The 117164-nt window shown below is 32.7% G+C and overlaps 1 protein-coding gene and 1 long non-coding RNA gene across 2 annotated transcripts; both read left to right on the forward strand.

Moving 5' to 3' along the window:
* Window positions 1-11378: 11378 nt before the first annotated feature.
* On the forward strand, window positions 11379-88267 carry LOC139503015 (uncharacterized). The gene is made up of 26 exons (XM_071292682.1): window positions 11379-11698; window positions 19513-19559; window positions 22819-22905; window positions 24815-24913; window positions 25668-25766; window positions 27234-27332; window positions 27599-27700; window positions 27905-28006; window positions 31580-31678; window positions 32859-32960; window positions 34697-34795; window positions 36480-36578; window positions 43039-43137; window positions 44751-44849; window positions 47372-47470; window positions 58953-59054; window positions 61916-61969; window positions 62197-62221; window positions 65513-65773; window positions 66874-67476; window positions 67879-67985; window positions 78419-79666; window positions 80627-80663; window positions 82887-83155; window positions 83876-83903; window positions 87919-88267. Exons 2-26 carry the CDS (start codon window positions 19524-19526, stop codon window positions 88227-88229), a joined length of 4365 nt encoding a protein of 1454 aa, XP_071148783.1. The 5' UTR covers window positions 11379-11698; window positions 19513-19523; the 3' UTR covers window positions 88230-88267.
* LOC139504454 (uncharacterized) lies at window positions 48315-54658 on the forward strand. Its single transcript, XR_011659233.1, has 2 exons — window positions 48315-49474; window positions 54403-54658. It is a non-coding gene; the product is annotated as an uncharacterized lncRNA (long non-coding RNA).
* Window positions 88268-117164: the final 28897 nt, after the last annotated feature.

Here is a 117164-nt window from a genome sequence, read left to right on the forward strand (position 1 = left end):
TGCCTGTTCCAAGTCAGGAACATGTAATTCAGGGATTTTCTTTTGTTGATGTGTTACATAAATTATTTGCTTTTCTTTCATGTTTTGTACATAAATTAGGCCGTTAGTACTAGGGGGGGGGGCATTATTATTTGAATTGTTTTACATTTGTTATTTCGGGAGTCAGGATGGTTCGTTATCATATTACAAAATTATCGGACCTCATTTACCAATATAATATCAGTTTACGAGTAGTTTTCATACCTCGGACGACCTGTTTAACAAAAATCTTTTGACCGCATCAATCTAAACTGCCATTATTTGCTTTTTCTTTCTGCAAATCCTAATAGCTGAACAGTACTTTAGTTTTAATTTTAGGTCTAGAGGGACTGTAATATACAAGTTACAGCTATATGCGCCCATTCAAATGCATTGATGTTAAAAAAGATGGGGTGCCAACCCCTGGATCCACTCCCCTTGATCCTCCATTGAGTATGTCCTCGTTTTATTCAAAATATTGAATCATAAACAAATATAAGTAGTTTTTATACTTCAGACTGAGTCGTGTAATAAAATCTTTTGACTGCATCAACCAAAACTTACCGTATTTACTTTTATTATGTAAATCTATATAGCTGCACAGCAATTCAGTAGTAATTTTAGGTCGAGAGGGGGGCTGTAGTATATAAATAACTGCGATATTGGAAATCAATGACCACAATTTTTTTTCGCATCAATTGAGGGTGCCAGCATTTCCTATTTTTATTCAAAGTATCCCATCAGAAACAAATATCAGTAGTTTTCATACCTCAGACTGACTCATGTAACAACATTATTTGTCTGCATCAATCAAAACTGACCATATTTGACAGCATAAACCAAAACTAACCATATTTGCTCTTTGTTTATGTAACTCTTATAGTCGCATACATGTATTAAATCTGACTTGGAACAAAACGTTTTTTTCAAAATAGCCAGTAGCAATTTGTATTTCAATGATTTGATTACGATACAATGAAATCTTACCCTTGTGGTCATTCATGCGTAGTTACTTAGTACACGGAAAAAGTATGTACTATGAAAGTTAGAAGACAAATTCAAGCAATTTGATTGGACGAAAAGTTGTAATACACGAATTTCTTTTTAGTAAAACATTGATAACAATCGAGACAGATGAAGCTATTTGTTCAATTAACTGTCATTACATAAACGGTACCAATTTTAGTGCACCTCAAGCGCATTTAAACAATATACGTCTCTTTTGTGATAATCGAGGTCAAAATATTTATATAACCAAAATCTAGTACAAATGTTGAAGAAGTTTAACATGTGTAATATATACTGAAATAAATGACTTCCTGAATCACATTGAAATAACATTAATGGAACTATGGTTTGTGCATGTATTCATGCAGTCATAATAACGCTTATTTTTTTTGCTTTAGAAATGATAAAAACCGAGGCGCATCAATACATGTATTATTTTCATAATTAAAATGACTGTGTTACCATCGCAAATGTTATGCGGGTATTTGCACAAATACTTTTAATTATATGGCACATGCTTATGTCTAGTATTTGGATGCAGATCTCATATTTTCAATCTAATAGGTTATATTATTAACACGGTGAGATAATGGACAATATAGTTTACAGGACGACTCACAAAGCTAAAATGGGCAGGACACATTGCGCAAAATCATATTCTACATTTGAAAAATGCATATATATCTATGAACGTTGTATGCAAGCGATGATTGGATTTTTCATGTATGTTAAAAAATGGTAAAATTGTAGGTGTTATATGAGCATGTAACGTTTTCTGTTAGACATTTTTTTTGTATGTACATAAAGCATTCCAAGCACGTTAACATAACAAAAAGGTGTGGTATGACTACCATTGAGGATACTATGCAGATAATTTTCTAAGTACAATTATATATACTAATGAAATCTCACAAAACATTTGTAACAAAATCTGCCTCGTTTTAGTGCCTCTGGATTTTACTAGTCTTGTGTGTTTTTTTTTTTTAATCTGGTCATTTATCTATTTCAGAGTTTAATGTGGCGTCCATTTTTGCTGAACTAGTATTCATTATTGTGTAAGGGCCAGCTGAAGCCCGCCTCCGTATGCGGGCTTTTGTCAACGATTTATCGACTAGTAAAACATCGACGTAGTTAGCGGTCTGCTCTGCTGATTAACCTGACCAATTCAACAGCCGTTGTGAAGACAGTATACTTTAAGCAAAACCATTAAAGTCAACATACCAGATCAATCCATATAAAACCAAAATGACTGCCTTTTACCTACTTGACAACGACAACAACAACACTTTTAATGATCACCAAACGCCTTATGGCACCGATCCGACCGTGCGAAGTCTTAACAGCCAGTCAAGTCTGTTTAAAAACCACCCAGTAGTAGTATTTTAGTCGTTCAAGGGCGGTTCAGATCACACTGACTGTTTCAGATCAAAATGTATTTGCAAGCGTAAGTTCTTTTGCGTAAGAACATATTAAATTTTACGTTTCAAACGAAACTTACGTACGTAAACGCAAGCGACTCAGGCTTACAATTATACGGACTTATAAGACATACATTAAATTGTGGTTGTCTCCCTTCGCTTGTTAGAGCATGTCAAATTTCAGTCGGATAATATTGATTTAATTCTAAAATAGCATTCATGTACGAGGCAAGGACCGTTCGATATTGGGGGGGTAAGGGGTCGTGCTGTTAATTTAAAAAGACGATATTTCTGCCAATTAGATAATTTTCAAAACTAAATTTCCAACTCAAAATCTCTCCCTCTCCCCCGAAAAATTAAATGATCGATTTATAAAATCAAAAGACATGGTTGCAAAACATGTTGTTTGGAATATAGAAAAAAATCATGCAGACAAGCAATGACAAAATAGGCTCAATCGAAATTTCTCCCAAAAAATAGAAATAAGACAAATTTATCCATGTTTCCCCTCCCCTAAAAACAAATGGGTTGCTCCCTTATCAAAAACATGGACATATATTTAGCAGAACGAAAGTAAAATCTGTACAAAAGTAAGAAAATAACACATTTACAGAAAAAAGATTTACCACAAACGTTTTTTTGTATGCATGGTTTTTGAAAGTCAATATTTTTCATTCTTTTTAATCCGTCTTCTCGACACTGACGGAATTATCGACCTCACTAATATATATATATACATGTATATATATATATAGGATTAAACGCCTTTTTAAAGGAATGTATTGGTGTATAAACTCGACCAAGTCACTCACAAACAAATAGAGGTCCGAAATATCCTTATAATTCTTTAAAATTTGAGATAGGGAATATATTGTTTCACACTCGTTACCTCTATCAAACATAAATTGAGTAGGCCTGACGTTTGAATAGATTTGTTGGGTAACGCAAAAATTTGTACTCAATGAATTTGCTATCTGATAAAAAGTACATTGTATACCGCAAAACATTTTATCATTTAAACGAATGTTTCTGTGTATCATTCTATTAAACGATTAACATACAGTGGAAATAAATTTGGTAACGTCGGTGTTATTATCGCCGTCATATTGTTTACATTGGTTACGAAAAGAAGTTCGGTCAACGTCGTCTATCGATGAATAACCAACGTCTCGCACAACTACGTTAAGTTCTCTCGACCAATCATATCAACGTATTTCCTAATATGCAAATCATATAAGAATTATACCAGGATACAACATGTAAAGGTCTGCATCGATTTGTGCAGAAAGCATTTCAACTTTCTGACTATACCTCATAAGGTCGGGTCCAAAAAGATAAATTATACTGTAGTTCCATCGGGAAAACGGAGGAATAAATCGGTTTAACTTAAGAAGTAAATCGAAATATAATTATGTTACAGTAACTGTTCATAATTTGACAGAGTAGCAGGCCGATAGGTTGACACTAGAAAGGTTGACAGATTAACACAAGAAAGGTTGACAGATTGACATAATGACTTTAGAAAGGTCTACAAGGTTGACGAGTGTTAAGGTCGACAGGTTGACAGGTCGACATGGTTAAAATTCGATAAATGCATAGGTCGACAGGTTGACAAGTGTTAAGGTTAAACGTCGTTTGAAGTTGAGTTATGTGTTTGACTTGCAAAGAGAAGGGCTGGATTTATAGATGATCCTGATGAAGAACAAGATGTTCATACGGTTGCAAAATAAAGTCATGCAATATTTGTTTAAATTTTGTTCTTAAAAGATAAAAGTGCCAAAAACCCTTTTTGTCCATTTTTCAAATTATAGTATTTGTGGATAATTAAGTAAGGACAGGTCCTTTTAATTTTTTTTTATACCAAGTCGTGAAGGTAAGTGAGACATACTCAACTGATATACATTACAGCAAGGACTGTTCTATTAAAATTGGACTGTATAAACTGAAAAATTAAATAAACCGAGAAAAGATATATATTGAACAATAATGAAATGTATTATCTGCAAAAAAAGTTATGACTCAGAAAAGAAAATGAACTTAAAGACTAAAAAGGTCAAAGGTCAGGGTCATAGAATTCTGCGCATCAATTTAAGTTGAACAGAAGAATGTCAAATATCGTTGGTCATACTCGGTAGTTTGCCTGCAGAACATAAAAGCTTACCATGTACTACAGATAAAAAGTTACAAAAGGTTTACTCAGTGGCTGTTTCTGGGGTGCGGGTCTGTGATTGGATATTTTTTTTCTTCGGAAAATTTGAAAGATTACATGAATATTACAGAAAAGGAGACAACAACTGTTTTTTCTTTTTATTCTGGAACCCCTCTTTTTGAAATTTCTGGATCCCCCCTGTTACTTATCTACCGCAATAGAACCACGATTTTCCTATATATCTAAGTTGCTTGTAGTCTAGATGATCATAATGCAGATTAATGAAAAAAGAAGATGTGGTATGATTACGAGACAACTATCCACAAAAGACCCAAATGACACAGAAATTAACAAATATACATGTAGGTAACTGTAAAGCCTTCATAAATGAACAAATCCCATACCGCATAGTCAACTATAGAAGGCCCCGAAATGACAATGTAAAACAATCCAAACGCGAACACTTACGGCCTTATTTATAAAAAAAAAAGAACGGAAAACAAATATGAAACACATAAACAAACGACAACCACTGAATTACAGGCTTATGGTTAAGGACCTGCACCGTTCATACATACATAATGTGGCGGAGTTAAACAAGTCTGCGAGGTATAACAGTACAACATAAGAACGAACTATGAAAAATCACTTGAAAAAGTCTACACTCATCAGATGGACCAAAATACAAGTGGACGCGGCCGGGTACTTGTACATCCCAACAACAAAAAGACACTAGGAACAGATCTGAGAGTACTAACGGCTACAGATGTAGTTCAAGGCCATTAACAACTAATAAAATAACAATGCATATACGACTAGTCTGATAGCTTCCCGAATTAAAACAACAGAAAATTTAAACAAATCAAATATGCTGCTTCATGTAGCTTGATTGTTACTTATGCATAATTTGGTTCCAATATTGAAGGCAATGCAACGGGGAAAATAATATAAAGATTACTGTTTCCAAAAACCTTACTCGGCATGGTTCACCTGTCATGGTATTGTATTGATTTGATTGACAGCTTAGCTTGTACAACAATGCCATGTGACAGTCAATTTCTAAAGTTTATGCGCTGATCGTGGTAAAAGGGTCCAATAATCTTGAAATCAAGTCATGCGTCGATGACATAAATGTTTGAGATATCATTACCCATTCTGCGTCATTTGATACCGTATCTTATCTTTGATAACGTGTCGGCTTGGAATTTTTTGTCGAAACACCGAACTTTTCTCTTCAAGAGACAGCATTTTTTTCAGCGTTATTACCTGTCCCCAGTGATGCTTCGAGGGGTAATAGTAACACAGTGCTACCTTCAATCCCTCTGTCTGTTTGTCGGTCAGTCCGTTCATAACACTCCTGTTGACACTCTTGAATGTTCATCCTTCAAAGAATTCTAAACATGAAACATGACAAATGATAATGTATAACACAGCGATATGTTTTGTTTCTTTTTCGCTTTCCATAATGAACTTTCCAATGAAAATAAAATTGAGGAATCCAATGGAAATGAAAAAATGTGTAAAAGAGAAAACAACCCCACCATAGAGCAGATAACAGCCGAATGCCACCAATCGGTCTTCAATGCAGCGAGAAACTCCCCCTCCTCCTTTAGCTTGCCAAATTTTCAAACTGCTTTTCTTGATAGGTTATGGCACACACGACACTGATCATTCATTTAAAAAAAAAGCTGAGTATCAATTAGACAAAATAAAAAAGTAAAGCCCTTACTCATGTTAAAGGCAATCAAATAAAATAACTTCCAGAACGATTTGATAATCATATAATCCGGGTATTTCAATATGCCCAAATAGTAGAAAAACATTACAACCTTCATGTATATATATTCACCGAATTTAATGAACTTGAACAAGGTCCTTCATCTTTGATAAATTTTATCCGTTTTTGAATAAATATTTAAAAAAAAATCATTTTCCCGTATACTATTTGAACGCCATGTTAACAAATTAGTTGACAACAGAAACTCGTTTTGTACGAAAACATGATAGCAACAGTGACCCCCTTCACCCCCGGACTTTTTTTTCAATTTTCCCAAAAGAAATGCATTTAAAATAATTATTTGACGTCCTTTAAATTCTCGCCCACAAATTATCATTTTTCCAGCCAGAAAATTTCAAATAATATACCCGTGTCCCATGCGAACAACATTTTGCTATTTCGTAGAAGACAAGTGTATACTCTCGCTCGTGGAATACGCAATATTAAATAAATTTGAACTAATCGGAGAAAGGAAGACAAACACATTTTTACAACGACCAAGTTAAGGTGTAGTACGTACGTTAAATTATACGATTTTTGTTTAATTCAGAATTTAAATGGTCAACGGGAGATAACAATAAACATATTTTTGAAATGTTAAGGTTTGTTATTTTAAGTACGTGAACAAATTAAAATTCTCTATTGAGTGGACATGGCCGTTGAAAAGTGACTTTATTATAAGCTGAAACCCTATTCACAATTACAAAAGAAATGTATTCCAATGGAAAATGAAAAGACATAATTATAAACCAATTGCCAGAGAACAATAGAAGGTCTTTCCAAATTAAATTCCTAGATAATTGAAAAGAAACTACTTCCGGTCTACTCAAAGTTACTATGGTGTCTCATACTGATTCAAACAAAATATTGTTTTTATATGTTTCTATCTGAAATTAGGAAGATAACTTCATCGTTCGGTCTTGTATGATATCTTAATGCATGCTGATTCCAAAAATATATGCTTTCTATATTATTTTGCCTAAAAGTAAAGAATAATTTGCTTCTTCTGGTTCAGTAAATATCACCTCCGGCTTTATAAGATAGCTTTATTTACACTGATTCCAAAAATATATGGTTTTTATATACCTTTGCCTGAAATTAGTGATATAATTTCCAACTTTCGGCATATCAAATATCACTTCCAGGCTCGTTGGATTCCCAAAAAACTTGTTTTTTCTATATACTTTTTCCTATCCTTACGTCCTGTTTTTTGAAGATAACTTCCATTCGAAAATGATAGGATTATGAATGCCTATTGGAAAACAAATATGGTTTTTGGTTCCTTTTCTTTAAAAGAAGTGCAAAAATGTCTACTTCCGGTTTATTCAAGGTCACTGTCGGTTGACCGTATTCAAGGTCATATTCTAACCTTCATTTCGCAAAATACCCTATGGATTTATCATGTAACATAAATTATTAACATCAATTAAAACATTTCAGTGGCAATCATTCCTATAAGATGTCAATGTATTGTTTGTACCAAATGTATCATATCTTCATCACTATAAAAAAAAAGATATTTTGCACTAGATATTTTATATCCATCTTTAAAAGAATCAGAGGAGATGCAAAAGTTTTAATTTGAATGATCCTTTGATATCTTTCGATTATATTTTGATAGGAAAGTTTATTCTTTTTATATCTTTGTTTCCCAAAAACAATATCAATCTTTTCGAATATTGCTTGATGGCATGTACTAATATTATACAGAATAAAAAATGCATGTTAAAAATCAAACCGAACAACCACGCGATGCTGATACTTATATATATTTTTTAGGTATTTTATCTTTATAATTGAGACATACCTTATGGACAGTATGTCAACGGTATCAAACACTGATCAGTATTAGTTCCACCATAATTACAATGGTGTCTGTATACATTATCTGTCCTAAATATGTGTTAGTAGGTTATCCATTTAAATGCCCATCCAACATATAGTGATTGTATGGATAGATTAACAATAAGAATGTTTGTACAAGGCCAACTTAAATTATTTGGCAGATTGTCATCCAGCTGCTTAAAAAAATGCGGCGGGTAGGATGATTTATATTTTTATTTTTCATTTTCTATTAAACCCTTTCGTAATAATATGTTCTTGATATGCATGGGTTATTTCGAGTATATTTCATCTACTAGTATATACATATATGAACAATTTTACAAACGCTTCAAATTCTCAAATACATACTTCTTGGTGTAACTGCTTTACAAACCTATTTTAGTATTTGCATAAATGTTGGTCAATGCTCTAATTTATACTACATATTTCAAATTAATTTTGCTATCTATGCTATGGTTATAGTGCCCATAAATGAAGCATATACATTGGTTTGAAACACACGTATTATGAAAACAGATTAAAAACATATATTTTTTGTATATAGATTATACTATTAGTTTTCCCGTTTGAACGTATTACACTATTAATTTTGGGGCCTTTTATAGCTTGTTGTATGGTGCGGGCCACGGCTCCGTGTTGAAGGCCGTACATTGACCTATAATGGTTTACTTTTTTAATTAAGATGAAAAGTTGTCTCATTGGCACTCACACCACATCTTCTTATATCTATGAAATAAAAACTCAAACAGTATTGAACAAACTAGGGTAACGGAATTGAACAAAATCCGTAAACCGGGGCGTGACGATTTCAGAGGGGTGGGCGGAGGTGAACATTTATCTCTTTAGTTTAATTGGCCTTAATATATTTATATATATATTTCATATCTGAAACTAACTGTTGATGCTTCACAATGTTTATCAATCAATATGTTCAACACTGTTTATTATTTTTTTAGTTACAATAAAGGCGACAGTAGTATACCGATGCTCAATATCATAAATCGATTGAATAAAATCCTTAAATGTAACACACACACACAAACGAACTAGGGAGTAGACAAAATCCGATGAAAATAACAAATAAAACGTCAAAACTAAATATATGAATTTGGGATAGAAAAGTACCGTGACACGTCTTATAGTAATGTGAATTCACATTACGTATAATTCAATATAAGTGGAAACAAACGACACAAAGACAAATTTCACTCAATTGAATTTCACGTGCAATCCACATGCCTCTCTTCTCATACGAGCTTACAAGTGAAACTCAAGTGAAAATCACATGTTTTTTTCCACGTGAAGTTCCCCTAAATGTTCAAACAAAACATTATTTACTTAACATCTAAATTTTAAAATTTGATTAAAATTAAAAAAAAAAAACACAATTTATTAAAGTTCACTCAATCTTATAAATTCACATGACATTAACGTGATTATTATCACGTGAGTTTATGTATATGCTCATTTGAGGTCAATTGCACATGCAATTTGACAAATGAATTTCACGTGGTATCCTTGTGAAATTTACGGGAGCAATAATTGCTTGTGTAATGTACATCTTAAATTTCGTTAGGTGTCTTAACAAAGGTATTTGTACTAAATAAACCTACATATGAATACATAAGCTTCGATTGAAAGTTTAATGAACTCTTTACAATGCATAAATAATAAACCTTTAAAAAAACTTGTGTGTCTTGTTGTTACTCTTAAAAATATCTATCACGCCATCATAATGCTCTCGACCGTATAGTATTTTAAATGAGAAAGGCGCGTCTGGCGTATGTATAAAAGTTAGTCCTGGTATCTATGATGAGTTTATTCCTATCAAAATCTGCTACAGTGCTGCAAAGTAAATTGTAGTATGTCAACACAAACACTGCAAAGTATCGCACACTTCTCTTTGTCCTTTTCAAAACGAGATTTGTTTTCTGTCTACTATGTAAAACAATTTTAGCATAGCAAGCATTCAATCACTGCAATATCAGAATCCTAAAAATTACCTTGGCTGCATTTGGCAAAACCTTTTACAATTTGTGGGTTCTGAATGCTTTTCAACTTCGCACTTTATTTGGCCTTTTCAACTTATTTTTTATTTGTACGTTACTGATTAGTCTTTTGTAGACGAAACACGCGTCTGACAATCTCATTTTAATCCTCGTATGTATCATGAGTTTATATAGTCGAAGTCAAACCGGAAAACATAATTTTTTTGTCGATATTTGAGAGAGGAACTGCGAAATTTTAAAGAATTGAACATACGTTTTGTTATTGTTTTTTGTTTGGTGAAAATAAGATGAACATTCTCTTAAATTTTGCTTAATTTCAAACCTTTTTTTGTCTGTTATAAGGTTCCAAAAACAATGTTGTTCATTGTTTTGTTTTGCCCGAACTTATTTAGATCGAATATCAACTACTGTCATAGATTACTTTTTTCCCTAGTTATAGTGGTTATTTAATAGTTGGATTTGTCTCCCCTCCGAAAAAGCAAAAGATAACGTTTGTATCCAAGTTGCCACTCCTTCTTAGGTCACAAGGTTTGACTTATGCATTCAATCTACAAATGTTCCACTGTTATGTTTCACATGAGAAATACTTGAGAAAACATGTGTTTATACTTGTAGTACTATCAAGAAATAGATTTCTAACAGTTCTTTATTAAGAGATATCTAACAATCTATTAAAGGTGAATGTATGATTAGCTGAACAATTTTGTGAAAAGCAATGAAAAAAAGAGTCTTTATTAACAAGGAGACATATAAAATGGTAGAGAAACATCGGTAGCCGAGTGGTCTAAGTAGTTCAACTACTATATAACTAGTTTATCAATACTGAGGTTGTGTTTTCGAACTGTTCGAGGCTTGTAGAAAAATGAACAACACGAATTACCCAGTCACACGATACACACAGATTCTATTTGTGATATTTGTACGTGCCAGGTGCGTTTGACATTAATTCTGAAGTACTATAAAGATTGTCAGTTTTCCTGCCGAAAGTCGGTGCTTTTTTGGGTGCTACATCTTCCGACACCATCAAAAACTAACCTCCATGAAATAGCCAATGGTACTGATAGTGACATTAAGCACAACAAATCAATCAAGCAATAAACAAAGGAAATATATCTTGTAAGTGTTCATTGGTGGATAAAACTAGAAAGAGGGTTATCGTATCTACCATTGAAAACAAATCGTAGTATGTGATTGTTATTCTTTTACAACAAAAACATTAATTAAACGTTGTATTTAAGATAGGCTAAGTTGGATTCTGATGTAAAACATATTTGAATTTATTATACATTGTGTGACAAGGACGGATATCATTTGTATACATTGAATAGCTGGCTAGTGTACCGACAAAGGATAACATATCTCCTTTCATTTGGTCGACGTGCAACAAAATGATGATTTTTTTTAAATAGTGATGTTAACACTGAATTTAAAACTTGTTGTATCATGGAAAAAATATGTTTGATTTCCGACTGAGGTAAGCATTTATGTTCTTCACAATGTTTTTTTTTAAATTTTTATTGGTTTATGTCCATCAATATGAGAAGGATTAACACTTAGTTCACCAGACGCACGATTCAAAAGTTCAAACCAAGCGTAATCAAGGCATGTATATTATGACAAGAAAATACGGAAATCGTCGCGATCTGTTTATAATAGCCAAATGTCTCTGTTCATTTTGTATTAAAAACAAAAACACTATTGTTACTAGTTATGAATTACTACTCTAATTGAGGAACAGAACCAATACTGAATCATATCAAGCAGAAAGGTTATCGAACGATGCTAGGCTTGATTTTATTTATTATCACATACATAATAACATATTAAATGCCCTACTTTAAACACTGCTACATGAAACCTCACAGGTAAGTTGCACATATATCAAATTCATTTGTTGTGAGGAGGTAATTTTATTGTAAATGAATCAAATTAAGAACTTGACGAAGAACCCGTAACATACATGTGGTGCCTGTCTAAAGTCAGCAACATACGTTGACTTTACATTCATTCATGTGAGTTGGTCACTGCAAGTAATTTGTTGATTAGTTATATGTTTCACTTTCCACAGTTGGATTTCCATTTTGCAAGTGAAGTATTATACCCTGCTCCATTGTAGGCATCTTATGTAGCTATTGAAATTTACGGCTAATACATGTTCACACTACAAATATCTTATTCCTAGGGCAAAAGTGTTCACATAAAACTGCCACAATAGGGTTAAATAAAGGCAACAGTAGTATACCGCTGTTCAAAACTCATAAATCCATGGACAAAAAACAAAATCGGGATAACAAACTAAAATCGAGGGAAACGCATTAAATATAAGAGGAGAACAACGACATAACACTAAAATGTAACACACATAGACAAAATCCCACGAGAATAATATATATAAAACATCAAAACCAAATACATGAATTTGGGATAGACAAGTACCGTGACACGTCTTATCGCAATGTGAATTTACACTCAAAAATAAGAGAAAACAAACGACACAACGTTATCATGTAATACACACAGAAACGATGAGCAACAGGATAGGGTGCCACATATTGACCAGGATCTGCTTATCCTTCCCTAACAGCTGCAATCACCATTTGGTTTTGTTCGTGTTGCTCAGTTTGAATGTCCCTTTTGTATTTTTCGCCTCTCTTTTAAGAAGAAGAAAAATTATAATTTACACAGCTCAGGAATACACCTTAAATATATCATGATAGTTGTTTGATCATTAAAAATGAATAAAAGTTCTGTCTTGACATTTTAATTACTTCTGGAATCGTATGACTTCGGTATCGGTCGATCTTTTGTGGATATAGCATTTTCAACACTGTTTCTTACTATGAATGTATAGTAAACCTGTTTTAGCGAGATTTAAACAGCAGTAGACACCTTTTTATATTAATCTCTACAAATATCGGGAGTGAATTCAACCTCGAAAGTAATTGATAGCTGCTCTTCCTCTAATGAAACTTTAAACATGATGAATTTACAGACTGACAGCAAATCCATTATGTGTCTGTTCAAATATATCATAAGTTAAAAAAAACATTCAATAGATTTTGTTGCGCCGAAAATCAAATCCCCTCGAAGGACGACTCAGTTGGATTCAAACGTATTATAAGCGGTTTACATGATATCATAAGTTTTTATATTATATGAAAAGCATTAAAAACCATTTTAATCGTTACAGAAAGACATTATTTTTTATTTTTTGGGATAGTGTTTTTTCAACCTCGACTGCAGCAATTGACAGATTTTTAGCCTAGGACAAATTGATAAAGGTCCGTTTATACCTAGGAACAATAAATGTGAATGTTTTGTTTTGGTTTGTAAACTCGGATATACAGAAAAGAGATAGAATGGTCACATGACGTTGCCATTCGTTGTGTACATACATGTACGTGTACAATTGCAATGCACATCACAAGTTGATAGGCCTTCCTTTGATTATTTATCTTTGCTCTTCACCAAAACAACTCAGAATTATGACAAACTTGTCACAGAGGAAAAGACAGTCGTCAATAAAATGAATTTTTTGTTTATGCTTTGTGATTTAATTTCCCTTTTCATGTCTCAGTGATTTTTTTAGTACAAACACAAATATTTAACTAAGTTGTCTAATTTCGTAAAAAATCACACAAATATTTTTCATTAAGCACATATATAAGAATATGATTATAAACCTCCCAACCATATCTTTAAATCAGTACATTCTTTATGGGAAGTTCAGTTGTAAATTATTGTGATCTGTTAACATATCAGGACTTTTTCTGGATGACATGGCCCAAGCGTAAACATCCAAAGATCTGATACATCATAAATAAAAGACAACATAGAACAATTTGAATAGTAAGATCATCCTTGAAGAGTATAGATGAAATTGCAATAGAATGAAGATGATATTACATCAAAATATAACTGTTTGTGCTAGTTTCCTGTTCACCTTCTTCAAGCAATCCTTATTACTTTGTTCAATCTACACTCAGTTTTCTTATATATGATGACTTAGTCCTTTCTTTGATTACAATTGTTCAGCTGCATGCATGTGGTCATTCAAATTAAATTTGTAATTCTTTTGACATTTCCACATACTTATTTATATTACCAGATATTGTTTTATATGTTTCGGATGGTATAATTTAAAGAAAAGGTTTTTATAGCCATTACGTAATTATTTTTCACATCAATGGACTTGTTTAATATTGTGAATTTTAAATTGTTTTAATACATTTATATCCACCGAAAGATACAAAACCACATATTATTAATGAAATGCAATTGTTCAGCTATTGTATAGTGTATTAGGGTTTTACTTTATCATGCGTATTACATGTTTTGCAATATTAGGTTGATTGATATACGTGATTGTGGATGAGAGTTTTACGGTAACAAATACATAGTAGCCGTCAAACCCAGAATATATCGTGATACGCTTGGCATTGACAATAACTTGTAATGATTATAATATTTGTTTTCCATTTGTGTTGGAACCTGTTTTGTTTATCCTATTATTTTTAACAATTGAGACTGGTTGTTGCATTTGTTATTAAAAGTTGAACATTTATTGTATGTTGAAACATTTAAAATTATTATGAAGAGATGTATCTTGAAACAATTATATCTATCAAAGTTTGACAAAGTAGAGGTAAACAAACTATCAGAGGGAAAACGCTGAAACATTAATAGAATTGTTTTACCTGAGTTCGGGAGCAGTATTTTTCTTTTTCATTTAAATGGTCAAGAACCCCTCACTTCATATAAATATATTTTTATCAAATGCTTGCTTTTCCTTTTTTTTAAAACTATATAATCATGTGAAAAGTAAAATCACAAAAATACTGAACTCAGAGGAAAATCAATTTGGAAAGTCCATAATCACATGGCAAAATCAAAAAACAAAACGCATCAAAAACGAATGGACAAGAACTGTCATATTCCTGACTTGGTACAGGCATTTTCAAATGTAGAAAATGGTGGATTAAACCTGGTTCTATAGCGCTAACCCTCTCACTTTAATAACAGTCTCATCAAATTCCGTTACATTTACATGATGTGTTAAATAAACAGTCACAATCAATAAAATAGTCAAAATATGGGAACATCAGTCATCATCGTATAACAATTTAACAGGACACAACAACATCTACTATCTACGAACACATGGATTGATTTGAGTGTCTGACGTCAGAAAAATTATATACGTCACATAAATTTGTCGTTCAATGTGCATACAATTTATTGCTCTAAAAGACAACTAATTTTTTTCTTAACTGATAATAAAAATCTTAAGTGAAAATTGACAATTTCACTTGCAATATCTATGATTTTCAGATGATAATAACAAAAGATAAAAATGGGAGTATTTTGATTGAATATTTATCTAACAAAACAAGAAACACAAGAGACACACCTTCCCCTGATACTTTCTACTCGCTGTTAAATTATTAAAACTCGAATAGTGCTATCATTTCAATGATTACTAATAATTTCCAAGATACTTTCATATTTTGTTTTCATAATAATATATTTAAATACCGCATTCTGATATATGATTGGATATTATACATCAGAATTATACTGTTTTCCTTACAAAAATTGAGCGAAATACTTTTTTTTTTAATCTTTACCTTTCAAATAATCAAGTGAATTTAATCCTCAAGCTTAAAACAATAGCGCAGTAAAAGGGCCGCCGTGTCAAATGATATTAATTGGGAGTGGTAAATACATAAAATGTCTTAACTTCGTCTATTTAGTAGAGTCAATGACGTTGCTAGATATATTTTTGTTTAATTGAACATAACGTGACCATAATAATAAAATCGATTTTTATTATTAGTGTTTCGTTCATCTCCAAACTAGTATCAAATATCCGTAGTAGGAAATAGATGCTACAATACACCTGACATATACCGTACTTATTTAGTGATTTGGGATACATAGGTGAACACTTTTATTTTGTGGCATATTTAAAAGGTATACATTATGATGACAAATAGCACGATATAATGTGGGAGGGAACGTAACCGGGACGCCAAAATATTTAAATACAATAATTAAAAAACTAATTAATCAGCTTTCTATAACTTAAAATTTTATTATGAAACACCGTTACCATGGTTACTGATAAAAGTAGTTCTAAAAATGATGTTATACACCACCTTCTGTTTGTGTTTTAGTTAAAACCATCATATTTATATCTGTTTTGAAAGAAGTCGACCATAAATTCATTCATAATACCAATGTTTCATTTGTAAAATGTCTCAATTTTAAGCAGACACAGCTCTTCTGTCTCATGTTCAATAAAAAGTGACAATCATTGCTTGTCAAAGCAACATCGCATGTTGTCTTGTATTAAAAATCTAGCATACCTTTAATTGCATTTAAGAGAAAACAGGTTACCGGAATTCAGATATACCTAAACAGGTACTTCAGATTTAACAAAAAAGTAAAATAAACTCATCTTTTAAAATTTTGTGCATTTTTTATTAGAATTACAAATTATTAGTCAAAAAGTGATTTTACAATTATAACCAATCATTCAGCTTTTATTTCATATCATAGTTAACACATTTTGAAAATACGTAGAATCTTTTGTATGTTAAATATGTACTACTTTCAGGTAGTTGATTTATGATCGGTCAGTTATAAAGGGTATTACACCTTTAGCAGAACAAAACTTTCTATTTTGACTTCTGCATTTCTTACTATGATCTATTTCTAGCAATAAAAACATGTAAAGCTTTAGTCAAAATTATTTACTGTTTGTACTAGTAGTAACAAATGGGTTAAACAAGAAAACTGCCTAATATATGTTTGTTACCAATGGCCAATATGTTTTTTATATCAGTAGATTTAATTTAATTTAATTTCTACGAGGCAAAACAATTATCTTACCAATAGTCATAGTTTTATCATAATTAATATTGTTCATCAAATAAAAATATATTAGTCGTAACCAGAGCAAACAATTCATTAATGACCCTACCTATTTTTTCAAAAAATTGTAAATTGTGTTTCTGCCTTAAAACAATAGCAGATTATCTTTAACTTGCATAAAAATGTTGTTTTATCACTATATAGCATGAACATATAAGAATATCAAGAATATTAAGACTGCTATAAAAATAAGTTTAATATATAGTTGTTTATTAGAACATTTTATTTTCCACCACATTTTATTTGAGAATTTTAGTATAATATAATTATACAATATACATAATAACGTCTTACTGATTGATGACATGACCTTACGCGAACTTGCCAATAATCCACTATTTTAATCCTAGGAGTACGACTGTACCAAGTCATAAATATCCATGTTTGTGATGTGTTTCACCTTTCGATAAGGAAATTTGATAAGGGACTGTCCGTGTTGAATTTACCTCGAAGTTACCTGCGGAAGGGTGAAAGATACCAAACAGACAGTAAAAGAGAAGAAAAATTGTCGACTGCATACTGATCGTTTAATTAGTAACGTATAAGGTTGCACATACGGCAAGTGCCGAATACACATGACATTTTTGTCTTTTTTAAGTAATTCTGTCGGATTTACTGTTGATTTTCAATAGTGTTATAAAATAGTTTGATGAATTAGTTGTTACTCAATATCAAATGCATCTGTACAAAATGTACAATGTTATCATTTATTTTTAGCTCACCTGTCCCAAAGGGCCAAGTGAGCTTTTCTCATCACTTGGCGGCCGTCGTCCGTCGTCGTCCGTTGTCGTCGTCGTCGTCGTCCGTTGTCGTCGTCCGTCGTCGTTAGCTTTTACAAAAATCTTCTTCTCTGAAACTACAGGGCTAAATTAAACCAAACTTGGCAACAATCATCATTAAGGTATCTAAAAATGCGTGGCGTGACCCGGACAACCAACCAAGATGGCTGCCACGGTTAAAAATAGAACAAAGGGGTAAAATGCAGTTTTTGGCTTATAACTCATAAACCAAAGCATTTAGAGCAAATCTGACTGACGCAAAATTGTTTATCAGGTCAAGATGTATCTGTCCTGAAATTTTCAGATGAATCGGACAACCTGTTGTTGGGTTGTCCCTGAATTGGAAATTTTAAGGAAATTTTGCTGTTTTTGGTTATTATCTTGAATATTATTATAAATAGAGATAAACAGCAATAATGTTCAGCAAAGTAAGATTTACAAATACGTCAAATGACCGAAATGGTCAATTGACCCCTTTAGGAGTTATTTCCCTTTATAGGCAATTTTAACCTTTTTTTGTAAATCTTGGAAATCTTTTACAAAAATCTTCGCCTCTGAAACTGCTGGGCCAAATTAAACCAAACTTAGCCACAATCATCGGGGTATTTAGTTTAAAAAAATAGGTGGAATGACTCGGCCAACCAACCATGATGGCCGCCACGGCTAAAAATAGAACATAGGAGTAAAATTCAGTTTTTGGCTTATAACTTAAAAACCAAAGCAGTAATAGCAAAACTGACATAGGTTAAATTGTTTATCAGGTCAAGCTCTATCTGCCCTGAAATTGTCAGATAAATCGGAAAACCCGTTGTTGGGTTGCTGCTCCTGAATTGGTAATTTTAAGGAAATTTTGCTGATTTTGGTTATTATCTTGAATATTATTATAGATAGAGATAAACTGTAAACAGCAATAATGTTCAGCAAAGTAAGATTTACAAATAAGTCGTATGACCGAAATGGTCAGTTGACCCCTTTAAGAGTTATTGCCAAAGTTTAATAGTTAATTTTTTACCATTTTTCGTAAATCTTAGTAATCTTTTACAAAAATCGTCTTCTCTGAAACTACTAGGCCAAGTTCATTATAGAAAGAGATAATTATAAGCAGCAAGAATGTTCAGTAATGTAAGATTTACAAACACATCACCATCACCAAAACACAATTGTGTCATGAATCCATCTGCGTCCTTTGTTTAATATTCACATAGACCAAGGTGAGCGACACAGGCTCTTTAGAGCCTCTAGTTTAATGTAATGTTCTGAAATGATTAAACATGTGTTTACTTTATTCTTATGAATGAATATCATGTACTGTACCAGAATAACTGATTATTTTTATGAAAAAGATCTACACGTATCAGTTGTAAGTATATTCATCACTGCTGATTGATGAAGATAGTTTGTTTACATGTATGTAGTTTATGATTTTAGAAATGTCTATTTCCTGAATAAAACGCAGTCTATTTATTGAATTGATAGTCTTACTATGATCCCATGCATTTCTATTGGCGAAATAAAATAGTCAGTTGTCAATGTCTATATTTTTTTTGTCAACATATATCATCTTTATTTTCAGATTGTTTAACAATGACATCATCCCAAAAACAGAAACATCTTTGCGAGGTAAAACAATTAATTAGTGCCTTGTTGGAAATTGATATACTGCTATTTATGTAGACAAATGCTAGAAGGTTACTGTATTTATTAATGATTGCTGCGTAGTAAGTAATGATTCTACTCATAAGCTACATACAAATTCACGGAATAATCGATGAAAACATAGTTGTGTCGTATTTTTGTTTTTACCTGGTAAGTTTTGTTTCACCCTTAAAGCAATAACAGATATATTTACAAGTAATTGGTTACCCTCTTGTGTTCACCAAATGTGTAGATATCGTACTCTAACATAATGCATTTTATGTGGAATCCAGTTTGTTGATGCGTAATGTAGAAGTGAAACAACTCTACAAGCAATACGATTTCAAATACATCAACGAAAATTTTTACGACATACTGCAAATTTAACAAAGTGTACACAAATTTAATGTTGAAATGAATTAAAATGATTGAGAGGCATGCAATGAGAAACATCGTGTATATCCTATCAGATCACCATTCCGTTATATTCGCACCAAATTCAAAATGAACCGCCGATTGTACTTAATTATATTTTTAATGTATTTTAAATCTTTCTAAACTTGATCACATTTGTGTCTCTTAAGCAAGTGTAACTTAATATAACAAAACAATAAACAACTGTCATAAAAGTTTTTGAATTTACCTTGCAGTTCGTTATTTTTGTTATAATTTTTCCGTATTATAAAAAATGCATGGTGTACTAAAGTCATTCCTTGATATATTTTGATGTTAATTATCCGTCGATTAAATTGCTACCCAGCAAATTCAGAAAACTGTAGTAAAATAAAGGTTGGGGCAAATTGGTTCTTTAGAAGGGTTCTCTGTTTACGATTTACTAAAGTTGCAATTTACGATTAATTTATTTCTCGTTATCGACATAGCTGTATTATTGTGTATTGATTGAAATGGTAAAATAAAGATAAATAAACATAACGTATGTTTGTGTACATATTACTCCAGCTATTGTAACAACTATAAAAATGAAAGCCATTGAGGGGATGACACACTGCCAATTTAGCTCTTAAAATCGGATAAATTGATCGACATATCACCATTACAATATAATAAAACAGTTGTAGTTTTGAGGACAAAAATGTATATACTAGCCATTGAGCATTTTTAGTGTAATTTTCTGTATTAAGAAAACTAAAAAGACTTTTCACTGACCTGTTGTCAAATTAGAATGCATTTAAACAAATTCAAAATAGATATTTCACAGAAGGACTAATAAGCATTAAGAAACAAACACACACACACATGTTTGTATCTTTGAATTCTTACGATCCACTGGTAAGATGTGTTGTCAAATATTTTTAGCAAATAGTTGTTATTCGAACAATCATGGTATGGTGTTCTGACTCATTAGAAAGTTATCACACTTGAGCATATTTAATTTTTAGGTACTGTGAATTTGTAATGGTATTGTTTTCACTTGTAGCCTTAAACTACTAAAAACAAGAATCTGAAGCGAGATAAAGTATCAAATATTGTTCGTTTTTAAAGTTTTCAAGAATTTACAGCTCATAAACGTCAGAAAAGGTCTACTCTATTATCTTTTCGATGATATTTTTGTCTACTTTATAATATGGCAAAAGAAGCTGTCGCCTGCGGCATTGATGTTAAGTATTGCAATCAACATATCTATTTTTTACCTATTACATGTACTATCCACTGCTTTACAAAACAAAAATGTCTATACTTTAACAGTTTACCAATATCTAGCAGCTCCATACTATCATTAAGATAAAAAGACGAATATAACAATATATTATGTGCTAAAAAAATGAATTTTACATATTAATTAACTTTTGAAGCCCATAGAAACAGGTGTATGTCAACAGTTCATGTACATATTTTTGCTTTTTTACCTTCTCTAATATATATGTAACACTCCCAAACGTGTCTTCACCCCAAACGTGTCTTATTCCACCAAACGTGTCTGTTCTCCCGAAACGTGTCAGTAATATTCAATATTCCCCAAACGTGACAAATTTCATAACCCTTAAACGTGTCCGCTAATTGTTATTCGCCAAAACCAAAACGTGTCCACTATTACACGCCAGAACGTCTCACGTGTTTTAGCGTTTATACATGTATGGCCGTCCCAAACCCATTCAATGATAAGGGACCCAGTTGAAGAATTGGTCATTTATTAGCATTCGTTTCTTCAATGCCAGTTGTTAATGATTAGCATAAACAATATTGCAAATTTAATCTGTAACATATGAATTGACTTTTGACTGAAATTGATTTTTGTCCAGTTTCTAGTATTTCATGCTCATTTAGAGCGAATACACATATCACTTAATAGTTTACTATGTAAATTAGTTTGTACTAATAAACTCAGTTGATACCTTTTATATAAATCCAAATATTGCGTCACGGTTTTTTTCTGCAGAATTGATTTCCTTTCTTTCAAAAGGATCTAATATTTTAAAAGCTCCTAAAATCTAAAACTAGAAATAACGTCAAGTGCCAAATATGTCATGCATTATTTGAACGATATCGTGCTAGCAATAAATACATTTGTCATTTCAGGGCCTTTTATATCTGATTATGCGGTATGGAATTTGCTCATTGGTGAAGGCTGTACGGTCATCCATACTAGTAACTGTTAAGTTATGTGTCATTTGGTCTCTTATGGAGAGTTGTCTCATTGGCAATCATACCACTTCTTCTTGTTTTTACTGTTTTTTTTTATCGTACTGGAAATTTAGAATCGGGCCTAAATTTTTACAATTAATCGGGGTTAACACTAGTTTGGATTTTAATCTAAAAAAAATAGAGTTATTAAAAAACGATTGTTTTACGACTTCAGTAAGACATGCATAAAAATGGGCATACTCCCTACACGATTTATCTGATTCAATATCTAGTATTTGACTGAGGATGTACACCAAACATAGCAGACCGAAAGCCCCAACTTTTACGAAGGTTATACTTTCGGATGATAAGAACGATAATTCCAGTAGAAGAAAAAAAAATATGGACACATTTTGGGGATTGGACACGTTTGGCTGCTTACAAAAGTGACACGCTTTGGCGCTGTTTTATAACTACACATGTTTTGCAGTTCTGTGACGTCGATGTGGACACGTTTTGGGGAATAGTACACGTTTGGGAGGAAGGACAAGTTTTTTGAGTGTTACAAATATGTGCATTTTTTTTAAATCAATATCCGACTGACTATGTGATCTGCATCTTCGTTGTAACAATTATGAATAACTTGCTTTATGTTGTACAGGATTTCCTTAATGCTGTTATCTATGGAGACAAGAAGAAATTACTTCTGTGTTTAAAAAAAGGCGCGAATATAAATCATACAGGCGGGGTGAGTAATTTGAATAATATAAATACAAATTTGCAATTGTTTTCCTTATTGATTCATTAATAAGTTTACTCTTCAAATTTAAATTTCTTAATCTGTCAATACATTTTGATTTTAAGAACTGAATTTCATTTATAAACATAAATCAAAGCATTACCTGAAACATATTTGCCAAAAGATATAGATGTGGAGAAGACACTTTCTTATTAAGTCAAGTGAATATTATTTGATATTCACATACTGTTTGTTGTGTCGGTGCTACCCCAACCTTTTCTGTAGCATGATGCTCATAATCTGTTTTCCTTTACATTTTGACTTTTGTACTAATGTTTTTGTTTTACTGAAAGTTATTAACTTGATTTTTAACTCACCTGGCCCTAAGGGCCAAGTGAGCTTTTCCCATCACTTGGCGTCCGGCGTCCGTCGTCGTGCGTCGTCGTCCGTCGTCGTTAACTTTTACAATAATCTTCTCCTCTGAAACTACTGGGCCAAATTAAACCAAACTTGGCCACAATCATCATTGGGGTATCTAGTTTAAAAAATGTGCCCGGTAACCCGACCATCCAACTCAGATGGCGGCCATAGCTAAACATATAGCACATAAGAGTAAAATGCAGTTTTTGGCTTATAACTCAAAAACCAAAGCATTTAGAGCAAATCTGACAAGTGGTAAAATTATTTAACAGGTCAAGATCTATCTGCACTGAAATTTTCAGATGAATCGGACAACATATTGTTGGGTTGCTGTCCCTGAATTGGAAATTTTAAGGACATTTTGCTGTTTTTGGTTATTATCTATAATATTATTATAGATAGAAATAAACTGTAAACAGCAATATTGTTCAGCAAAATAAGATTGACAAATAAGTCCTTTATGGTCAATTTTTAACCATTTTTCGTAAATCTTATTTATCTTTTACAAAAATCTTCTCTTCTGAAACTACTTAGCCAAATTAATCCAAACTTGGCCACAATCATTTTTGGGTATCTTGTTTAAAAAATGTGTCCGATGACCTGGCCATCCATCCAAGATGGCGGCCACGGCTAAAAATAAAACATTGGTGTAAAATGCAGTTTCTGGCTTAAAACTCGAAAACCAAAGCATTTAGAGAAAATCTGACATGAAGTAAAATTGTTTATCAGGTCACGATCTATCAAGAGATATACTGTAAACAGCAATTATGTTCAGCAAAGTAAGATTTACAAATAAGTCAACATGACCGAAATGGTCAATTGACCTCCCTAAGGCGTTATTGTCCTGTACAGTCAGTTTTCCACTGAAACAACTGGGCCAAGTTCATTAAAGATAAAGATAATTGTAAGCAGCAAGAAAGTTCAGTAAAGTAAGATGTACAAACAAATCACCATCATCAAAACACAATTTTGTGATGAATCCATCTGCGTCCTTTGTTTAATATTCACATAGACCAAGGTGAGCGACACAGGCTCTTTAGAGCCTCTAGTTTAAATTACTATTGCTTTAATTTGATAAGTAGTTGAAACTTAGGGAATGTTTTCTAAAATATTATCACTAACATTACCAGCAGATTAACTGATTAGAAATTAAACCATTTGAATAGTCCATCCGAGTTGGGTTTATATTGTTAATAAAGATAATATTTTTTAGAAATACATGTTATCAATTAACAATTCATGTCTGAGAGTAAATCAGAAAGAATAAAAACTTCATAATATAGCATGCACTGCAAAGAAAGCCAATTGTCTATTATTTGAAGGAAGTCGGATAAATTTGTATTAGTAACAGATTAACTTCTCATTATATCGAAACAAAACACATTGTGCTAAAACATTTTTCTCATTTATCAAAAAAAAAATATATATCGCCTCCCTTTATTCTTACTACACTGAGTTTATCAGGTTATCTACATATTGTCATGTTTTATATATCCAGAATGGTAGCTCTGCCCTTCATCGTGCTGCATTGAACGAGCAGCCGCAATTCGTCAAGTTGCTACTTGAACGGGGTATCGATTGTAATTTGAAGAACTTGGTGAGTGGAAGATTAATCACACTAAAACATAATCAATCACACATTCCGTGTTTTAGTTCGACTGTAATGTAATGCTTTATTTATAGAAGAAAAGTATTTAAAAAAAATGAAACTCAGCAACACGAAGTTCATAAAACGTAACCAAATCAAACGTAAATATATTGTAACATGTATATTACATATCATAATGTAGTACGAACAGAAGTAGATTTTGTCCTAATACACGATCGCATTGACAAATATTTGACAACATCTAAAAGCGAACATGTTGAAGTGAGTCTTTTTTTAGAAAGCATCAAGCGATGCGATACGTACATATACTTTAAACTAAAGAGCTGTAATCCGGAGTTTAGCTTAAATCCTATAAATACAGAGGTGGGCTAGTTATTTTTTGAATAACTTGATGTATATTTTGCCATTAAACACCTTTACAACCAACTATCTTGATGTTTAAGTTTGAATATGGGTTGACTCGAGAGCATATAGAAACGAAACAGCAATAAACCGCTGATCAAAAGTCATAAATCGATTAAGCGAAAACAAATTTGGGTTACATATTTATACAAGGGAAGACAAACGTAAATGAGTCCCACAAAAAACTTTACACAATAATGGGTTTTGAAAGTTATGCACCGGAAATTGCTTTAAAAGAAAATAAATAATAATGACGTATTGCGACATTAGGTAAGTCGTTTTACGTTTTTTTATCATTCAGTGCTATGTTAACATATATATATATTGCCTTTACATTCAGGATCGAGAGTCTGCACTTCACTCTGCTACATCGAACAAGAAAACAGACATCACCAAATTACTTATTGAAAATGGTATTAATTGCAATATACAGGACAGGGTAAAGATTGCTAAACTATATAGGACAGTTTTTTCATATGTCAAAGTCTGACCGGAAATTTTAGTGCATCTGATTTATATTTTGAAAATTTTATATGATAATTAAAAGATTTTGCGTTTCGGACAAAGGTCTACTGTATTGAAATGTAAAAAACAAAGTCATTAGACGTTAGCAAAATAAGACCAAGTTTCTTTGGAAAAGAATGAAACTAGATTCGTTAGAAAGGTAATGATTCTAATGAATAATTATGAATTTTGGAATATGTTGAGACAAAGTAAAACATCGTACATGTACACACTTTAACAATGGTAACTAAAGACAGAATATCTTGATACTTACAAATCCAAACAAAAATTTGTTATTTCATCAACTTTTAGTTCTGACTTGTCGTGTGAGGTCCACTTTTGGCACAATTGCTTTTCTCAAGGTGAAGTGTTCATTCATTTCATTTGATAATTTCAAAACCGAGAACAAAATGAATACTCGTTTCTACAACAATCTGTTTCTGTAAAACTTACGAAGTTTAAATTCAAAATTAAAACGAAATGGAAATGGAAACGGGAAATATTCAAAAAGACAACAACCCAACAAAAGAGCATAAGGGAGTACAAGCCCATCAGTTCCATCAGGTCTTCAATGCAACGGGAAATTCCCCAGTCAGAGGTCTCTATAAAAATGTATACTGATTTTTAAAAAAATAGACCACACTAACAAGGGCTAAAAGTTCCTGCTTTTAGAGAGGCACAAACATGCATGGATTTAAGCTCGCCGTTTATTAATATATAAATACATATCTCAATCCTCCAACTATACAGTCAGCAGTTGTTAGTCTAAGGTGGAAAGAAGTCCCAACAGAACAGAAAAAATAAAACAAAATTAAAAAAAAAACAGAAAGCATAGAAGCTGTCTAAAGCTTACCGCAAAACAACGCCGATGTGTTAAACATATTTTGATAAATATTTAGCATATTCATCTTTGCATATGTGTGGCTTTGCATTTTTGTGATTTTAATTTGTATTGCTATACTGCTTTGTTATCGTTTACCTTTGGTTAAAAATACATTTTGAAATTAAACTAAGTTTTGAGATAACAAAGAAAGTTAAGGTTTTTTTTAAAGGGTTTACATTTTATGATTTCGATTGCTGATTGCTTTCTGCTAATGAGATTAAAGAACATACTTGAGGTAAGTAAAAACATGAAATCTAACAACCAGCCTAGGAGTCAGCAATTCTGTTTTGACATCGTTTATAACAGATTATCTATAATAAATGTTACCACAACGTTATTCTTCTATAAACGACACATGTTTTGTGCATTCAAGTTTATAACCTTGTACCGTTAATGTGTTTTGTTTTTTATTGAATACTCGCTCAGTTCGATACTGTTTGAGTCGTTTTCCTTCTTTACTGACTTAATATTCTTTCTTATGATGCAATAACATTCTAAAATTATGTGATCTTATCTCAGGATGGAAAATCTGCACTACACCACGCTACATTAAACAGGAAAGCAGACATCGTCAAAGAACTAATAGACGGTTGTATTGATCTCAATCTGAAGGACAAGGTAAACTGATAAATAAATTACATAAATTAACGTCCATCTTTCGACCCTCTGCCATCAAATGAGTCTGACACGAAGAATACAAATAAATTTAATTTGCTTTTTGAAAAATGATAATATATATTTAATGATAAAGTATATTTCATTCCAAAAAGGAATGATACACTAGGTTAAAGCATGTCCAATCTTTCGCATTTTTTAATTATTTGTATTACTGCGCTTGTTAAAGAATTGGTAATTGTATAATTGAATTTTGTTTCTCAATTTAGGGTGGTTCGACCGCACTACATGCTGCTATGGAATACGGATACACAAAAATTGCTAATTTGTTGATTTGCGCCACTGGTATAAACCTCAATTTAAAAAACAAGGTAATTAGCTGATTAAAGCATTGCAAAATATCACCTTTACTGCACCAGCTTTGCATTGCGGACAAATAAAGTATATATCATCCACAAAAGTAATGATGCACTTGGTTAAAGCATTCCAATCTTTCGTATTTGTTAATTTATTTTATTAACCGCGCTTGTTAAAGAATTGGTAAATATATAATTGAAATGTGTTTCTCAATCTAGGATGGTTTGACCGCACTACATGCTGCTATGGAATACGGATATACAAACATTGCTAATTTGTTGATTGGCGCCACTGGTATAGATCTTAATTTACAAAAAAAGGTAAATAGCTGATTAAAGCATTGCAAAATATCACCTTTACTGCATCCGCTTTTCGGACAAACATTTCACTTTAATATATAATAATTGAAAGCAATACTTCAATATTGAAAATTAAAACATAATACAAACATAAAACAAGAAAGGTACACAGAAAAGAGCTATGCAATGATTGAACACTGATGTCTGATATTTAACCTCCTCAATTCTTCATAAAAAGGCGAACAAAACAAAATACGAATCGACACTAATTCCCTGTTTTGATTTTTTCAATAATGTAATGATGTACTAATATTTGATTGCATGAAACAAATAGCTATCAATGACATATAATACTTTTGGCAACTACCGTATACATATCAGTTGATTCGAAATACTCACAATATACATTGTTAGTGCAATGTTACAAACAATCATTATTTAACAAAGTAACATGCCAGTTGTAACAGCTTATGCCAACAAATTACACATATACACATAAATCAATAACTTAAAGTTCCTTCTTGTTATGTCTGACCGCGGATGTTTCTAAGTAACCTTTTCTTAAAGTTTCCTTTGCCATCAAAGGACTCGATGACGTCAACTTGGGTAATACCAGTCTGTACCAATCATTTCCTGTACCTATACCAAACCATTTGCAACTAAAATTTTCAATTACAAACACGTTTTGCAGATCTTAATATTGACGACTTCAAGTCTAAACCTCCTGATTGCGTCTGGCTTAGTTCCAAATTAACATATAATCCGGCTGGCTACGTTATTACCGGTAACTACAACATTGTGAATAACACTTCCCTTCGGAAATGTGTTATCTATAGGTCCGTAATATTGTGAGCCTTAATCCTTCAGATTGGAAATACAACTTCAAAATACAGATGGATTCGGTCGAGTATTATGCTAGTATATAGGTTTAACGCGAGAGAAAAAAATAGAAACTCTTTCCGAATGGATCAAGGCTGTGAATACAAATCAGAATAAAAAAAACTGATTGTGTTCATCAATGCCCATGCTACGTCAATCTTTAAAGACCCAAAGTGTTGCGAAACAGTTGTCCTACCTCCTTAATAAGTATGTTGTTGCCCCCGTAGATAAAGCTCAAAACAATTTCGTGTGTGTGTGTACATCTCATTACATCAACTGGTTGATAAAGGAATCAGGTATTGACAATTCACTTGGAAACTCACGCCACATACCATAGAGGAAATCCTGGATATTTATAGGTCTGTTCTTTTTTCCTTTGGAATGACAATCATAGATGAAGAACTGGATCTTCCATCACTGCATTACATTCACAACATGCATCTCCTTACAAACCATGTTATATACCATGTTATATTGCTGAGTCTTCCAAGTGCTCCATCAAACCTCTTTCTAAAATATTAACATCTGTCTTATCAGCATCAGAGCCGGGCTCGAACGTTTTTGTGAGCTCTGTTTATCATTAAAAAAATAAGATCAGGTTAACAGTTAGATAATACACTTTCAATGGTTTTTTCAACAGTCTTGTAAATAGATGTGCACATACAATAGGATTGCAATTTAACTTTTAAAAGATGATGAAAGTATTATTATTATAATCTCTAAATGCATGGCAATAAAAAAATGAAAAAGTGAAGGCTGAAAAATATATGAAGGTTTAAACATGGGCAAATTAACTGGAGATTGAGGTTGTCTATCTAAATGTATTAAAGTGTGTGAACAGAGTAAAATAATCAGTCATATAATTTATTTGAGAGAACTATCTTAAGACGATACCGATATGTATTTGATGGGTAAATCAAAATCAAAAGGCGTCAATAATCCCGTTCAAGATATGGAGCGAAAGCGAACCAGGTTCGCATATACTTTTCAATACATAAGAGTTTGATGAGATGTATTTTTACACATGACACTGGAGAGACCTTTTAAAAATATTTGTAGAAACATATTTTCTTATGGTATTGAGCACAGAAACAAGAAAACTGTAATAGGCGCCTCGAAAATCCGATCCATTCGGAGAGATTTAAAATGTTGTTTAATATTTGAAAACGTTTTGCCATCTACAAGCTTTACTGTAATCACCAGATTTAGGGTAATTGTAATTGTAATCGTTAATCAGCTGTAATTGATTACAATGTTTTAAGTAATCATTGTAATCATCAATCAGCCAAAAATCTGATTACATGTAATTTAATTTAATCAATTACTTTTCAAAATGCCCTGTAATCCTGATTACATTTTGATTACATTCTGATTACAATGAAAGAAATCTTGAACTGTTTATGTTCAATAAATGAACCTTTTTGTTATTCTTATTTAATAAATATTTAACAAGTTAAGATAGTTTGGTTTACTTTATCAAGCATGTGAATTGATTTGTATACTTCAGTCAAAAATAAAATATTACAATATTAAAAAGTCATCATTAGCCTTAGTAAAAGATATTATACTTTTCTTTAACCCTGATTTATAATTTTTTTGTTATTATTGTGATTATGGATTATTGTCAACTTTGAATTGACAGGTAGGAAACGAATTAAGGTTTGTTTTTATTGCAATTTAAATTGATTATATATAGCTGTAGGCCAATATATATGATAAATGATTAATCAAACATGAGAAAATGTATCTACTTAGCACAAATTAAATTAAAAGTTGAACAAATATCTTGTTTAAAATAAGCAAATGTTTGTATGTACTTGGACTGGACATGTAAAATGCATTGACTTATAATACTTGTATTTTGTTTACAATTTGTTTAAACAATTCTATTAAATTTTTACATAATTTTTATCTGGTAACTTTATTTCATTTATATTTTAACTTCCAAAAACTGCACCTTGAAATACATATAAAGTCTGGAAGAGGTCAGAAAACAAACAACAAACTTTATATTAAGCCATATTCATTTGAGGTCAAAATAATTCAGAGATCAATGATGATAAAGTCTAATGGGTGTCACAATGTTCATGTGTGTCTGTAGTGATCTTTTGTGGTTTTATTAAATAGATGAAGTTTGAAGTTATCATTTTAAAATATATAAAACAAAATCCTTTCGAAAAAGAACTATAGTTATATTTAAAAACGTTAATTCATTCACATCATTCAAAATGTTTTTGTTTTTTTCAATTCATTGTAATCAGATGTAATCATGATTACTTTGCCAATGTAATCATTAATTTATTCAGACACTTTCAGAAATGATGTAATCATTAATTTAATCTAATCGTACAAATGACAAAGTAATTGTAATTTAATCAATTACATTGAAAGTAATCAAACCCATCTCTGGTAAGCACTCACGCCCAACATATATGATTCAAACTTCATTTTTGTGTCGAGGTTGTGAATTAAAACAGTTCTTTATTGACACCTTTAATTTTGTATCAGTGCATCAGCATGTCGGGAAACTGTATAAGATAATGCCGGTAACAAGTAAGGAATATGACAGTTCTGATACATGTGTTTGTTTAGGGACTTTCCGTTTACAATTTTCCTCTAACTTCGGTATTTTTGTTATTTTACCGTTTTTATTGCAAATAATTGATTTTAAATAGTATTGTTTCTTGTACAAGTGTCATGTGTTTTTCTTTCAAGGATGGTTCGACCGCACTACATATTGCTACAAAAAAAGGAAATACAAAAATACTCCAGTTGCTTATAAACAAGGACATTGATATGAACATAAAGGACACGGTAATTTGCAGATTTGATATATAATATTATACGAAACACTTAATTGTAATCGGCGATCTGTCACAAGGCAATTTTGTTTCTTTCTTTTGAGAGACAAAACCTAAGTCCAATATTTTCAACAAATTGAGACTATAAAATTCCCTTAGTCTAATATTTTTACCAAACCTGATGGAACGGTAATCGTTCAGTCATTCATTTGAAATTTGATTTAAAAGTCTTTGTTTTAACTTTTTTAAATATGCATTTTCTTTTCTTTACATAAAGATACGTTGAAAATTGCTTATGTGTACGAGAATCAAAACAATTACTCATGATGCTACCATAATGTAATATATTTCAAAAACAAAGGTATATGTATTACAGACATCACTGTTGCCTTTTTAGCTCACCTGATTTGAAGGGCCAATTGAGCTTTTCTCATCACTCGGGGTCTGTCGTCTGTCGTCCGTTGTCTGTCGTCGTTACTTTTAACAAAAATCTGAAACTGCAGGGCAAAATTTAACCAAACTTGGCCACAAGCATTTTGGCGGTATCGAGTTTAAAAAAAATGTCCGATGATCTGGCTAAACATCCATGATGGCCGCCATTGCTTGAAATAGAACATTAGGGGGGGGGGGGGGTAAATGTAGATTTTGGATTATGTATGAAACCATAGCTTTTAGAGCAAATCTAACAACAGTAAAATTGTTACCTAGGTCAAGATATATCTGCCTTGGAATTTTTAGATGAATTAGACAACCCTTTGTTAGGTTGCTGTCCTATATTAGTAATTTTCAGGAATTTTTTAAAGATTTTGATTCTTGTCTTGAATATTATTATAGATAGAGATAAACTGTAAACTGTAAACAGCAATAATGTTTGGCAAAGTAAGATCTACAAATAAGTCAACATGAACAAAATGGTCAGTTAAGCCCCTTTAGGAGTTATTGCCGTTTATAGTAAATTTTTAACTATTTCATAAATTTTGTAATTTTTTGTAAATTTTTACAAAATATTTTCCGAAGTTACTACTGGGCCAAGTTCATTAAATTTCGGACAAATAAAGCATATTTCATTCAAAAAAAAGGAATAATGCACTAGGTAAAAGCGTTCCAATCTTTCTTATTTTTTTATTTTTTTTATTCACCATTTTTGTTATAGTATTGGTAATTGTATAATTGTATTGTGTTTCTCAATCTAGGATGGTTTGACCGCACTACATGCTGCTATGGAATACGGATATACAAACATTGCTAATTTGTTGATTTGCGCAACTGGTATGGATCTTAATTTACAAAACAAGGTAAATAGCTGATTAAAGCATTGCAAAATATCACTTTTACTGCATCAGCTTTTCATTTCGGACACACATTTAACTTCAATATTTTATAATTGAAAGCATTACTTCAATATTGAAAATTAAAAGCATTAATTCAATATTTGAAAATTAAAAACATACTACAAACGTGGAACGAGAAAGGTACAAAGAAAAGAGCTACGCATGGATTGAACACTGATGTCTAGTATTTTACCTCCTCGATTCTTCCCATAAAACAAAATACGAATCGACACTAATTTCCTGTTTTGATTTTTCAATAATGTAATGATGTACTGATATTTGATTGCATGACACAAATACCTGTCAATGACATAAAATACTTTTGGCAACTACCGTATACATATCAGTTGAATCGAAATGCTCACAATATACATTGTTAGTGCAATGTTACAAGCAATCATTATTTAACAAAGTAACATGCCAGTTGTAACAGCTTTTGCCAACAAATTACACATATACACATAAATCACTAACTTAAAGTTCCTTCTTGTAATGTCTGACCGCGGATGTTTCTAAGTAACCTTTTCTTATAGTTTCCTTTGCCATCAAAGGACTCGATGGCGTCAACTTGGGCAATATCATTCATCATAAATTAGTTTAATCGAAAATACCTCTTAATTTTAAAGATCAGTTTATACCAATATTGGCTTAACGCGAGAGAGAAAAATAGACACCCTTTCCGAATGGATCAAAGCTGTGAATACAATTCAGAATCAAGAAACTGAATGGGTTTATCAATGATCAAGCTACATTAATCTTTAAAGACCCAAAGTGTTGCGAAACACTTGTCCTACCTCCTTAATAAGTATGCTGTTGCCCCCGTAGATAAAGCTCAAAACAACATGGTGTTTGTATGTTTGTGTGTACATATCATTACAAAAACTGGTTGATAAAGGAATAAGGTATTGACAATTCACTTGGAAACTCCCCACACATACAAAAGAGTAAATCCTGGATGATCATAAGTCTGTTCTATTTTCCTTTGAAATGACAATTAAAGATGAAGAACTGGATTTTCCATCACTGTATTACATACATTACATGCATGTCCTTGCAAATAACGGTATATTGCTGATCAGTCTTCCAAGTGCTCCACGAAACCTCTTTTTAAAATATTAACATCTATCTTATCAGCATCAGAACCGGGCTCGAACGTTTTTGTGAACTCTGTTTATCATTTAATAAAAATAAGATCAGGTTAACAATTAGATAATGAACTTTGAATGGTATTTTTAACAGGCTTGTGAATAGATGTGCACATACAATAGGATTGCAGTTTAATTTTTAAAAGATGATGAAAGTATTATTATCAAATTTACATATTTACTCTAATGGTATTGAGCCAAGAAACATGGAAACTGTAATAGGCGCTACAAAAATCATATCTATTCGGAGAGATTTAAAATGTTGTTTAATATTTGAAACTTCATTTTTGTGTTCATGGTGGTGAATTTAAACAGTTCTTTATTGACACTTATGTATCAGTTCATCAGCATGTCGGTTAACGGTATAAGATAATGCCGGTAACAACATGAACAAGTCAGGAATATGACAGCTCTGATACAATTGTTTGCTTAGGGACTTTCCGTTTACAATTTTTCTCTAACTTTGGTATTTATGTTAATTTACCGTTTTATTGCAAATAATTGATTTTAGATAGTATTGTTTCTTGTAAAAGTTTCATGTGTTTTTCTTTCAAGGTTGGTTCGACCGCACTACATATTGCTACAATAAAAGGAAACACAAAAATACTCCAATTGCTTATCAACAAGGACATTAATATGAACATACAGAACATGGTAATTTGCATATATGATATAATACATTATACGAAACACTGAATTGTATTCGGCAATCTGTCACAAGGCACTCTTTATTTTCTTTCTTTTGAGAGACAAAACTTAGTCCAATATTTTAACAAATTGAGACTATAAAATTCCGTTATTCTAATATTTTTACCAAACCTGATGGAACGGTAATCTTTCAGTCATTATTTGAAATATGATTTAAAAGTCTTTGTTTTCACTTTTTTAAATATGCATTTGTTTTTCTTTACTTAAAGATACGTTGGAAATTGCTTATGTGTACGAGAATCAAAACAATTACTCCTGATGCTACCATAACGTATTATATTTCAAAAAACAAAGGTATAAGTATTACAGACATCACTGTTGGTTTTTTTTTTTGCTCACCTGACTCGAAGGGCCAATTGAGCTTTTCTCATCACATTGGGTTCGTCGTCTGTCATCCGTTGTCTGTCGTCTGTCGTTGTCTGTCGTCGTTAACTTTTACAAAAATCTGAAACTGGAGGGGCAAATTTAACCAAACTTGGCCACAATCATTTTTGCGGTATCGAGTTTAACAAAAATGTCCGATGATCTGGCCAAACATCTTAGATGGCCGCCATTGCTTGAAATAGAACATACAGGGGGGGGGGGGGGGTAAAATGTAAGATCTATCTGCCTTGGAATTTTCAGATGAATCAAACAACTTTTGTTTAGGTTGCTGTCCCTATCTTGTAATTTTCCGAAAGATTTTGAAGATTTTGATTTTTGTCTTGAATATTATTATAGATAGAGATAAACTTTAAACTGTAAACAGCAATAGTGTTTTGCAAAGTAAGATTTACAAATAAGTCACCATGAACAAAATGGTCAGTTTACCTCCTTAAGGTGTATTGCCCTTGGTAGTCAATTTTCAACTATATCATTCATTTAGTAATTTTTTGTAAATTTTTACAAAATATTTTCCGAAGTTACTACTGGGCCCAGTTCATTATATATAGAGATAATTGTAAGCAGCAAGAATGTTCAGTAAGGTAAGATCTACAAACACATCATCATAAGAAAACACAATTTTGTCATGAATCCATCTGTGTCCTTTGTTTAATATGCACATAGACTAAAGTGAGCGACGCCGGCCTTTTAGAGCCTCTTGTTGTAACTTGCAATAGTTCTTATTCCCGATTATGACTGTTTTGCTGAGTGTGAACTCGCATTGCTATAAGACGAGTCACGGTACTTTTCCATGTCATATTCACTATTTAGTTTTGATGTTATGATTGTAATGGTCATTGGATTTTGTCAAATGTCTTAACGTTTGTAGTTGTAAATTTTATTTTTTCTGTTGTATTCGTGTGATATGGTAAGATATTTGATCAAAACGTGCCGGACAGAATTGGTTGATCTTTCTGATAATCATTTTGGCGTTTGTTACAGGCAGTCATTGCTTTTACGTTCACTAATTATAAGATAAGGGTAAAACCAGGGTTACAGTGTATAGCACACTATTAAAACAATGAAAATGACGTAATCAATTCAATTTTCGACATGGAAATTTTTTTAAACATTGAAAAAAGATAGTATAGATAAACACATATTTGAAAATACGCTTATTCAAATATTTGATAACATTATTTCCAATGAAGTTTTCAGTTTCTCATTTTATATCCAATCTTGTCATTTTATATAATTATTTATTCAGGATGGTTGGACAGCCCTTCACAGTGGAGCGTGGTATGGGAAAGCAGATATCATGCATCTGCTTATTAAAAAGGGCATGTGTGTCAATTTAAAGACTAATGTAAGTGATGAATACCATAGATAAAAAAGAATAAAAGCATGATCAAAATAAATGTCAGATCATTTGGCAAACTCTATAACCTCAAACATTAAAGTCTACAGAAGCAACATTTAGGCGTTTGCTTAATTAATCAATGACTTGATAGCCTTTCGTGCAAACTTTTCAAAGTATCGATAATGTTTTATCCAATATATATATCTCATGTTTCTGGCATATCATCTTGGCCACAAGTTTATTGTTATCTGTTTAGTAATAATTTATATTAAGATCCATTTTGTTACATCTTGTGATTAAAACTGACGAGGAAAGGTAACACACGGCCACTGAAAGCTTTATTATTGTAGAGCCCCGGTGGTCGTGTGGTCTAGCGGGACGGCTGCAGTGCAGGCGATTTTGTGTCACGATATCACAGTAGCATGGGTTCGAATCCCGGCGAGGAAAGAACCAAACATTTGCGAAAGCAAATTTACAGATCTAACATTGTTAGGTTGATGTTCAGACGAGTTGTATATATATATAAGTAAGCAAATGTTTTGTTCTTCCCTCGTCGGGATTCGAACCCATGCTACTGAGATATCGTGACACCAAATCGCCTGCACTGCAGCCGTCCCGCTAGACCACACGACCACCGGGGCTCTACAATAATAAAGCTTTCAGTGGCCTTGTGTTACCTTTCCTCGTCAGTTTTAATCACAAGATGTAACAAAATGGATCTTAATATAAATTATTACTAAACAGATAACAATAAACTTGTGGCCAAGATGATATGCCAGAAACATGAGATATATAGGCAATTTTATCCCTTTTTGATATAAGTTATATATAAAATATTTTTTTTTATCCTAAATATAATCAGAGATATATTTCTTTTATAAGGTTAACATTTTTTATAAATTTTGTTGGCTGTTGGTATATGTCAGTTAAAAAGAAATTTATTTTAACAGCTAAAAAAGTACAGGTTTTTTGGTCTAGTATGATTCAGACTGGTCGAGTATTGTTCAGACCTTTGGTTAAGTATGGTTTAGACTGGCAAAATAGGTCGAGTACATGTCGAGAATGAGTTAAGACTGTTTCAGACTGTTCGAGTAATAGTTCAGACTATTTTCAACGGCAAAGATAAGGGTCAAGTACGATTCAGTACAGTCAAGTATGGTTCAGACTGGGGTCGGGTAATGTCAAGTAAAAGTCAGACAATTCAGACTGGTCAAGTAAAAATCAGTACAATCGAGTACAGATATAGGCCATTTCAGACTTTAATGGTTTGTAGTGAACTCGTTTAAACATCAACCCAACAATGTTAGATCTGTAAATTTGCTTTCGCAAATTTTCATTTCTTCCCTCGACAGAATTCAAACTCATGCATATATATATATTTGTTTGTTAAGCCCAGGTAGTCGTGTGGTCTAGCGGGACGGCTGTAGTGCAGGCGATTTAGTGTCACGATATCTCAGTAGCATGGGTTCGAATACCGGCGAGGGAAGAACAAAATATTTGCAAAAGCAAATTTACAGATCTAACATTGTTGGGTTGATGTTTAGATGAGTTATATATATATATATATAATATATATAAATACGTCTGAACTAATGACAACTCTACAACAGATTTATCCATCGGATCACCAGCAGTTGTGATGATACAAGGCTGTGTACATTCTGTATATATAGTTCGTCTTAACATTAGCCTTACAATATTACATCTGTAAATTTGCTAGTTTAGTTTTAACATATTTTATTGTTCAAAACAACAAATGGATTAGACACTTAGTAACTTCTTCTCAAATTGCTTTCTCAAATGTTTTGTTCTTTTCCTGCCGGGATTCGCACTCATGTCACTGAGATGTCGTGACACCAAGCCGCCTTGCACTGTATTCGACACGACTACCGAGACTTTACAATAATAAATCTTTAGGTGGCCGGGTGTAACCTTTCCCTGTGAGTTTTAATCTAGGTAACACTCCACTGTTAGGAGTTTAGTTTCGCATTTTGGCCCCTGTAGACTTTTCAAATATGATAGCAAGTAAAGAATGAAATTCATTTTTGAATAGTTGCTGAAGCAAATAGCCTTCATAGTTGGTTTACAGGGATATCGATTATGTAATGCATGTATTATGGGCTGTTTTCTGTATGACAGTCCGTAATTTCATATACATACCAAATATTATTCCGGCAATTAATGTAATGCTTTTATCTGACTTTTTGTCGCACGAAGACCATAACAATCAAAACCTAGAAGTAAAAAAGACTCATAAAAACCAAAGGACATTTACATCAACAGTTATAAATAATAATTAAGAAACAACACGTATTCCACTAAAAGCCGGGAGTGAAATCAGGTGCTCCGGTGAACTATGCGATTAAATTGTACGAAAATGAGGAAAAGACACCATTTGTCAAAAGTTTCTAAAAAGGTATCACTCAAAGACATAGCAATTATAGTTTGAACAACATCTCTGGGGAATATGTTACACCTTTATCCCATTTTTTGCAATGTTTATGGTAAATAAATACAGAATAAATACACGAAAAAGGAATTTTATTTCACCATTTTAATTTTTTTAAATCAAATCTATGGAAGTTAATGTATAACACATACAGTTACGTTAATGTATTAAAAAGCCAAGGATAGAAGATGATAAAACAGTCTGGTTCTATTTTAATGGGTGGAGTGCTGCCCTTGCATCGCAATACTGTACATGACATATATATGTAGGACTCTAAAGTGCGATGGTCACGCTAAAGTATGATGGTTTACGCTAAAGTACGATGGTGTCTCACGCTAAGGTACGATGGTTGTGTGTTTGCTTAAGTGCGATGGTATAGCACGCTAAAGTGCGATGGAACAAACGAGAAGTGTGCAAGGGCACTAATGGTAAAAACAAGTCTTTTTGCCAAATATAGTTTGATATGATACAACATATAATGCGATAGACTTTTACTTTACCGGTAGTCTTATGTGACTGTTTCTAAATTTAGAAGACTGGCCTAGTAATAATTGCTAAAAAGGTTATTTAGGTGTCACAAATACTATATGTCCTTTACATGATTGTTAACAATTCGGGCGTATTGGATTGATTGTTGGTTGCTTAACGTCCAGTCGCAAATATTCCATGCATGATCAAGACGAAGGGCGTATTTGATAGTTGACGTAGCTTGCCGTTTACACAGCCAATTAATATAAACATCTTCTTGTAAGTAGCAATTACAAAATTCGGTCATTGTCTGAGATCTTTCTTTTTTTAAAAGCTTTAATTTAAATGCAAGAGAAAGGGGTTGTTGTTCGCGTTTTCACCTTTTTCGTAGCGAGTATTAATACATGAGATATTATACTGCAATGTACAAACTGATGTTTTAATGTAAATGGAGAAGGGCCTATAATGGCATTAAATGGCCCCAGATTTACAAGATAATAAAAATTCTAACAGAGCAGATTTTTCTATTATAATATGAGTCAATGATTATAAAAAACTGTTCTTTTAAAAAAAAAAAAAAGGTTCAATGACGTCACAATTGTAGGTGCAAATGACCTCATAATTGGGACAATAAGCAAAAATACAGAAATTTTTATGTTCATACATATCAAACTTCAGACAAAAAATCTTTTTGGTGCAATGTTGGTGCGATAGTTTATTTTATATTTTTCATAGCCAAGCGCAGCAATAACAATCTAAAGTTTGCCGTCCAAATTGGACCTATTCATCTGACAAAGTTTAGTTTATACATTATTATGCCTGTAGGAACTTTATTATTTGTTCATGTACGTACAATGTAATGTGTATTCCTAATATTATTTCCGTAAGTATATCTAGTTTAATAAATTTGTGAAAAAATCCGAAAGCAATGAATTACATATTATAAGGAAGTCAATAACAACTTTGAGGACATTTTTTTTAATTATGAAATTTTAGATAGACATGCAATATAACATCCTTTTATGTTTCTGCTATTTATCAATTCAAAATATGGTGTTTGAATGAGGCAATCTTATCTCTCTGGTATTAGGGTCGGATCCATGATTTATGTTAGGAAAGGGGAAAAGGGGGGGGGGAGTATACCGAAATTAAAAGAATTTTGCTTAAATTTACATAATTGACGATACACCTGAGATTTATTTTGAAAATGAAAGTACCTATATTCCAATTGGATGTGTCGTTGTTGGTAATGAGCATAGAGAACAAGTTTATAAAATTTGGTGGTTACCTTTTTAAAGGTTATGTTTTGAATAATTTAATAAGCATGTGTAAAAATAAAGTGTAATTTCAAAAATGTAATCAGGTTTTGTTGTTATGCGACATTTATGGGCATTACGTTTTCTGGTGTGTGTGTCCGTTTGTCTGTGCGTATGTTTGTCTGTTCGTCCGATCATCCTTCTATCCCGCTTGTCATAATAATCGCAAGTCATACGTCACTGAGATTAGATTAGGCAAAAGATAAACTAGTCACAGTGACAAGAACTACAATAAAACAAATAATATATATAATGAATATAGACAAATTTTGAAAATACAGATAGTACCATGAACCAGTTTTGTAATGCTATAGATATGGTTATCTGGACCTTTGAAATATATAATAAAAATAAGATGAATTTCGAAAAAGTCAACCCTAACGATCCTGTGTAAAAAGGGGGGTACTTCAATACTTAATTGATTAGGGGTGCCACTGTTTTGTTACCTCACCCTGTTTTAGATTTTAAAAATATGTACTATTGCGTAGGTTAAAAAAGTAACCTTTTCCCATATTGATTTGGTTTCTTGTCGTTTTATGTAAAAGTTGAATACTTAAGTGCCAAAATAGAAAAAAATGTTGATAAAGACACAGCGGGAACACCAAACAAGTTGACAGTCGAATAAGCTATGGGAACTTTTCATATTTATCTGATAGTTTTCTTTAATTTTCTCTTATTTCAAGCAAAAAAAGGTGACCTATTCCAGATGCACGTTCTATCACCTTGTAAATAGAAGTGCCTTATTCCAACCCCAACCCCTCCTGAAACATAAGTACTGTAATGGAAATACACAGATATTTAAAAACATCCTTTAATGCATGTGTCTGAATCTATTTAATTTAGATAATTACTATTAAGTTTTCTTAGCGCTAAACACGTCTTCTTGTCGTTATAGTATTTCCCTTGTCGCTGATAAGTGAGACCCCACCAAGCACTAGATGCACAATCTGTATATATCAGCAATTCCCGTTGTTTTGTATTGTTTGTTGATGTTTCATTATTGCTTTCCCCTTAACATATACTTTGGAGTTTGTTACTTTTTACAATTTGCATCTTAAATTGTCTTTCTGTTGCAACATATTTAAAATTAAATCTTGTAAAATAGAAAACAAATTGCCGTTGCCATGGGTACAGATATGTTGCTAGGGATAAACAACAGTGAATTTGGCAAAAATGTGCTTGTAATTATGTTATATTTAAATAGTGTACGATTGAAAGGTTTACTACATGCTAAACGGGTTTAATTTCAAATATAGATAGATTTAAGCTGTATATTAATCATATTTGACGATTATATTGGTTGCTAGGTAACAGAATAAACGAGTTATACCCAAAATGCAATTATTTTCAGAGGGTCTATGGTATAGAGTTATAACATTACAAATTAAATGAAATTTGGGGGTGGTGCCAAAAATGGACTTATAGTCCCTAGTCCTTTATGATTAACGCTTGAAAACGTATACCTTTATTGTACCGACGTTTATTATCTTCAATAAAATCGACTAACATGAACGTCAATACTAATATGCATCTGTTCGCCTCAATTATTTATTTCGTCTTCCGGCATGCTAATCATTGGAGTGTATAAACGACTGTTAATGTCACAATCCAACTTCATTTCGAACGTCTATACTTTCGCATCGGACTTTGGCGTAGACCATCGCACTTCAGCGTGACCATCGTACGTTAGCGTCCCCAACGCACTTTAGAGTCCTACCGATATAAGGCATAACGATGAAATTGTTGCAGATCAGCTGAAATATCTATTGTAAAGGATCCTACAAATTAATGCAAGATACAGTCCCAGAAATAATTATATTATTAGTACGTCTGACAACTCTACAACAGATTTAATTATTGGATCACCAGCAGTGATGGTGATACACGACTGTGTACATTCTGTATACATAGTTCGTCTTAAGCCCAACAAACGACTTCATGCGCCTCATTTTAAACTTACACTTCGAATTTTACATGAGTGGTTATCTAAGTATTTGAATCAATAACAGACGATACTATTTTAATTTTAAAATTATCTATATCCCTCACCTTTGCAGCAATTAACCAAGTTGTGTTTTCATGCTTAAGAACTATTTGAAAATAATGACCATTTTTGATTGGAGAAGTTGACAAAAACTTCGGTCCGATACTCAGTTCCTGTACGTTCGTTGATGTCTTCATATTTATATATCTGATATTACCATTTATAATTGTAACGTGTTTTTGTTTCAAGAATGGATCGTCCGCACTTCATCTTGCCGCAAATCGTGGGAATACAGATATAGCACATATGCTTATTGATCATGATATAGCTATCAATTTACAGGACAATGTAAGTTATTTATAAGATTTATACAACAGCAAAAAAGGAATTTATATTTATTAGTAGTCACATATCAACCTCCACAGAGGAAAATATGTAAATCGTCAGGACAGCAACAACCCGAATCGTTTACTGTTTTGATAATACGTGTCAACAAAAGTGTATTTTTATTTAAAGATTACCCACCTTGTTTTTTTTTTCTGTTTAGCGACTCAGAAATGCATAGACCCGTTCCAAAATGTTTAAAACTTTAAAAAGGTAATGCTTTGTTAATGAAACGATACATTTACAATAACGCATTTTTAATATTCCTGCCTACAACATGTACAACAAGTCTGCATATTTCATTTCTTTCTACCCAAAACGTTAGTATAGGAAGTATGGAGATCACTATTGTCTTTGAGGCAAAATGCATGTAAATTAACAAAATAATACCGAAATCTGACGACAATTCTAAACGGAAGTCCATTACCAAATGGCAACATCATAAGCTCAAATAAATCAAACAAATGAATAACAACTTCATTTTCCTGACTCGGTAATTTTTCTAAAAAGTACAAAATACCCGAGTTGATAATTCTCAAAGTTGACTTACGGACTGAATGATTCAGTTATTTATTTTCCTGATTGTTTCCAATGATTTTAGAGTTTTTTGTTAAGATTGAAGATTTTAACTTACACAAACATTATGCTATGCCTCGTATGCTGAAATGTTTGTACTGTGCATTCAATTGCCATGACGCAGTATTCACGATGGGTATAGGATTTAATCAATAACTTACCAATTATTAAAATAATTGACATTTTAAGACATAAACGCAGAAACGCATCATTTTTTTTTTTAGAAACATTAGTACAATGAACAAAAACTGATATGAAATGTATTACACAGTTTTAATTCTTAAAAATAATAAAGATATATTATAACTGTCCAATATTATTCGAATTGATAGACAAATCATACAACATGTTGATGTTCATAAGATTTTTTTTTTCTCAGTAATGTATGTTATTTAAAAATTCTATCTTATTCCATTTCACAATCACTTGTTTAATACTATTGATTATCTATGTGTTATTTGGTAATTCATGTATCGTGTTGTACGGTTGATCAAACATACATCTCTTAAAATTATGGGTTGGCTATCAAGTCAAACTATAACCTGTGATGTTAAACTTTGATTTAAAACAATTTTTGAATAAATGTTTAGTTATGTGTACCAATAATCACTAACTTACTACTAATCAACTAAAACAACTATAAACGGAGTTACCACTAGAACGGACAACAAATTGATTAAGAAGACATACCGTCTATTATGGTTTTAATCGTGTCATTTCATGTCAAAATTTGATAATAAGTTTACATTTTTTTGTGTGAATTTTAATCAATCTAGAAACTTTATATATAGTGACCTAAATAGCAAAGTCGGTGTCGGAATAACAAATAATTTAAATTTTTTTAGTTGTGATGTGTCACTTTTAGTTACTTCAATTCCCCTGATGTGCCTTAGTTGATATATATCTAATATATACTAGTAGCTAATATCTGATTTAATCACCTATATGTTATATATTTAGTTTAGTAGTATGATAATATTGCTATATTTTTCTCTGGCCAGGATGGTAGTTCTGCACTTCATCATGCTGCATGGAACGGGCGAACAGAATTCGCCAAAATACTACTCGACAGGAGTATTGACCTTAATTTACAAGCCAAGGTAAACGAAATTTGAATACTTTCCACCACACGTCACAGTCAGACATGATATATACCAACTTACAGCACCAGATACACATTTCGTAAATCATTACTGTTCAGTGATTTTTTTTCATAGAAATATTTGAAAAATAAAAACAGAAAAGTATTCAAAGCGCTGACACAAGTTACAAGCACAGTTAGCATGATTGTGCATGATACTTTCATAAAATTGAAATTAAATTACTGTAATAAATTTGAAAATCAGAAATAGAATAAACTCAAGTTAAAAAGACAAACCCACAAAAAACGCCTGCTTTGGCTTAAGGTAGCACAATACAAAGATTTGTTCACTCCCAATGGGACAACTTTAAACTGATGTAATTCATTTAATCCTGCTTTATATATTATAAATGAGGTACCAAAAGAAAGAAGAAAGATTCATCTTTCAAATTGTGATAATTTCATTTTGACATAATTATTACATAATTAATTATTATGTAATAAGTTGCTATATTGTGATGTCCACACTTGAATGAATTTAGCGTCTTTGTTCTTCATACCATCCCAAAATATTTAATAGATTCTGGTACAACACAGCTTGACCTCCAAAACTGTGTCTCAGATTTCCAAAAACATCAATAGAACAAATTTTATACCCAATTGAATTTAGTGATCTCTTATGAATTATTGTTGCAAATTTCATTGTATATTTATGAGAGAATGAAATACAATAGGAAAAATCTGAGACACAGTTTTGGAGGTCAAACTGTGTTGTGCAAGAATCTATAAAATATTTTGGGATGCTAAGAATAACAAAGAAGCTAAATTCATTCAAGTATGGACATCACAATATGGCAACTAATTACATAACAATTAATTATGTAATAATTATGTCATAATGAAATTATCACAATTTGGAAGATTAATCCTTCTTCTTTCTTTTGGTACCTCATTTATAAAATTTAAAGAAAGATGAGTGGAATTACAACAGTTTAAAGATGTCTGGTTGGGGATGAAAAATCTTTGTATTGTGCTACCTTAAGTAAATAATATTTTGACAATTTATCGTAAGAAAATAATTACTTCGAGCACATAATGGAGTTTTTACTTTACCCATTGGTTAAATATATTAATTGAATCGATATGTGGACAATTTACACTGTGCGTTTGATGAAAAAATTAAAGTGACCATGTGAATCGTAACTACATATCACCCCTATAGGATCCTTATTTTATGATTTAAAATGCCCGTAATTGAACATTACGTTATTGCAGCGAAAATATCATGTTTGTTCTTCTCATAGCTAACATATATTTAAGGATCAGACTGCATCATACAAGATATTCGTGCCTCTGCATATAAACATTATATTTCATTGAACTTCGGAAATGTGGTGGTAAGAGTATCTATGAGACAACTCTCCATACACGTCGCAATGTGTAAAAAGTAAACCTTCATATATGTAGGTCATTGCACAGCCTTCAACATATCGAATTATAAAATATAAAATTACTAGTAAAACCAACGGTAAAATCTATACATAATCACTTAAGACCCACATCATCACACGACAACCACTGACATAAGACAAGTGCAATAAGATTCAGACACCAACCTTTATTCTAACCTGTAACAGTAGTATAATATTAGAACACAAAAAGGCATACTATAAAATTTCTATTGAAATGGCTTAATTCGGTCAAATAGACATATCAACAAAATCAAGTAAACATACACTGAATGAACTACTTTTATCTAAACACAATATTAATACAACACGTAAAATAATTTTTAAAAAAATACATCTATAACATGAGACAAATCAGTGTAACACAGGTAATTTTGAATATAACTTATATGATTTATCTAGTTGGTAGTTATTAAGCTGATGTAATCGAAGTGCATTTTATTCATTATTTATTTCTAAGATTAATCTTTATTATAGGGACTAAGTAAGATAAGATAAAACGGTTTTCTGTGAAGCTATTTACAATTACAATTTCTCAAACAATTCACTAGGGTTCACTTGTAATGGATTACATGAATGAAATCATCTTTGGAATATGAAGCAACAACGTTTATCATCTGATTATGTTTCTAAATAACAATAGATAATTAAGTCATGTTTATTGTTTGTGTACTTTTTCACACTGATCAACTTCAATTGTGTACAGACTTTTCACTTGCACTCAATAAATATTTGTTAAGAAGTTTTCATAGCTAGTATATTGTTCACACAGGTTGTGCATCAATGACCTAAACAATTCTAATTTGAATTGGAATATATATAATACAGCATTTAGTTGTACTGTTTCTTTTCTCGATAACATTAAAGGTCAGATCTGATTTGAAAATGCTCACCGAACTGTCAAAAGCAGACTCGACCATCATAATATGACTATTTGAGGAGTTAATGAAGGTCTAGTTTAACAAAAACTCATAAGATATCATAATATAAGTTATAAATGCTAAATATCATTTGAATATATAATTACTAAAACCTAATGTATCTATGAAACACGCAAATTCTTTTTTTTTAGAATGGATTCACTGCTCTTCACGATTGTGCATTGTACGAAAACAAAGACATCATGCAATTGCTTATAGACAAAGACATTGATCTAAATCTACAAACCGAGGTTCGTGGTTGATAATATATTCAATAGCTTAAAAAAATTATAAGAATAAAATTATTTTAAGTAGAAATCTTTAAGTAACTATTTTAAAAGTGATGCACCTCATGATATCCCCGATAGAGTTCACATTCGGAGAAAATAGTCTATGTGTAACAAAAGCAGCGTTTCCTGTTTTTGTAATTATTCTACCAAGAGCTAGTTTCAAAAGATCTGTGACCATTAAAATTAACAAGAAACAGTGCTTTTCAATCGAACCCCAGTCAAAGATGACTACTTCTTTAACATGTTTCACTAGAACAACTTTACGGTACATATGTAATAAATTAAATGGAATACTAGTATACTAGTAATTAAAACTTTATTGTGATGTCATTCTATTGTTTTATCCGTTCTTTATTTCAGTGATTGGACTATCATTTACCTTTAAGAAACCAGTATGTTACCTTTAGCTGTCAAATAATTTTAAGAATAGCTCACCTCTTTCGTAAGAATATTGAACAGCTAAAAGTAGCATAATAAGCTTACCATAGATACCATGAATTAATTTTGTATATACGCCAGACGCGCGTAATTTTCAGGATTCGGCGTTGATTTACAAGTTGTTGTTTTTTAAGTCTGATATCATTGCTTAAATATGAATATAAAGTACCACTACGCTGTCTGTCACATATACTGTGATCAAGACATACATGTAATACATACTGAGGTCATTGTCAGTTGAGTTGGATGGTGAGAGTGTGTGATTGATGTATGTTTACGTAACAGCCTAATTATAGATGATGACATTTGAAGTGTACGTATTGAATCACAATTTACTCAGTTAATTATCTAATAATAAGATTTAATCATTAAGCATTAAATCAATTTAATAAATTAAGATTATCGTCTGATAAACTAGAGTTATCTTTTCTTTAATTTTGAAGGACTTGAGCGTCTTTCATTTACCTACATAATTTCGTAAGCGGTTTTCCCGCTTTTATTTGGTATAAAATTGCATGCTTTTCGTGATTTGTTCATTGCGTGATTTGAACTGAAGGAACACAAAAGGATGGGCTGATTCAGACATAAGATAAGTACATTTGTTTTAGTGATAAATAGATATAGTTGTTGCAGTTGAATTTTCTGAATGATTTTATTTCTGTAATTTATAAAAGAATAATTTTATTTTATTTGTAAGTTGTTCTTGCAAATAGTTTGATTCTTAATTCAATGTATCGCTTACTTCGATAGCATTTATACTGACTAGACTATTATTCAATAGTTACATTTGTGCACACATATATTAATCGTTGAATACATGTAGCATTAAATTTAAAATGCTTTAATACAGGTGATATATTTGTTTTGATTGTAATGTATGAGCGATATTCTTTAAACAGGTAATTACATGTTTGTAGTGTAAGCCGTGTTAACATTTACATGCCCGCTAATGTTTAATTTGTTCCACGTACATCTTTTATAAGTTTTTTAATTTGCAGATAATTGAATAAGCTTGGTAATTTAACTTACCGTTTATAACGACGTTATATTTGGTTTGAAGGAACATTGCACTTGTTTTAATTGTGTTTTGTTACCAACTTCAGTTGTTTAATGCATTCAAATGTATTAATTTTATTTAAGACAACGTAGTGGGTTATATGTGGTATTTCATTTATCTAAATCGAATGATTGAAATTTTATAAGAAGTTGAATTTATATTTTGAAAGGTGAATGGGCTTTTAAGACTTGATGTATGTAGCTAATCTGTTTTTATAATTATAATAGTTTATAACAATGCCAAGAGATAGAGGTAGGCGTCGTCGGCAGGACCCGGTTGGAGACTTCGTCTTAGAATGGCTCCCAGGGAACAACTTCAACTACCATTTAGGAATGCGAAAAGGCGTCCCAAAGTTGATATTGATGAAGATGCCCCTGTAGGAATAAGACGGAGTTGTTGATGGACCTCAACTAGTTGCCTTGCAACCAGATGTAGAATTCAAGAGATTGAACCTAAATTAGCTGCCTTAGGTGAGGTTATTGAAGTTTTTGATGAACATCTAATGTTGCCTGGTTTAAATGAGGTTGTTTTATTGATGAGTCAAAAGCTTAAGGAATTTTGAATATATTGATTTGTCCCTTTTGCATTCACAACAATTTCAACAGTCAAACAAATGAAAACACCATTGGCATTAATGACGGTATGCTGGTTATACAAAACAAAGTTAGGAAAAACCATACTGTTAATTCTGTTGAGGATTGGACTGATTGTTTTATTGCTTATGCCCAGGTCCTTATTGAAAGGTATCCTGGAAAAGCAAGTGAACTTTTCTCATATATGTCAATAATAAGGGGTGCAGCGGCTGATCATCCTGTTAAAAAATGGTATTCTTATGACCAACAATCTCGTTTGAGAGTATCGAGGGATCATACTGAAAAATGGTCATCCAGAGATGGTTTTTTGTGGTTGCGTATTTTAACTAACAATATCCAAAAACAACAGCAGGCTAATGTTGGTTATAAATGCTGAGATTTTAATTTTAAAGGTTTTTGCAATAAACGCAATTGCCAACACAGGCATGCATGTCTCAAATGTGGTTTTAATCATCCTGCTTTACGATGTCGTTGCTTTATGGACAATGAAGGTAATACTGGTCCATCTAGGTTTAAGAGAAATAACATTTCACCTTTTGTTAACAACTCTGCTAATAGACAAAACCCAAAAGGAGGTTGTCAGCAAAGATAATTTATAATTTTTCAGAACTACATCCAGACCAGTTTAATATTTGGGCCCTAGGAACATCTCCGGTTAATGTAAATGAACTCTCTAAGCTTCTGGAACTATATCATGATAAACAAAGCGCTGTTGAACTTTTGAATGGATTTAAATATGGTTTTAAAATTCATTAGGTCCTAGACGTTCATGTGAATATAGAAATTTGTTGTCTGTTTTGAAAAACCCTATTGAAGCTCAAAAGAAGTTGAATAATGAGATATCATTAGGTCGAATGGAAGGCCCATTCAAACATAAACCTATTTCAAATCTTCGGTGCTCTCCTATTGGTTTAGTTCCTAAGAAAACTGGTGGACTTAGATTGATAACTTATTTGTCTTACTTCCAAAGGAAAGTATCAATGATTTTATTGATACTCAGTTTACCAAGGTCACTTATTCATCATTTGACAATGCAGTCAAAATTGTTAAACAAATGGGGAATTCGGCTTTAATGGCAAAAATGAATATTAAATCGGCATTTCCTTTACTTAAATGTTATCCTGGTGATTTTGATTTTTTTAGGCATCAAACTAAATGGTCTTTACTATATCCAAAAAAATAATGCCCATGGAATGTTCTATTAGTTGTGCTACATTTGAAAAATTTTCAACCTTTTTACATTGGTCAGTTAAAATTAAAACGCATTCTGAAAATTTGGATCATTATCTTGATGATTTTATTTTTGTTGGAGAAGCTCATAAAGATGACTGTCTCTTTCTTATGACTGCATTTTCGAAAGTTTGTTCAAACTTTGAAGTTCCTATAGCAAATAAAAAAAAAAAACAAAAAAAAAAAACCAGAAGGTCCTTGCACAAAACTGGAATGTTTAGGTTTGTTAATTTATTCAGATGAGATGTTGGTTAGAATACCAGTGTTAAAATCAAAACTTAAGATCAGATAAATTGGGTATTGGCGTCTATATGGCTTTTAAAAATGTTAAAAAATCTCATCATTTTATAAGATTGACCAAAGGAATACGAGATCATTTGCATATGTGGCAATATTTTTATAAAGAATTTAATGGCTATACATATATCCAAGATTTAGATTGGGTTTCAAATGCTGATTTACATTTGTATACTGACAGTGCAGAAGGTCATTCACTGGTTTCTGCAGCTTATTTAAATGGACCATGGGCAATTTTACAATGGCCATAATTGGGACAAAGTTTTATTAAGTGACATTACTTATTTGGAAATTATACCTATTGCTTTGGCCATCTATTTATGGAAAGAAAGGTTTACGAATAAGAAGATAATTTTTCATTGTGATAATATGGCTGTTGTTACAATTTTAAATTCAAAATCTTCAAAAAAAGACGGGGTTATTTTTTGTTAAGAAAAATAGTTTTGTGGACATTGTTATTTAATTTTCAATTTAAAGCGTTGCATATTTTTTAAAAATACAATTTTATTGCTGATGCTTTATCTCGTGGACAGATGAAGAAGTTCAGAGAAGTAACGAGCAATGCCGACCGGACGCCACAGACTATTCCACACGAATTCCTAGATCTTTTGTTATAGAAGCTTCAAAATTGTTGAATTATTCAATTTCTCAAAGTACAAGAAATGTTTATGAAAATGCATTGCATTCGTTCAATATGTTCAGGATGGAATATTCTATTCCCCTTAGTTGGCCACCAAGTAACAGACAAATTATTGGTTATATTGGTTTTTTTTGTCACTAAATCATTATTCATCATTACAATTAGATCATATATATCTGGAATAAGTTACAAATTAAAAATTCAAGGGAATATAGATTTAACTAAATCTTTTATCATACAGAAACTTTTGGGTGGTTGTGATAGACATTACAACTCTTAAGATCTTCGGGAACCTTTGACTGTTGATATTTTGATTAGATTAAATGTGGCTTTGAGACACGTGTGCTCTTCTTATTATGAAACAATATTGTATTTAACAGCATTTAACTTAGCTTGATGCTTTTTACGTGTGAGTGAATTTGCCATTACAACGAATGTTATGCAAGAGCATATTTTACATAGGCGGGATGTTTATATTGACCTTCTTAAATCAGCTGTTTATTACGATAAATTTTTTTTCAAAAACTGATCAAAAAGGGAGATCCACTACTTTAGTTGTAAAAAATAAATAAAAATGAATCAAATGAGATTTGTCCTCTACAAAGTTTGAAAGCCTTTTTGCAAATAAGACCTGGAAACGATGGTCCTCATTTTTGCCATATAAATGGGAAATCATTGACAAGATTTCAGTTTCAGACTGTTTTTGATGATATCCATCCAACTCTTTTCGCTGATGATGGCGAATCTGTCATATATTGGCAATGACATTTTTATTAATGCTATTCAGTCAGCATTAGAGTTGTTTACTAAGTATCCAAACAGATTTTTATATCCAGATGAATTTTAAACTGTTTAAAGTTGTAAGCCATCGTGCATGGACACATGAAGTTGTATGTCAGTTGAATAATTTATTTCAGTTGTTAAACGCATGCATCAAGTTGAACAGCTCTGTTGAATATACAACAGTTTTGTTGTTAGTTGTAAATACATAGTTGAATATTTTTTTTTTTTTGTTGTTGTGCACGTTGTTTATATTTGTACTGTTGTATAGTAAAGTTGATTACTTCATTGATCCTTTGTATAGTAAAGTTGATTACTTCGTTGATCTGTTGTATAGTAAAGTTGATTACTTTGTTTATCAGTTGTATAGTAAAGTTCATTACTTCGTTGATCTGTTGTATAGTAAAGTTGATTACTTTGTTGATCTGTTGTATAGTAAAGTTGATTACTTCGTTGATCTGTTGTATAGTAAAGTTGATTACTTCGTTGATCTGTTGTATAGTAAAGTTGATTACTTTGTTGATCTGTTGTATAATAAAGTTGATTACTTCGTTGATCTGTTGTATAGTTTAAGTGATATTCTTCGTTGAACTGTTATATAGTATAGTTGATATATTTCATTGAACTGTTGTATAGTATAGTTGATATACTTCGTTGAACTGTTGTATAGTATAGTTGATATACTTCGTTGAACTGTTGTTAAGTATAGTTGATATACTTCGTTGAACTGTTGTATAGTATAGTTGATATACTTCGTTGAACTGTTGTATAGTATAGTTGATATACTTCGTTGAACTGTTGTATAGTATAGTTGGTATACTTTGTTGAACTGTTGTATAGTATAGTTGATATACTTCGTTGAACTGTTGTATAGTATAGTTGATATACTCCGTTGAACTGTTGTATAGTATAGTTGATATACTTCGTTGACCTGTTGTATGGTATAGTTGATATACTACGTTGAACTGTTGTATAGTATAGTTGATATACTTCGTTGAACTAATGTTTAGTATAGTTGATATACTTCGTTGAACTAATGTCTAGTATAGTTGATATACTTCGTTGAACTAATGTTTAGTTGTTAAACTCCGTTCAATTAATATGTTTGTTCAAAACCAAGGTTTTTTCATTTGTTTTGTGTGTTAAAGTTAATTTTTTGTCATGGATTGATAAATTTTGTTTGGCGATGCTTACAAACAAGTTTGCTAGCATTTGGCTGAATTTATTACAGTTGGCGTCTGGTAGCCCAGTTGCCATTTGAAGAAAACATATGATGGTTGCCCTTCTATGTTTTTATCTTGGACATTAATGAGACATTGTCGATGAATGCAAATTCATAGGCCGGTTGATATATAGTTGAACTGTCCTAATAAATCCATGACAAAAAATTGCCAAAATTCAAACTTACTATTTGTTGTTTTTTATTATGATAATTATTTAGTTTGTCTTACAACTTATCTTCATTTGTATAACGAAGGTAATCTGGAGTCATTGGAAATATTGCGAGTGATTTCAATGGATTTGGGTTATCTTTTATCTGGTATATCGAATTCCTAAATTTATATCTGTTGGTTTCTTTCGAATATTTAATAATAAGATTTAATCATTAAGCATTAAATCAATTTAATAAATTAAGATTATCGTCTGATAAACTAGAGTTATCTTTTCTTTAATTTTGAAGGACTTGAGCGTCTTTCATTTACCTACATAATTTCGTAATCGGTTTTCCCGCTTTTATTTGGTATAAAATTGCATGCTTTTCGTGATTTGTTCATTGCGTAATTTGAACTGAAGGAACACAAAACCCACCCTATCCCACCCTTGAGAATATTTTCTGCTCTCTGTTGTATATTTTCAGATATCTTTAAAGAAGCGTCATGGATTGGACAGAATATGAACTGAATATATTGATTTACTGAATGGCTGAATTTATTACAGTTGGCGTCTGGTAGCCCAGTTGCCATTTGGAGAAAACATATGATGGTTGCCCTTCTATGTTTTTATCTTGGACATTAATGAGACATTGTCGATGAATGCAAATTCATAGGCCGGTTGATATATAGTTGAACTGTCCTAATAAATCCATGACAAAAAATTGCCAAAATTCAAACTTACTATTTGTTGTTTTTTATTATGATAATTATTTAGTTTGTCTTACAACTTATCTTCATTTGTATAACGAAGGTAATCTGGAGTCATTGGAAATATTGCGAGTGATTTCAATGGATTTGGGTTATCTTTTATCTGGTATATCGAATTCCTAAATTTATATCTGTTGGTTTCTTTCGAATATTTAATAATCCGTTTTATCAGTTTGTATTTGACTATTGGGTAAAACATGCCTTTGATATCTTCAGATTCTCTTTTAATGTGTACAATGACTATGACGTTACACGCGATGTTCGTACCTCATTGAAAAAATTGACGTGTTCGGAAAGATACAGGTCTCAAAATTGCAATTTTGTTACTTAAAACAAATTTCTGTTGTAAGCATTTTAAAATATAAGGTTTTTTTAAAAGAAAAACTAAGAAAATAATTGTATAAACTATGTTATATGCGACAAGCTTTAATTTAAAAAGGGATTTTTTAGGGTGTCCCGCGGGACATGTTTCGTTTATTGTTACAACTGAACCATGATTTGTATCTTAACCATTAAATATTTAAAAAAACGGATTTTTACAGAAATGTTTCTTCAGTGATTTACGCAATATTTTAAGATGTTATTATAATTCCATAGAAAAAAATGCGTTCTATACAACTAAGGCATTTCTGTCTCACTTGGAATTTTTAGGGGGATAACGGTTTTGAGAGTTCAAAAAAATTAATATAGATTTGAAAGAAAGTTAGAATTTTTATTTCTACGTCAATGTTATTTTGCTTAATTTTTGAAATTTTTAGACAAATATTATAAAAAATATAAAAATGATGATTTATGGGCGATTTTTCAAAGGCTAACAATGTTTTCGCACTTCCTTATTTTTGGCATAAAAACGAACTTAACTCAAATTTACGGCAATTGTTTACTTACCCGTGCTCTGATAAAATCGAATTGAAATGATTTTTCGAAATGTTATCATTCTCAATTTTCCAAAAATCTAAAATACATCAATTTCCTATTAGTAATTTAAAATCACCGTCGATTTTTCGGAGTCTTACTAGAATGTCGCACTTGCGTAAAAACGACGTTTCAGACTCAATTTGGACGTAAACGTTACAAACCATTTTTCTGATTATTCAAAAGATTTTGAAAACGGTTAAAATACGACTTTTTTCATATTCTACCACATGCCGTTGAATGTTGTATTTAAAATATATAGTTTTGACCGGTATATTTTAACCTAAACGATACGGAGTCTCATTATTGAAGGCAGCGGATACTCAGGTTTGTAGACAAAACAAATCTTGATTTGGTTCAAAATTTTTAACCTAGTAGTGGATACAAACTTTACAATCAGTTTTTTCTCACAACCGGACCTCATGAAAAACATACTGATGAAGACGACAAAACTAACTCTGAATATGCAATGACTAACTTAATTGCAGAAAGAACTATACTGTTCCTATAAAAAGATGAAGAAAATGCAAAGTACTATTTATTTTGCGCATTTACTTGCCCTGAAACTTTAGGAAAAATTAAAGATGACGATTTCACGGGGCGTTTCTTTTACAGAAAAAAAATCCTACATGGACCGTACTTCGAAGCATATTTGAATAGATTCAAAATAATCGTTTTAATTGATTAGACAAAAACTTACAGCACGATACTACACGAAATAGTCGTTATTATGCTATCACAGCAGTTAGTCTCCAGTTAAGAGTTAATTTCCGATTTTTACCTACGTCCCGAAGCCGTCCGTTTGGACTCTGGTATTAGAATAATGGAACTTCAAGGTATATTATATATGCAATAAATGTTGCTATGACACAATATGATTTATGATCAATACAGACATCAAAAAACATCAAGATTAACATAGACTTAAAGTTTCTAGTACATATCCTTAGGAATGTCATTGTCTCAAAGGTAAAATAGAGATTGAAAATATATATGCGATATAAAGCAATACGTTAAGAAACATTTATCAACCAAACTCCAGATTCTTCATATCGTTTTTGTTATACAGTAACGCAAATAAACAGTGAAGGAATTAAAAGACTTATTTAGTTATTGTTCCATGTACACACCAATACAATGGAATGTATTGATCACAAACAATTAAAAAAAACACTCATTAATCATTTGTCAATAACATAAACGTTAGCAAAGTTTAACTTTTTTAAAAGATAAGCTTGTTTACTGAAAAAGTCGCGACGTCGTGTTACACTTGTATGTACGAACATCGCGCGTAACGTCTATACTTGTTTGACGGAACACGTATATATATATATAACAATTTATTTTTCATTTTAATGTATATTTGTTATATGTTCAACTGCCTGCCTTAAAAGTTATTGTTTTGTTTTTAATTCAGGTGGGAAAGACTGCATTACACTATGCTGCTGATAAAAATCTAATAGAATCAGTACAGATTTTAATTGAAAATGGGTGTGAAAAGAATATGCAAGATAATGTAAGTATCACTAGATGAATTATGTAGGGTTTTTTTTTCTTCTTAAGAAATATAACCACTTATATATGGCATCTAAGTTTGTTATGTTAAATACCTCAATATCAAACAGCAAATGGCAATTGGAAAATTCGACGTTTAATGACAAACCAACTTATTTTAAATATAAAATCATTATACCTATTTAGGCATTTAATGGGTGTATTGGTTTACTAAAAGTCTGAAATATCATCACAGGTACTTCCGAACTGAGAAACATACAACACTTGCACTCCCAAATAATTCAAAGCAATCCGTCCAAAGTGTTATATATGGATCATCAGTCCTTCAGCTTATATGATAAATCATCATTATCAAAATATTGTACAGAATGCCTTTTATAATATCGTCGATAGAAAATCGTGTCTAATACAGTCATATTTTGTAACAATAAGAGTTGAATAAAGCTAGACAGTATAGCCAAAGCCTGGAAAGAAATCAGAGCTTTGAACGAGTGATCAATTTCTCTAACTATTTTTATGTAAATAAACAAGGCACATTGTTGCTCTCCTTAACATTTATAATGATTATTCAGCAAACAGTTACGATACTATTAATGTTTGTTTAACGTATTTCTACTGAAGTCTCATTTGACAGTTATGGATTGTGGTGTAAAATTACCGTTTTGAAAATAACAATGAAATCCATGAATGCAATAAAATCTTAAATACAGATCTAGATTCATATACTGTTTAAAATGTGAACACAACATGTAAGCTTATAACAGCATGGATTGTGAATATTTGACACAAAATTCGTTTGTGACAAAAAACGAATTTGTTCAAAGAACTGAAACAATTGAATTTGGACATTTGTCTATTATGATGCAATGTATAAGTTAATTATTAGAATCAGCATATCAAGAACCCCAATAATTCATTTTTTGATAAAACTCAAACACAAGTTTAATTTGGGACCCCATGACCACAATGTGTTATTATTCAAACAATAACGAAAATACATAAAAAAAACAGATTTAGATGCAGGATTTCAAAAAACCTTTTTTTATATTTAGTATATGTTGTAGTCAAACACAAAAATATAATATATGTTTATTAATAGACAATAAGCTTAGTTTCTACAGTAGTTCTCTTCATTCAAAGGACATTTATATAGCATTTAGATAATCAGTTTACACAGAGTAACAAACAATCTTACCACAAAATTCTTCAAACAATTTACCCCCACCCCCGAAAAAAAACCGAAAAAAACGAAATGTCATTTACCATTAATACAATGTCTTGAAAATTCTATAAAACTTATTTGAAGTTATCCTCAAAATGTCTGATAACGAATAGAAAATTTTAAACATGTATATCATGTTAAGGGGGGGTATTTGCGAAAAATACCAATCGAGAAAATGATAAATTTCGCGAGCCGTAAGGCGAGGGAAATTCATTGTTTAAGTCTTCGTTTCATCATCCCCTTGTTAAAACAAGAAGGTTTAAAGTTCCCGATCATTTTCATTTTTTCTAGACACAATTTATGTTGTACATATCCAGTTTATGTGACGAAGATTTGAAAGAATTGTATTACAGAATTCTTAAACTTTTCATAACAAACGAAACGGAAATGATGTCTTGTTTGATAAACATGTAATGACAGTAGAAGATAATATAAATTCAAATGGGAAATACTTACATAATACAACTTGTAATAAGAGTTTAAGATTAATACGCATGAATTCATAAAAATCTGGAAAATAAGATCAATAAAAAGAAAGCAAATGTTTAAAACAAAATATGCACAAGATTTTACACAAATATCAAACTGCACATTCATTTACTGTTTTTTTTTCAGAAGGGCAATACAGCGCTACATATAGTTGCAGAAAAAGATAGCGTCCAGTGGGTCTCATACATGCTGGACAGTAACTGTGATCCAAACATAGTGAATTCTGAAGTAAGGACCAGAAAAAGCGAGTTTTATTCCTCGTTATAATAAATTCATTAATTGGTGTTATTAATATAGAGTTATGACAAATATATAGTGTTACTTACCTGTAACTACACAAGACCAATTATTCATCTTAATAAAGGGGCCTCGGTGACTCATGCGGGTGCACCCGACTTAATTGACTGGGATTGTCAGTTTTCCTATCGAAGGTCGTGGTTTTTTCCGGGCACTCCGGCTTCCTCTGCCAATAAAAATGGCCGCCACGAAATAGCCTAAATGCGGTGCTCACAAGTTGCGTTAAAACACCAAAAATCATATCAAATTGTCCTAATATAAAACAAATGTATTTAAAGAAATTAGAAAAAATATCGATAACATGTGCTTCTTTTGTGAAAATCTAAATTTGCAATGGAAAGGAGAAAGCAGAAAAACATTCAAACTTTTTTTTAATGTAATAAGACAATTATAAGCAAACCATGAATGCGAATATATATAAAAAAATCATTTGCAAATAAAATGTCAATCTGTACAAATGTGGACAAAAAGTTATATCAATACGAAACAAAGCACTTCGAAATTTGAAAACACATTGCACTTTTGAATTAAGAAGTCAGGACAACCAATCAGGCTTTTTCATGTTGGGCCAATTTAAACGTTCAGAGTAATTAATTGTACACCACTAAATATTGCATTTTATATAGAAAATATCAATATACTACATCATTCTTCGCGCCTTTTAATTAAATTCTTGGAACACTTGCGCCTTGTCGAAAATTGTTCTAACCCTATTCATGTATTGATAAACCAGAGCACGTGACAATTTCAAATAACTACATTCGAATGATAGACTTTGAGTGTTAAACATCGTCTATCTTGAGCAAATTAAGAGTGCATTTCTTTTCTAACCAAAATTTTGTAAACGTTTTTAGGCGTTTGTTATTGTTTTCTAAACGCTACAAAAGTAGAAACAAATACATCGTTTAATCAGTGTTTACTGACCCTGTTTGAACTATCAATGATGCATGAACAGTTTGTTTGTAAGCAGACTTTTTTACAAACATAGAAACAAATACATCGTTTAATCAAGTTGAAGTTAGAAAAAAAAGTAGCGTTTGTACTAAAAAAACGATGAACGACAAACTGTAGACGCATTTCTAGCGAGTGCATAGTTTGTTAAAGATAATGTAAATTTTGCAAAAGTATATTATACACAAATGATCAACACATGTGCGCGCTTAGCCATTTGCATCGTTTGTTTTAGAAAGAAATGCACTCTAAGTGTTCTCCTGTCAGGTTTGTCGATAACCTCCACCGGTGATTAGCGATCTTAATCCGGATATCCCGCAGGCGTTAATATGAATTATGATACAAAGAGCCTAAGGGTTATGCTAGAACGTGCAATTGATTATAATTGACAACAAAACTGTCGTCGGGCTAGGAAAACGAAAACAAATTTTGACAATGGCGGATTTAATTTGACGATTACGGAACATAATTAACCGATGGCGGGGATAATTTGAAGGCTGGGGAAGATATGTTAACGATGGCAATGCATCATCTTAAAACAGGTCATTGAGATCCCTGATGGTAGTCATTTCAAAAGCCAGATAAGTGAAAACAGAAAGGCAGTTTTTCATCAATAACTGGCTAAAACATATCTATCTTGTAAACATAATTACCTTTTTATCAAACTTGTTGTTTGGGTAAAAATGTATTTATCTTCAGCAATAGCCGGTTAATACTAACAAATGACAATTTTAGAAATATCTTAGGTGTTTGCACTTTAAACATACATATGACGTATATGGGTTTTGGTTGCTTAAGGGCATACGATACAACTACAGGAGTGGTAATGGATTTGCTAGCGTAAAATAATATTTTCGCGATGTTTAACTGTGACATATCTGTAAAAGATGCATTTTTCGACTGTATATTTATGATTTAGACTGATTTACCTCAAATAAACACATGGACCCCTCTACTTTGAAATAGAATTAGATTTTGTGTATGTACGTATGAATATTACTTGTAATAACTTGAATGAAAAAGTCTACGACGAATACTTTTCAACTTTAAAAAAAACGCTTATCCTACAATCCTCAACCTTTGTTGAATATTATGTTTTCCAAAGTATTCTTATACATAGTTAGAGCATATTTGTGTAAAAAAGACTTTCATATTGTGTTTTTTCCCTCCAAAGTCCGCTTAAGTGAAATTGTTGAAATAAAATAGTAAGGTGTGTCTATCCAAAGGATAGAATGAAAAAAAAAACCAGACATTTTGAGTAAACTTATCATAATTTCATAGATTTCATAGAAATTGATCCAATATCCACCCATTTAGGTGCGAATCATATCTCTGGCCTTACCTTCGACCCAGTTTATCTTTTAAAGAAACTGAAATTGAAATTTGCTTTTATTTGCATATTTGAATGGATACGGATACGGATAATAGGTTGTATGCAAAATTTCGTAAAAAAATCATTGTTGATTCGAAACTGTATCGTATCCCCCTAATTTTGAAAAGCAGTCTAGATAACAGCATTTAACATCGAATAATGTTGTCCATGGTTTTTTTTATTTGATACTGTTTTAAAGATTCAATCATAGCTTACACGTTTTAAAGAAACTGACCCATTAATCACTAAAGTTGATATCATATAATTATGTTCCTTCATTTCATCTTAATCCAATATAAATAATGAAAATCACTTTGTTGATAACATTGTGTTTATGGATAATTGTGTAATTCGCATCATTATGGTTTTCCGTCTGATATTGCAAGAATTATTGAAGGACCAAATTTAACTAACTAGAATATTTAAGTATTGTTATACTTTTCATACATAACATATATTTGTTTTTCAGGGAAAGAAGCCAATAGAATTAACAAGTTATAGACCAAATAGAAGGTTATTTAAGGTAATACAAAATGGTTTGATATTGTTAGTAGTAGCTATTGAAAAAAGTTTTATTTTTTTTAATGTTTTAAAACTTTTTTCAACAAGTAATATGAATACTTATAGGAATTATGTTTTAAAAAGACATTGTACGTGAGACCTTATCATCATTTTTTGCAATTTGCAGTTTTAAATTATAAACAAATTAACGTTGATACATACCTCATGCATCTTAATTTTGGTTTACAGGTTTTTGAAAAGACTCTTTTACCGGGTGAGTTTTTTTATTCAACAATGACTCATTAAGCATAATTTTGAAAGAAACCATAAGCACATTCAAATTAATAAATCGGATATAAAATGACAAAGTCAACACAAAAATAGTATTAACACAAAAGATAGCAGAGAAAAAAAATAAACACTTAGCATCACGCAACCCCAAGTGCTGCAGAAGATTACGCAGACAAGAGGAGCGAACGTATGTAGCAACCGTAATGTTGCCCATGAAATTCCACACCAAGTAAAACTTAAACTTCACCATTTGCAACTCTTTATTGCAAAGCTTCCGTGTGAGGAGAAACTCTCTATCTCTATCCCAAGGAATATATATTAGGAAAACAACTATCCCTCGTTGTCAATTTTTAGATTTAAGTCAAGATACAGCTTTAAATTTATCCCTTGTATCCTTTTTTTACCAAATATTGAATGATTTAGTGAGAGCTCATCATCAATATAACAGAACTAAATTAAAGGATACTGCTAACTACCTTTCTTCCTTCCTAAAAAAAATCTGTAAAGAGTGAGACTCCCTAGAATAAGGGAACATGTCTTCAAGAAGAGGGTTTAAATGGGAATGCCGATTGTTTGTTGAAAATAAACTCATCATATATACCAGGACCAAAATGTTTTATTTACATCAGACGCACATTTTGTCTACAAAAGACTCATCAGTGAGGCTCGAATAAAAAAATGATTAAAAGGCCAAATAAAGAACGAAGTTGAAGAGCATTGAGAACCAACATTCCTAAAAGTTATGCCAAATACGTCCTCCGAACGTAACAATTACGTTGTTAATCAAGAAATCATACTTGTTGATACTGTCTCAGAGTTTAAACTTACACTAATTTTCTTAACTACACCTACCTCGAATGAAAGGTTACCACAAATTTCAATGTAAACAATATGCACGTGTTTAATTACTGGTAACATTCCCAAGTTCTGTCTCTGCGATATGGAACACAAAGAGCATAACTGGGAACCAGTATGTAAACAAAATTAATTTTCTATGAATATTCAATTACTCCCCAAAAGAGGCGTGTTTTGAGAAACAGCTGTATTTACAAAGTGCAACCTATACAGACATTTATTCAAATAGAAAACTCTCTAAAATCAGTTTTTCTCTCATTAATACTCATTTATTAGAATTAAAGTCTTAAAGAAATCACTGTGTATACTCTAAGTTTTTCTTTACTATACATTTTATACCCCCTCCCCTGTTTCAATTTTTTAAAGAATTTGAAAACAAGACTTTAATTATTGCCAGCTTACCCTATTTGCATATTTTCTGATAAAAAATGCCTAGAACCTGTTAAAAACTGTTTTGATAACATATTGAAAGCATATCAGAATATCATAAATGTAATGTTTAGCAGTCAATCATTACAACATTCAAGATTATATAAAGTATCCAATCCAGCCTCTATCTCCAGTCCACATCTTACTGTATGCCTATTTGTCAATTAAAGAACACATTTTCTGCCCCAAATGGTCAATTTAGAATTCTTGTCACAACAGTATCATCTGTAACCATATATCTGGCACAATTTAGCTACTATATATACTAGAAGTGTTCAAACAAAGCCATATTTGCAATAGTTGTATGTATGCAGATACCAGTCTGAGATATAAATTCACTTAAAATATTGTAGAGATGACTGCTTACATCTGATTTTTGCATAACTTCCAAGCATAGTTATTGTTTTCTATATCAAGAACTTTGAAATCATAAAATCATATCATTTACAAGTTCAATTATTTGTTTTATGACCCAGGGGGTAGGCAATTTTCTATGTTTTTTGCCCCTGGGGCCTCAAATTTCCTAAATCATTCTGCTGTTTCTAGCAATTTGGAATATTTAGTACATATTCAGGATTGAACACACTATTGCAAGTTTTCTTGAGATATTTTTGTTTTTCTAGCTTGTATTTATTATGCCGTGGTGACAAAAAAAGCAGATTTAGGTGTTGCGGCTTACCTTTGGGTTATCGAAAGGACACAAATACCCTATAAATAATATTCAGGCAGGATCTATGAGTTTCAATGACTGCGAAGAGTAAATATAAGCACTTCTTAACAATTTAACTTACAAATATGCAAATATTATGATTCAATTTTATATCCAGGACTTTAAGTAAACTATGCATACTGTAAACTGTGAATTTATGCTGAGTCATCATATTTAGGGCCCAGGATTCTATCAATCTTCATTAAATATTTATAAAACTTCTTATTTGAGTTAATTTCTTTAAAATCTTTGAAATAAAGCAAATTTGGTTAAATTCTGAATGTTCCCCTTTTTCATCTTATATAGGTTGCATTTCTGTAAATATTGACAATGCAATTTCCCATAGGAACTCCTTTTACGGCTAAAACTGTACCACTTTAACTATGAAGTTTTGAAAAAAATCTTATCCTAGAATTGAAAGTTCATATGCACCACAATTTTTTTCAAAGGTCAAAATATAGGGCTGTGCGGCATATTTTCAACGTTTATATGCCCTGAACTTCTCAGAGTTTAAACTTACACTAATTTTCTTAACTACACCTACCTCGAATGAAAGGTTACCACAAATTTCAATGTAAACAATATGCACGTGTTTAATTACTGGTAACATTCCCAAGTTCTGTCTCTGCGATATGGAACACAAAGAGCATAACTGGGAACCAGTATGTAAACAAAATTAATTTTCTATGAATATTCAATTACTCCCCAAAAGAGGCGTGTTTTGAGAAACAGCTGTATTTACAAAGTGCAACCTTTAATGATAAAGCAAGTTGAAAGAGTCTCACAGTGTATGTACTCTAAAAGGTCTCGGTAATGTTTTAGTATCCACATCGGGTTTGCGCAACTTCTACAATATGTAGTTGCACAAACACTTTGAAACCCGGCTTTGATTTCAGGTTAAATTAATGTTTATAATTAAGAATGAGGCTTGGTTGAGCATATGACAGACTGACCAATATACTGTTGTTTGCAGATGATTTTGTTTGTAATGAAAGATCAAATTATTTTTTTTTATCTTTGGTTGAAATTCCAAAGAAACATATAGAACAGACCTATGATTATCCAGGATTTCCTCTTAAATAAGTGTCTTGGGGTATTCGTTTGGTTTCCAATTAAATGGTCAATAAAATGTATATTTTACTAGTCTGATTTTCTATTTCTCAATTTGATGTTCTTCTGAAACAACATAAAGTCAGCATGTTTCTTGAACATTCTTGCAATAATATATAAACTTGAAATGTTTAAAATGTAAAGTTGACGTTTATATTATTCGGAATTTAGGTCTTCCAGTTGAAGTTAAGAAATTCGATAGGAAATCAGCGCAAGTGTTTGCTAGTCTATTGGAACAAGAAAATTATCCCCACTATGAATCAAGAGTCATGTTAGTTGGTGAACATGGCACAGGGAAGACAACAATAGCACGATATCTTGTTGGAAAAAGTCCAACTAAACCTAAGACGAAATCGACCGATGGGATAGAATTGACCAATGGTCTTTCATATATCGACCGTGAAAGTAGGACCTGGCTTGTTGGAGAGCAAGGTAGATTTGTAACCTGAATTAAAGAAAAGAAAAATAAGTTAAGATACATTGTATCAGTCAAAATAACATTACATCTTTTAAATCGATAACTTGTAAACCGTAACGTTATACTGTCTTTTCATTTTTTGAAAGGTAATATTAGTCTGGTAATATTTTCGAAAGTTTGTCTCGTTCTTAAGGGTTGTCTCGTGATTGGTCAGTATCTACCTAAAATAATATAACATAACCAGTTATTAGAAAATCTGATTTTGAATTTAGTTTCTTTTTGCAAACATATTGCATCTCCCAAGTTCCGAATAGATATATATACTATTATGTAGGATGTTGCAACGCAATGAAACGCAGATATTATCAAGCATATACGTTTGAAAATTGAATAAGGTTGACTTTTCCTAGCAATAAATTACGGAATACAAATTCTTATCTTCAGATTTCAAAATCTAAAGCTGAAAAATAACAGATTCACACTTGAAATGCTTTTTTATTAGTATTAAGACTGCAGTCTATATCATTTTTTCCCTTAAAAATATATTCTAAATATGTTGTGTACTAGTTTGTTAAAATTTTGTTCATGCACCCATACATATTGCATTTTTAAGTAAACCATTAACACGGAGTCTTGGCTTACACCGACCAATGAGCTATAAAGTGCTCAAAATTACCAATGTAAAACCATTCAAGCAGGAAAAAACGAGAAACGTAATACATTTATAAACCACACCAACAAACGACAACCACTGACCAACAGGTTCCTGACTTAGGACATGTTCAAACAAATGCAGTTCGTTTAAACATTTAACAGGCACCATTCTTCAACTTAACCTAAACAACAGTCCAACAACACAACATTGAAATGCACAGTATAAAATATCAATTGAAATGGTTAGATAGTTTGTAACTAAATTTTAGGAATTTAAAGTTACAAAGCGATCTATTAGAGTTAAACAATATACTAGTACATGTAGTAACCAGTTTCAAAACTGATATTATGGACAAGCACACCTTGTTTTATTAATTATTTTGTAAACTTTTTCGCATAGGATACTTGAATCAGAAATCCTAGTTATTTGAAAATGGTTTAAAGAATTCTCTTATTTTAGAGTTTTCCCTGGAAGAAATTGCCACTAGTAGATCCCTTTTACATAAAGTCAGAAGAAAGAAAAGTGTTAATGCAATCTCGATCGGTGAAAATAATCTGATACCTGATTTAAAACATCCTAAGTCCAATCATCAATTAAAAACCGGACCGAATAAAGCAGATATTGCGTCTACCAGTCAGGCTTCAATTGAAACAGTAAGAGCACTAAATGACCCAAAGGACCCAGATGATGCTTTTTTGAAGTCAGATTCCAGTGATGACACGCATACACAAACTATCACTATCACTCAACCTGGACCTCTCAGAAGGCTAAAAAACTTTTTTGGAGTTACCAGAAGAGTAGAAGAAGTCAAAGTCACTATCACAAAAGACAAATTCTTTCAAATGGTTTCGAAAGTTGGGAAAAAGATGTTACACAAAAAAAAGATAGCGCCTGTAATTATATGGGATTTTGGAGGACAGGATGTTTTCTATTCAACACATCAGACGTTTTTAACATATAGAGCTCTTTACATGATTGTGATGGATGGAAGTAGAAATCTGGATGACCCCGTTCCGTATGAACAATATCTCCCAGGACAGAGTGGAGATAAAACAGCAAAAGGTATTAGTACAAATTTATTCATTTTCGAGCAAAATTGGACAGAAATTCGTCAAAAATACAACCTATAATCTTCAATCAATTCAAAGTGACGCCTTTTAATGCATGAGTCAGTCAGATGTTTGATAATTAAAATAAAGATACAATTACAATTAACATTAATTTTACATCGAATGACTATAAAATTTACTCGACTTAACCGAGTATTCGAATCAACCGACTTCGATTCCTCAGAGTTTAGTATGAATTGATCAAACGGGAATTTAACCGGGACCGAAAAATTACTGCGTCTCGTCCGAGTTTTCGACACAATCGAGATCAACGCAACGAGGTTCGACTGTAATCCTACGGAATTGGTCTTTTCATTTTAAAATAGGTGGTTTGTTTTATATTTTTTTCTGATAGATTATCTGCGATTCTGGATCAAAACAATCGTTACATATTGCAAAGGAAGTGTTGATGACTATCCAAAAATTATGATTGTTCTAACGCATAAAGACAAGATTCAATCTGTAAGTTTACAATAATTTAACAAGCATTTACTTCAGGTATAATTAGAAACAGTTTTGATTTTGAACGAAATGAAAGTGTAGTAAACAACGAAATGGTGTAGTGCAAAAAAGAGGAAAACATATATTTTTATATTATCGATATTTTACTATTCATTATCGATGTATTAAGTTGTTGTGTACGACTTAACTATGTTAAAAATCACAGATTCCTCAACACAATCGCGTGAATATTTAAAGCAATCAAATGTGACACTTTATCAGTGAGTTTGCACCTCATACTGTTGATATTTCTACATGTACCAACACTGTGTAAACACTCCACCGTTTATCCTGAATGGTATCAACATCCGTTTTGGATTCAATCATTATATCTATATATGTATAGATATATATATCAGGTCAGATTTAAATCTGTTTTGACAAACTATAAGGATAATCACAGCATAGAAATCAGGATTGAACTTTGTACGCCAGACGCACGCTTGATCTACAAAAGACCAAAAACACTTGAACAAAACATTCCAAAAAGTCCAAATAAATTACTGAGTTGAAGATCATTGAGTTCTTAAAAAAACCAATGGATTCTCAAAAATAGCTCAATAGCTGAGGCTATTTTTACATAGGGTGTAAATTACCTGGTCGGGGTCTTTCGTCATGTTTATAGGTGACAATACAGTAAAAGTTTGTCGTAAAAATGAAGGCAATATGGTGATCTATAATTGCTTGTGTCTACTTTTTTCAACTGAACTTTAATAGATAGTTGTCTCATTTACAAACGCTTCAATCTCTTTGTTTTTGGAACATTAAATGTTTACTATGCACATCAGGGGTCTGTTGTTCAATTTGTCGTTAAATTAAGGGCATATCCAACAGTTTATTTCTGACGGTGAGAATTTTTTCCCTTTAAGATATTTCATTCTTCAGTTGACAGAGAATCGAATTTTGCCAAAAAAAATATATGTTGTCGATTTCGTTTTTGCAAAAATTACTGCTGAAAATTGAACATTTTGTGCAATTTTGGAGTAAAAAACGTTTTTTATTGAAAAAAATAAATATGATATTTTAATCAACATATACTTATATAATTGGGCTCAAATTGAAGCAAAATAATTCAAGATGGTTAGAAAAATCTAACTTTACCATTTAAAGCATTAATTCTTACTCAAATAAAGCCAAAAACGTTATGGTGGACCCAAACAACGGCAAGAAATGAACATTTGAAATGCACATTTTTGATTTTTTGAAATATTTCTAACGGTGTCGATTTGGCCAAAGTGAGATATGTTATTCTTTTAAAAAAATGGAACGTCATAACGTTTTGAAAAATATTTGTCACCATACTCGTTTTTGAGAAAAATTGAGTAATATAATACTGTTTACTCAATCCCTCCCGTAAGCCTCACAAATTGCGCCAAAAATTAAGACGTTTCGGAAAATAACGTTATATTTCCCCGCTAATTTTTCAAAGGCAGTGCGACGGTGTGGCAGACAAATGTATTTATACAATTTGACTTTGTTGGATAGTTGTCTCGATTGCACTCGTATCGCATTTTCTTATGTATAACGAACCAGTATCTGGACGAGATAACAATTCAGATAGTTTTACTATTGTGTTCGTCAAAATTGTGAAACCTGATAGCGAAATACTCACTGACTCCGTATTAATTCATTTTGCAGTTTCGGGCTTTCTATTCTTTATAGGCTTCTAGCTATAACAAAAATCTGTATGTTGACTCTTAGTGTTTTGAATTATATGGGTCGTTATGTTGCTGTCGTATTAATGTATACCTTTAAAATCTTTTTCAAAACAAAAGGATTGGTTGGTTATAGAATTATTCACATCTCTGGACTTCTCCCATCCGACAGTATATATCTTTGCTAAAATTTGGTGCGGCCGTTTAGCTGCTTGGATGTATAAATTTGCAGCCTCGTTTAGTCGAAATAAAAATGTATATCCGATACATAGTGCAGTGAGTTTCGTGCTATCTATACGTTAAAAAAACCATCTAAATAAATGGTTGAAGGGATATACGAACTTCGAATAAAATCTCTAAACAACAACAAAGGTCACACGAATCTTCAAATAAGTCACATGACTGATTTAAACACATCTGTTACGCCTTTTGCAGTTGAAGGTAAAAAAACAGCTTTATTAAAATAAAACAGATCAGTAAGACAAAAGCTTGAGAATAAACGAAAGGGCCGAAAAACGACCGTGACTGCCGTTGTTTTACTCTTCAATATATGAGTTACTGCATATACACAATGGAGATTGTTTTCTGTTCTACTGCCCTCCAACTAGTTTGACTGCATACAATGTAACCACTGATGTAGACTACTATATTATTTTTGATTATTCAAACAAATGAATTCATAGAGAAAGATGCGGAAAGAAATTCTAAAATTTTCGTTTAAAAACAAAATGTAAATAAAAATAAAATACCAAAACTGGAACCCTGTTTCAGACAATTATCCGTTGTAAACTGATGATTATGCATCACTATATGAAACTGGTAAATTGATTGCTCCCGTGCTCCAGTGGCAAATATATCACACATATTTAGGACGAGGCGAAAGTGGATCTGAAGTAAATTATTGATACATTATTAAGATAAAGAGTTTGCTAGCGGTAAAACGTATGCCGTACTAGAATAAAGTTGAATAAGATCAAAATATTGAGTTAAGCTATTAGCCCTCCCCCCCCCCCCCCCCCCCTTTCCCCCTTTTCCCCAATTTTGAATTATGGTATTTCGATGGCTGTTTGTTTTTCCCTATCCTATTATGAGAGCGTGTTTTATTAGTCAAGACCTACACCGGTTTTTTTTTTGCTAAATCATATTTGTTTTCTTATACATAAGTAAACATCAAAATCGTCAGATATTTTCTACGTGTATGTCAGTGTATATTTATATACTACAATGTTTTCCTATTTCAATTTTGTTTTTATTACAGTGTCATCTATTGTTTTACATTGTTTACCAGTTAAAGGTCGTATTCATTTAAAGATCTACTATATGTATGTACTGTACATAAGGACTCCAACGCAAAGCTAGATACATGATAAATGTTAGTTTACGCTGTATCTTATTTTTCTCAAGAAACCAGTTTTTTTTCAGCTTTCTCAAGTTAAACCAACCTTTGAGTTTTCTATCCTGAATGACAAAATCTCGGAAAAGTTTGGTATAGAATTAATTACAATTTGCATTCTAATGCAATAATAAATCATTACGCATTTGTTCTCGTTGTTCTCTACTGTATTGAGGATAATTTCAATAAAACGGAAACTTAAGTGAATATGGTCTATAATGATCAAGATAACTTCGGTTCTTTTATAATAGACTAAGACGACAAAGATATCTTTAAAGATTTGAGTTCTATTTCTGTTAATATTCTGTATGAGTTTTTTGCCGATTCCCGCCGTGCCCTTTCTTTTGATGAAAGAACCCGCCCTTTCCAGACGGCCATAGCAACTCCAATGGTGATTACGTTATGACGTCGTTGAAACAACGTTAAATTACGGGAAACAATAGACGACGTTTACGTTTGTTATTACCTCCCCTGAAACTGTTGGATATGCCCTTAAACGAGTCGTTAAATTTTACTTATCACTGCGTTAAATTTAATCAGTCCATTATCATGTTGTTTAACTTGTCGTTAAATTTAACGAGTCGTTTAAAATTGTCAGAGTGTCATTATATTTAATCGACCTCATAAGGTTGATTAAATTGTAATCAGTTGATTATCCTCAATCTAAGATTGTTGTCAATGTTTTGTTTCAACCACCTATTGTAAGAAGAGAACGACATTTTCGCGGTTTTGACCCTCAATAAAGGGAATTTTCTGATAAGGAGCTAAGGCAGAAATATAGATTTGGCAGAGAGACCATTGGGTACCTGTCAGATTTAATGAGAGAGGATCTGGAACGTGGGACAAACAAGGAGACAGCCCTTTCAGTGGAACAACAGATTATGATTGCCTTGAGGTTTTATGGAAGTGGATCACACTTTCAAGTTGTTTGGAACACGATGGGATTTGACAAATTAACTGTTTCTTGGGTGATTGACCGTGTGACGGATTCATTAGTTGCCAGGAAGGATGATTCATATCGTGGCCAGATAATCAGAGGAAGATCGTGATAAGGGCTGGGTTTTATGAAAAGGCTGGTTTTCCAAACGTGGTAGGATACCTTGATGGGACTCACATACGGATTACTGTGACTAGCATTGATGAACTAGCATTTGTTAACCGACAGGGGTTATACAGCATTAACGTACAAGCCATTTGTGACCCTGAAGGTAATTTAAAACACTGTTTTCCACCTATTTTATGTTTACAACATGCATTGTGTGATTCCTTTTTATTGACATTTGCAATCGTCCTTGACCATATTCATGGCTGGTTTTCTGTTGAACTGGTTTTCAGCTAATTTGAAAATCAATGGAAAAAGAAAGACAACTCAATCTTGTCATATACTTTTTATTGGATCCGCAGACTCATTGCTTTTTACCAGAGACATATACACACATATGTGTCTCTTTTTTTACCGTTTCACTTTTAAATATGCTGGATCGAGTGAACTGCTAAGAGTTTATGCTTAACACATAAATTTATTGATCAAAATAGATATAAAGATTTGCCTATCCATCCCTTATCTGCTTGAGGTATACTTTGGTCAGGCACATAAACTTTGAAATTTAACAAGCAGTGTGCCTCATGTAGTTTGAAGAAATTCTGGATCTACCTCTAAATGTTTATGTGAAACGACAACCTCCTCCCCCCCCCCCCCCCAAAAAAAACATACAAAAATACAAACCACAAAATAAGTGTTCAATCATTCATTGGCAAATATTTCGCCTCCCAAATTTTGGTTGGGAAATAGTGACCAATCCTTAAGCCAGTCATTGTTCAATACATTTTTTTTTAAATGTTAAGGGAGCATATAACTTCGATACCCGATGTATTGTTAATCTGAATTGTTTATATTAATAGTACCAGAGATTTCCAGTCACGCTTCAGTGATTCCCTATATAAGAAACCAATTGTTTTCCAAAAAAGGGGCGGGCCCCCTGCCCCCACCCCCTAAATCCGCCTCTGATTCGGAACATATTTTGTTTTCATCACATTGTAAATTCGGCCAATATTTTAATGACTCGAACTATAATGGACAAAACTATATGCATGCACATAAAAGAAGATGTGGTAATGATTACTAATTGAACAACTCTCCACAAGAGATTAAATGACACAGAAATAAACAGCTATGGGTCACCATACTTATTCACAATCACTGACTTGCTTTGCATTGACAAATGATTTATGGAACTACTCAGTTTTCCCCTTTTTTAATTATCATTTTTTGTTTAAAGGAAGATTCATTAACATCAGTGCTAGGTGGCCAGGATCAGCACATGATTCTCATGTTTTCAGAACGTCGGCCATTGGACAACAACTTGAGAATGGATATCAAGGAATTGGGCAAGGTGTATTGTTATGAGACAATGGCTATCCCTGCAGACAGTGTTTGCTGGTAGAGGTCAAGCAAGGTTTAACAGAAGACATTGCTCAACAAGGTCAACAATAGAAAGGACATTTGGAGTATGGAAGAAGCGCTTTCACATTCTAGGATCAGAGGTACAATTAATTCTTTACAAATAATCATAGTAGTAATATGAATATTTGACATAGTGTATGCCCTTATATTTTAAAAGTTATGTGGGTTTTTTTTTTTTCTTGTGAGACTGCTGTCTTCTAAATTTTTCATTAGTACATTTTTCAATTTCTCTAAATTTCGGTTTAGGTATTCATAGTTGTCCCCTTCTCTGTCGCGGCCTTTAATATTCTACTTAACATTTTTTTGCTGACCACAGTATGTATGGCTGCCTATAATTGCCTACATCCACTTCATTTTAACTTTGCAGGATACTTACATTTTAGTTATAAAAATTAACAGTCAGATTAAATCTCCTTATTTTTATTTAAGAATTGAATGCTTCTTTTTGTAACTTTTTTGGGGTGTAAAAACTTTGACCGAAGTACATTTTTCCGCGCTTCATTCTAAAAACGTGCGCACGGTCAACGCTTTTGCAACCTTATGGAGTTACAAAAAGAAGCATGTAATACTTATACTTTTTTAGCTATAATCATGAACTCTAGTTTTATGATATTTTTTTTTAATTCACATGTACACTTTATTGTGGGTCCACGTGTTACATGTATCATGAATGAAAAGTTTAAGTGAGAAATGCAATTGCTTACTTCATAACACATGATGTGCAGTAAGCCAATTAAAATTAGGTATTATAATGAAACATACATCTAATGTAATTATTGCGTTAAAAAAAACCTGAAAAATCAGTTGTATATTTAACAGTCAGGGGCGTTACTTAAACAAGTTATTTTTTTTAATTACTTATATAAGTAATTTTTTATTTAAAAAATAATAAAATTACTTAATAGAGTTATTTTAATTTTCAATAGAAACTTACACTAAATGTAGTTTTCATGATTTTAAACAACATTTTATATCATAAAATAAGGAATTTATCAGATTTGAGAGGAGTAAAGAGATAAAGGGTTACTTTGAAAATAATGAAAAAAATATTACCTGAATAAGTTATTTTAAACATTTTTGAAAAAAATAGCAATAACACTTATATAAGGCACAGATTTAATTGATTTAGGTTACAAATTATAAATAACTTCAGGTCTTAATAGATTCACAAGTATTTATCTATTTATATCAGTCTACCTTCAAGATTTTAGAGGAAAATGATAATTTAATAGTCTCAAGAGACCAATCTTTGACCCAGAATCGTCGGTATGAAAGATAAGTGCGTCGGAAAGTTAATTAGTGTTTCAGAAGAATTAGTTTTTATATATCAGGGGAAAAATAACCAGATAACTATGAAAATTATTTAAAGCTAGTAAAATCTGTATTCTTGGACACCTATAAAAATAATATTCAGAAAAATAACTTATATAAGTTATATTTAAATTAGCCTCGTTTTCAACATTACTTGTATAGGTAATTGTAATTGTTACTGACTGTTTAAAGGGCTGAAGAAGCTGAATTCTGAAAACGTTAAATATCAAGCCGAAACAAGAACACACTGATCAAAACCAATACGGATAACATGTATCCATTTGGAAAATTGGTAATGTAGTTTGGTAACTTCATGTAGACCTGTTGGGGTAACTGTTTCAAGTTAGTCGTTACAGTAACTTTAATAAATCGTGAATGTAACAGTACACCATCAGGTTCAGCTTCATACCTGATTTTGCCCCTTTTTAACCGGATTTTTGTGACAAAAATGTCGGTTATTGATTTGGGGATGTACGGCGGGCGGGCGGGCGGTCGCTCGGGCGGCAATCAAATGTTGTCCGTGCATTAACTCATGAACCGTTCAACCAAAGCTTTTAAAATTTTAATATGTTGTTACTGACAATTAAATGAAGGTCAAGTTTAATAATGGCTATTTTGACTTTTACTGTTCAGGAGTTATGGTTCTTGAAAGATTGAAAAATGGAGTTTCCAGTCGTGTCCGTGCATTTACGCATGAACTGTTCTACCTAAGGTTCCCAAATTTTAATATGTTGTTACTGATGACAAAATGGAGGTCAAGTTCAATAATGGCGATTTTGACTTTTACCGTTCAGGAGTTATGGTTCTTGAAAGATTGAAAAATGGTGTTTCCAGTCGTGTCCGTGCATTTACGCATGAACTGTTTTACCAAAGCTTCCCAAATTTTAATATGTTGGTACTGATGACAAAATAGAGGTCAAGTTCAATAATGACGATTTTGACTTTTATCGTTCAGGAGTTATGGTTCTTGAAAGATTTAAAAATGGTGTTTCCAGTCGTGTCCGTGCATTTTCTCATGAACCATTCAACCAAAGCTTTTGAAATTTTTATATGTTGTTACTGATGGCAAATTAGAGGTCAAGTTCAATAATGACGATTTTGACTTTTACCGTTCAGGAGTTATGGTTCTTGAAAGATTGTGAAATGGGGTTTTCAATCACGTTGTTGCATTTACTCATGAACCATTCAATCTAAGCTTTTCAAATTTCAAGATGTTGGTACTGATGACAAAATGGAGGTCAAATTTGATATTGACGAATTTCACTTTCACCATTCATCAGTAATGGTTCTTGTGATATTGCCAGGACACAAATAATTATTAATAAATCCGGTTTGTTGTCGTTGTGACAGCCTCTTGTTTAAATTAATAGTGTTTTTGTTATAGATTTACTTAATCTCAGACTTATTCATGAACAACATTAATTCAGGCTACGTACAAATAGTATGTCTGTCACACTTTAAAATAAATGTATTGAAATTATATTCCAGATCCCAATCGAACCTGATAAAGCTTGCAGAATCATCATTGCTTGTGGTATTCTGCACAAAATTGCCATCCTGAGGAATGAACCTGAAGTTGCAGATGAACAATTTTAAAATTGACAATCAACCGCAGATGCCACCCAATAATGGTCCACAGGACGGAAAGGGCGTACGGGACCATTTTGCTACCATTTTTTTTTGCCTAATCAATTGCATGTTTTTATTTTTCCATATTTTCATACATAGTCTTTCATTAAAAAAATGAGGAAATTTGAAAATAGTAACAAATCTTTATATGACCACTTTGGCAATCCGTCGAGAGAAGAAGCGTGCATTTTCGGGTTCGAAATTGGTATAGTAAATGGTGAAAAACGGTTAGTCGCGTATGAAATCAAAAACCCAGTAGCCAGGCAACTGTACTTCAGTATTAAAGAATAAGAATATGTTGTATGATTGCCAATTGATTATATCAATTAATGACTGCCAATTGATTATATCAATTAATGATTGCCAATTGATTATATCAATTAATGATTGCCAATTGATTATATCAATTAGTGATTGCAAATTGATTATCTCAATTAATGATTGCAAATTGATTATATCAATTAATGATTGCCAATTGATTAAATCAATTACCGTATGGAATTTTTTTTTATTTAAATGCCCAAAAAAGGCAAAAGTCATGGCCGACAGTGCAAGGACTGTATAGCCAGTCAAGGTCCATCATCATGATTGCCAATGAGACAATGTGGTATCCCGAAACATTGATTAATCCAAGACCAAATGTACTCAATAGCAACAATTATCGGTTCCAGTGCGACAATTGTAAAACAATTCGCATATAAGTTAAACCAATCACCATAATTATGTAATAAATAAAACCCAAAATTTTTTTTAAAATATGAAATACATTAACAGCTGAAAACCATTAAAGTCTCTTGGTTTGGGAGGGTACATGTAGAATAATTGCGGCGAGGATCTAAAGATATATCATTCCTTGCAAGAAGTCAAAAACGAAACCTAGGAGCTACCTTCCTGTTCGTGCAGTTGCACTATTACATCCTTAGCTCATTGAGACTTTGGTTGAAATACTTGTCATTTGTTTATAAGTTTTTGATTCATGTATCAGTTATTATTCTAGGAGTGTGCAAACAAAATGTTTTTGTTGGCCTCATATTAATTTCTGAAACACAAATCAACAATATAACAATGAATTTAATACATAGAGTCAAGTGCTTGGGAGAGTGTAACCGGTTCTGAATTGCCCCCAACTAACTTCTGTAACAGCTCAATACGAAGTTCCAGTTTGTTCTTTACTATGTCCATTGGAATTTTCTGCTTCTCTTGTATCTATAATTTACCTTGCAGTGCACGATACTGCATGTCGTGTATATCCTGCACTGTTACCTTTTTCGAAGGTGTTCTCACTGTCCTACACATAATAAAAACATAATTAATTCTGTAAAAGATCAAATAATTTTACAACTATTTTTATTGATCGATTCAAAGGCATTGTTCCACATAGCTACTCACAACTCAGGGTCCACTTCCTATATATACAAAATGATTGGACATGCCAGTCAGAATATATCACGTTTTCCAGTTCGAAATATTGTTTTCCGGCTTGAAATGTGTGAATAGGTAGGGGAAACTGTCAGAAATATATGAAAGGGTAAAAAAGTTCCAATTACTTTTATACTAATTAGAAGCGCAGTCTGAGACTGTCATTTTTCACATCAGAGGAGGTCTCGCTGTAAATTAAATGAGCTTTACATACAGAATATTAGCCCTTATTTCATTGGTGGATCCATGAATTTATGGTTTTATTTAATCACTTGATTAATCAGTTGATTAAATTTTAACGCATTGATTAATAAGTTGATTAAATTTTAATGCATTGATTAATAAGTTGATTAAATTTTAAATTCATTGATTATTTAATCGACACGTTAAATATTGTTGAACAGCAGAAAATAAACTACTAATTATGTAACGACAAGTTGAACAACAGACCCAAGATAATTAAACGTTTGTTTTACTAAAGGTAAGTTTTCTCAAAAATATATCAAACGGATTTTTTTTTTAGCATGAAGCTCAAGAAGACAGAAAACTTGAAATTTTTAGTGAGATAAGGCATATGTTTGAACACACACCATTCAAGAATCATATTGTTATTGATGATATGATATTTGTAAACGCTAAAGATAAAAATGACTCGGAGATGAAAAAAATTACGAATGTAATTAGGAGTGAATCAGAAAAACAACCTACATGGGGTGAACCGCTACCGAAGTGTTTTATCACTCTAGAATTAGAATTTGCATCGCTGATCAAACGCAACATCCCTCTGATAACGCTAGAGCATCTAAACGGAATAAATTCAGCGCAATCTATAAGACCATTATCGAACACTGAGTTAAAGGTATTTCTAAAATTTCAGCATTCCATCGGCAAAATTTTGTACTTCGATGAAGAAAAGTTGAATACACATGTCATCTTGTCTCCAACTTTCCTTATTGATGCTTTTAAATCAATTGTTACTGATAGAAAAAACTGTGAAGGAGACACAGAAAGAGTAAAGTTTTGGGAAATAATGGGTGAGACAGGAGTAGTCTCAAAAAAGGCAATCCAACAAATTTGGAAGAAAAAACAATATCGTGAATTTTACAAGAACAAAGATTATTTACTAGACGTTATGACCCATCTGGATATATTGGTAGAACCAACGAGATACGATTCCAATCACACACGTATTCCTGCTGAATTCTACTATGTTGCAAGTATGGTACGAGCCAACGATGATTCTGGATACCTTCAGTCAGCTGACTTAGAACACAAAAGCATTGCCATAGTCTTTCAATCGTCATCATTGATGATACCTCCTGCATTATCCTTTAGATTTCTAAGTAACTGCTTATCTGTCTGGGCAGTGAAAAAGTTTGGACAGAACAACAAGACCATGCTGTTTTATAGATCAGGGGTGTTTACTATAGATGCTGCTTTGGACATGTTCATTCTCTGCGAAGATGATAGGATCATTGTCCGTCTTGTTCATGCTCATTCAAACACACTTATAGCAAGAGATATAGCTTCAAGCATCAATGATTGTTTAACGTCTGCCTTGGAGAAAATAAGTCAGTTGTATATCAGAATCAGCAGTAATCAGAATCATACCAGTGATGCATTCTTTATAACCAACATATGTTGTAACTCACCAATTAACCCATGTATCCTCGAAGTCAACAAATTAGCACAGAAAGGCATAATATGGAAATGTCCATCTCATGGCATTGAACATCAAACCCATACATTGACATCGTGGTTCCCGGGAAAGGTATAGATAAAATAAGTTTAAATAAGCTTTAATTTATGTCATATATCTTAGAAAAATATAAGATAACTTAAAACCGATTCCATCTTGAAAAAATGCTTGATACATCATGTCATGTAATAAAACCTACAATCTCGATTTACATTAATTACGGCAACTCATACCGAAACATTCGAAAGACAATGAGGCAAAATGCGTAGATATGTGTGGAGATATACGAATGAACGGAGCCAGCCAAACTTGCATGGATAAGTTCATATTTATTCAACTTTGCACATTGGAGAATGATACCTAGATTCTAAAAATGTTTTAAGTGATCTCCCGGGGTTTAGAAATGCAATAGGTCATGTCAGTCCGAAACATTGGCTACTGGAATATTGATACCCGGATATCGTTGAAATGACTTAAGTTCCGTCAGCCGATGTATCGATCGTGCTTTTAAAAGAAAAAGCACTTAATAAATTTCGTCCATAAGTAGTTTCATGGATTAACTAAATGACTTCATGATTCCTAAATTATTTTTTTCAGAGGATGACGATAATATGTAACCAAACAGCCTTAGACAATGAAAAGCAAACATGCCATATAGTCACCTATAAAATCTTCTGACAAAACAATTATGAAATGATTTAAACGAGAAAATTAGCAGCCTAATCTGTACAAAACACTTACGCACAATCTTAGAACAAATAATGATAATCAGTTTAAATGGTTTAACTGATAAAAGGTACGAAGTACAAATAAACCATCTAACTTTAAAAAAAAACAACAATAGACCCAATGCACTGTTAAACGAGTTCTTGCAGTTTCATAAATATAGTTTAACACAATTTATAGCTTTATATAATTCTGTTTTCCGTTTATAAATCTCATTGGAATACATGAGAAAGAAAGAATGATGTGAAAATGTATTTATTTCATTTGTATATCATGTCTATGATATAACTTTTTTATTTCCAACAGGATCAAAACATATGTCAACCAGGGTCAGGGTGTCCAGGTATGCTCTTTTTAACAAACAATAGAGGATAATGATTGTTTGTGTTTTTATGAATTTTTATTAGTTAAGATATACCCACTTATTAGGTATGAAGAAAGTAGAAGATATCATCAATTGTTTTTCATATGAAATAACTGAATGAGCAATGCAAATTTCAGTTGACTGATAAGTTACATACAATATTATCCCAATTAATATGCAGAACGATGATTATTTCGGTTTCTTGTATCTAGATTAAAGGTACACTTGCTGTCAAATTCATGTTCACCGATTTGACTGAAATACTTATATTTGATTTATATCAATATAAAACATTTATCCAAACTATAAAAAGTCCAAAATGAACAATTTACAGGGCATGGACTCAATTATATATATATAGCATCTCTTCGTTTGTATTTTATTCTAGACTTCTAATTAACTTTTGAGATGACCTTTGACGACATTCAATTACAATGTAAGCGATATAAACATAAACTATAGATATCAATAGATATCAAAAGCATGCAATAGGATCCTGCTAGGTCTTTTTAATTTAACTTTTTAGATTAAAAGTTTGTAACTGTGGATTCATTTTTTTTCGTGGGTACCAATCTTCGTGGATTAAGGAAACTGACCTGTTCATGAATATTATATTTCGTGGTTTTGCTGAAGTCTGCATGCAAGCCAATAACATATTTGTTTATAGATGAGAATTTAAGTTCGTGGTTGAACTGTAGACACGAAATCCACTAAAATTGGTATCCAACGAATAATCATGAATGCACAGTAATCATCGTTTTTACCTGTATACGAATGATTTTTTGTCGATCAAATCATTCAAGGAAATGATTAACCTTTGTTTCACTTTCAATTTTGACATTCTTTTCCTATAAATACGCTGACATTTCTTGTGTTATCCCTCGCTCACTAAGGGATGGATTAAATTGAGGTTTAGACTGTTCAAAATAGTTTGAATAGTTCATCATCAATCGTTATTAGTTTATTTTAAAAAAAAATCGATGCACTATTTCACTTTCATTAATGATTGAACGAAAACAAATATATTTTATAATTTTCTATTTATCATGTAGTTAATGCCCCTTTAAGATTATGTGGTTAATGTGATCATTTATTACTTTTGTAATATTTGTATTCTTGATTTTAGTTTAACTTAAGTTAAATGTAAGTTTTGTTATTGTTGTAGGCTACATAAAGACATACAATTGCTTACCTTCTTTACTTTGTCTCTTGTAGATAGTTGTCTGATTGGTATCATACCATATTATTTGGAATTTTTTATTTATTTGATTATTTATTTTTTCATAATCTAGTTTCAATATTTACACACAATAAGATTGATTGTAATGTTTAGGTTCATTGTGTATGTAAAAAAGGTTAATGAATTCAATGAAAATATCAGCTGCGAGACACAGTATGAAGATTTTTGTCGAGTGAGCAAAGCGAATGAGATCATTTAGCCTTCATATTGTGTCGAGCAGCTGATATTTTACAATAAAAATATGCGTGTAACCTGACAATCGATTTGTCGGGTTCTATTTGAGTCGTTTAGAAGTGTTTTTTTCGTTGTTTCATCAGCAAACCAGGAAGATGACTTGATAAGTTCAAATCAAACTTACCAACGTCGGTTCAAACATTATGAGGTGGCTGTTTTTACCGTGTCAAGGTTATAAAGGCCGGTGCAACGTATTTGAAATTATAAAGCCGTGATACCCAATTTTATTCAGAGCTGCACAGAGTGTTATAAAGATTTTGACTACCGACAAACAGGCATAGCACGTCAGTCTTATAATTCGTGATATTGACCGTAATGTTATTGACGTGTCGATTAAAGTCCTTTTTTTGTAGACCTTTGTGTGAGCATTTTGTGTGTAAATACATGACTTCAAAACTCGGATCGACCCATGCACTCCAATTATATCTACGTTGACATCATGAATAATTTAAAAAAAAGATATTAAAGGTGCAATTTGAACTCTTAGAGACCACCATAGTAAATGAAAAGAGAAAGAAACAATAACTAGAAACATTCATGTCATAATGTTGGGATGTCCTCGCCGAGTTCTTTGATTGGACCTGTAAAGTTACTGTATGTGAAGACGATTGGGTGACGCATTACACGAAAATCTTCAATAGAAATCTGATAACACAGTTTTTGATGTTTTCTTAGTAAATGTATATGTTTAAATACTGCTATCTATAAAATGAAGTTTGTAATTATAGTTACAAATGAAGAGTTTTTGAGAGTTCAACCAAGCGACCTTCATCTACGACGCTTATCATTATTGTACACTTATAATGAGATTAGAGAACTAGCAATAGGGTTTGGCATGAGCTACACTGAATTGGACAACATATCACACACCAATGATACAGAGATATTGAACTTTGAAATCGTCAGAAAATGTCGGGACAAATTTTCCTTGACATTTAAACGTATCAAAGACGCTTGTATGGATGGCAACATAGTGAACACTCATAGACTTTGCAAGGTAAAAAAAAAAAGTGTATATGCTCAATCATTTAGACATTTCGGTTTGAGTTTTTTATATAATTTAGACTGTTTTAAATCTTTAGGTATATTGAATACACAAATGATAGTATAAGCTACCAAAAACAAACAGTTCGTATTATTGTTTGCTAGAGCAGCGTCCTCATTATAATTCATTATACCTGCTTAAAGTAAAACTAAATGTATCAGTTTGAACACAAGTTTTATGGAACCACATCTATATATATTAAATTGAGAATGGAAATGAGGATTGTGTCAAGGAGGCAGCAACTCGACCAAAATAGAGAAAATGTATATGTATCTGTTCATAGCCAGAAACCTCGTGCATTATTGTGTACTTTTCGTTTATTCTGATTTTATTAAACTATTATTGAAGTGTTGATTAAAGTTTTCTTAGACCTTCGTTTAAGCAGTTTATGTATAAATATATACCTTTAAAAACGTAACGATCCATGAACTCTGATTATATCTACGTTGACAGAATGAATAATTAAAAAAAAAAAAAATCAAAGGTGCAATTTAAACTCTAAAAGACCACCATCATATATAGTAAATGCAAAGAGACGGAAACAGTTACTAGAAACATTCATGTCATAATGAGCGGATGTCTACTCCGAATTCTCTGATTATACCTGTATAGTAACTGTATTATGTGATGATGATATGATGACATTATTTGAATACCGTTCTTCTTTTACAGCTTGTTAAAGGAGGTCACATTGGTTTTGGTAAGTTATGTGTTTAAATATAAAACCGATATGTAACCAATTAATCGATGATATGCATTACTATTACGTAATAAACCTTTTCAACATCTCTCGACACCTACAGTTGAGAACGACTACGACAGGTAAAATGTGAAGGGTCGTCTGAAAAATCAAAAAAAAAAGAGATCATTATTGACTTTATTGCTTTTATTGACAATGATAAAACTTTCGTACAGAGTCCAAATGACATGTTTTTTTTTAACTTATTATAAAGAAAATGATGGACTTTAAGTCACATTTCATCTTTTAAACGTTTAGCTTCTAACTGTACTGGTTGAATTTGGAAAATGAAAAGAACAAATCATGTTTTATTGTAGTTGATATTTAATTTGACAATGATTATATCGGTTGACAAGGGCGGCACATGTCTGTTAGTTTTAGCCTAAGATGTCTCCATAATGTACTCAATGCTTTTTATCATTTCAATTCACCTATTTGGTGTTTCACTTGAATTCTGTATTCACCAATCACTGCTTAAATGTTGTAACATTGAAACGAGTGGTCAATTATAATTATTTTCAAAATTCAACAAGGAAAAAAATTACCTCGAACAAGATATATTGAAACGGAGAAGACCGTCGTTGTTAAAAAAAAAAAAAAAAATGATATTTTCCTTCGACTTAAAAAATCAATATGTAATTATCCCTCCAGAAATTAAATATGTACATCACCTAACTTAAAGGTGAAGATCGGTTGAAAAACACCAAGTTGGTCGTGTTCACATTTGTGATACGGACGGACGGTCCAGTATTTCTTTTCATAAATTTTGAAAAAAGTCCTAAAGGCTTTTACCCCAACAATTTAAATCGTTATTGGCTTGCGGGAAATATTTGGCGAAAGACTCGCATAATCACAAAAGTGAAGAGAAAATGGGAAAGGATTCAGAATTAATGAAATATTTGTTTAATCAATTCAACATGAAATGTCGTACAAACACTTACGAAATAAAAATATTATATGACGGAGACATATGTATGGTGGACCGTTCCCCCTTTTCGTGTTTTCGGGGAAATCCAGAAATAAAAATTGAGAAATCGGGAAATCGAGAAAAAGAGAAGGCAAAAACGCGAAATCGATAATAAATTTTGCGTGTTCGTGTTTTTTCTTTCGTGTTTTGACGTTTTTGCTTTCTTGCTTTCTCGATTTCTTGATTTCCCGATCTTATCTATTTCCCAATTCCTCGATTTCCCGATTTCCCCATTTCTCAATTTCTCGATTTTGCTTTCTCGATTTCTCGAATTCCGCATTTCGCGTTTGCAAAGTGGAAGGAGAAGTCACGAAAACACTAATTAAATGGCCGCATCCGGTCACCGTAACTATATTTATTAAATTACTCGGTTGATATATATTCTTAAGCTATATAATATAGTCAAAACAGTATAAAACCGCCAATCCAATATGTTACGTAATGAAAATCATGATGTTTTTGTCTTTGAGACGACCCATCCATTTTACCTGTAAACTGTAGGTGTCATTATTCGGTGTCGAGAGATGTTGAAAAGGTATAATATGAACTGTAGATTTACCCTTCCGGAGCACCTGAGACCACCCCTTGATTTTGGTGGGGTTCGTGTTGTTTATTCTTTAGTTTTCGATGTTGTGTCATTTGTAATATTGTTTGTCTTTTGTCTTTTGTCTTTTTTATTTTTAGCCATGGCGTTGTCAGTTTGCTTTAGATTTATGAGTTTGACTGTCCCTTTGGTATCTTTCGTCCCTCTTTTATATGTAAAGAGTAGCAATTCCTATTTAATATTAAGCATCATCAGTTTCATGCGACAAAAGAAACTAACAAAACCTTTAAATAACCTTATTAAGAAGGGATATAGTTACGATACTGTTGTCAAGTCATTAAAGATTGCATTATTTGGCGTTAATATTGATTCACTTATAGGGTCTTTGCATCGGAACTAAACACATTTAATAAAAAAACAGTTGTTGGCATGACACGGGTTATGTTTTTCTCACATAAGTTATGATGGTATGATACTAAACCCCTAACGGAAAGAGTTATGCCTGATATTGATATGATGAAATCATTATCTTTCAATCAGTTTAATTAAAGTCTGGCGCTGGCATGTCAGTTAACTGCTAGCAGTCTGTTGTTATTTATGTATAATTGTCATTTTGTTTATTTTCTTTGGTTACATCTTCTGACATCAGACTCGGACTTCTCTTGAATTGAATTTTAAATGTACATATTGTTATGGGTTTACTTTTCTACATTGGCTAGAGGTATAGGGGGAGGGTTTATATCTCATAAACATGTTTAACTCCGCCGCATTTTTGCGCCTGTCCCAAGTCAGGAGCCTCTGGTCCTTGTTAGTCTTGTATTATTTTAATTTTAGTTTCTTGTGTACAATTTGGAAATAAGTATGGCGTTCATTATCACTGAACTAGTATATATTTGTTTAGGTGCCAGCTTAAGGACGCCTCCGGGTGCGGGAATTTCGCGTTACATTAAAGACCTGTTGGTGACCTTTTGCTGTGGTTTTTTTGCTATTGTAAGGTTGTTCTCTCTTTGATACATTCCCCATTTCCATTCTCAATTTTAGTATTAGAAATCAAATACTTAAACCCATGAATGATAATACACGATTTTAATGCTGAATCGATGAGGAAAGAACACAGAAAGATTAATGTCAAGTGATCTGGTCTGTTCAGATAATATCAATAATCGAGTACATCGTTCTTTACAGTCCACTGTTCTTCGATCAATTGATTAACGCATGAATGCATAGACATTGAAATATCGTCAATAAAACACACCGACTATGCGAGATCTCATTTATAATCACGGTAGTAAAAATCCCCTAGTGAAATAAATAATTTGGATTTAGCATTGGATAAAGTGTATATGATTGCTGATTTGTTGACTGTCCTACAGGAAACCAATGAAAATCCATGATTTGTGAAGATATGTTAGCGTGTAATGAATTCAAAACCTCACAAGTAACAGCAATCCATTACAAGGAGTGTCTGAATTATTCGGGTTATTACATTCATTGTTGAATAAGCAGTTGAAATAACCATTAAATTTGTACGCCAGAACATTTCACATAAGTCTTATTTGTCTGTATTGTCGAGTTCATTTCCATTTTCCAAGTATTATGTTAGTCCAAATAATTATGATGTCGTCACAGCATTTATTTGAAATAGCATCTTAACACCGTCATTATCATGATGAGTGTTGGCTTTTCCAGAGTTTATACTACTTACAAAAAAAGTTACTGTTTATGATGGCATTTGCTGTATGTCGTCAATGGCAGATGTTTGTTGTTATTCTGCGGTTTACATGTGGTAACGAATATTGTATTATTTATTTGTGGGTTTCTTTGTGATGTGAATTTTTACGTTTGTTTTTGTTTTATTTTTGTCTCGTAGTTGTCATTTTAACGATATTTTTTAACAATGCCATAAAAGCGGTAAGTTTTGCTATAAAACGAAGTTCAGCACACTATTGTTTCTCCAAATGTCAGATACCAAGTCAGATATATGACATTTGCTATCAAGAAGTTCGTTTCTATTTATGCTGACGGCTTCTTCTGTTGCACTTCAGTGTTTCTGTTGTTTCTTTGTTTTCCTCTTATCATTGATGTGTTTCTTGTTACCCAGATTAGTTTTCTAAATCTCTAAATCTTTTTGTGTCTTTTGAACAGCGGTATACTGAGGTTGCCTTTAATTAAGACAGCATTTCATATATAATCTGAAAAGTATAGCTAATAGTCACGTTTTGTTTAAGTTTAAAGATCTGAATATAGCCTATTCAATTTTTGAAAAAACTCATTAAAGATATAGGCTTACGAACGACACTGTTTGTATATTGATCGCGGATATCAAAATTTTTCAGGTTTTGTTCATTTTTTAAAATTGTTAAAGTCTTGCTTTATATAATTGAATATACTATAGCATTATAATGAACGTATTATTCCAATCTGGAATGAAAAAAACAATACTTTCTTATTATTTCAAAACGTAGCTATAGAACCGAAGTGGGATGTTGCACTTACAGAGAAACACATTGACAGATTAGCTCCATTAATTGGAAAGAACTCCCTTCACTTTTTGATTGAACTAGAAATGGAGTTCAAGACTTGGGAACAGATAAGCCACAGCCACATAACTGAAAGGGATTTGGTAAAACTTAACAAAGATATTCTAGAAAAATGGAGAACCGATTTTTGTAAGGAGCGTGGTTTGAAACCAACTTTGAGAATTATCGCACAGGCGTTCAAGAACATTGACAAGGATATACAAATTGTCGAACAGTCATTATCAAACATGATTTGATTTTCTCATTACAGAATCATATTAGAAATATTCTACAATATCTAAATGTTGGTATACATATTAATAGTTCCATGCTTGTCAACTATATAAATAGTTTTATCCTTGTAGATTATCATAGCTCGTCGTAGTTTGATATTGACTTTGCATTTTTTTTTAGTTCAGATCATCACTAAAAAAAAAGTAACTGTGTACTATCGGAATATATATATATACTATATACTGTCCAATTATTACTATTGGTCTTATAATATTGCGTTTCTAACGATATAACAGATCATGATATAACGCTTATAAGTTATATGCCTCCGACATGCCTTTTTGATTTACCTTCATCAGGAACAATCCAAACATAATGTGTGTTGGCTTTGGGACATCAAAAGTTCGATGAAGGATACAAAAATAATTTACATAGTTTTTTTTAAGAAGAAAAGACTTTTTTGTATTCATTCAAAGAGAAAGCAAGCTAAATAAATGATGAAATACCAATAAGACATCTTTGGGGCTACGTACATTATTTAACGTTAAACAGAACGATGTCTTCAATACGCCCAATTATATATAATTAGTTATCAACGGTACCAGCTTTATAATTTACATTAGACCCACTAGTGACGTTCAGATCAAAATAGTTAGAAAGCCAAACAAGTAGAAAGTTGGAGAGCATTGATGAAAAAAAAACCAAAATGTTGTGCCAAATACGGCTAAGGTTATCTATGCCTGGGCTTAGAATTTATATAACTTACGACTGACTTTTTATTTTAGTTCTCATAAAATTCCGCTTTTTTTATTTCGATAAATTAATTGATTTATAATCAAGTCAAATGATATTTGCATTGGCGGTTTTAATGGGGGCTGATGTTATGATGTTCCACTTTTTTTTGGACAATAAAAAAAACAACTTTTTAATTCTCACAACAATGCTCATTTATTAGAATCATAACCTAAAATAAATCGTTGCATATACTTTTTTTTTCCTTTGCAGTGAATTTATTATCCATCATCCCTGTTCTGTTTGAAAATAAAACTTCAATAATTATCAGTTTTCGATATGTGCATGCATTTAGACATTAAAATGATGACATTCCTAGAACCTGTATGAATCTGTTCTGATAACAAATTTAGATCATTTCAGAATTATCATATAAACTTAGGCTTATATGATTTTCAATTTAAGTTCGTGAGTATAATTCAGAGTTAAGTATGACGTCCATAATCACTGAACTAGTATGTATATTTGTTTAAGGGCCAGCTGAAGGACTTCTACGGGTGCGGGAGTTTCTTTATATTTTTATGACGCGATCAAAATAGTGGACCAAGCCAACATTTTTTTCAACTTTAATAGCCCATTCTACCTAAAATGAAATTTTGTGCATTTTTTTATGAATAAGGTCAAAAGTTAGTGATTAAATTCTTCACTATTGTCAATTTATTTCACAGGAGGTTATAAAAAGTTTCCACAAAATATCTGAATTGTTACTAAATGTGAAATTCATAATGAAATAAACTGTAACACTTCATTTTCAACTTAACTTGAAAATAGTGAAACAACCAAATGTACTTTTAAAAGGGAATAACCTTAGAGCAAACCCAACTAACCCGGCCGCTTGAACTTCAGATATTTTGTTTCATGACGTCAACATTTACAATGTACGGAAAGATAACCAGTAATGGCGAATAAATAGCGATACGGTGTATTTAGACTAGCTACAAAATAGAAGATGGAACAACCGATTCTCAATTCATTTTTTTTTTACATCTTAGTACTTCTAAAGATATATTTCTGAATTCTACGCCACTAATAAAAAGACTCGAAATCAATTTGGTTTTTGCTTTGATGTATATTTTGTGCCAGTCACAACTATTTCACAAAGCAATTAAATCAAATTATTTTTATGATGGGCTTAAGTTCCAGCGAATATTCTAGCTCTTTTTAGGTTACCTCAAGATGTGAATCAGTAATATGAGTTTATCCAAGCTTGCGTTTGAAGCATTGCACGTGGAATGTGCTGTAGAAACGTGTTTTTACATGGGGAGTTTTCAAACTGGCATCCTTTGTGGCGGCAAACCCCAACCTTAGCTTGTTCAGATCATCATGAAGAGACACGAATTTCCCCTTCGGATCATACATTGAGGCGATACATGCACTTTCAATGTTAACAGCGATTCGTATTCTCCCGTTATAAACATACCTCATTTGGCTCAATGCTCTTCAACATTATACTTGTTTGGCTTCTAACTATTTTGATCTAAGCGTCACTGATGAGTTTAATGTAGACGAAACGCGCGTCCGGCGTATCAACGTATACACTTGGTACCTTTGTTAAATATAATTATAACTTGGAAGATTAAACGCAGAGCAAAGTTCATCTTCAAGGAGATGAATTATATTTCATTTGCAGCATTTCCACATTATACCATCATCATGGAACATAGTTGAAGGTATTGGACCAATATGATATTCCAATATCCTGACTACAGTCTCATTCCCACGAACATTAGCAACACCTGAAGCACGACGAAATAATGTTATTGGGTTTATATGTGCCTTAACAAATTCACCTGATTTACACTTGAGTTTTGATGTCTTTGTCGTATCATCGAAAGGATTGAGACACATGACTGTAGAAGACATGAGTTGCAAACTCAGTAGAACAGCCTTCCACAAACCATTAAACATAGTGTTGCCACGTTAAAGATTTAAGAAGAGAATCATGAGCATTTATTGAGGCTTTCATTTCTGTAGAAGTACTAGTATTTATGGCTAATGATGATCGGCAACGTAAAATGGATTGAACATATTTGAATGCATATACCCTATCAAATCAGAGACATTCTTTTGTCTCGTGTAATTACCGTTGGATTGTTGTCTTCGTATTTAATTTCTGCATCTGTTTCTAATCCCGATCTTAATCTCATATGAGAACTAAAATGCGCAAGAATGTGTCTTGTACGCATTTATCGAAGTACAGTTGTGTTTTCTTTGTCAGTACTTTTATAGTTATCAAAGGTACCAGATAACAATTAAGTACGCTAGACGCACGTTTTGTCTACATAAGACTCATCAGTGACGCTCGTATCAAAATATTTATAATGTCAAACAAGTACAAAGTTGAAGAGCATTGCAGATCCAAAATTCCAAAAAGTTGTGCCTAATATATAAAAAAAGAAGATGTGGTATGATTGCCAATGAGACAACTATCCACAAAAGACCAAAATGACACAGACATTAACAACTATAGGTCACCGTACAGCAATCGACAATGAGCAAAGCCCATATCGCATAGTCAGCTATAAAAGGCCACGATAAGACAATGTAAAACAATTCAAACGAGAAAACTAACGGCCTTATGTATGTAAAAAAAATGAATATGTAACACATAAACAAACGAATAACTGATTTTACAGGCTCCTGACTTGGGACAGGCACATACATAAATAATGTGGCGGGGTTAAACATGTTAGCGGGATCCCAACCCTCCCCCTAACCTGGGACAGTGGAAAAGCAGTAAAACATAAGAACGAACTATAAAAATCAGTTGAAAAAGGCTTAACTCATCAGATGGATAAGAATACAAGTGAACTTGGCCGGGAACTTTTACATCCCGACACAAAAAGACATAATGAACAGATCTGAGAGTACTCACAGTTATCTGACAGCTAGTTCAAAGATTTTAACTAATAAAATTAATCATGCATCTAAGACTAAACTATCGATCCGTACACATCCAACATCCGATTGATTTAGTGTAAAGACATCATATTAAACAGCCAGAGAAAAACATGGCCTTGTGCAATGCCAAGTTACTGGTATCGACAGATTGTAGATCCATGAATATGTATATGTATATAAAATGCAGGTAATATTTAGTTAGCTTTTAATTTACTGATAACAAAATCAATATTTATATCAATAAAAACAATATTTAATGATCTTATTACAGTGTTGAATAGTTAACCTTTTAGAATAAGTCTATTTAAAGGAGCGACAAGTTTACATGGATCATTTCTAAATTTCCGGCCACGGTTAACAACCGTAAAAATGAGGATGTGCTGTTTCGTTAGAAATAAGTTTTCTACAGGTACAACCAAACTTCAATACCAAATCTTTATATCTATGGAAATATTAAGTAAAGAATTTAAGTAATTTATGGTAACGATAATCCGGTTAAGTAATGCCTGGGATAAGAAAATCCTTAGTTTTTCGATAAATTCAAAGTTATGTAAAAAGAAAATATATTAAAATGACTATATTATTAATATTCATGTCAACACCGGAGTGTTGACTACTGAGCTGTTGATACCCTCGGGGACGAAACTTCCATCAGCAGGGGCATCGACCCAGTGGTGTAAATTGTTATCAAAGGTACCAGGAATATAATTCGTTTACATAAGACTTATCAGTGAAGCTTTATTTATAAAGCCAAACAAGTACAAATTTGAAGATCCAAAATTCCTAAAAGCTGTGCCAAATATGGAATCGAGTCTATGTTTTGTTTCAAAAGAGTCGCAGAAAGACCAAAGACATGATAGAGTTATGACAGTTTTTGATGAAACAAGACACAATCTTTTCATCAACATTAGAATAACGAGGAGGTTCATATGGTTATTTTGGGTAGTCGAAAGTTAAACATGACATAAGATTGGCATTCAACGTCAAAGATATTTCTAGTCCCCGTTTTAATCTTTATGGAACTCGTGTGAGCGTTAACTTTGATGGTCCATTGTGATACTGAATTACAACTGTAGCTATGGAGTGAAATTTATTTTTACCATTGATTGTTTCAGCATTTAAGTCAATAGTTTCTGCTCTCTCCGGTATAATACGACCACCTTTTCTAAATACAGCAATAGCATTAAGGGCATACGATACAGTTACAGGGAAGGCAATGACGTTGCTAACGTCATTTGTTATTTTCGCGACGTCAAACTGTGACATATTGGGAAAAGATGCATTTTTCGACTGATTTTTATCATTCAAACTGATTTAAATTGAAAACGAGTTCATGGACCCCTTTTTTTTCAAAACGGCATTTTGTTTCATTTTGCAGGGAGATTATGTGACCCAAATTTTATAAAACTGTAAATAAAGGATTTTTTTTAATTTTGATAAACATGCAGTAAAAAATGACGTTTTTTCCTAAATTCATGAACATTTGGTAACTATGAGTTATTCTGAATAAAAAAATGCATATTTTTTTTTATATTTATAAAATACAGGAATTACCGATTATTTAACAAAAAAACAATTTGTGTTTATCTTTTATAACAAAAAAGTTATGTCTTTCTTTCGAAAAAGAAATTGCGGCCACAAACCTGAATTTTGAGCAAATATACAAAATGTCGACCTCATTTTACTCAAAAAGTAGCACATGAAGGTATATTTTTCATTACATATTTGATTTAATCAGGTAAAAAATAGCCTATATGCAAATTTTCATGAACTTGTAAATACAGGATCAAAACTGTATCGTATGCCCTTAAGGATTGTACATATGACATGTCTTGGATGCTTCCAAATGTCTATTTCTAAATTTGCTAAACTAGTCTGATATCTACATGTAATTCAGAATAGGATACACAAAAACCATGAGAGTTTGGATTTTCAATAGAAAACTTGGAGCCAAACTCATGGTGTAATTGTAGTCCCAAAGCCAGATGAAATGGGGTTAACAGGTATATATACAAATGTATATATATTCAAAGCAAGTATGCATTTTGTTATAGCCGGGACTTTTCGCAGTCTGTCGATAGGAAGTATAAAAACATTACTACAGTCTTTCAATGAGCATCACAATAACGAGGAGGTCCATATCATATTCATTGAACTATAATGCAAAGTTATAAATCCTCATTAATGTTAATGTATAAGAAATACTGACTTTGAATCGGCTTCGAAACTTTACAAAAGGAAGTTTAAAACATTTTGATTCCAAAAATCATGAAATTATCAATGTAATCTTAATTTACAAATGTTGTAACCACTTCTTCATCTTCTTGTCGCTAAACTGAGCGGAAATGGAAAAAATAAAAAATAAAAATTATTATGAATAAACAATTAAACTGTGTATAAAAAGCATAATCATATGTCAAAAGACAAAAAAAAAGTAACAAAATTCAAATTTTCCCCATCTTGAAATTTGAAAAAAAATCCAAATATCTTTTTTTTCTTTCATTTCATAAAAAATGCACTGCATGAAATGTCTACGACCGGGCAAACAAGTTAGCTTAAGGTATTAGCCTGCAGTTATGCCGGTCCATTAACGTCGGAAAATAAGCACTTGGTCTGTCACTCCAATAAAAGAAAGCATATTCAGATAATACGCGTATGTCGGTGTTTTTAACAGGACGTAACAAAACAAACATCAATGCTCATCATGAATATACAGAATTCAATGACTGCCATGAATAAATATGAATATTTCTTAACAGTGTAAATTACATATGTATAAAGATAAGGAGATATGGTATTATTTCTAATTAGACAACTAACAACCAAAGTCGAAATGACGTTGATGTAAGCAATTATAGACAACCGTTTGGCCTTCAACAATAGGAAAAGCCCATATCGTAAAGTCTGACATTAAAGGATCCGATTTGAAAAAAAAAATCAACTTGAAAAACTAATGGCATAATTTATTACAAACAGATTACTAATAACAATGAATGATACATGGACCATGAACCAACGACAACCACTAAACTACAGGCTCATGACTTTATACATGCACATAACAAATGTGGTGACTTAATATTATATATGCATATATTATGAATTTATTTTTATCAACAACAAAACAACGAAAATAACAAAGAATAAAATTGAGAATGGAAATGGGGAATGTGTCAAAGAGACAACAACCCGACCAAATAAAAAACAACAGCAGAAGGTCACCAACAGGTCTTCAATGTAGCGAGAAATTCCCGCACCCGGAGGCGTCCTTCAGCTGGCCCCTAAACAAATATATACTAGCCCAGTGATAATGAACGCCATACTAATTTCCAAATTGTACACAAGAAAATAAAATTAAAATAATACAAGACTAACAAAGGCCACATGCTCCTGACTTGGGACAGGCGCTAAAATGCGGCGGGGTTAAACATGTTTGTGATATCTCAACCCTCCCCCTATGCCTCTAACCAATGTAGAAAAGTAAACGCATAACAATACGCACATACAAATTCAATTCAAGAGAAGTCTATAGTCTGATGTCAGAAGATGTAACCAAAGAAAATAAACAAAATGACAATAATACATAAACAAAGAGGCCAACCAAACAGTTTGTTTTCCCTAGTGCATCCGATACAATTTAGGTCAGTGTTTTTGAATCCACAAATAAGTAATAATCGTACATTTGTGCTCTGATACATTTCATAATAAATCAGCAGAACAGTTGCATAAAGGATGTTCGCTTTTTTTCCATTTTTTTCAATTTTTGTCCAGACATTCGGTATTTTCTGGTTTAATTCATAGTTTAAACATATTTTATTTGCTGAATTAAAGCAAAATGGATTAGGCACAAGTAAATCATACTTATGAAGTCTTCTTCATAATACAATATAAAGTTACAATAATAGTATAGTATAATGGACATGCATATAAAACACACAATTTATATAATATAATACTAGCTTTTCATAGGTGAACAAAGAGGACAGAAAGTACAAAGAGAAGAAAAAAGTTTGAAAAATTGTATAATTTTGTGACGAAGACTTGTGAATTAATGACAGCGATCACGTTCCGTGTCAGTAAAAATAACGCTCTATCAAGGCATAAGAAAGGCTGTTGGACCTTTTGAGAAATTTTGAACATGTTTGAAAATTTGAATATTTTGTTCGTTCGAAAGTTCCAAGTGTCCGCAAATTAATTGTTTTGTATCTAAAACAAAATTTTCAGATAGCCAGTTAAGGTTATGGAATAAGGTTTTTCTACATAGTGTGTAATTTGGGCAAACAAAGAAGTAATGGTAGACATCCTCAATATCGGATCCACAATGGCAAGAAGGATCATTTATAGCTCTAAATAGGTCATTGTTTAAAAATGAAGTGGAACATCGCAATTGCGTTAACATAATATGTAATTTCCTTGGGCCGTACAAATAAAACGTTTCAATTTTACATAATAGACTATCGTTTTTTTTTTTTTTTTTATTAAATTTAGAAATAGAGTCGACACTGCGAATTTTTAGATCAAGTTTATTCCATTCACGTATAGTAGAGGGAATAAACAATTCAGTAGTAAGGGAAAGTCTACAAAATGGAACAATAATATCATGACCATTTCGCAACGAGTAGTTGATTGTTTGTACATTGTACACAAGGAGGTACAAAATTACATAATGTAGATATTCTGGGGCATGCTTTTGGTTCATGTTATAAAACATCTGTAATTGTCTTCTCTTTCTTCTTTCAAAACGAGATTCCCAGCCAACCTCAGAATATAAAAGTTTCAGTTTTTGTAAATATTGGCAGACCTGTTACTATTATTGCGGCCTCTAATTGCGAATTTTCTAATTTATGTGAGTAGCCTATTCCACAATTCAAAAATGGGTCGAATAAAAACTAAGTATGGTTTTTCTTCTTTATTTTGGGATAATCGGTATTTAAGTTTACGTAAAACATTTAAGTGTTTCTTTACACTTGTAATTATACTTTCAATATGATTGTTCCATCTTGCGTCACTACTGAAATTAACTCCCAGGTGCTTATGCGATGTACTTAAAGGTATGTTTTTATCATTTAAGGAATAGCTTAGGTCTAGAGTCTCAATATTTGAAAAACATGATAATTTCGGTTTTATCTGGGTTAAATGACATAAGCCATTTAGAAGACCAAACATCCAACTCTTTCAAGTCGTGATCGATAACAGATTTAATTTGTTCTCCGTCGTTACCAGAATAATTGAATGATGTGTCATCAGCAAGTAGCCGACACAGTGAAGTAAGGTTATCAGCAATATCATTAACATATAAGACAAAGAGAAGAGGGCCCGGAACTGATCCCTGGGGAACACCAGCTGAGACATTACAGAAGGAAGAAGACGAGTTATTTAATACTACTCTCTGTTTTCTGTCGTGTAGATAATAAACCAATTCAATACGTTTCCGTCAACACCATACACTTTCATTTTACATATAAGACCCCTATGCCATACTTTGTCAAGAACTGTAGAGAAGTCACAAAATACAAAACAATTGATATCTTTTTTTCCAAGGAGTTTAATATGCAATTATATATTTATAAGAGTTGATGAACAGTTGAATTTTTAGGGAAAATTCCTGATTGATACTCATAAATTGATTTATTAGCTCTTAAATGATTGTATAAGTGCTTAAAGACAACTCTTTCCATAACTTTTCCTACACAGCTAATTAAGGATATCGGTCTATAATTTGATGACAAAAAAGAATATCTCTGTTTGAAAATTGGTATAAGATTTGCTATCTTCCAGCTAGTTGGGTATATCCCCTCTCTTATGGATTTATTAAATATAACATGGAGCGGAACTGCTACCTTTTCTGGGCACAGATTTAGCATCTTATGACTGATCACATCGGGACCAGATGCTTTGTTTGGAACTTATATCTGAATAATATATATTATTTCTTTTATATTTACTTTGATATCTGAAAACTTACTATTAGTTTTTGTATCAAATTCGGGCAAATCAACATGATCTTCATCTAGTTTTGAAATATTTGTTTGACAAATTACATTTCTCCTCATCTTCATATACAATATCATTCAGTTCATTATAATTTCTTATTCTTTGGAGAGGGGGTATGGTTTCTGAACCTGTTTTTGTATTTAGTTAGCGTTTTCATTAATTTCCAATACGTTTTTGAGTTTGAGGGTTGTTTTGATATTAGACAGTACAAATTTGTTTCAAAATTTTCTTTCGCGATTTTTTTCATATTATTTACTTTATTTCTCTGTTTTTTGTACTTCATAATATTATTTTCACAATTATGTTTAACCGCTTTGTTTCTTAATCTGTCTCGGATTCGAATTTCACGTCTTATGTCATTATTGAACCAGTGTTTGTCATTATGTCGTACAGTTACTCTTTTAGTAGGAATGCATTTTTTTAGCTATTTTCAAAAGTTCTATGGTAAAACATTCACACATCTCATTAGTGAGTTTACTTTCGGGAAGCAAAGTATTCCAGTCTATTTCGTCTAATTGCTCAGCAAATTTAGATTTATCAACCCTATTGTATAGCCATATTTCTCTTTAAAAAGATTTAAAGTCGGACATTGGACATTCGAGAAATGCAATAAGTGCATCATGATCACTAATTGCAGATGTGCATCATGATCACTAATTGCAGATTCCGTCTGTACATATGGGGCAATATGCGCAATTGTTATTCCATAGGCCGTAATGGTAACGTTTTCTTCTGTTGCTCAGCCCATATCGTAAACTTGTATATGTATGATGGCTTGTTTCGAAGCTGAGACATTTTTACATATGTGGTTAAATTTTCGGGGTACGAAGTGTGATTCATTTTTCCGTAATTTAGCAAACCCCGAGTATCCTTTTGCGATGTCGCTCCTCATGGTAAAAAATCCCAATTTTAACACAATAAGTTCTTTGAAATTTTAATACTTTGAACACATTTCATAGCTCCATGGTTTTTACACATTTATTCTGTGTTCCCTTATTTTCTAAATTAACACTAATGGTTCAGCTCAGTTATTTGTTTATCATAGAAATGTGTCAAATATCACTACACAGAGATTTTTTGTTTACACGTGACTTTTGTGTTCCTCATTTCAAGGCGCATTAGGGGTATTGTCCCATATGTCATACACATAACACATATATTTCAAATAGAAGGTTACATATGGGGTACTTATTGCCATAACTTAGCAGTATAGAGAGTTGTTCATCGAAAGTGAGAACAAAAAGACAATCATAACTTATGTCTATATTAAAATAAAAGTGAGAATGGAATTAGAGAATGTGCCAAAAACACATAAACCCGAACAAAGAGACGAAAACAGCCGGATGCTACATTTGGTCTTCAATATACCTAGAAAATTCCGCACACGGAGGCGTGGTAGCTCTAAACGAAAATGTTCCTTTTTAGAGTTTACATTATGTACTTATATTTTGAATATTTTATGAAAGCAGTATTATTTGATCATTTCATAATTTTCTTTACAGCTCATAATTTGATTTGCGTACATGTTATCGATTGGTTCACGTTGATTGCTGTCTGTCATTGTCGATTTTGTTTATTAGATAAGACCATTCACTTTTATGTTTGCGTTGTCTAACATGTATCCACGGCTGTGTTCTCTACGGCCATTCACTTTTCTGTTTGCGTTGTCTAACATGTATCCACGGCTATGTTCTCTACGGCCATTCACTTTAAATATTTGTTTGCGTTGTCTAACATGTATCCACGGCTATGTTCTCTACGGCCATTCACTTTTCTGTTTGCGTTGTCTAACATGTATCCACGGCTGTGTTCTCTACGGCCATTCACTTTAAATATTTGTTTGCGTTGTCTAACATGTATCCACGGCTGTGTTATCTACGGCCATTCACTTTAAATATTTGTTTGCGTTGTCTAACATGTATCCACGGCTATGTTCTCTACGGCCATTCACTTTTCTGTTTGCGTTGTCTAACATGTATCCACGGCTGTGTTCTCTACGGCCATTCACTTTTCTGTTTGCGTTGTCTAACATGTATCCACAGCTATGTTCTCTACGGCCATTCACTTTTCTGTTTGCGTTGTCTAACATGTATCCACGGCTATGTTCTCTACGGCCATTCACTTTTCTGTTTGCGTTGTCTAACATGTATCCACGGCTGTGTTCTCTACGGCCATTCACTTTAAATATTTGTTTGCGTTGTCTAACATGTATCCACGGCTGTGTTCTCTACGGCCATTCACTTTAAATATTTGTTTGCGTTGTCTAACATGTATCCACGGCTATGTTCTCTACGGCCATTCACTTTTCTGTTTGCGTTGTCTAACATGTATCCACGGCTATGTTCTCTACGGCCATTCACTTTTCTGTTTGCGTTGTCTAACATGTATCCACGGCTGTGTTCTCTACGGCCATTCACTTTAAATATTTGTTTGCGTTGTCTAACATGTATCCACGGCTATGTTCTCTACGGCCATTCACTTTTCTGTTTGCGTTGTCTAACATGTATCCACGGCTGTGTTCTCTACGGCCATTCACTTTTCTGTTTGCGTTGTCTAACATGTATCCACGGCTATGTTCTCTACGGCCATTCACTTTTCTGTTTGCGTTGTCTAACATGTATCCACGGCTGTGTTCTCTACGGCCATTCACTTTTCTGTTTGCGTTGTCTAACATGTATCCACGGCTATGTTCTCTACGGCCATTCACTTTTCTGTTTGCGTTGTCTAACATGTATCCACGGCTGTGTTCTCTACGGTCATTCACTTTTCTGTTTGCGTTGTCTAACATGTATCCACGGCTATGTTCTCTACGGCCATTCACTTTTCTGTTTGCATTGTCTAACATGTATCCACGGCTGTGTTCTCTACGGCCATTCACTTTTCTGTTTGCGTTGTCTAACATGTATCCACGGCTGTGTTCTCTACGGCCATTCACTTTAAATATTTGTTTGCGTTGTCTAACATGTATCCACGGCTATGTTCTCTACGGTCATTCATTTTTCTGTTTGCGTTGTCTAACATGTATCCACGGCTGTGTTCTCTACGGTCATTCACTTTTCTGTTTGCGTTGTCTAACATGTATCCACGGCTATGTTCTCTACGGCCATTCACTTTTCTGTTTGCGTTGTCTAACATGTATCCACGGCTGTGTTCTCTACGGCCATTCACTTTTCTGTTTGCGTTGTCTAACATGTATCCACGGCTATGTTCTCTACGGCCATTCACTTTTCTGTTTGCGTTGTCTAACATGTATCCACGGCTGTGTTCTCTACGGCCATTCACTTTAAATATTTGTTTGCGTTGTCTAACATGTATCCACGGCTATGTTCTCTACGGCCATTCACTTTTCTGTTTGCGTTGTCTAACATGTATCCACGGCTATGTTCTCTACGGCCATTCACTTTTCTGTTTGCGTTGTCTAACATGTATCCACGGCTGTGTTCTCTACGGTCATTCACTTTTCTGTTTGCGTTGTCTAACATGTATCCACGGCTATGTTCTCTACGGCCATTCACTTTTCTGTTTGCGTTGTCTAACATGTATCCACGGCTGTGTTCTCTACGGCCATTCACTTTAAATATTTGTTTGCGTTGTCTAACATGTATCCACGGCTATGTTCTCTACGGCCATTCACTTTTCTTGTTTGCGTTGTCTAACATGTATCCACGGCTGTGTTCTCTACGGCCATTCACTTTAAATATTTGTTTGCGTTGTCTAACATGTATCCACGGCTATGTTCTCTACGGCCATTCACTTTTCTGTTTGCGTTGTCTAACATGTATCCACGGCTGTGTTCTCTACGGCCATTCACTTTAAATATTTGTTTGCGTTGTCTAACATGTATCCACGGCTGTGTTCTCTACGGCCATTCACTTTAAATATTTGTTTGCGTTGTCTAACATGTATCCACGGCTATGTTTTCTACGGCCATTCACTTTTCTGTTTGCGTTGTCTAACATGTATCCACGGCTATGTTCTCTACGGCCATTCACTTTTCTGTTTGCGTTGTCTAACATGTATCCACGGCTGTGTTCTCTACGGCCATTCACTTTAAATATTTGTTTGCGTTGTCTAACATGTATCCACGGCTATGTTCTCTACGGCCATTCACTTTTCTGTTTGCGTTGTCTAACATGTATCCACGGCTGTGTTCTCTACGGCCATTCACTTTTCTGTTTGCGTTGTCTAACATGTATCCACGGCTATGTTCTCTACGGCCATTCACTTTTCTGTTTGCGTTGTCTAACATGTATCCACGGCTGTGTTCTCTACGGCCATTCACTTTTCTGTTTGCGTTGTCTAACATGTATCCACGGCTATGTTCTCTACGGCCATTCACTTTTCTGTTTGCGTTGTCTAACATGTATCCACGGCTGTGTTCTCTACGGTCATTCACTTTTCGGTTTGCGTTGTCGATTCTGTTAACATTTTGGATATAGTTTCTAAAACTGTTCGTAAAAATCGTTCTCATGGACGCAGAAAAAATCGCAATCAAAGAAAATTTCGGACCAACCATACAAATATTTCGGACCTAATTTCCATTTCAAAAAACAACGGCAGACATTATCTGTTAACCAAGCTTTGTTCTTTACCTATAAATAAATTAAATAAAATTTTAGAGGATTGCAACACAATTTCATATTACAGTCCTAAGTATGAGATTGTCCAAATTATAATGGCATATTGTTATTCTAAACTGTTTCCAAAAATTGATCGCCCTGAAGATCATAAAAAACATTTTATTAAAATAAAGTATGTCAATAAAGGTTTTGATTTTGTAAATATTGCCGGTATTTTTAACGACCATTCTGTTAAACACCAAATTCCTGGATATTTTGATAATACTGAACTCCCTCTCATTTGTTATATTTACAAGAAATCTACCCGAAAATATGTGTTTAATTATAGCCAATTGTGTAAAGATGTAAATATCACTGAAAATACACCTTTGTCGTGTAATTGCAGTAATTCAGAATACACCTATGGACCAATTTCCCATGTTATAACAGGAGACCTTAACATCGTTCGCGACCGAGAGTTAAAATCATTCCTCAGTAAAGGACCTAAATATCGTCCCCCGTCAACTGTTAACTGGAATGAGTGTCGTAATATCATCAACGACTCACTCCGCGCCTACTGTTTGAAATGGGTAAAACGGGAAAAAGCTGACAAAAAATCTTTGGACTCTTTTTTTAATTCAGTAATGAAGATAGTTGATATTCGAATACAACATTTTAAAGAACATTTTACCCTCAACAAAAACTATAAAAACCCTATTTCGCGTATCAAAAATAAACTAACAGAACTAGCCAAGGAATTTGTTTTTGTCCCGGCTGATAAAGCTGCTAATAATATCATTATTGTTTGACGTAAATTTTATATAGAGGTTCTGCAAAAGGAAATCACGAATTCACCAACATTCCAACTGACTTCATTTTCAGAAAACGACATCTGTAACAAACATAAACTTTTAGCTACTTCTTTACAAGCAGAACCAAACACAATGAAAGTCCCAACTATGTACTGGCTTCCGAAGCTGCACAAAAAACCTTACAAATATAGATTTATTTCATCTTCCAGCCATTGTTCAACTACTAAATTGTCTGTTTTACTTACTAGTACACTTGGTACAATAAAAAACCTGATAATAAATTGTTCAAATAAGGCCTTTGAAAATAGTGGTATTAATTACTTTTGGAGTGTCAAAAACTCGTTGGAAGTACTTGATAAATTGCATGCATATATTGGTGATTTTGAATCTGTTCAAAGTTTTGATTTTTCTACCCTATATACCACTTTGCCTCATATTCTTATTAAGAAAAAATTCACATCCCTAATCAACTGGGCATTTAAAAAGTCGGAATGCGAGTACATATGTTCAAACTCTTTTAGATCATTTTTTAGTAGCAATAAACAAAAGAACTATGTCAATTGGACATGCTTTGATACTATTTATGCACTTGAATTTTTACTTGATAACATTTTTGTTCGCTTTGGAGATTCCGTATATCGTCAAGTTATTGGAATTCCAATGGGGACTAACTGTGCACCACTTATTGCGGACCTGTTTTTGTATTGTTATGAGTTACAATTTATGACTAAAATTAGCAAAGACCCATTAAAACAACATTTGATACAAAAATTTAACAATACTTTTAGATATTTGGATGATATATTGGCTCTAAATAATGACGACTTCAGTATGTATACTAAAGAAATTTATCCTGTAGAACTTACTTTAAATAAAGCTAATGATAACAATGACCACTGCCCTTTCCTCGATCTTGATATCTATATCATAAACGGGAAGCTTAATACAAAAATTTATGATAAAAGAGATGATTTTTCATTTCCTATTGTTAATTATCCATTTTTAGATGGTGACGTTCCCTTGTCACCATCTTATGGTGTTTATATATCTCAACTTGTACGATTCGCTCGTGTATGTAACAATGTATTAGATTTTAGCGAGAGAAATTTATGTATTACTGAAAAATTATTACACCAGGGTTTTCGATATCACAAACTGGTCAAAACATTTACTAAATTTTATCACCGGTATAAGGAAATAATTCGTAAATATAACTCAACATGCAGACATCTTATACGTTCAGGTATTTCACATCCAAAATTTTATGGAAATATTCTTTATAAAGCACAAAAATGTCAGTATTCTCCTCAGAAACTAACAAAACCTTTAAATAGACTTATTAAAAGGGGATATAGTTACGATACTGTTGTCAGGTCATTAAAGATTGCATATTTTGGCTTTAACATTGATTCACTGATAGGGTCTTTGCATCGGAACTAAACACATTTATTTCTAAAAAAACAGTTGTTGGCATGACACGGGTTATGTTCTTCTCATATATTTTATGATAGTATGATACTAAACCCCTAACGGGAGGGATTGTACCTGATATTCATATGATGAAGACATAATCTTTCAATCAGTTTAATTGAGGTCTGGAGCTGGCATGTCAGTTAACTGCTAGTAGTCTGTTGTTATTTATGTATTATTGTCATTTTATTTATTTTCTTTTGTTACATCTTTTGACATCAGACTCGGACTTCTCTTGAACTGAATTTTAATGTGCGTATTGTTATTGTTTTACTTTTCTACATTGGCTAGAGGTATAGGGGGAGGGTTGAGATCTCATAAACATGTTTAACCCCGCCGCAATTTTGCGCCTGTCCCAAGTCAGGAGCCTCTGGCCTTTGTTAGTCTTGTATGATTTTAAATTTTAGTTTCTTGTGTATAATTCGGAGTTTAGTATGACGTCCATTATCACTGTACTATTATGCATATTTTAGGGGCCAGCTGAAGGACACCTACGGGTGCGGGAATTCTCGCTACATTGAAGACCCATTGGTTGCCTTCGGCTGTTGTTTGCTCTATGGTCGGGTGGTTGTCGCTTTGACATATTCACCATTTCCTTTCTCAATTTTATGTATCCACGGCTATGTTCTCTACGGCCATTCACTTTTCTGTTTGCATTGTCTAACATGTATCCACGGCTGTGTTCTCTACGGCCATTCACTTTTCTGTTTGCGTTGTCTAACATGTATCCACGGCTGTGTTCTCTACGGCCATTCACTTTAAATATTTGTTTGCGTTGTCTAACATGTATCCACGGCTATGTTCTCTACGGTCATTCATTTTTCTGTTTGCGTTGTCTAACATGTATCCACGGCTGTGTTCTCTACGGTCATTCACTTTTCTGTTTGCGTTGTCTAACATGTATCCACGGCTATGTTCTCTACGGCCATTCACTTTTCTGTTTGCGTTGTCTAACATGTATCTACGGCTGTGTTCTCTACGGCCATTCACTTTTCTGTTTGCGTTGTCTAACATGTATCCACGGCTATGTTCTCTACGGCCATTCACTTTTCTGTTTGCGTTGTCTAACATGTATCCACGGCTGTGTTCTCTACGGCCATTCACTTTAAATATTTGTTTGCGTTGTCTAACATGTATCCACGGCTATGTTCTCTACGGCCATTCACTTTTCTGTTTGCGTTGTCTAACATGTATCCACGGCTATGTTCTCTACGGCCATTCACTTTTCTGTTTGCGTTGTCTAACATGTATCCACGGCTGTGTTCTCTACGGCCATTCACTTTAAATATTTGTTTGCGTTGTCTAACATGTATCCACGGCTATGTTCTCTACGGCCATTCACTTTTCTGTTTGCGTTGTCTAACATGTATCCACGGCTGTGTTCTCTACGGCCATTCACTTTTCTGTTTGCGTTGTCTAACATGTATCCACGGCTATGTTCTCTACGGCCATTCACTTTTCTGTTTGCGTTGTCTAACATGTATCCACGGCTGTGTTCTCTACGGCCATTCACTTTTCTGTTTGCGTTGTCTAACATGTATCCACGGCTATGTTCTCTACGGCCATTCACTTTTCTGTTTGCGTTGTCTAACATGTATCCACGGCTGTGTTCTCTACGGTCATTCACTTTTCTGTTTGCGTTGTCTAACATGTATCCACGGCTATGTTCTCTACGGCCATTCACTTTTCTGTTTGCATTGTCTAACATGTATCCACGGCTGTGTTCTCTACGGCCATTCACTTTTCTGTTTGCGTTGTCTAACATGTATCCACGGCTGTGTTCTCTACGGCCATTCACTTTAAATATTTGTTTGCGTTGTCTAACATGTATCCACGGCTATGTTCTCTACGGTCATTCATTTTTCTGTTTGCGTTGTCTAACATGTATCCACGGCTGTGTTCTCTACGGTCATTCACTTTTCTGTTTGCGTTGTCTAACATGTATCCACGGCTATGTTCTCTACGGCCATTCACTTTTCTGTTTGCGTTGTCTAACATGTATCCACGGCTGTGTTCTCTACGGCCATTCACTTTTCTGTTTGCGTTGTCTAACATGTATCCACGGCTATGTTCTCTACGGCCATTCACTTTTCTGTTTGCGTTGTCTAACATGTATCCACGGCTGTGTTCTCTACGGCCATTCACTTTAAATATTTGTTTGCGTTGTCTAACATGTATCCACGGCTATGTTCTCTACGGCCATTCACTTTTCTGTTTGCGTTGTCTAACATGTATCCACGGCTATGTTCTCTACGGCCATTCACTTTTCTGTTTGCGTTGTCTAACATGTATCCACGGCTGTGTTCTCTACGGTCATTCACTTTTCTGTTTGCGTTGTCTAACATGTATCCACGGCTATGTTCTCTACGGCCATTCACTTTTCTGTTTGCGTTGTCTAACATGTATCTACGGCTGTGTTCTCTACGGCCATTCACTTTAAATATTTGTTTGCGTTGTCTAACATGTATCCACGGCTATGTTCTCTACGGCCATTCACTTTTCTTGTTTGCGTTGTCTAACATGTATCCACGGCTGTGTTCTCTACGGCCATTCACTTTAAATATTTGTTTGCGTTGTCTAACATGTATCCACGGCTATGTTCTCTACGGCCATTCACTTTTCTGTTTGCGTTGTCTAACATGTATCCACGGCTGTGTTCTCTACGGTCATTCACTTTTCTGTTTGCGTTGTCTAACATGTATCCACAGCTGTGTTCTCTAAGGCCATTCACTTTTCTGTTTGCGTTGTCTAACATGTATCCACGGCTGTGTTCTCTACGGCCATTCACTTTTATGTTTGCCTTGTCTAACATGTATCCACGGCTATGTTCTCTACGGCCATTCACTTTTCTGTTTGCGTTGTCTAACATGTATCCACGGCTGTGTTCTCTACGGCCATTCATTTTTCTGTTTGCGTTGTCTAACATGTATCCACGGCTATGTTCTCTACGGCCATTCACTTTTCTTGTTTGCGTTGTCTAACATGTATCCACGGCTGTGTTCTCTACGGTCATTCACTTTTCTGTTTGCGTTGTCTAACATGTATCCACGGCTATGTTCTCTACGGCCATTCACTTTTCTGTTTGCGTTGTCTAACATGTATCCACGGCTGTGTTCTCTACGGTCATTCATTTTTCTGTTTGCGTTGTCTAACATGTATCCACGGCTATGTTCTCTACGGCCATTCACTTTTCTTGTTTGCGTTGTCTAACATGTATCCACGGCTGTGTTCTCTACGGCCATTCACTTTAAATATTTGTTTGCGTTGTCTAACATGTATCCACGGCTATGTTCTCTACGGCCATTCACTTTTATGTTTGCGTTGTCTAACATGTATCCACGGCTGTGTTCTCTACGGCCATTCACTTTTCTGTTTGCGTTGTCTAACATGTATCCACGGCTATGTTCTCTACGGCCATTCACTTTTCTGTTTGCGTTGTCTAACATGTATCCACGGCTATGTTCTCTACGGCCATTCACTTTAAATATTTGTTTGCGTTGTCTAACATGTATCCACGGCTATGTTCTCTACGGCCATTCACTTTTATGTTTGCGTTGTCTAACATGTATCCACGGCTGTGTTCTCTACGGCCATTCACTTTTCTGTTTGCCTTGTCTAACATGTATCCACGGCTATGTTCTCTACGGCCATTCACTTTTCTGTTTGCGTTGTCTAACATGCATCCACGGCTGTGTTCTCTACGGTCATTCACTTTTATGTTTGCGTTGTCTTACATGTATCCACGGCTATGTTCTCTACGGCCATTCACTTTTCTGTTTGCCTTGTCTAACATGTATCCACGGCTATGTTCTCTACGGCCATTCACTTTTCTGTTTGCGTTGTCTAACATGCATCCACGGCTGTGTTCTCTACGGTCATTCACTTTTATGTTTGCGTTGTCTAACATGTATCCACGGCTATGTTCTCTACGGCCATTCACTTTTCTGTTTGCGTTGTCTAACATGTATCCACGGCTGTGTTCTCTACGGCCATTCACTTTTCTGTTTGCGTTGTCTAACATGTATCCACGGCTATGTTCTCTACGGCCATTCACTTTTCTGTTTGCGTTGTCTAACATGTATCCACGGCTATGTTCTCTACGGTCATTCACTTTTATGTTTGCGTTGTCTAACATGTATCCACGACTGTGTTCTCTACGGCCATTCACTTTTCTGTTTGCGTTGTCTAACATGTATCCACGGCTATGTTCTCTACGGCCATTCACTTTTCTGTTTGCGTTGTCTAACATGTATCCACGGCTGTGTCCTCTATCGGGAATAATTATGCTGTATATGCTGTGCCTTTTTTAAATGAGCTATACTAATTGGCATGCGTACTTTCAAATCCCTACGTCCTATGTGTTATCTTCTTATGTCTTTGAAAGGTTTTTATATTGGTACTTTTTTCTTCAAACTACTTACAAGAAAGCTATTAAGCCGATGTTTTTATGTAGTAAAGTTGAAGTCATATCTTTAGAAATGCCAAAACGCCATCGTGAAAAGGTTCACTTTATCAATCACTATGGATATTCCTCAATTCTCGTAAACAAAATCGCATTAGTATTTCCTGTGAATGTGACATCATGAACGAGATTTACCACTAAATATTTACTTCAATAAACATCACGAACGTTGTCAAATGTAGAGCAACAATTTATTATTTCATTTAGAACATCTGCTATCAACACCGGCTTTAGCTTAAGTTTGTGTTTTCTCTGTTGTTTTTGTCCTTAATCTCATCGTGTTTTGTTTTTTTACATGGCATTTTCAGTTTGTTATTGACGTATGAGTCTTATTATACCTTGTTATCGACTTATGAGTCTTATTATACCTTTGTTATTGACTTATGAGGTATCAGTTTACCTTTGTTATCGACTTATGAGTCTTTAAAGTTAGTATACCATTGTTATCGACTTATGAGTCTTAGTATACCTTTGTTATCGACTTATGAGTCTTATTATACCTTTGTTATCGATTTATGAGTCTCAGTATACCTTTGTTATCGACTTATGAGTCTTTAAAGTTAGTATACCATTGTTATCGACTTATGAGTCTTAGTATACCTTTGTTATCGACTTATGAGTCTCAGTATACCTTTGATATCGACTTATGAATCTCAGTATACCTCTGTTATCGACCTATAAGTATCAGTATACCTTTGTTATCGACTTATGAGTATCAGTATACCTTTGTTATCGACTTATGAGTATCATTATACCTTTGTTATCGACCTATGAGTATCAGTATACCTTTGTTATCGACTTGTGAGTCTTATTATACCTTTGTTATCGACCTATGAGTCTTAGTATACCTTTGTTATCGACCTATGAGCCTTATTATACCTTTGTTATCGACCTATTAGCCTTATTATACTTTTGTTATCGACCTATAAGCCTTAGTATACTTTTGTTATCGACATATGAGCCTTAGTATACCTTTGTTATCGACCTATGAGCCTTAGTATACCTTTGTTATCTTCAGCCTCTTTATGTCGGAGATTAATAAGCAAAAATATGAAGAATGGAAAATAATAAGGAAAACAAAGGTTACAATATGCAAAACAATAACACGAATGGAGACTAATTGATAAAAAGAATAACAGATAAAAAAAAACACAATAAATTACAAAAAATGCAGAAACGAATAAGATAAGTTAATTTAATTAACTAATCATGGTGCCCTTAATATGAGCAATACAATCAAAGGGCGTACATGATAAGGCAGAGGCAGAGTAATTGCTAAGAATGATTAGAATGACTAAAGTACATTTAAGATAACAAAAACAAAAAAAAACAAAAACCAAAAAAACCAAAAAAACCGAACAAACATGAAAACACATTCACGAATAACTTCCATTCTAACAAGTATATTTTGATTTTAGTTTTGAGTACTAAAGTAAAAGCTCGTTGTGCATTAAATATTCCTCAACCTGCCATCCTACATACATTATATGTAATTCTCGTTTTTTGACAACCGCGGTATGACAGGAAGAGGTCAAACATATGCTTATTAAGATTTATATCTTATATTTTCAAACTATAATCTATGTGGTTTTTATCCAAGGTAACGACAAGTGAAATATATGTCTAGAAACATGAAATGTCCAGACATATGCCAACTTACAAATGTAACTGTAACATATTACTGTCCAAATATCAGATTTTTTGTATAGTTATGTGATTTTGGAAATCTTCTTTTCTCCACTTTGCTAAACAACAATTCTGGAAACTCTTTTTCTTCGTCTTCATCATATCTAACTTTCAAATAAAGAAAAATTAAAAACTTGTTTGAAACATTAGATTTTAGTGACACAAAACTCACATTTTACAGTAATTTTGATTAGAAGAAGATGTTTTCTCGTTTATTTAACATAGTTCGCTACTTTGTCCCATTGACAGCAGTTAACTCATATCTAGATTGATGATGTTCCAAATGCTGCTTCTTAAAGGAAATACACTTTTGATGTTTCTAAAGGGAGTAAACAGCGTGATTTTGATGGCGAATGCATTGCATGTGTGACGAATATTATTCAGTTACCTTAATTATGTTGATAAATTTTAAGTTTATCTGTTAGGAAGTCGGCAAATGTTTAAATCCTTTTATTTTCGTTTCCTAATGAAGAACGTTAATTACGGTTGTATTACGGAAAACGATTTCCGAAGTTTTGGTACTGGTACCGATTTTTCTAGTTGAAAAGTAAGTGCTTGATATTTGATTATTGTAGGCGTTATATTAAAACGTCACAGTAATACGGAATATATTTGTAACATTCCCAAACGTGTCCTTCCCCCCAAACGTGTCCGATTCCCCCAAACGTGTCTTCTCTCCCTAAACGTGTCCGAAATGTACAATATTCCCCAAACGTGTCCGAATTCATAACCCCCAAACGTGTCCGATAAATGTTCTTCCCCAAAACGTGTCCAATATTTAACGCCCGAACGTCTCATATCTTTTAGCGTTAATACATGTATCTCCTAAATAAAATTGCTGATAATGTTTACGGCAATTTTATAATAGGGACACAGGTGACAAAAAATTCATTTATTAGCTTTAGTTGATTAAATTTTGGTTTTTAATGAATATCATAGTTCAAAATTTAATCTGTAATTGTTAATTAATTTATGACTGCAATTGCTTATTGTTCAGTTGCAAGTATGTCAAACTCATTTAGAGCGAACCTGCACCTAATTATAGAGTTGAATTAATGGGTGACTTTGTAAATTATTTTGTACTTATAAACTCCGATGATGCTTTTTACATTTTTCCAAATAATGCCTTGCGGGCGTTAAGCAGCATTTTTTAAACTTTTGTTAATAGTTCTCCATCTGAATTTGTGTGTTTTTCAAAAACTCATCAAATCACAAACTGGTTATCCGTTTTTTTTAATATATAAATGTTAGGTTTCCAGCATCACTAAAGACACACGACCAAGAGCCATAACGTCCAGTGCCAAATATTTCATTCATTGGTTTTATAGATTCTTTTTATTTATATGAATGTTATGTGATCAATGCCGGTTATTGGTGGTTACCGTAATGGCAAATTTAATTTGTACTGTATAACTTCACTTTTTAAACTGTTGATAGCGTATTGTCAAGTTGCAAGTACTCTATGCATATTTAAAGCGAAATAGTTTTACATTTGCTGTAGAAATTAACTTTAGACTGTTGATAGCGTATTTCCAGTTGCAAGTATTTCATGCATATTTAGAGAACATACATGTTTTAATGATTTTACTGTTCTATACTGTTTAAATTGTCTTTAAACTGATGATTGCGTATTGTCCAGATGCAAGTATTTCATGCATATTTAGAGAGAACATAGGTTACAAGTTTTTATTTTTTTACATTTGTACTGTATAAATTTACTTTAGACTGTTGATTGTCCAGTTGGCGGTGTTTCAAAATATTTAGAGAGAACATACACATTTTAATGTGCAAAGAAAGGGACACATTCATCCGTACACTTTAACTAAACATGTTTGCTTACAATTTACATACGACATAGCCGAAATGACGCCCCCACTTTTACCCAGTTTTTTCGGCTGGTTAAAAAAAGTACATTATCTATATTTTTAATGAAATGGTAAAATTAGTATACATTAATGGAATAGCAAAAACCAAATAACGCTTGATATGGACACATTTTTGGGATTGGACACGTTTGGGGTTTGTTGAGAAATGGACACGTTTGGGCGTTTATACAAATCACACGCTTTGGCGATGTTTTTAACTAGACATGTTTTGCAGTTCAGTGACGTCAATGTGCACAGGTTTGGGGGAATCGGACACGTTTGGGGGGAAGGACACGTTTCTGAGTGTTACATATTTATTTCTGTTTAGAGAATGTATGCATTTTGGTTAAAGATTATTCTAGTATATAAGTAGGGTTTTTCGCAACGTTAGAGCGCAAGTTCCATATCAGGAAAGTCGCCTCCCAAAACGTCAATATATATATATATATATACGCTAATCAGTTCGGTCGTCAGAGCTCCTAGAGCGAAGACTAAAGAAAAGGTTATTATAACTATTTCTGAATAAGAAGTAGCTTACCAAGGACCATGGTTAAACTTTTATAAGCAAGAGCCAATTGTAATATCTGAATAAGGTGGTGACATATTGTCCTGTGGTATATAATTAAGGTGACAGCGTGATACTTTCCCTTTGGACAAGTGACACCTTGGCCCTGAATAAGGACCAGGAGCGCACTGTAAACCATAATTCAATATTACTTTTGAATTAAAGAACTAAAGTACTGTAAGGCAAATAGGTTTATAGTCATATTTCAACTTTTTAAGTAAGGTTAAGTCATAGCTCTAATCAAGCGTCCATTGTGTTGTACTATATTTTTAGGTTAAGGGTTCTATTTTGTATATTTCTATTCGGATGAATCTTAAACGTCTATTAAAAAGTTTTTGATTTAAGGTGGGATGCCATGTTTTTCCGACGTAGTCTGTATAGTTTCGGTTTGTGTCCTTTGAACCTCTAAACTATGGCAACAGAATACGTATGCTCGAAAATCCTTTATGTGATTGGACAAAATGCTGTCATAGTGGGTGATTTGGTTGTGTTTGAAAAAAACTTCTCGTTAATTATATCGTAATGGAAAGCAAGTGAAAAACTATAAATATTTGAACTAAATCTTTACATTTTTATTAAAATAATTGTTTCTCCAATAGCTCTTTGCATCCATGACAGCTGTCTATTCGGGACAATTATATTAGTTTCAATGTAAAATTTGATGTGCGAACGTACATGACTTTTAGAACGCACCTACGCATGTGAGATTTCCGCGGGGTTTTGGTGAATGTAAACAGAAAGATACGAGGACCGAGAATACTGAACACAAACATAGAAAACGTTATTTAAATTGTCTATCGATATGATGGTTTTAAACATATACTCAAATTTAAATACGTCGGATATCTTTTTTAAAGAAAGTTCTTGTTGTTATTACCTTTCATAACCATAAGGCAAACGATTTACAAACATATTTTACTCTTCTGTTTTTTGTTTGTGTCAATTTAAAAATGAATTACCGACCGCCGTTTCTACAAATATCATATCTATCATAATACCAATCTTTGTTTGTGTATGTGTTTATAAACCAAATTTCAATAAGACAAACATAAAAAATTGAATATAAAGTCCGACACAGTAGACAATTAATGTATAATCTGTTCCTAGGAAGTTGGTATTTTTTATGATACAACTTGTCTATTAATTTGTCATCAAGAATATTGGTCTTCAAATTACTTGTGCTTTTTCGTGTTTCTCAGTTTTACCTGTTTTGTGTTGTTTGGTTTTATTTGGCACCATTCGTTTGTCTGATTTTTATTTTTTAGCTACGACGTTGTCAGCAGTTTTTCGACTTTTGTGTTTGAATCTTTTAATTGTAAAATAAACAATTATAGTTAGATTTTAAATACTGTGTAATCAAATTAATTTAAACATGTTAAATGTAAATCGCATACCAATCACGTTTACATAGAAGTCTTGATTAACAAACAAAGATAAGTTTTACGGCTTGTGTGATGAGTTAATTAGTAATCCATGAAAATATTGATCTGTGTACAAACACCGTTAAAAATATATCCAATCAGCTGCGCATGGTTTACCGCAGGTTATTCTGATTTTGTTCTTGTTTAAAAATATGATATGGTCAACAATTTCAGACAAAAGACTGGATGACTTTCCATTAACTTATTAGGATTTTATATTTAAGGTTGAATTAGTTTAGGAAACACTTTACAATGTGTAAGGGTTAGCCAACGTTACACAGCAAATCTAGGGAAGTAACCCTGGTACGGATCTGCGGGTACACAAAGTACCATCTGCACGTTACAGAATTTGGTGGCAGCGGTGGGATTTGTTCGCTGTATAGTTGGTAAGTTGGATATATCAGTCAGTATAGTCGGACATCATTTTGTTTTATAAATATGGACAAAGTTAAAAATTTATCTTCCTAATTGTCTAGGCTTGAAAAAGATCTTCAGGACACCTTGTCAAGGAGTCATCATTCACATTCCACACCCATTCCTGGGTTTACAAGTGACTCAGGGATTATCACTACACAGCGTTATGACAACACGTTTGTTGACAAAACAACCCCGATTCACGGTACCCCAGTTGGTCCACATCATATAGGTATAGGCGCAAGACCAAAGGTCTTCGAAGATATAGAAGTCTCAAACCAGTTGAAACCTCATGATATTCAAATTGTTAAGGAAAACCCCGTCAACTTGTCTGATAAGAAGTCACCAGGGAAAGCCACAGGGACAAGCGTGACTAAGCGTAGAAGTATTATAGTTGCAACGTACGGTGGGTCAGGTGATTGGAATGACTACCAGTCACATTTTGAGGCTTGTTCCTCTATTAACGGTTGGGATAACCTAGAGAAAGGGTTGTACTTAGTGGCTTCTCTTAGAGGTCTTGCTCGAGGTGTTATTGGGGATTTATCGGTTGAAAAGAACAGTCATTTCGACCAGTTGGTTCGATCTCTAGAGGAGAGGTTTGCTCCCCCAAATTAGTCATAGTTGTACCGGGTACCACTGAAAGAAAGGAAGCAGAGGGCTTCAGAGACGCTTCCTGAGCTAGGACAAACGATACGCCGGCTGGTGAATAAGGCGTTCCCCACTGCCCCAGGAGAAGTCAAAGAATTATTGGCTAAAGAACACTTTGTTGGATGCATTGCTTAATACGGAAAAACGTATAACACTAAAACAATCACGGCCCCCTGACCTTAATTCCGCTATATGTTCAGCTGTAGAGTAAAAAATATTTTACAAGACAGAAAAGCAATTTGATGTAGGGAAAGCCTTTTTAAGAGTTGATGTAGGAAAAGCCTTTTTAAGAGTTGTAGACAATAATGAACAGATGGTAAGATAGTCTGAGTCTCATGATATGTTGTCTCTTCATCTTTGATATAAGCTTTGGATTTCATATATTTTGGCCACGAGCATCACTGAAGAGACATGTATTGTCAAAATGCGCATCTGGTGCAAGAAAATTGGTACCGTTAATTTTATTGCCGGCAATGTATTACTATTGTGGTCGACAATCTCAGTGGAGCGGGAGTGGTGAGTCAGGTAGATAATAACAAGGATTCTGCTCTTAATAATGAATTGGAAAAATTACTAGATAGGTCTAGTCAGAATCTTGGACATGGACAAAAAGACAAGGTCACAGAGTTTTAATGGAATTCAAGCATCGGTTGGCATGTGTTACCTTTCCACGTCAGTTTTAATCTAGCGGCGTACTACAGTACATAATATATATGAGGCATGAAGATGTTATGTATGTGTCCCTATTAAGTTGACTACACATGCATCTACGTTTATGTAAAAATACAAGGACAAAATCATTGTTATAATCTGCAAATCTTAGGTCAATATTGCATCTTATTAGTCATATTTGTTTAAATGAAATAATAATGATAAACAATTAATGGGATCAATCTCTTTGCATCAGCTCTTCACGTGGACATAAAATTCCTAGTAAAATTGACAATCGATAAAACTCCTTTCTTAGATTTCTTCTAATAAACATTGTAATAAACATGTGAAGCATGAGGCACGTTATAATTATATCATATTAACACTACTTTACCATTCACAAGATATAACTTTTCATTTAATTTTTCTCCTTTTTTCTGCTAACGAAATTCAAACAGTTTGCTTGCTGCGTGGAAATTCTGTAAAGGAATAAATTACGTCACATAATATAACATTACGCATGTTAGGTAAAGCTAAAACCTGAAACACAATCTGAAAGAGGCCCAAGTAACAACTGTATTTCAGTCTATTTACTTAAAGTCCCTTAATTAAAAATAACTCTCAGAAACGCAGAATTAATTATATTATCCTTTTTCTGTTTACAATGTATCAAAAAAGCAAATTTGAAGAAATATAATAGAAAAAAGATATGAATAAA

This window comes from Mytilus edulis, chromosome 14 (assembly GCF_963676685.1).
Source record: "Mytilus edulis chromosome 14, xbMytEdul2.2, whole genome shotgun sequence".
In the NCBI taxonomy this organism is placed as follows: domain Eukaryota; kingdom Metazoa; phylum Mollusca; class Bivalvia; order Mytilida; family Mytilidae; genus Mytilus; species Mytilus edulis.

What these genes read in the sequence shown, in the direction of transcription:
- LOC139503015 (XM_071292682.1), top strand. Translation starts at nt 19,524, where the DNA reads ATGACATCATCCCAAAAACAGAAACATCTTTGCGAG. An exon ending in ATCTTAATTTACAAAAAAAG is followed by an intron (nt 28,007 to 31,579) that starts GTAAATAGCTGA and finishes TTTTCTTTCAAG; the next exon opens with GATGGTTCGACCGCACTACA. An exon ending in CAAACATAGTGAATTCTGAA is followed by an intron (nt 59,055 to 61,915) that starts GTAAGGACCAGA and finishes TTTGTTTTTCAG; the next exon opens with GGAAAGAAGCCAATAGAATT.